The following is a 144,179-nucleotide window of genomic DNA, read 5'->3' on the forward strand; positions in this document are numbered from 1 at the left end:
TAACTTAACATTGAAAAAAAAAAAAAAAACAAGGGTGAAGATCTTTCGTGGTTAATTGTGTGGACCTAGTTTATGGTAAATTTTGAAGTTTTGTTGGGATCTTATGTAACGATTCCAAAAATAATATGTATGGAAGTGTAATATATATAATTAGGTGATTAGTTAAACAAAATAACAAGTAGCTCTCCCTCTCTCTCTTCAATTTCTCTCTATCTGTAAGCCAAAACGAAAAACGAACATCATATCCGGGTCCTAGTTTCGCTCCTGAATGTTTTAATCAGAGTGGATTCGTCGTTTGAACGTCGTAGGCACCTCTAGGGATAAGATAATGGGAATATATTATGTCAGGTTTATTTTAAAAATATTTCCGATTAAATTTGAGTATGTGAATTTAATTAGATTTTTGTTATTTAAAATATTCCCAATTTAAATTAAGTATGTGAAATTAATTATATCTATATTCAGATTTTATTTTTAAAATGTCTGAATTAAATTAAACTGTAGGGATTTGGTTATATCAGATTTTTGGAAATATTTTGGAATTAAATTAAACTGCAGGGATTTGGTTATATAAGATTTTTGGGAATAATATGGAATTAAATTAAACTGCAGGAATTTGAGTATATCAAGTTTTCTTGGAATATAATGGAATTAAATTAAATAGGTGAAATTAATTATACCCTTGCTTTCAACAAAATATATTTTTCCAAGACAGTTATTATATTATGATTTATCAGTCAAATCGTGTGGCATGAGGATAATTATTAGTGTATGATTAAACATGATGGTTTTTATATAGTTATGAAATGACAGTTCAGTTGACTTTATGCCGAGTTCAGATGACTTATGCCGACTTATGAAATGACAGTCAGAGATATGATATGATAAATTTTATACAAAATTGTGAATATGTCAAATTTTATACAGACTTATAAAAATGAGATCATGTTATAGTTTTATTATATGAATTGTATTATATGGTATCAGAATCTTGATGGACTAGTTATGATTCAAAGCACGGTACTGTAACTAGTATTACATGTAGTGCAGCCACACTATTAGGAAAGTGTAGGTGGATGGCAGTCAATTGACCCTTGGAGTATCAGTATTGCAGGAGCAAGTTACCCACTAGGTCCGAACCTGGTTGGGTGGGCAATCGTACTACAGACATAACAATTTTGACTTAACCTAGTAGGCTAGCCATGGTTAAGTCCAACCTTCGAGTCGCACGCCCCGATCATGGGAGATTATACATAATAATATATGCTAGTCCAATCATGGAATATTCTTCTATGTATATGCGTAGATTTACGAAAACAGAATTATATATTGAGCTAAAAGTATTTTTGAGTAGAAAATGTGCATTTCAAATGGTATAGGTGTGAGTTATGATATATACATATGCCTTTTCAGTTAAAGTTAAATTAATGGTCATGTTTTGCTTATGTAAAAACTCATCTGCCACACACTAATAATAATCTATTCCGTCTTACTGAGAGGTGTCTCACCCCATCATTATCAAATATTTTTAAGATGTCATGAGAATCATAACAGTAATCAGAGTAGCGCAGTGGAAGCGTGGGTGAGATAGAAGGTTTTATTTAGAATAGATATTTAATTAAATTATGTTTTTTATGTATTCGTACTATTCTTTTAGGAATATGTAAATTGTGATGTTGTAAATGATATTGTTGTTGTATTGGGATAATTTAGTACTCTAGTAATTAGTATTTGAGAACTTCCGCTTTCTTGATTAGTGATTATTATAATATGAAATATTCAAGTCATTATAGGTGATATCAGAGAGTTTTAAACGAAATTTTTCGGGTTGTTACATCTTATATCTACCTCCGTTACAGGTGTGGGACCTATTACTCAAGTGAATTCTTAAGAAATGGTATGTAGGATGTCCTATGCCAACCCTAGGATTACAAATAACACCAAGATTACAAACAAATTTTCTAATTGACAATTCTACCCTAAACTAGCATAAATTCAAATGACTTTCGAAACATAAAAGGATCCTATTGATACTAAAATTTATTGTGTATTTGACCATTCATGAATTTTCTCCAATAACCCCTTTGCTTCTAAGGTTTCGCATGAATCAAGACCTCGTACACGGATTGGCCAATTGAGACCATGCATGTTCTTTATGTGCTCCTATGGTTCATGTCTATTACTAACTTTCTAATACTTAGAGCAATGGCTTGATCATTGAGCAACATTCCTGTCATTAGGTGAGTGTGTCTTCATGTCTTGAGGCTGCGTTTATGACCTTTCTAATTGGGTGAGACTCGATCAATCCAATTCACATCTGCTTCCCATGCACCACGTTGCTGATTATTTTTCCTCTATGCTGCATCTTTAGAAGGTGGAAAAAATTCTCCCCATGATTACCTATATTGAGAGCAATTATTTCCTATTAAAAAGGGTATGCCGATATCGAAGCATTGAACGTCAACCACTTAGTTTGGGAATCTCATTATACTTAGGTCTATAATAAATAACCAATATAAAAATTAAAAAACTATGGAATATAATACATGAACTAATATCAGTGATGATAACTATGATTTTATAGTAATTTTGTTGCGATGGATGGGGGATTGGGGGATTCGACCATTCGGATGAGTGGCAATGCATGCCCATGTTGACTTTACTAGCAAAGTTCCTAAGAATAGGGGACATTACACGCCCATACATATAATATTTTCGTCACTAAAACCAGGAAAAAATTGCGGGAAAATATTTTTCGCTCAGAAATTATCTCGAGAAAATATTAGCGACGACTTCTGCGGTATTAGTGACGTATTAAATCTGTCATTAAAAGACTCTTATTAGTGACAATTAAATAATCGTCACTACTATTATTTAAAAAAATAAACAAATTTTATTTTATAATATTAGTGACGAATTTGAAGATCCGTCACTATTAGACCCTTATTAGTGACGGATTTGGAAACCATCACTAATACCTCATTTATTTAAAATAAATAAATAAATAAATTTATTTCAAAGTATTAGTGATGAATTTGAAGATTCGTCACTATTAGCCCCTTATTAGTGACGGATTTGGGAACCGTCACTAATACTTCTTTTATTTAAAACAAATAAAAAAAATTTAGTTCAGAGTATTAGTGACGAACTTGAGGATTCGTCACTATTAGCCCCTTATTGGTGACGGATTTAGGAACCGTCACTAATACCTATTTTATTTTAAAAAATAAAAATTTTATTTCACAGTATTAGTGACGGATCTTCAAATTCGCCACTATTAGTCCCTTATTAGTAACGGATTTGGGAACCGTCACTAATACCTCTTTTATTTAAATAATAATAATAAAAATTTTATTTCAGAATATTAGTGACGAATTTGAAAATTTGTCACTATTAGCCCTTTATTAGTGACAGATTTAGACAGATTTAGTTCGTCATTAATACTTCTTTTATTTAAAAAAAAATAAAAAAAATTATTTCAGAGTATTAGTGATGAATTTGAAGATTCGTCACTATTAGTGATGGATTTGGGAACCGTCACTAATACCTCTTTTATTTAAAAATAAATAAAAAATAATTTATTTCAGAATATTAGTGATGATTTTAAAGATCCGACACTATTAGTCTCTTATTAGCGACGGATTTGGAAACCGTCACTAATACCTCTTTTATTTTCCCGGTTTCCCCCAACCTCTCCCTCATTTTCCCTCATTTCCCTAATCTTTTTCCCTCCTCCCCTCCTCTCACCTGTCGCCATTCGCTCCTCCTGCTGCCGCCGCTAGCTCCTCCTAGGTTTTCATCTTCTTCTTCTTCTTCTTGATCTTCTTCTACAAACCAGTGTGTGTGTTGTGTGCGTTTGTGCGTGTGCCATTCGCCTGTCGCCGTTTGCTCCTCCCACCACTGCCACTGCCGCTGTCATAAAGCGAACGAGCAGGTTTTCTTCTTCTTCTTCTTCTGCAAACCAATGTGCAAGTGTGACTGTGTGCGTGTGTATGCGTGTGCGTGTGCATGTGACTATGTGCGTGTGTGTTACATTCACATATTTTTGTATTGATTGTGGATCGGAACTTTGTGGAAAGTGCCTTGAATCTTTAGCGAGAAAAATGATAGAATACTCATAGATAAATCCATTACAAATTTGGGGGCTACAAATCTGCACAAACCTTCTACTTTTATCGTCAGTGCTACATGTCCTTGAGGGACTGCATTGGGATTAATCATAGTACTTTTATCTTAGATACAAATTGCACAAATCTAACTGTATATGTGATGCGTACAATGTGTTAATTAATTGATTATGCATACTTCTAATAAGCTAGAATTTCCAAACATATGCCAAACAACCTAGGTTTTCCAATTAATATCTTCTTGGTGGATTGTGGAATCATGAGTGTTTTGTTTCTTTGATTGATTTGGGAAATAGATTTGATTGAGAATGGTCAAATAATTAAAAAGGCTCATCTCATGTTGCTCTTAACATTGGGTGAATTGAGCTGTAATTAGTAGCATTCCCTTAGTAGTTTTGTTTAATTTATTTAGGCATTATTTGGTACAGGATAAAATTGATCGGAATAATTATTAAGAATGTAATCTTTTATGAGAATAACTTTTTTGTTAGTAGTTTATTAGCATTATTCATCATGGAAGGAAATGTAGAAAAGTAAAACAATCCAAGGGATGCAGTTATTGTTGTGATTATTTTGATTGTGGCAATTGCTTTTTGATTTCACCTGCTAGAATTCATAATTGAAAGCTTCATTTTTCCTCGATAGATTGGATTGATATGTGCAGTGTGTTTGTTAACTGTCAATGCCTTATATGGTGTAACAAAAAAAATATGTACTATTTTATATTGGCAATAGGAAAAGTTATTCTGAAGTCTGTGATTCTAACAGTTGTGGTTGTTGTGAGCCTCACTTTGTACACCTTCTAGACAGCAAGGAAAGGCTACGATTTCAACTTTCTACGACCCTTCCTGTTTGGTGTTGTTCTAGTGCTAATTGTCTTTGCACTGATATTCAAGTATTTCAGTCTTCATGGGCAAACTCAGTTTTATCTCATCTCTCATGGATTGCAAATTTTTTACGTTTCATTACATCACAAGTTCATCAAGTTTTGCCATGCTTTTGAATGGCTTTACCATAATTTTCTCTCAAAATTGAAAACCATTTGAAATAAAAAAATTATTCTAATATGATTCAAAATTAAGAAAAACTAAATGCCAAGGATAAGTAAAATTAAAATGTTATTGATTGTGTGTTTTAGTGTATATTTTTATTGAAGGATATTCATTCACACATGCTTTCAATATCCATTAAAACTTCAAGCTGTCAAAACTTAAATATTTTTTGCTATTGATATACTATAACAGTTAAAATTTTTTAAATTTATAAATTTTATTATTGCTAGTTATTATTTTTATCATACTTAAAGCTAACAGGTGATTACTAATCTATGAGCACATATTTATGCTACTGTCTTTGATTATAAGAATAAATAAAGAAATATCAAGAGAATCCAATCTTAAGTATGCCCCTATGAAAAAATTTTGTTTTGAACTTAAATCGTAGGGTTTCCTCTTTATTGGCCAATGCCTCCGCGAAGGAATCCTCGGGCAGCCTCAAAGCGGCAGAGGGTTCAAGACCCGCCAAGGGGAGAGTCTTCTTCCAGGGGTCGAGCTGTACTGAGTGAGCACGAAAGGAATTTGGATGAGACGAGAGCACAAGGGTGACTCTTAAGGATGCGCAGTTGCCCCCGACATGTTCCAATGCGCCACCCATTAGAGAGCAGTCCTTCAATGTTACCCCGAGGCTAACAGAGAACATGCCCACTCATCCAGTGTTGTTTCGTATGATTAGTCCGACCATTCCGTATGATTATGAAAATCCACCTCCGGCGGACATTCCTGACCATTTGCTACCTCGGGCCCTCAAACCACGCCCATACAAGGAACCACCACCCTCCCCTCTTACCCCTAAATTGCGTCGTCTTCTAGAGGAAATGGCACAGGGACCGAGACACCGCTAGAGCAGTAGCCTTATCTTGTTGCTCGTGCAATTCCGATTCTGATTCTGACTCTGATTAGGATAGACTAGATGCTTGGGATCTTTTTATGTGCTTTCTCCTTTGCTTATGTCTATCTACATTGTATTGCCTCTGAAATTAATGAAAATACATGGAGCTTTTGGTTTCTACCTGTATTTTGTGTTTCATAATATCATTACATTTTTCTAGCTCTTTTTGGAATTTATGTGAATGTTACTTACACAAATAAGGTAGGCAGATAAGTGCTTATTTTTTTTATCCTTATTGTGCATTCATTTGAGATAGAAAACAGTTAGAAAATATTTGGAACAACAATGTATAAAATAAAGTGAAAGGCCAAGAACTAAATGTCATATGAAGTAAACTGCCAAATTAATTACTGTCATTTCTTGTGTTCATTGAAGCTTAGACCCGTTCAAGAATGGTTACTATACATTCATGTCTCATCGTACATGTGAGGCAAAACAATTATTGAAATTCAATTGATTATTAGTCATACTATGTTGACTAATAATCAATTGAACATATTAATTATTTGTTTCACTTACGATTAGTAATGTTTGTATTTCAACCATTCTTGGATTGTCAATCATGGACAGTTTAGGAAGTTGTATTTACATTATTGTCATCGTTCATGCTTTGTCAATTGTCATTATATATTTCGAGTTGTTCTCTGGGTGCATAGTGAGGTATCATGACAATTTGTTAATGATAAAAGACTAGCAACATGTTCACTTCCCTCATCTCGTGTACTTGGAGAGCCATGGGGAGATGCTGCCAAAATTTATAATGACTACGATGAAGGAATTTGAGTGATTGATCGAAACGTAAATGTAACATTCCTAAATGGGACAGGATCCGTACCCTTTAGATGGAAGGTCGTCAATTATAGGATTCATAATGCATGCATCATAAACATTATGAGAATGTAATCAACACCATTTACTTGAACATGTTATAGGGTAATTAACGAACATGGATAAGAGTTGGATGAACACTTAGGGTAAGTTTTTTCCAAAATACGTGAAATGAGTACATGATTTCATAGAGTTCGCGCATCATCGTGCATACAAAGCCAGTAGAATAAGGTGTCCTTGCAAGAAATGTCAAAACATAATATTCAAACACATTGATCTGGTCCATTTACATTTATTACACTTTGGAATGGAGAAAACGTACACAAGATAGGTGTTCCACGGTGAAGATTACGCAGTTCAGAGCGATGATGATGATGATAAATATGAGGGAGCAAATATAGTAGGCAGTGATACACATTCAGAAAGGTTAATCGAAATGTTAGGTGACTTGCAAAGGGGGATTGCAATGGATACGGACGATGTCAGTGTGTCGCGTACTGGTGATAAATCTACTTCAGCAGGTACCATACCTTGCGATCCTAACATGTTGAATCGACTTGGTAAACCAGTTGCTGATCTCGTGAGGGATGCACAGGTGCCCCTATATGCAAATAGTAAAAAGTTCTTAAAATTAGAGTTTCTGATAAAGTTGCTTCATGCAAAGACAATGCATGAGTTATCTCAGAGTGCATTCAACATGCATATAAGCCTCATTAAGGCGACACTTCCTGATGGTGAAACACTTCTGAAGTCTTTTTATGAGGTGAAGACATACATGCGTGAATTGGGTCTTGGTTACGATTTCATACAAAGTCCCTCGAACTGAATAGATGAACCCAAAATTCTGGGGTTGCGGTGTTAGGCACAGAAGGAGATGAAGAAATTGACTACTTTGGTATCTTGGATGACATTATAGAGCTTAACTATGGAGCCAACAGACTCGTCCACCTGTTCAAGTGTACCTGATGGGACATTGGCAATAAAAAGACTGGGATAAACATGGATGCCTACTTTACCAGTGTCAATTTTAGCATGACCTGGTATCAAAATGACCCTTTTGTGCTATCGACGCAGGCAAAACAAGTGTTTACCTTAAAGACACCAAATTGAAGGGTGAATGGCAAGTGGCCCAAAAGATTCCTCCCCAAAGTTTGTATGTTATTACAAAAGTTGTAGATGGGGAGAATAGTGCCAATGAGGCTGCATTCCAAGAAGGTGAGCCATATGTTAGTGCAGTAGCGTAATCTGCTTTCAATGTTGTCAAAGAAGGAGACGATCCTATACCATTGAATAGGGATGGTGCCACGGCGATACACGTTGGGACTGCTGACATAACAATTGAACCTTCTGTAGGCGTTCACTTTATCGATGATAAGGAAACTGATGGGGAAGATGAAACAGGGGTCGAGTACTGTAGTGAAGAGGAAGACACTTTAGAAAGTGAGGATGATATCGATATTGAGGACGTATGGGGGTAAGCATGTTATGTTTATCACTATGTATTTGACATGTGTAAATAACTAAAAATATATGTATTATGCATCCATCTAATATTCATACTTCTTATATTTACTTATCTAATATTTTGCAAACATGGCATTAGGAGGTCGGCGTGGCCGACTTCCTTCCAAGCACTCCACTACATCGCATGAGAATGATTTGACATCCTCGAGACCGGTGGAGCCCGTCGGTCATAATATGGTGACACCATTGTCTAAGCCATCGGCACCTCGGCCAGATATGGATACCTCAGCTTGGGATGACATGCAGAGTGAGTTGCCCACCTGATCAACAGTGTTGGTAAGGTTTTCTTTTATTTATTTCAATGTAAACTATTGATTTTTATTCACATGTATGATTAAAATATTGTTCTTAATTTAACTCTTCTTTCAGCATCGACATCCACGGCCAAGTCAGGCCGTGGTGTCGCGAAGAACACGGCGCTGAAGAAGCACCTGTAGAGGATGTGACAACGCATTAGGATCGAAATTCCTCTAGGCTTTACCGCCTTGCGTGATGATTGGTGTCTAGCGTGGATGCGAGAGCTCAGCATTATATGCTGACAGTATGCTCGAGTCATCGCCTTCAGCTCGCCGCAGGTGACTGAGGCGCAACGCATGGTTCTTTACATGCGCATCTTCGTAAGTAATCCCAAACCTTCATTTTATTTTATAACTTTTAATATACTATCTAAACAACTGTCTTACATTCTAAATGTATTACCTATGCAGGAGGAGTTCGATATGGACATTCTCTATGTGGAGCATGTGAAGAGGGCGGTGGACATCCAACTTTGCAATAAATTTAAGTCCTATCATGTGAAAATGTGCGAACATTTTCGTGCGATGAGAGATGAAGCAAAGACCCACCCATATGATAAGATATCCCAAGAGGATTAGGAGGTGGTGCGTCGCCATTTCTGCGACCCACACTATCAGGTGATGTGTTTGTATTATAATATTTACTTTAAGCTTTATTGTGGCTAATAAGAAGTCTTGACATCTTTTTTGTAGGTTGTATGTGTAAAAAATGCTGCGAGCCGCAGAAAACTCCCGATGACGCATTGCGGTGGGTCAAGGTTATTTGTCAATTATCGACGGGTAATTGCTATATATAACACTATTTGATGAATACGTATGCCATTAATATTAATGATGTTTTATATGATAATATAACATATTCTTGCAATTGACGCCGAGGAGCCGCTGCCAGATCTTTTTCAAAGAACGTACCAACGGCGATCGGGGGAGTGGTGCAACGGTGCGTAAAGCAAACATGTAAGTGAAACTAAATATATAGTTTAAAATTTGATTTAAAAAATTGAAGTTGTATTCTCATTTTTTTTTTTTAATTTCATCATTGAAAATAGGTGCGGATGGTCGAGCTAAGAGATGCACTTGTTGAAGAGAGGAGCCAGCAAATAATGGATTACCAAATAATCGCTCAGGTGCTTGGGGAATGAGTGGGGGGCTGGGTGAAAGGGCTTGGAAGTGGATATATCTCCCCCAAAACATCGTCTTCGATGGGTGCGGAGGCTCGTGCTGAGTTAGAACGAGTGCGTTGACAAGCCGACGCTCGGGCGGACGAGATGGATCAGCGGGTGCAAACGGTGGAGCTGGAGAACTAGGAGCTGATACACTTGGTGTCTAACGTCACATTGGAGAACCAAAGTTTAAAAGAAAAGGTGTCCACCTTTGAAGCCACGCTCGCTACTATGATGAACAGGCAAGTGCAGTTCAAAGAAATGATGCACCAATCTCGATCAGATGATGCTGGTGGCTCCTTTCGTTAGAAGGTATGTCATTGTTCTATTCTTGTGCATTGAAAATTCAACATCTATACTTCATAGAGTAGGAATTTTTAGATAATACTCTAATATATGGATGTTTGAACTGATAGGTAAATTCGTCCAGAAGCATGCTTGAACTGATAAATAAAAAAAGTTTATTTCATGATATATAGCATATTCTTGTTGCATATTAATTTCAAAGATTAACTTAATTTTGTATGCATGTTGCTACATATTCTCCTGCACATTAATTAGGTATCTCACTATACATAAATATATTCATCATCACATAAAGATTTGGAATCACACTACACATAATTTATTTGTATAGTGTATGTGTGCATATATATATGTGTGTGTGTGTGTGTGTAGAAGCGGCCTTGAACTTTTAACTATTTTATGACAAGGAGCTTCAAACTTATACATGAAATACATGGGTATGCTTGTATGCATGTCGTTGCAAATTAATATTAGAAAATTAAAAAAAAAAACTTCATTTCAAATATGTTGTGTATGCTTAAAAAAATGAATAAATTTTGTTAGATGGTAATATTTATATCCTTTGTTAGATTCTTAGTATGCATCAACATCATTAGATGCATTTTCTCATTAGATGTGCAAGTCTTACGAGCAATAATAAATTGTGTTTTAATGGTTTCCTCGTAATATTTTCTTGATGGATGGTATTATGTTATATGAAATATATATTGAACTACTGGAATACATGCTTGTACTGAACACAAACTGCATGATTGATGCAATACATTGTGAATTGCATAGTGGTAGTGGATTTAGGTTCTCGCATGTTCAAACTCACTAATATCTACATGATGCGTATTATTATGATTTGTTTGCATGAATCTATCAAGTTATAGTGCATGAATTTTTTTGGAAAATGTCCAATTTTCAGACGGCATTCTGCCGAAATTTCAGTAAAGTTTTTCCAGAATAAAACCATGTACAAAGAAATGTATGCATGATCAATAAAAAAATTAAAGTCATTCTAACTCGCACCTCTCACGTGTTGATATTCGTAAGAAAAGAGACGATCTTAGGCTTATTATTCAAATTCTAAAACACTTGACTAAGAACAACAATGTATAGGATACAGTGAAAGGTCAAGAACTAAATGCCATATAAGTAAGTGAAAGCCACTTATGAACATTAAAACCCATTAAAGAATCACAACTCAAAACCTCCTATATATTGAAAACTTTTATAGTCAAACTCAAGTTAGCAAATTAAATCCTAAGGACCAAAGACAAGCTAAAAAATCTCCAACAAAGCAAAGACAATCTTAAAACCTTCTAAACCAGGATTTCACCACTATCACTAAATAGAAGAAAAACAAACCATAATCCATTTCCTCAATATATAACCAAAGCTTTTTATGTCTGTTAGCTTTATCGTGATCCTAAGAGGGGGGGTGAATTGGTATTTTTAAAATTTATCTCCTAGGTATTCCTCCTAACAGCAGTATGTTCACAAGCCTATGGTCAATCTAGTGCAAATGATGTAAATATACCAGAAATTAAATAAAGCAGTTTAAACAATTACACAAGCACCAGAAAGTAGTAAAGAAAGGATGACACGCAGATATGTTATCGAGATTCGGCCAACTACCTACGTTGCCGCCTTGGCTAACCAGCACAAGGATTATCACAATAACTTGCTCACTTAAACGGGTGGAGCGGCACCTATACAAACCAGGTCAAATTACCACAGGGTTGACCTCAACCTTTACACCAATCCTTACCGGGCTGGATTACCGCTCCCTCAGGCCACGCGTGGAATCTCTCAGGTATACAATCAAACGGTACAATATATGAGTGCTTTCACGTAAAGCAGATTTGTACCACAAATGCGCACAAACACATACACCACAGATGATTTAATAATGTAAGCTCAGTGTGGTCTAAGTAGTGCAACTCTCAAACAATTTTTCTATCAGTGTAGTACGCACGTGAGAGTGTCAAAAATAATCTGTGTATTTCAGAGTATTCAATCAAACATGTTCACATAGAGTATTAAACAAGCCTCAATAATATCACTCATTAGAATGTGTCAATCCCGTGAATATATATATGTTTGGACTGCAAGATATAAGTAATCCTTGTGTTTCAGCAAATGATATAGATTTGAATGAATATGGCTACAAAGATTATTATAACACACACACAAATACCTTTTCACAAATATATCAATATGAAAACCACAAGATATTTGAGTATGTTTGAAAGTATTTTTGCAAGCCCCAAACAAATACGAACTTCCTAAGTTATTGCAATGAGAATGCAATACTTGGGAATTCACCACAAGTCTTCTTAGGGTAGGCTTATTGGCAAAGCCTCCTAAGAAAACTTAGGTTATGCTCTCGAAGAAAAATCAATTCAAATATGCAACAAATGGTAGAGCAAACCTCTAAGTAGTAATACTCAATACACTTACAAATGATATAAATAGATGAAGAAGGTAAGCTTGAGTGGATTTTCAAAAGAGTATGAGCAGTGAGAGGCAAAGTAAAATATTTTTGCTTGAGAGAGATTTTCTTAATCTTTTTTCTAATCGGTGCTTAATCCATCAAATGAAAGGGTATATATAGACATACTGAAAATTTTGACCGTTGGGGACCTATTAGGGATTGTTAGAAAAGATTAATGACATTTAAATCAATTTAACCCTGTTTAAAACATTTAACCGCGGAAAAAAAATAGAAGCAACCTGAGAGGTCCGGTCGACCAGAAATGGTTCGATCGACCAGGACTCAACTGGTTCGGTCGACCAGGGTACATTTGAACTGAAAGGCTAGGTCGACCGGAGAGGGAAATTTCCTAAACTTCCAAGGTTCGGTCGACCAGGGGACTTTTGAACTGAAAGGCTTGGTCGACCAGACCATTGGGAATTCACCCAAGACCCTTCGGTCGACCAGGTAGTTGGAGTACAAAAAGTGGTCGGTCGACCTGGAGGTCAAAATGTTGACTCCCAGGTGGTTCAGTCGACCGGGGTCAAATGAACTACAGGGTCTCGATCGACCGGGACCTTGGTCAACGGTTGACCAAGTTATTGTTCGGTCGACCAGGCCAAAAATGAACTGATTTGGCCGATCGACCGAAAGTGCACCAAGTGTGCATTTCGGTCCCGTATTGAACCAAACAAGTCCTATTCAAGTGCCTAACAAACATATGTGTAAGTGTGTGTTTCCTATGGGTACTTGGGGTCCAAATTGAAGACACCGAGAAAGTCCGGTGTCGGTCGACCTACACCCTAAGGTCTTTCTAAGGTCCTTTCTCATTCATGTTTTGGTTTGAGCTTACAAAATAAATCATGCATGTGATGTGTGTGCTTATTGCAAACCGAATACCCTAATTACTATTACAAACAAATTTCACTAAGATTATTACAATTAAGATCAAGAGTTTGTCTTCAAGCTTTTGAGCTTTCACATGCCATTGATGATATACTAATATGAACCTGCACATGAACTAGATATTTATTAAATACAAGAGTATTTGTCATTATCAAAACCAGGGCGTGACCTATAAGGTCAACAATGTCCATAACTGAATACAAGAAACCCCAACTCAATCTATCACAAGCCTTCTCACAATCTAAGTAACAACTTCATCCACAACCTAAGCTGCATCAAGAATGCTTGAGAAGCAACCTTCTGGACAAAATTAGAAAACTTTAGTTGAATTGTGTTTTAACGGTTTCCTCATAATATTTTCTTAATGGATGATATTATGTTATATGAATTGTATATTGAACTATTGGAATACATGCTTGTGTTGAACGCCAATTGCATGACTGATGCAGTACATTGTGAATTGCTTGCTGGTAGTGTATTTTGGTTATCACATGCTCAAACTCACTGGTATCTGCATGATGCGTATTATTTTGATTTGTTTGCTTGAATTTATCAAGTTTTAGTATAGGAATTTTTTGAAAAATGTGCAATTTACAGAAGGCATGCTGTTGAAATTTCAATAAAGTTTTTCCAGAATAAAACCATGTACAAAGAAACGTATGCATGATCAGTAAAAGCTTAAAATCATTCTAGCTCGCGCCTATCACGTGTTGATATTTGTAAGAAAAGAGGTGATCTTAGGCTTATCATTCAAAATCTAAAACACTTGACTAAGAACAACAATGTATAGAATACAGTGAAAGTCAAGAACTAATTGTCATATAAGTAAGTGAAAGCCACCTATGAACATTAAAACCCATTAAAGAATCACAACTTGAAACCTCCTATATATTGAAAACTTTTATAGTCAAACTCAAGTTAGCAAATTAAATCCTATGGACCAAAGACAAGCTCCAAAATCTCCAACAAAGCAAAGACAATCTTTAAACCTTCTAAACCAGGATTCCACCACTATCACTAAATATAATAAAAACAAACCATAATCCATTTTCTCAATCTATAAACAAATTTTTTTATGTCCATAACTAAATCCAAGAAACCCCAACTCAATCTATTACAAGTCTTCTCAATAATGCTTGAGAAACAACCTTCTGGACAAAACTATAAAACTTTAGTTGAATTGTGTTTTAACGGTTTTCTCGTAATATTTTCTTGATGGATGGTATTATGTTATATGAATTGTATATTAAACTACTGTAATACATGCTTGTGTTGAACGCCAACTACATGAATGATGCAGTACATTGTGAATTGTATGCTAGTAGTGGATTTAGGTTCTCGCATGCTCAAACTTTTTATTTTTGTGAAAACAATCATATTTCAGGTACGTGTTTTATAAGAAAATGTCCAATTTACAAACGGCATATTGCCGAAATTCCGTTAAAATTTTTCAAAAAAAAAAAAAAAAACCAAGTATAAAGATAATTATGAAAAAATGAATGTTAAAATATTTTTGAAAGGATGAGTGAAAGTTAAACGAAAAGTCATTTCATTAAGTCCTAAATTTGCATCTATTAGCATACATGACATATCATTTGCTTTTAACTATGGATAAGTATTATCATTTGTCCACCACCAGGGATACTCTATTTTGAGAATGAGTTAAAGTATTTAAATGCATGGTTTGATGCATGCAACTATATATATTCATACGTACGCCATTCACATTCATTTCAGCTATTCGTTTAGGGTTGAAAATTATTGTATAGCGCATTCTCTATATTTTTATTCCTAATTATACTGAGCGTCAATTCTCCATTATGTTCTCCAATTGCATACTAATTTTTTTTTTTTGTGATTCTTAATTTGTAGGGTTCGCGGCTGTCATAACATCAGCACGATGTTATGCATGCACTATAGTCGTTGAATGCAACTTTTGATTATTTTTTTGTAATTTTTATTATTATTTGAAAAAATGGAATTTTTGTATTTTAATTTAAATTTGTATAATCTATTTGTATTTGAATTTTGAATTTTAGAATTTTTTGAAATTTTTTTTCTTATCTGAACAAATGCTATTTTATTATTTTAATTAATTTTTTATTTGAATTTGAAATTTTGAATAATTTATGAATTTTGTAGTAATTATGGTTTCAGGTTATGTATGCGAAAATGTAATTACAGATTTTTAGAGGAATTGATGATTTAAAAAAATTAGTATTAAATTTTTTTTAATTTCTTAATTCTTAGTGAAGGATTCAAATTTGTCACTAATAGTAGGGTATTAGTGACGAATATAATTTGTCACTAATAGTACAGTATTAGTGAAGGATTCAAATTCGTCACTATTAGTAGTGTATTAGTGACGAATTTGAATCTTTCACTAATATTGCACTATTAGTGATGAAATTATAATTCATCACTAATACCCTACTATTAGTGATGAATTTGAGCTGAGCTGATATAGAATTTATAGTGACGGTATTAGGATTTTAGTAACGATTATAATTTGTCACTAATACTCCATTATTAGTGAGAAATTTTAAATTCGTCAGTAATACTCCATTATTAATGACAAATTTTAAATTCATCACTAATAGTTAGTAGTAACGGTAGATAAAGCAACTAATTTAAAATCGTCACTAATACTTATAAATTTGTCACTAATATTAGTGATGAATATATAAGTATTAGTGACGAATTTGATCCTTCACTAATACCCTGATTTTTTTGTAGTGTGGGGAGATGTATTTATCAGTAGCTTATAGGAGATCTGGTGGGGGATTTTTATAAAGATATGTATGTATTGATGTTTTGAGAAGGTACTAAATTCTGGTATTGTAAATATGAGTGTATGATTTTATGTTTTCTGCTGCATAGAAATTCTATCTTGTGAACAGGAATTTTCTCAGTGACCACGTGGGGCTTGAGATGTTATAATAGATAATATAGGCGTATTAGAGTAATTTTAATATCTTTAAAAAAATGGTATGAATTTTGAAGTCATTACATTTTGGTATCAGAGCCTAGGTTGCTAGGTTCTGTAGACTATAAAGTATAGCGAAAAACAATACCAAAATATAGAAATGGATTTTGAGAAGGATAGAAATTGTGCTTGAACATAATTTCAGTGATTTAATGTTAGGAAACTAGGATGAGAATTTAGGGTTTTGTTCTGCTGTCCGAAAGCAGGAATTTCGGGGTTGTTTCTGTGATTATTCTGAGATGACGATTTCAGGAAAATCATAGCACACTATCGTCGGTTTCAATTTCCATATGGTAGGACTAGACCTTAAATTAGTAAAAGGAGGAAAGAGGGTATCTTATTTAGATTAATGTCAGAATAGCATTGTGAGGTTCGGATTCTTGGAATAATTTGATGTTAATGCATAATGGACCCTGGAGGTAGTAGTGCTCATATTAGAGGCGATGATGGAGCTGGGCCTTCTGGCATTGGAGCAGGGCCTTCTAGTATAAGAGGCGGGGATTTAGATGTTATATTAAAAAGCGTAGCTCAGCAAGTTATGGTTGAGATTGCACGAGCTCTAAGGAGTAAGGAGGAACGTCTGCAGTTCAGGGGTATATGATAGAAAAGTTTACAAAGATGAATCCTCTAGCATTTTTAGGAGGAGCTGACCCCGCAGTTGCAGAGAACTAGATGCAAGAGATTGAGAAAATACTGACGGTGCTCCACTGCGCCGATGAGCAAAGGGTCCTCTATGCCACATAAAAGTTGATAGGTAAGGCCGAGAGATGGTGGATGGCTATAAGATTATTGGAGGAGCAGAGGCCCATACTAGTGGCTATGACTTGGAGTCGGTTCAGGGAGGTATTCTTTGACAGATATTTTCCCGCCACTATCAGAGAGGCTAAGGTAGTGGAGTTTCTAAATTTGTCCTAGGGAAATCTTATAGTTTAGCAGTATGCAGCGAAGTTCATTGAGCTGTTACGCTTCACCCCCTATACCATTCCAGATGAAGTTAAGAAGGCGAGGATGTTTGAGAGGGGCTGAGGCGAGAAATATATAAACAAGTGGCAGTACAGAAGATGCAGGATTTCTCTAACCTAGTTGATAGAGCCATAGTAGCAAAGGAAAGTGAATAGAAAGATGTGGGAGTACCAAGCCAGAGAAAGAGGCCCATGCCTCTAGGTTTTCAGGTGTGTTCTAGTTGGGGCCCATGGAGGGAAGAACGGTATAGTAAAGGTCGGAGGCAGATTACGGGACACAGTGGTGCTCAAGGTGGACAGACTTAGCCTATCTACCCTAGATGTGGTCGGAGGCATCCAAGAGAATGTAGAGTGGGAGAGAAAGTCTGCTATTGGTGTAGGAGATTCGGCCATATGACATGATCATGTTAGGGACTGCCGACCCATGCACTAGCTCATAGACCATTTCGGGGAGGTTATCAAGCGCCCCGTGGAGGCCAGCAGAGGAACACAACTCCGGCGAGGATTTATGCATTAACGCCAAGAAATTCTAGGGATTCCGGAGACGTTGTTACATGTACTTTTATTGCTTTACCATATAAAGTTGTTATTTTGTTTGATTCAGGTGCCACCTATTCTTTTGTATTGTCAGGTATGTTAAATTATCTGGGGTGGAGGAGTAGTTGTTAGATGTTGAATTTTCAATTGCCACGTCGATTGGATTGGTAGTGAGATGTAGAAGGATACTTAGAAACTATCCAATGAGTATTCAGGAGAAAGTATTACCAGCAGACCTCGTGGTATTAGATATACAGGGATTTGATGTGATATTAGGTATGGACTAGCTGACAGCTAATTATGCCAGCATTGATTGTCATAAAAAAGAAGTGATTTTCAGACCTCCAGGTGAACAGGAATTTAGATTCATGGGATCACATATGCGTGCCTCACCACAATTGGTGTCGGCTATTCAGGCGAAAAGGCTGCTTCAGGATGGTTGTTAGGGATATGTTGCCTATATAAAGGAAATACCAAAGGAAGAATTGAAACAAGCTGATATTCCAGTAGTCAAAGAATTTCTAGATGTTTTTTCAGAAGAATTACCTGGTTTACCACCGGATCGGGAGATTGAATTTGCTATGGAATTACTATCGGGATCGGCACCAATATCTAAAGCACCCTACAGAATGGCTCCAAATTGAAATACCAGTTGCAGGAGTTGTTAGATAAAGGGTTTATTAGACCTAGCGTGTTGCCTTGGGGAGCACCAGTCCTATTTGTAAAGAAAAAAGACAGGACTGTGAGGATGTGTATTGATTATAGAGAAATAAACAAAGTGACAGTTAAAAATAAATATCCTATTCCCAAAATCGATGATTTATTTGATCAGCTTCAGGGGACCCAGGTCTACTCCAAGATTGACCTGCAATCGGGATATCACCAGGTAAAAATTAGAGCAGATGGCATCTCGAAGACAGCTTTCCAAACCAGATATGGGCACTACGAGTTCTTGATAATGTCGTTTGGTCTGACTAATGCACCCGCAGTGTTTATGGATCTAATGAATCGGGTGTTCCATCAGTACTTAGACCAGTTTGTTGTGATATTTATTGATGATATACTTGTCTACTATAAGAGTTTTGAGGAGCACGAGGATCATTTGAGGTTGGTATTGCAGATATTAAGGGAAAAGAAGTTATATGCTAAATTCAAGAAATGTGAATTCTGGTTGAGGCAAGTCACTTTCCTAAGGCATGTGATCTCTGGGGACGACATATCAGTAGACTCGAGCAAGATAGAAGTAGTGGTGAATTGGCTGAGATCGGGGAATGTTCAGGAGGTTAGAAGTTTCCTAGGTCTCGTAGGGTACTACAGGCATTTTTTGGATAGCTTCTCCAGATTGTCAGGTCCACTAACACGACTCATGAGGAAAAATGTAAAATTTGAATGGACTGACGAGTGTGAGCAGAGCTTCAAGGAGTTGAAGCAGCGGCTTGTCTCTACACCAGTGTTATCTATTCCGTCAAAAGAGGATGAATTTGTTATATACAGTGACACATCATTGAGAGAACTCAGATATGTGTTGATGCAGCACGTGAGGGTTATTGCTTACACTTCCCGACAGCTTAAGGAGTATGAAAAGAATTACCCGATGAAGGACTTAGAATTAGTTACAGTGGTGTATGCTTTAAAAATCTAGAGGCACTATCTTTATGGTGGGAGATATGATATCTTCACTGACCATAAGAGTTTAAAATATTTCTTCACCTAGAAAGAACAAAATATGAGGCAGAGAAGATGGCTAGAGCTCATTAAAGATTATGATTCTACTATCAACTACCACCAAGGGAAAGAAAAAGTGGTGGCTGGTGTGCTGAGCCGAAAATTAGTAGGAGCTACATTGTTAACAGTGGAGATTCAGCATCTAATTCAGATGTACCTGGAGAGGCTCGGTGTGGAGCTAGTAGAGAATGATCACTAGACATTTATTGCCAACTTAGTGTTACAACCTACTTTACAAGAGAAGATTAAAGCTGCTTAGAGGAATGATGCAGAATTTGTAGAGGTAATGGATAAAGTGCAGGATAGACAAGGAGAAGAGTTTACTATTTCAGATGATGAAGCTCTGAGGTTCCGTACTAGGCTGTGCGTACCTACAGATGTTGAGATTGGGAGAGCTATCTTAGAGGAGGCACAACAGATCACTTTACATAGTGCATCCAGGAAGCACTAAAATGTATCGGGACCTCCGAGAATCTTTCTAGTGGAGTGGTATGAAGAGGGAGATAGTTGAATTCGTAGAGTAGTGTTTGACGTGCCAGCAGGTAAAGGCTGAGCATTAGAGGCCAGCAGGACAGTTATAGCCACTCCACATCCCTAAGTGGAAGTGGGATCATATATCCATGGATTTCGTCACAGGTCTACCGCCGACGCTACATGGATAGAATGCTATTTGGGTAATTGTTGATCGATTAACGAAAATCGCTCATTTTCTCCCTATTAAAGTCAACTACTCTATGAATAGGCTGGCAGAGTTATACATACAGGAGATAGTTCGGTCTCATGGTGTGTCAGTATCCATAGTTTCAGTTCGAGACCCACGGTTTACATCATGATTTTGGAGGAGTTTGAAGGAAGCTTTGGGGTCTCAGTTATCATTTAGCACAACCTTTCATCCTTAGACTAATGGGTAGATAGAGAGGACGATTCAGATACTTGAGGATATGTTACATGTGTGTTAGATTTCAAGGGTAGTTGGACCCAGTATTTGCCATTGGTGGAGTTCGCATATAAGAACAGCTATTAAGCTAGCATCGGAATGGCATCATATGAGGCAGTATATGGTAGGAGGTGTCGTTCTCTACTATACAGGGATGAAATGGGTTAAAGGCGGGTTTTGGGACCAGAATTGGTGCAGTAGGCACATGATAAAGTCCGACTTATTAAAGATAGAATCAGTACAACTTAGAGTCGGCATAAAAATTACGCAGATACTCGCCGCCAAAAATTGAAATTTGATGTGGGTGATCAGATATTTTTGAAAGTATCACCATTGATGAGAGTTATGAGATTTGGGAGGAAATGTAAGTTAAGCCCTAGGTTTATTGGCCTACTCAAGATACTCGTGAGAGTGGGTCCAATCGCCTACAGACTAGCGTTGCCACCAGCTTTATTCAGGATACATGACTTATTTCATGTTTCTATGTTGAGGAAATACGTCTCAGATCCCTCCCATATAATCAAATATGAAGAGATAAAGTTTAGAGATACTTTAGCATATGAGGAAACACCAATGCAGATTTTGGATAGAAAAGAACAGGATTTGCGCACCAAGAAAATTCCACTAGTGAAAGTCTTGTGGAGAAATCACGTAGTGGAGGAGGCCTCATGGGAGCTAGAGGAAGAGATACGACAAAAATACTCACATCTGTTCAGTGGGGATCAATATTAGTTAGAGAAGAAATAACAACACTTTAGATAGAGTAAGTTTTGTTTTGATATCGTTTATACAGTGTAGAGTAATTGATGTATAAGCTATATAGTAAAATATAGGGTAGGTACTGTTTTGGTTTTGGGGAAATTTTCTTTTATGAAAATATTTTTAATCTCCTAGAACCTTGATTGTAACCACGGTATTCTTCCGCCATAAGAGAGGGTAATTAATAAAATAAGTAAAAAATTTTCCTCAGAGTGTGGTGTATAGCACAGATAGTGAATTTCGAGGACGAAAATTTATAAGGAGGGGAAAATGTAGAGACTCGAAAATTATAATTATTAAATAATAGAGAGAAGGAAAATTTTAAAAGGACAAAACATGGTTCGTCGATGAACGCCCTGGTTTTGTCGACGAACTCCCTATAGGATTCATAAACGAAGAAATTGGGTTTTCAACGAAGGATTCAGTCACTCTCATTTTCTTTCTCTAGAAATGGATTCTCTGACTTCTCTCTAAGATTTCGGCCCCATTTCTCCCCGGTTCGATGATCAGAAGCTACCACGATGATCCTGGGAATATCCTCTACAATTTAGCTGGAGCAGAATTTTGGTTTGAGAAGTTTGGGCATCATCCCAAAATCAGGGTAAGTAGGTTGTTTTGGGGTTTTGTAGTTATCAGACTTCTTTGAACCCAGATTTTAGGTTTGATGGAAATATACTGGTGTTTGGGTTGATTAATCTAGGGTGTTGTGATTGCAAGATTTGGGTTTCCAAACACCTCAGGCATGGATTGAGGATCCCAGCGGGTGTTTTCCTAGGAACTCAAGTAATATTGGTAAATAATTAACAGTTCATAAATTTTATGAATAAAAGATGAATGTGAGTCTAGGGAAAAGGTATATATGGTTATTATTCAAAGTTTGGGATAATTGAATTAGAAAACATATATAATTTCAGGATTCTGTGTTTGGCGTAGCGGGCGTAGGAATAAAATTGGAGTCAGATCTTCTAGCCAATTAGGTCAGGGAAATATACTATGCTAGTAAATTCAGAAATTTTATTAGTAAATTATAGTATGTGATTATGAGATACACAGTATAAATTATACAGTTATACAAATTTTAGTGTATGGGTTTTATTTATTAGTTGTGTGGCTTGAGTAACTATTTGTTCAGTACAATATTTATACAATTTTTCAGAATATCATGATCTATAGTATTTATGTACAAAAATGTGTTTTACCAAATTTATAGAATTATGATTTACAGTATATACACAGACATATATATATATATATATATATTTTATAATATTTACAGAATACCATGATTCTCAGAATTACAAAACCATAGCACTCAGATATTATAGTTTATTTAGTTAAGATATTATAGTTTATTCAGTTCAAAAATTACAGGTCATACAAATCAGATATTACAGGTATTTTAGCTTAGATAATATAGTTTATTCATATCAGTTTTACAGTGTTATGGTTTTATAAAATCATGATGAAACAGTAGGATATATATATATATATATATATATATATATATATAATAGTATTATACAATATCAGACCCTGATGAATCAGATCAGTTATTAGAGCATGGTACCATAACTATTCAAATCAAAGTGCAACCACATATCTCAGATATGTGTGGATTTTATGAGTAGTTGACCGTGCCTTGGGAGAGATTGCAGGCTCCCCAATAGTCTGGGTTGAGAGTGAGACCAAGTTTTTTACGAGATTTGGCTTATACCCAGCTAACGTCCTCGCCTTAGGCAAGACCACCTAAGGATTCCACTATAACGTTCTTTTTTGGGAGGAACAAACCATTTACAATCCATCCTTTATGGTGGAGCCCCCTCTCCAAGCGATACCTCACACTTAGTTATAACGATCCAATAAACCTGAACCGTCAAGAAAACAAAGAAATAAGAAAAGATTCTTATGTACAAAAGATGCTCTCAGATAGAGCTGGTTAGTACAAATTATAGTACTAATATACTTCAAAGTAAATATTAAAGAGAAACTGAATTGAAATTCAAAGAAGTATTTCATCGGATTTCTTCTTTCAATTTGTATCAAACCTCAGAATATTAGCTTTCAAATCAGTGATTGGAGACTTAGTTTATCTCAGGAAATTCTCAGCAAATATATGAGTACAAGAGAGTTTTGAGAGAGTATGAGCAATAGAGCTTTGAAAATTGATTTTCAATTTCTCGGTACTGATTTGATTTGAGAAACTATGTATTTATAGGCTCAAAAAGTGTTTAATTCATGTTGCCCACGTTACTTGGAGTGTTTCCTAAGTTTATACAAAATTTAGGGCACAAGCAATATAATTTAAATTTTAAAAACTTTAAGGTCAGACGCTTGAAGCTTCAAGGTCAATTGCCTGATCCTTCTAAACATAGTGTAAATTTTCTGTTTAAAACAAGGTCAGGTGCTTGAGGATTCAAAGGTCAGATACCTGAACCTACACTGCCTATTCAAAAATTGTTCATAAAAATCTTCAGTCGCTCGAGATCTAAAGCTCTGTCGCCTGAATAGTTATAAAATCTTTTTTTTTTTTTTTCATTTTTGTTTCAAAACTCTTAGCCATCTTACTTTGTTAGTTTTAAAAAGCTTTTTCTGGGGTTTTCAAAATAAGGTCTCTAAGTCCATATTAGCCCCTAATGAGCTTAAAAGCTTTTCAAAATGACATTTATAATGAAATACTTACAGAAGTCATCCTAAAAACATAACAACTCTCTAAGCTTGAAGTCTTCATATATCTTTGCTTTGAATCATCTTAGACTTAAGCTTCAATATTTTTTAAGCTTCCAAATGTTTTGAACATCTTGGTCCTCTTGAGCTTTCTTTTGATTACTTTGTTGCTGGAGTATAATTTATGGTACTTGTGATCTTGAACTTTCATTTCTTTAATCCTTTTGAACTTTGCCATACGAGGTTTCCTGAAATATCATCACTTAAACAACAACTTGTTAAATTAACCTTTATTTGTTATCATCAAAATAAGATTCGAAAGTCATGTTAAGCCAATAGAGTTAATCTTATGCAGGGCTGAGTTTTATTCACCGTGTAATGCCCTAGACCCACCACGTGGGGCCCGGAGTGTTATGAGACCAACACGGGTCTCTGATACTATTCACACAGCGAAAATAATTTAAATAAACTCGAACATAATATACCAGAGTTCTATAATTACATAAGTAGACCATAAAATTCAATCTCATTATTCATATTACAATACCAGTATGAAAAATATATATTAAACATAAAATTAAAATACATATACGATTTGATATTTACTCACAAAACTACCCTGCCCACGAGCTATCTAAGCTCGATCACCTAGTAAACCTGAAAAGATCAATAATTCAACGGGGTGAGACACCTCTCAGTAAGGAAGAAATAATTTACAACCGTGTGTGGCTGAAGTGTTTAATATATAATTAAAATATCCATACAAACACATTCATAATCCAATAGCAGCCAAGATAACATGTTTATAATCACACCATGATCAACATCTCTATCACCCAATCACATGCCCACATATATGATTATTTTAACTGATAATTTTAGAGAATGAGGAAGTCTACCCACCCATACAAGTAGATTCCCTTTGTTATAGTGCTAACACCAGGACACTCACCTTTCTCAGTAAGCCTTTGGATTATGTATCCAAGTAAAGTCTCCGAGAATAGGGGAGGTCATCCACCCATACAAGTGGCTTCCCTCTACTTTGGTATCCACAAATAATTACCAGAGTACTCGCCTTCCTCAGCAAGCCCTCGAGTGGAGTAATCTACTTTACCATAAATACTTAATTAATTAAAGTCACATGCAACCAACAATAATTGTTTCACAGAATTCCACACATATATGCATACCACGAACAATCCACACAGTCTTCAATGATACCCACACAGGATCTATATCCACACAAAATGTAATCATCCACACAAGACTCTAGCACACACAACATACACATCCACATAGGACTATCAACCATATGGCATACATGTCCACACAGGACTAATCATTCACATAGCATACATGTCCACACAGGACTACTCAAACCACACAGGTTACAAGATAAACACTTCGTTCATGGTAAATAGGTAAACAAATTTCTCATACCACTGTAAATGTTTATCTCCCACTATAAATGCCCATATAACGACCTCCTCATACCATTGCCAACGTTATATGACGGATATATCAGGTACGATATAACGACCTCCTCATACCACTACCAACGCTATATCGCAATTTACATGAACCGCATCACAAATCAATAACAAAACCAATCACTTAACGCATCCACAGCTCTACCATAGTATACACAGCATCAGTATCAACAACCAACCAGTATACTCAACCAAGCAGAAATTACAGTCAAACAATATTCATAATCACCATAAATTATCACTCCACAGTACTCGCAACCATTAAATTTTCAAAGCTATTTTCATACCACACAATTTTTTCCAATAAATTATATATTTAAAAACAGTATTTTCAATACCAGCATGTTTCAGAAAATTATACTTGAATATGTAAAAATTATACCCAAAATTAGTCAATTTAAAATTAATAAAAATACTATTATAAAGTATTTCCCTTTACCTGCTCCTCGGGATTCCTGTTCAAATCTGGACAAAACGAGACCCTTTATTCCAAAAATTTCAACTTACTCAAATCTCATAAAAATACCCATTAAATACTTCTTAGGCTCCAAATACCTCAAAATAATAATGAACTTTAAATTATCTTACTTACCCTGGTTTTGGGATGTTTCCCAAACTTCTCAAAATCGAGAATTCACTTTGCCTATATTGTATAAAATCTTCCCAGGAGTCTTGTGGTAGCTTTCGATCATCGAATCGAGCTAAATTCGACCCAAAATTGAAGAGAGAAGGCAGAGGAGCCGTGGTTTAGAGAGAGAAAGAGAAGGAAATAAAATTCCTTCGCTGAAATATGATTTTCCCCTATTTACAAGCAACTTGCCATGTGGCCTCGTCGACGAGACATCTGGACTCGTCGACGAGCCCAAGAACACCACTCGTAGACGAGACCGTGATCTTGTAGACGAAATTCTGAATGTGAGAACCTCTCTCAGTAAACCCTCGTCGACGAGACATGCATACTCGACGACGAGGCTTAGAAGATTGCTCATCGATGAGAAAATTCAACTCGTCGACAAGCGCCTGTTTTTTCCTTTTTAAATTTGTTTTCCCCTTTCTTCTATTTCTCATTTTTTCCTTTTATTTTCTTCCTTATTATTTTAAATAATTAAAATTTTCTGTGTTGTTACATACCAACTGTTTTAAAATCTTACAATCTTATGTGCAACCATTCATATCGAGTTTTTGGTAAAATCACAGTTTTTTTGTAGTCAAATTTATCCTTTATTTTTTCATAGGATAAGTGGATCTTTAATAATGAGATATTCAGTTTTTAATTTTTCATCTAAATGATGACGGAAGAAGATCATAACTTTTACGTGATCCTACAAGGATGCGGTATTTCCATATAAAATAGTGTTTCCCAAGTTCATTGCATTTAAATGGATATCAATATCAAGAATTCATGATAAATAATTATTGTCTTTGATATCAAGGAGAACAAATTCAATTTTGTTTAGGTTCGATATCTAAATAAATTAAAAATAATAAGGCAATTTAGAAAATAAAATGTAAAAACTAAAATAAAACTAAGATAATATATTTTCACCCTTCTGTGGTACTTAAATATGTTTCTTTAGGAACATTATTTTATTTTTCTCAATTTGTACTCTTTAGGAGTATGATTCCAGTTTTTTAATATTAAATTGAGTAATAATTTACCACATCTTTAGGAGGTTAAATATACTACCTCATCTGAAGGATAAATATTTCACCTCTTCAAGAGGTTGAATTTAACATCTTTTCGGGAGGTTAAAAAATATACTCTCTTCAGGAGGTAAATATTTATCATCTCTTATGAAGATTAGATACATAGCTTCTTCAGGAGGTTTATCTCTTCGGGAGATTAAATATGTAGACGAAAAATTTAAATATATTACCTCTGCAAGAGAACTATCTCTTCAAGAGATATATATACGATAGATTTAAATATATATAGCCTCTTCAGGAGGACTATTATACCATTTCTTCTAGAGATTGGTAGTTTAAATATATATATATATATATATATATATGTGTGTGTGTGTGTGTGTGTGTGTGTGTGTGTGTGTGTGTGGTAGTTTACAATATGATATGGAATCGGCTTTATACAAGATATCTCTATCTTCTCCCTATCTCTTCTTTATTTTATCTCTCATTTTCTCTTATCCTCACTATATGTCTACTTACATGAAAACATCAAATGTGTGTCCCAAAAGAGAAGGGGAGGGTGCCCTTTTATAGGACAATATGGATAGCTAAGCATTTATTGGGGGAAATTTAAGGGGTGGAAGATGGGATGACATACACTTTATTAATACAAACATATGGGGTAGGTTCATAGTTGATATTTCATAACATAAATTAGTTAATTGAAGTACTAATCAGTTAGCTATCGGTTTGATTAGAAGACCGATTTGGTGCCATTCAATTAGCCCGATCCGTTACCTAAAATTTTTTAATTAATTCAATTAATTAATTGTATTGATTGTATATGCTCACCCTAGTCTCATCTTCTAATCATAAGAAAAATCAATACTATATATGTTTCTTGACGTGTTTGTGTTTGTGTTTATGTTGTCCATAATGTTCAAATTGATATAATGTACTTCATATACTACCTAATAAAAAAATAAAAATCATAATATATAATTATAGCATTAATAAAATATTCTAAAAAATATATACCATATGTGTGTGCATTTGAATATAAACATATTTAAGCATCCCGCTCAGTAGTTTAGTCATGGTTTAAAAGTTTTGCCAAACCCCAAAATGTTAGAAACCAAATTAAATAGATGAATGGAGAATAGCCTTAGCTTCTTTCTTTTCTTTTTAGTTGAAATAGTATTGACTTTGTTTGCCTTGATCCTTAAACCCCGTACTTAGGGTCACCTCTATTGGCAAGTAAAATCTATATGGCTTATGGCTATCTCTTCATCAACACCATAATTTTACGAAACTCGTGAATTCCAGTCCAGGCCATCAATTGAAATGCCATCCAGCAGTTCAGTGCCGTCGTCTGGTTCTTCTGTGTCCTCCCTCGCATAGTCGCAGCGTCGCCACCTAACTCCCTCTCTTTTCTTTATCCTTTCGTACACTAAATTTCACATCATGTGCACCCTCAGCTCAGCTCTGCGCTGTTGCTGCTCTGCATGCTTAGTTTCTTTCTTCCTCATCATTATAGTTGGAAAGATAAGAATGACAGTTCTTTTCTTCCCTTTGCTTCTATGTTACTTCACTCCCACCTCCCACCTTCTCTCTCCGCAAGCATCCATTTATCCACTTCCTTCGTTTACGTACATTTAAACAGAGTGTCAGAGAGAGAGAGAGGAGGAGAGAGAGAGAGAGAGAGAGAGAGAGAGAGAGAGGACATGGCGGTGACGGCACCAAAGGTTGATGAGTTTCAGCCACATCCGGTGAAGGACCAGCTACCCGGCATTGATTACTGTGTTTCCAGCTCTCCTCCATTGGGTATCTTCTCTCTTGCATTTTTTTTTATTTTTTCTCTTAAAGACTCTGTTTGCGTTTCTGTTTCATTTGTTTAAGACTCTGTTTGCTGTTCCCTGTTTCATTTGTCTCAAACTCTGTTTAAGTTTCTACGTTTCATTTTTTTAAAAAAATAAAATAAAATTTCTGTTTGTGTTCTTCTGTTCTTGTAAATTCTTCATGTTTTTAATTCTTAGGTTTCGTTTCATTGATCCATGTTGTGCGTTCTTTTTGTTCTTTAAGTTTTTTGTTCATTTATATCAGTATAGCCTTTGTGTGAACTTTTTCTTTTCCTTTTTCTTTTTGGTGGGTGAGAGTGGGTTTTGATTTAGTTTGGGATTTTCTTGTCTTGTATTTTCATTGTTGATACATAGCTAGCCTAATGTGAATTAGAAAGAGTTTTGGTTGCACTCAGAGAGGCTTTTCTCATGTTTTAAAAATCTATCATCTGTTTGGTTGCCCAGAAGCGCCAGGAAAGGAAAAGAAAGTTCAAATATTGGGAACCATGTAGTTTCGTTTGCTAGCAAATGAAGAACTGACCCCAGCTAAACGAAATGTTAGTCTTAAACCCTATAGAGTTGTCTGTGGGGATCCTTTCTTTCCTGGCTACCAAACAATGAAACTCGAGATTAAAAAAGTTCTGAATTCTCTTTTGTTTTTTCCCCTAAGTTTTCTGATTAACCAAACGGAGCATCAAGACAAATCTCAAAGAATATCTCAGCTGTCTAATTCACGCTCTATTTTGTTTTTTTGTCTGCGTGCATGTCTGCGTGTGAGAAATTCATCTCAATGTATTTTACATAGCCATAATCATTAGAACACAGCTTAACTCTTGTTTTTGTGGAGGGGAAAAATTGGACTACTTTTGGCTCCAAAAAGCAAGGAAAAAATGCTTCCATAATTCAAAGGAAAATTGAACAATCCTATGTTGGAATACAAATTTTTAAGTAATCAAAATCGGGGTAATTCAACAAATTGGCTTATTTTTTATTAATGATTTCCATTCCTTAATGGCTTTCTGGATGTAGATGATGATATCTATACAGATGGATCTTATATATATCGTACGTAGAATGAAGTACCACATGAGTGGATATATAGGAATCCAAATCTGCCGAATCACTCATGTTATGATCTTCTACATCCTAGGTCGAAGTCAAATTTCCAAGACTTAAAAATTCAGTGAGAAACTAATCCTTGTATTCAAAATCTGAACTCTATTTTTATTTTATTTTATTTTGAAACAATGTACAGCTGAGGCCATCATCTTGGGATTCCAGCACTATTTGGTGATGCTTGGAACTACTATTATTATTTCAGGCATCGTTGTTCCAACAATGGGCGGTGGCAATGTAAGATTTTCTTAATAGTTTGATGGGCTGTTTTTACTCCAATAGAAATATGTTGTTCATTTGAACCAAAGGAGTATATCTGCTGCAACAGGGGGAGAAGGCTGAAGTGGTACAGACTTTACTCTTTGTAGCAGGATTAAACACCCTGCTGCAGACTTGGTTCGGCACCTGTCTCCCTGTAGTTATGGGCGGTTCATTTGCATTTGTTCTTCCTGCAGTATCCATTGCTCTATCCAGTAAATATAGCATATATGTAGATCCTCATCAGGTGTGTTAACCCATTTTCTTCTCGACATAAGTCTAATTTCTCGTTGTGTGTTTGGATTTTCTGAAGAATGGAAGAATGCATAGATGAACTTTATTCTCTCAAAGAAGAAGGAAAAAAAATGAATTTTTTAATCTATGGCTTTTTTCTTGACAAAAATATGGGAGGAAAAGTATGACTGAAAAGAAATGAATTTGCTCGTATATGACTCCTTTATTGCCATTTCTAAGCTTTTTCATGTCCTTCTCTTCTTCATTTTGAGAAGTGTTATCCGTTATTTAATGATGGATATTTGTTTAATGATAATCATTTTCTTTGTGAGGTATTTTCAGAGGTTTATACAAACAATGAGGGGGATACAAGGGGCACTCCTAATTGCATCAATTTTTCAGATAGCTATTGGTTTCTTGGGATTCTGGAGGAATGTCATTAGGTGGGATATTGCAAGAATGTATTATAGATGATAAAATTTCTTTTCACTGAGCACTTGGCCATCACTATTTCTTTGATGATGATGCAGCTTCCTGAGCCCTCTTTCTGCTGTTCCTATTGTAACTCTTACTGGACTTGGGCTCTACCGGTATGGTTTCCCACTGGTAAGAGATTTGAGTTCTACATTCCCTCAACATTCATAGCTCATTTTTATCTTTCACATGCTTAATGTCCTAGTTTTTATTTGTAAGACCTATGGTTGTTTGTGAAATCAATACATTTAGTTGGAGACCATAGAGAGTGATAATATCACCTTAGTAACTCAACTTTGATACTTTTAGATTGAATGTTACTATGAAAGTGCCATTCCCTACTGCGAGAGAAGTGAAACTGGTCACGGTTGGTTACTGTTGGGCAGACCAAATGCATTCACTAAAATGTTTTTTTGGCAGCCTAAAGAGTGGTTTCAAACAACTAGACTTGTTGCAAGGGGACAGATGAGAGGTTACGAAAGAGAGTTATGAGTGAAACCACATCCCTGTTATAGACCCATTTGGAATAACTATACATCCTTTCTTTGTTTGAGAATGTTCACTGGACTTCCCATCAAGAACTTAACGATTCATTTTTTTATTTAGTTTTTCCTAGAAGATCTGTTTAAAAGGTTTTGCTTTTTGTGCCTTCTCTATTTTGATCTTACATCCTTCTCTGAGGAATTTAAATGGAATATAAAATTGTATTGCCATTGAGTTAATAATTGAAATTGAGCATCAATATTGGGTTACTGTTTTGCTGACTTATCTTAAACAATGCATTGTGATGCAGCTAGGAGCTGTATATGTAAGCTAAAGCTGTTTTCTTCAACTATAGTTGTTTTCATGCTAAATTCTGTTCCATAATCGTACAATCTTTCTTATCAGCATGCCTCTTCTTTTTGCTGTTTATAGCTGGCAGAATGCATTGAGGTTGGCCTTCCAGAGTTAATATTGCTGGTTTTTATCGCTCTGGTGAGTGATGTCCCTGATCATTTTCTTTTATAAGTCAAATTTTACTGATATCCTGTGGTTCGCAAGGCTAATCTGTGAAGAAGGTATAGAGGCAGCGCAACTTGGGACTGAATTACAATGTACTTTTGAATCCGAATTTTGTCAAGTGGCATAAAAATGGATTAGAAAATGCCAATAAAGTGGAATGAAATATTTTAAGTTTTAAATAAAGTCAAGGGTGGAATTTGTGATCTCATCTTTTATGTTCCAACAGTTCTGCATAAATTTCTTGAGTTTGTCTGATGTTGGTTCCTGTTGATTCTGCAGTATCTGCCTCATTTAGTAAAATCCAAATGGCCCATATTTGTTCGTTTTGCGGTCCTGTTTTCGGTTGCTATCATATGGGCATATGCAATCATATTGACTTCAGCTGGTGCATATGATAGAAGGCCTCCAAACACTCAAACTAGCTGTCGCACTGATCGATCTGGGTTAATTAGTGCCGTTCCTTGGTGAGCTCCAACTTACCAACTAAATTGCAAATTGCATTTTATTGCATCTGTTGCCATAGCACATACGAAATTTAAAACAATTTTCTCTCCCTTAAATAATTTTTTTCTGACTACTGCTTCCATTTTCTTGATACACTTTTGAAAGTCATGCCCTATTCAGTCCAATTGTGTAGCGTGGACTGTTTACCCTATTTTATGGCTCAGAGCACCTCAAAATAGGCTCTTCGCTAAGAGGTAACCTGCCTCCTAACTAAGGGCATTAAGTTAGATGGTTGACAATTGATGTAAGGAACCTCCATGTTAATTAACAATAATAAATCATTCTACAATAGCATCTCCAGTTTATTTTTCGCCTTTGTGGGAAGTTAAACCTTCTAGTTATGTTGGTTCATTGCCATCAGGATAAGGATTCCATATCCATTTCGATGGGGGGCTCCCAGTTTCAGTGCTGGTGATATTTTTGTCATGGTCGCTGCTTCATTTGTCGCTCTTATTGAGGTTGGTTTGATTATAAAATGCTTCATGAATCTTTTATTTTATAGACTCCCAATTCTGTATTTAACCTTCTATAGTTTTCCGAAAGCAAATGAATCTGCTCCTAGGGCTGCATGTTGTTGGTTTTCCTTCAATTTTTTACATACAAATATCAGAAAGAAGCTGGATGCTTGTGAATATCCTTTAATGGTTTCATGGGTGATTCCATGTAGTCTTGCACCAATAGATAAGAAACATGCAAATAATCTTGTGAATATGCGTTAATGGGCAAGTAATCTCATCATGTATTCATCTTCCTTTCATGTGATTCAAAATGTTGTTGTTGTGTGTTTGAAATGCGAATAATAAGTTTCTCGCATCTGATCATGAGACACAATTTCCTTCCTTCTGTACCCCTTTTGGCAGTCTGCGGGTACATTTATTGCAGTGTCAAGATTTGGGAGTGCCACCCCTACACCACCTTCTGTCCTTAGTCGTGGAGCTGGATGGCAGGTAGCAGTGATCCTGTTATACTTCTTTTTTATTCTCTATTTTTTGGCTCTCATATGCTCCTTGAGATTTGATTCTGCATCATTATAATATTCTTTTCAACTTCAGGGAATAGCCATTTTGCTGGATGGCATGTTTGGATCAATAGGTGGCTCCACTGCATCAGTGTAATCAACATATCATCCCTAAACTGTTAAATAGTGTTGGGTGGAGACTCCTCAAATGAGGAGTGTTACCATTCTTGCTTCATATTTGAGTTTGTGATATATATGATTTTGTAAAAAGGTTGAGCCACCCAAGAGCATATAGCTATGGTCAGTATGATCAGATATTTTCTTTTTGGGTATTTAGAAGGAAAACAGAAAGGGAATGGGCTGGTTCAGATAGAAGTCTTAAATAGTATTTGCAGATCATATGATTTTCCTGCTGCTGCTCTTTCATCGTCTCCCAATTTCCAATACCTCTTATGAAGGGACACGTATTCTGCAGTTGTGTTAGTGCTACTTATGTGTTTTATTCCCCTCAATATCTATAATTTAATCTTTGTCTTTTTTGGTATCCATAGTGAAAATGCGGGTCTTTTGGCATTGACACGGGTTGGAAGTCGAAGAGCCATTCAAATATCAGCAGGGTTTATGCTCTTCTTCTCAGTATTAGGTGTGTTAGTCTAACTTACGATTCTGCTAACTATTTCTTACTGATTATTTTGTACTTTCATCATGCCCTCCCTGGACCCCTGATGCATATGTGGGAGTCTTGAGCATTGCATCTTCTTTCTCTCTTTCTATATGATTATTTGGGAATATGTGCAGCATTCTCCCTTCCTGTTCTAAAAACAATGTTCATTGGTTTGACGGTGCTGCATCCTTGGTCACTAACCTGCAGGTAAATTTGGAGCTGTTTTTGCTTCTATACCTTTGCCAATTGTTGGAGCCCTTTTCTGCGTCTTGTTTGCTTATGTGGGTATGTACCATCGCCCTTTCCTAGCATAGAATACAATCTGAAGTTTCTTTTCAAATTATATTGGCATTGATTGGGATATTGCAGCAATTGTTTTGAATGGTTGTATAGATCTTCATCATTGAAAAGTATGTCTGGCTTGGAGCTGTTGTTTCGTGAAAAGCAAAGAAGGCTGTAGTTGAAGCTTGATCTTTCTTTAAATAACCGTGTGATGAAAATTGAAATGAGAATGAGCTAAAAAGACTATGGATATGAAACATGCTTTAGCTCTTTTTCTAACTTGATATCATATTAAATCCTAAGAATCATTGTGTAGAAAAGATTAATGAAAAGAATTCAAATTAAACTTTGAAGTTCAATAGTTCAATAATTTCATCAACTCCAAACAAACATGCTTCCTAATTTCGACAAAGAACATGCAGGTTTCTTAGTAAGATTGAAAAAGTTACATGTCAAATTTTTTAACAAATGCCCTTCTTGATTACCTATTGTGAAATGTTGTCCTGTCAGCAGCTTCGGCAGGCCTCAGTCTCCTGCAGTTTTGCAACTTGAACAGCTTCAGGACAAAATTTATACTAGGCTTTTCCCTATTCATGGGTCTATCAGTCCCACAGTACTTCCATGAATATTTGCTTCTTTCTGGTCGCGGTCCTCTGCACACTGGATCCACGTCGGTGCGTATATTTCATCACAGCTTGTGTTCTTGCTTGCATGAAAATTTTAGGCTAGAACTAGAAGACTAATTACGACCATATTGACATTCCCTACCTGCAGTTCAACAATATAGTGCAAGTAATCTTTTCATCCCCAGCAACAGTGGCAGCTATTGTTGCAACTTTCTTGGACTGCACACTTGGCCTTGGGCACAGCTCGATTTGGCAAGACTCAGGCAGGCATTGGTGGGTAAGGTTCAGGTTCTTCAATGTGGATACAAGAACTGCAGAATTTTATTCTCTTCCTTACAACCTTAATAGGTACTTCCCACCCTTGTAATCTTGATTCAACCCTTGCCCACCAAAAAACATATCAAATAGGGGAACATGAAGCATTAGATAAGCCGCCTATATAATATATATATATATATATATATATATATATGTTTTCTTCTGCAGTGTCTGGTAATGGGTCTTGGGTAAACATTATTTTGATGTATAATTTTATGAATCCATTTTTCTGTAAACAGAATTATGTATATCGGTTCCTTAGTCAAATCCCTATTTTGGTGATTTTCTTTTTAAAAAATGGCACCATAATGTAGGTGGGTTACAATTGTATGTATGGTGCAGTATGGGGCGCATTCTCCCCCTGTTATATGATGGTATTTGTATGGTATTCACATACTTGTAACTAGGGAGGGTCAATGGGGCAGCTTTGGAGTGAGAAGGGCAGAATCCTGAATTTGCTCTATTAAGAATTAACTGTTTTGCCTACTGTTTTGAATCTGTCTTGGGGCATTATTTATATCTCCATTCTCCCCTCATTAGGGGATTCGTCTCCCGTGGAGGATCTGAATCTGCCCCACCAACTATAAAAGAACAAACAAAATTTTTTGAAGAAAAAAGTCTAGTAGCATAACATACCATAATGTTAGTATAATTATAGCTAACATAATCGTTTTTTGAATAAAATAGAAAAATAATAAGCTTAAAAGCTAAGAATAATTGAATGAAAATATTATACTTATACACATATAGAGATACTTATGTAAAATCAATCTCTCTCTCTCTCTCTCTCTCTCTCTCTCTCTCTCTCTCTCTCTCTTTATATATACACATTTTTATTTATATTCAGTGTGGGTTTTGGTTAAGGGGTGTCAGGAAAGAAACTAGGCAAGAAAAGAAACCAAAGCAATGGGCAAATCTTTTCTTGTCAATAAATCAGTAAAGAGTAAAATATCCATCAATGATGACCAATAATTTTAGTTAAAAAACAAATGACAATCTGCCAGAAGCACATGAAAAATCACTTAATAGAGATGATTTTAACATGGAAAACTCCTCTAATGTGAAGAGTATAGATCATAGGACTTACGAGACCCAAAAACTCCACTATAATTTAAGGGCAAGTTTATAGCAGCTCAAACATCACAAAATGCTCACAAACATAGAGCAAAATACAGATTCCTAAATATATATATATATATATATATATATATATATATATATATATATATATGTAAGAATCACAAATAAATAGCAAAGAGTTTGCAAGAGATCACCCAAAATGCAGCTACTGTTCTAACCACAACATCTAGGTCTCCTGAGCTCCAAAACAGATTTCCACAGTTCAAATTAGAGGTAGTCTTGAAAGTATTGTCAAAATTTTAGTAAAATTGGACTACAAATGACTCTAATCGAACGGTTGATCAAAACTGCTCTAACTAAAGTTTTGCAGCTCCTCTCTGTTTTAAAACTATTGCACTATTCTGCCTCTCCTCTTAATTCTTAATTCTTTAGTCATGCATCGGTCTTGTAAATGGTCAACTTTAATGGGCTTTAAACAAATTAAAATAAAACTTGGGCCCTTTATTAAAAAAAAAAGGGCTAAGCATAAAAACCCTCCCCTACTAGCCCATGAGAGGAAGAAGACACTTTAATAAGCTTATCACTAAAAATTGATGTTAGTGGTGCACATAGCTCAAGTTTCTTACATGACACCATCTTTGTCATCATATCGACAAAATTTTTATCAGTGTGAATCTTTTCAAGTTCAAGTTACTTACAGTTCAAAACATCTCGAATCCAATGATATCTCGTATCAATATGCTTTGATCTATCATGAAAGGTTGGATTCTTACCAAGATGAATAACATTTTGATCATGACAAAATAACACATACCTCTTTCAAATGATCCCAAGTTTATGCACAAGCTTCGTCATCCACAGTAACTTTTTGCATGCCTCCATAGTTGCAATGAACTCAGCTTTTGTGGTAGACAAGGCAACACATTTCTGCAACTTGGATTGCCAAGCCACAACTCACCCTACAAAGATAATCAAATAGCATGAAATAGACTTCCTTAAGTCCAAATCCCCAACCATGTCTGAATCTATGTAGCCAACAAACATAGGTTTTCTAGACCCAAAACAAAGTTTCAAATCAGTAGTGCCACAAAGATATCTCATAATTTGCTTCATAACATTCTAATGCTCTCCACCCAAATTAGAGAAAAACCGACTAAATGTACCACATAAGCTAAATCTAGCCTCGTGCAAACCATAACATATATTAAGCGTCCAACTATATATATATAAGGAACACTTTGCATGTCTCTCTTTTCTTCATTACTAGAAGGAGACTATTTACTGCGTAACTTAAAATGTGTAGTAAGAGGTGTGCTTACCACGTTAGCTTTTTCCATGCAACACCATTGAAGTATCTTCTCAATGTACTTCTCGCGAGACAGTCACAATTTCTTCTTCTTTCTATCACAAGTGATCCTAATTCCAACGATTTGATTTGTTGATCCTAAATCTTTCATTGCAAAAGATTTAAAATGCTCCTTCTTCAACCTATCAATCTGGGAAGAACCATGACCAACAAACAATAAGCATATCAGCAACATAAAGCAACAAAACGATAAAGTCATCATCAAAGAAATTTTTAAACAAATACACAATGATCAAATGTAGTCTTCTTGTAATCTTGTTGAATCATAACAAACTCGAACTTCTTGTACCATTGTCTAGGAGTTTGTTTCAGGCCATATAAGTTCTTCTTCAATCTATAAACATAATTCTTTTTTCCTTTCACCTTAAAACCCTCGGGCTACTCCATATACATTTCCTCTACCTAATCACCATGGAGGAAAGCAGTCTTCACATCTATTTGTTCAACCTCTAAATCAAGACCAGTTGCCAAGCCCAAAACAACATGGATTGAAGACATTTTTACTACTAGTGAGAAAATCTCCTCAAAATCAATCCCCTTTTTTGACTGAAGCCTTTGACAACTAATCTGGTTTTGTATCATGGTTGTGAAGTATTCTCTTCATGTTTTACCCTATAAACCCATCAATTCTTCAATGTTTTTTTTTTTCTTTGGGTAACTTGACAAGATCAAATGTATGATTGTCATGTAGAGACTTAATCTCATCTTTCATTGCTTCAAGCCATTCTTCTTTCTATTCACTTTCCATAGCCTCTTCATAGCAATCATGTTCTCCTCCATCAATCAAAAGTACATACTAGATGGTTACCTAGTAAAGTGTGTTTTGTTTTTGGCAAACCTTTTAAGTGGAGTTGTAGTTGTTCAATAGTTAGTTCTGATTGATCATCAGCAGTCTCGTGCATAGGAGCATCTTCCTCATTTACAACTTCATGATCTTCCTCAACATAATCATTCTGAACATCTGTCTTCACGTCATCCTGATTATCAATCTTAGTTGCATTAGACAAATTTGTAGGAGATGGATCCAGGTCAATTAGGCCATCACTGCCCTAAGACTTTGAATTCTCGCTTGTCAATATTTTCAATGGTTTGATCTTCCATGAAGACCAAATCATGACTACTTACAAATTTCTTCTCTACTTGATCATAAAACATGTAGCCAAATTCATTTTGACCATACCTTGCCTTGTTTTGATATCTAACTTAGATCTCTCATCCTTATGCACATGTACAAAAACTTTGCAGCCAAATACATGCTAGTGGTCATAGTAAACATCCTTCCAATACCAAACTCTGTCAAGAACACCTGCAATGCAAGTGGGAGATAGATCAATCACATGTGCAACAGTATATAATGTCTCACCCTAGAATGATATAGGTAGTTTTGCTTCTAGAAGCAAGTATCTGACTCTTACTACCAATGTTCTGTTCACCCTTTTTGCCAAACCATTCAACTAAGAATTTTTTGGAGGTGTTTTCTGATGTCTAATGTCCTGTTGTCTACAATACACATAAAATGGGCCACAATATTCACCACTATTATCAGTGCAAATACATTTCAGTTTCAAGCACCTAATCTTTGGATTTTAAAGCATAAAGCCAAAGTTTCCTTTAATTGGTATCAATAAAAGTAACAAAATAAAGTGCACCACCATATGTCCTTACCTTCATTGGACCGCAAACATCACATGTATCAATTTAAGTAACTATGTTTATGTTTTTCTAGAAGGAATATGGTTCTTGAATGAAAACCTTTTCAGCTTCCCAACCAAGTAGTGAACCCATCTTTTCGGCTTTGCACATTTCAACCCTGACAACAAATTCTTCTCGGCCAAACAATTGAGTCCTTTCTCACTAATGTGACAGCCTCTTGTACCATAATTCTGATGAGTTGACACTCTCAACCACATTCACAAAATTTATAGAAATAAAAGCATTCATCAAAGCATAAATGAGAAAATTTATTACCCCGGGCCACAACTATATTGCTTCTAGTAAGTCTCCATTGTCCATTACCAAAGAAATTACAATAGCCATCATCATTAAGTCTTTCAATAAAGATCAAATGCAAACGAACACTAAGCGCATGCTTGACATCATTGAGTATCAACCTTGTTCCAATGTTGGTCTCTAAGAAAACAGTCCCAATGCCTACTATCGGTACTATTGAATCATTTCCCATTTTTAGAGCCCTAGAATCACCAAGAGTACAAGATGTGAAGAAATCCTTCCTTGAAGTCACATGAAAAGAGACACCACTATCAACCATCCAACTTATCTCATGACAAACAATATTAATCACATTATCATCATAGTCAAGAACAAAATCATTTGCAATAGTAGTGGTAACACAATTATTATTTTCATGATCCTTCTTCTTTTGCTTATCACTGTCACCCTTATTTTCTCTCTTCCATTTATAGCAATAATTTTTAATATGACCAATGTTACCGCAATAATGACACCCAATTTTTTTTTTAAATCTTGACCTTGACTTGCTTCGATTTTTATCTCTACCCCTTTCATTTTTATGTTTACTTCTCCCCATGTTTTCTGTAACAAGCACCTCAGATTGGGATGAACCATGAGATCTTCTTCTCATTTCTTTATTCAAAAACATTACTCTTGACAAGTTCCATAGCCACAGTACCATTCGGAGCATAATTAACAAGTGAAACTCGAAAAGTTTCCCAAGAATTAGGTACAGTAGTAAGTATCTGAAGTCCTATAATCTCATCATCAAATTGTATGCCTATACCTGACATTTGATCAATAACTCCTTGAAATTTATTTAAATGATTAGCCACAAAATTTTCTTCTTTATATTTTAGTTGGATCATCTTTTTAAGTAAAAACAATTTATTATTGCCAGTCTTTGAAGCACACAAATTTTCAAGTTTCTCCCACAAAGTTTGTGCATGTGTGTCATGTTGAATATGATTCAAACATTCTCTCCAACAAAATGTCGAATAAATCTGCAAACTTGCCTATGCTCAAAATCCTATTCCTCATTAGTCTTGGATTTGGGTTTTTGAGTAGCAAAAACAGGTAAATGCAGAACCTTCACAAATAGAATATCTTTCATCTTATTACTCCACAACTGATAATTTGTGCCATTTAAATTTATCATCTTACTTGTGTTGATATCCATGTTCATACAAAGAATAAATGAACTTGACTCTGATATCACTTTATTGGGAAAGAAACAAGGCAACAAATGAAATCAAAGCAATGGACAAATCTTTCCCTACTAGTAAACTAGTGAAGAAAAAAATATCCAATAATGACAACCAATAATCTTAGCAAAAAAAATAACTGAGAATTTGCCAAAAGCACACGAAAAATCACCCAAAAGCACATGAAAAATCAGACCTAATAGAGACGATTTTAATGTGGAAAACCCCTTCAATGTGAAGGGTAAAAATCATGTGGCCTATGAGACCTAATAAAAAAACTCTACTATAATTTAAGGGTAAGTTTATAACAGTTCAAACACCACAAAATACTCACGAACTTAGAACAAAAACAGATTTCCAAATATATACATATATATATATATATATATAAAAGAATCACAAATAAATAGCAAGAAGCTTGCAAGATATCACCCAAAACACAGCTACTGTTTTGGACACAAAATCTAGGTCTCCGGAGCTCCAAAATAGATCTCCACTGTTCAGATTGAATATCGATGAGTCCTGAACGTGCTATCAAAATTTCAGTAAAATCGGACCACAAATGACGCCCTGATTGACCTTTTCATCAAAACTGCTCTAACTGAAGATCTGGAACTCCTCTCTGTTTTAAAATTGTCGCACTAATCTACCTCTCCTCTTAATTCTCTCTAGCATTGCATCAATCTTGTAAATGGTCAGCCCTAATGGGCTTTAAAAATAAAAATAAAACTTGGGCTCTTTTTAAAAAAAAAATTGGGCTGGACCTAACAAGTGGTGCAATACTTGGATGAAAAAAATTACATTTTTCTTGGCTAAATGCACCTTGAGTCACGAAATTCATCCCAACTATATTAAATCGTTCTGAAACTATTGAAGCTATGGGGCAGATTGGGACAGGATATCCACCAATCTATATCCATTTACATCCTTAGTTAAGTCTAACATTCCAAAGATGATTTTGTCACCGAAGATATAGTGAAGACTTTGCATAGGTTGTGTACTGCTCAATCACGTATATCATTGTGCTTTGACTTACTAAGACATGTTCTCAAAAAATAAAAAAATAAAAGAACTTTTTTTTCTTATTACAAAGAATAGGTTATATTATAGTCATTATAGTTTTAACATTATTTCATAAATTTGGGACGCTTTAAGTGCATTTAATGCCATAGTGGGTATGTAAAATAGGAGAAGGCAAAAGCTGCCTTGGCATTAAAAGATGTAGCCTAAGGTTTAAGAAGAAGTACATTAAGAGGGTAACTCCTAAGTAAAGGAGGTGAAGTGAAATGTCTTTTAAGTTGTTAACCTTGTAGTGATCTTTTTTGGTTCATGGCATAAAAAATGTTGCTAAGGAACGATATTTTCGAGGATCTCATTTTCAGGAATTTGAAAATAAAACAAATTTTGGCATAATTAACATCATGAAGAAGCTATTAGATCATAATGATTCTTAGATATATCACACATCCAATAATCTAACTTATGGGATATCAAATCAAATTTTTCTAGGTAAAGACTACTCAGACCGTTGAAAGAGCACCCGCATATTTTGCTAACAAATTATAATGAGATACATCCATGAACAATAATTCTAATATATTATTGAATATAAATCAAGAGCTAATATCCAATGCTATCATTAAATACCAATCCTATATTTAAATAAAAATGTAAACTGAACATTTTTAATAAAATATAATTGAAATCTCCTAATATCTTGTGTGGAACTCGAGCCACAATTACTTCTTTATATATAATCTTCTAACATGAACACATTTTTTCAGACAATATACATTGCTTGGCCAACAACTACTTTACATATAAAAAACAAAAAAGTAGCCCAAGGGTACATTCATTATCTATAATACTAATCCAAAAAATCCCCTATGACTAACTGTTATCATCTACAAGATAAACCCGACGCACCAAACACACTTCCTTGATGAAGTGTTTGAGCTTTGGCTAGGTTGGGTGTCTAACTGCATCTCTTGCACTGTTTTCAAAAAAATTTGATGCTACATATGACTCAATAGCTGCACCTCCAACCTTTTGACTTGGCCTTCCATCATGCCTTATTATAGAGCCATCCACATCTCTTCGCATAATCCTTTGCTCAACCTACTCACACAATAGACTTGGATTAAGGTTTAAAATCCTTAAGCCAACTACATAAAAATTGATTTTGGAATTTGAGAGATAAAATTTAAATTGACTAAAGAACTTAAAATAACTATTTAAAGGAATTCGGCAACACAACACAACAAACTAGCAGTAAAAATTACATGTGCTAACATAAATAAAGATTACATGCTATTTGTGGATCTTGCCTTTCCCCTACTTCTACAAACATTTCCAAGCCTCTCTCTTGTAGCATTAGTAGCCATTCGATTTCTCCCAATTGGGTCCCTTTAGCAGGTTCTCTTGTTGTGGCCCAAGTGCCCAACTGCTTACAATAAGTACACCTAATAGTGGTGCTTCTTCTTGCTTAATTTTCAAGGCCATCTTCATCATGTTCCCTTTTTTTTTTTGGATAAGTAATAAGTTTATTGATATAAAAAATGAACACCAAGTACACAAGGAGTGTACATGGGGTAAACAAATCAAAAACAGAAATTACAAGAATCTAGGAAATCAAAAACAGAAGAAAATGATTGGTTTCGCAAAGCAGCCAACCAATCCATCAAAGTTGTAAAGAAAAATAGCTTCAAGTCCGAAATGGATCTTTCCTTATCTTCAAAACACCTACTATTTCTCTCCCCTCCAAAGACACCACAATAAACAATGAGGAACTATCAACCAAATAAACCCATTTCGATAACGACCAAATCTGCCTTGCCAATATGCTAGAAGTCCCACTACAGATTGCGGCATAACCCAGCTCACTCCAAACAAACCCAACACCATAACCCACAAGTCCACTGCAACTGGACAATGAATAAAAAGATGATCAACCGTCTCATTATTACACTTGCACATGTAGCACCAATCCAATATCCAAACCTTTCTTTTTCGTAAATTGTTAATCGTTAAGCATTTCCCTAAAGCAGCAGTCCAAATGAAAAAAACTACTCTAGATGGAATTTTCTGTTTCCAAATACTTTTCCAAGGAAAGCCACAATCTTTGGAGCCCATTAAAATACCATAATAACCTTTACCCAAGAAGCCCTTCTCTCTATCAGATTTCCAGCACATCTTATCCTCACCGAACCCCTTCACCGATGCACCATATATGGTATCCATAAAACCAGTCAAGGCCTCTAATTCCCGAAGATGCATACCCCTAAAGAAACTTACATCCCAAAACAAGACTCCATTATCAAACTTCATAAGCTCAGCCACGCTAGCTTCTTTATCTCAGCAAAATCTATACAAATCAGGATAGCTGACTGCAAGAGATGTCTCACCACACCAATGGTCTTGCCAAAATTTCACCTTAGACCCATTTCCAATATCACATAGAACGTGGCAAGAAAAAGAAGGCCATGCTCGACTAATATTTTTCCACAAGCCAACACCATGTGGACCATTAACAGGCCTAGTACACCAACCACCCCATTCACAGCCGTATTTCACCTCTATTACTTGCCTCCAAAGAGCAGCCTTCTCCATCCCAAATCTCCATAACCACTTCCCAAGCAAAGTTTCATTAAACTGTCTTACCTACCTTATCCCCAAACCACCTGAAGAAATGGGAGAGCAAACAGTATCCCATTTAACCAAATGGAATTTTGGTTCATCACCAATGTCACCCCATAAAAAATTTCTTTGAAGTTTCTCAATATGGCTAGCCACAGCAGCAGGAATAGGAAATAAAGATAGAAAGTAAGTGGGTAAATTAGATAGAGTGCTTTTAATTAACGTGACTCTACCTCCCTTAAGAAAGTACAAACGTTTCGACCCTGCTAACCTTCGTTCTATCTTCTCCAAAATTGGGTTCCATATTGTCTTATCCTTGAATTTGGCTCCCAAAGGAAGACCCAAATAGTTCATAGGAAGATTACCTTGTTTACAACCAAGGACGTGCAAGAATAAGTCAAAATTAAACACCGTACCAATAGGAACCAACTCTGACTTGCCCAAATTTATCTTTAAACCAGAGACCGCCTCAAAACACAAAAGTATCACACGGAGAAACAAAATCTGATCAAGATCAGCGTCACAAAAAATTAGGGTATCGTCCGCAAAGAGAAGATGAGACACCACCAAAGCTCTTCCCTCTATAAGCCCCACACCAAAGCCTGACATGTGACCATCATGGACAGCTTTATCCAACATTCTCCCTAGGGCTTCCATAACCAAGACAAACAACAAAGGAGACAATGGGTCACCTTGTCTCAACCCCCCTAGAGCTCTCAAAAAACCCACAAGGAGTGCCATTTATCAGAATGGAGAAACGAACTGTAAATACACAAAAGAAAATCCACCGCCTCCATTTGGCAGAGAACCTACCCCGTTCTAGTAATTGCATAAGAAAACCCCAATTTACATGATCAAAAGCCTTCTCGACATCTAATTTGCAAAGTAGCCCCGACACCCCGGTTTTCAATCTACTATCAAGGCATTCATTAGCAATAAGTACAGGGTCAAGAATCTGCCTGTTTCTCACAAAAGCATTTTGTGAAGTTGAAATTATATCTTCCATAACCATGCGAAGTCTGGTGGCTAAGACCGTAGCAAAGATCTTATAACCCCCCCCCCCCCCCCCAACAAGACTAATAGGGCGAAAATCTTGCTTCATTTTTTTTAGGAATGAGAGTGATGAAAGTAGCATTCAGGCTTTTCTCAAACTGGCCTTTAGCAAAATAAATGATGGAACACAGCCATAAGATCAGGTTTGAGAATCCCCCAGCAAGCTTGGAAGAAAGCCATCGTAAATCCATCTGGTCCAGGCGATTTATCACCATTAAAATTTTGTATGACTTCACAAATTTCTGCCTCCTCAAATGGTCTATCTAGCCAATCTGCATTATCACCGGATATTCTTGGAAATACTAAGACTTCTGGGAATGATCGACTAACTTATTGCTCAGAGTATAAATTCATGAAAAATTGAGTGATGTAATCCGCAATCATACCTTGATCGGAAGACAAGGCACCATCAACCACAAGGCTCTCAATACCATTATTTCTTCTATTAGAATTAGCCATTCTATGGAAAAATTTGGTATTTGCATCCCCCTACTTCGATATTTCCTTGGTGTGCCCAGAAGCCTCCTTAGTGGCGGTGGTTGTTTAGAGTCTCCAAGTCCATTAGGCCATTGACTTTCATCGAGCAAAGGATTGACGATCTGGTCATATATCCTTAAAATATATCCTTTATGATAAAATGGGTGTGTATAATCCTCCAATTTCAACCTCTCATAGTGCACAATAGTAGCACAATATTGACAAGGGATTTCACTAATTTGCCAATAATGACAATCACAAGACAATTGTTCAAGAAAAACAATACATCTTTTCAGCCCATCTAAAACTTCATAGCCTATCCCTCCATCATAAATGACCCTACAAAACTCACCATCTTGCCTTATCTTCACCAATCTTTTTTCTCAACATTACCGTCACCTTCATCCTACTAGAGTTGAGTAAGATCAATATAGGCTTCCCCTTTATGTCACCAATCAGATTGTTGAAGCTTTCTATGAAGGTATTAGTAACATTGTTAGCTTTGGCTCTTATGTCAAATGGATGCCTGCATCAATATTCAAGAGGTGTTTTCTATAATGTTACAATAGCAACAAGATCTATCTTCTCAATTTGTTCAATAGCTTCCCTAAATGATTCTTTATTTGGTGCCCTAGTTGCTGCCCAAAAATGTTTCCTAAGTTCTAAACAATTATGTCTTTTCTTAAGGTTGCTGAATATGTGTCTATGACATAGTCTATGATTTGCACCAAGCATTGTAGCATTGATGGCATTAAGTACACCTTATTAAGAAAAACAATATTAGAATTCATGCAACTTTGAGTGATGCATAATTAGGGAAAATTCTTGTAAATTAATAGGTTTTAGATTTGATAAATGAATAAGTGATGCGTTGAGTCCACCCTATGCCTTTAGGTTTTATCTATGCATTTGGTATAAAACATATGAACATGAATAGAGTTATTAATAATAACAATAAAAAAATAAAGTAAAAAACTACGAAGTTTACCTTTTGAGCATCTAACATGAAACACTAAAACCTATTCTGTTCAGCAAGTGGTCCAGAAAATTTTCCAACAATCATCATCTTCACATTCAACCCCTGCAATAGGAATTGGAAAAATACCCATGTTTCCATCTAAAGCAACAATAGACAAAAGAACTCCATATGGACACTTTAAGTGGCATCCATCAAGGCCAATTAACGATTGACAACCCTCTAAAAACCTCCTCATCTATGCATGAAGTGACATGAAAACCCTCTTGAACACTAGGGCGACATTAATATATGGTATATCACATTCAATCTTATACAAGCTTCCTGAATTTCTCATTAACACTATAGCTCCATACCTTGGAAACTTGCCATAAGGCTCATAGTGACTGCTGTCTATTTTGTCTTTTACCCTTTGCCTTGCTCTATATAGTTATCTCTCACTTGCTTCGATACCAAATTTCTCTTGCACCTCTAACTTCATAGCTGCCACACTCATGTTTAGATTAGCCCAAAGTGTCTTCAAGTTTTTGTCTATCCACTTTCTGTTGGCATTTGGATTTTTATTGATTATACACTCATGTTGGTCAGCGTATGTTTTAATTTGGAATGTGTGATCATTAGGCAATAGGGAGGCATGTTATTCTCCATGGGTAGCCATTTACATCACATTGCATAGTTACCCTTGTTTGCTCATTTTTTATCATACGCAAATAAAACCTTTCGAATATGTTTTCAAAGCATCCATAAATTGTTGCATATTCTTAAAAAACATTCCCTTCATCAATTGTACATTGCTTGTTTTTCAATCCTTACCTTTGAGTCTTGTGCTTGTAGTAGGTACATACACACCTGAACTATAAAGACCATCACTATCAAAATCAGAGCTTTTACCTAGTTCAGCTTGACTATTATTAGAATTGTAATCACAAATATTGTCATCACCCTTATGCATTTCATCTTCATTTTCATCAACAAGCTCACAAGACCTTAAGCTATGTGAATCAGATTTGGTGTCATTTTCATTGAAGTTTTCATCTTCATCAGTGCTAAACCCATAAATTTCACTATTATTATCAAACCCCACATCAACTAAATAACCACCCTCTTGCATAATATAATGGTTGTTTTCAGCCATTTCCATCAATGTAGAATATCAAGCCTTGCGGGAAAAATAGGTGTCATATTCAATTTAAAAAAAAAAAGTTAGCACAAACTAATCTATGATGCCTCAATAACCCAAATACTTGAAAATAACACATTCTTATATTTTTCTTAATTTTTCCAAGTCCTAGACACAACCCAAATACTTGAACTTGAACTTGCACTGGCACTTGCATTGAATACGCGCTTGCATGTACGAACTCAGCAAATCAAGTCCATTTATCTCATAAGCATCTAAATGTTAGGTGTGCATTTTGTTAAAAAAAAAAATAGGGAATACATGGAAGTGTGGACTCTTGCTGAATGTTGAGCAATAACAAAATGTCATCTGATTGTAGAAGCTTATCATAGTGCCTCCATAGAGTTTCACAAGAAATTTGCAAGAATTGTCTCCACAATAGAAAGCATAGAAAGAATAGTGAAATAAAATATATACTTGATATGAATGCTGAATGGAAAATAAGAATAAAATGGCTCATACATGAAATGAATTTGATGAAAAGATATTGATGAAGTTGCAAAGAAGGGTAAAAGCTTTGGTGGTCCCATTTGTTTCAACTCTCCGCCATTCTCAATATTGAAGTGGTCAATTTTTGTTTTACAAAATTTCCTTGAACTTTCCCCAAATCATCTAAAACTTACTAAAAATCTTGATATTTTAAAGAAATTTATCAAAATTTTGGTTATGAACTAGAATCAATTTATTCCCCCCTGTTCATATATAGGTGAGGAAGGAGAAATTAGGAGATAGAATTACAACCCTTCCCTAGCTAGTTTCCCCATTCAACAAGACTTGCACAACTTCGGTGGTGTTAGAAGGCTATTGGGTATATCATGAAGAGAAAAACAACCCATAAGCAGGATTCTCATCTGGAAGAAGGAAAGGATTTGAGAAGTAGAGGGTTGTCAAAAGCAATCATGCTCTTACTTCTATACTGACAACCTTAGAAGTAAATCAAGATGCTTATCATACAACCAAAAAAAATTTAATTCCTAGATTTCAAATCTCAGTCACAAAATACCATTTTTAACAGTCTCCATTGACTTCTTAAGAAAAACAACAATGAACTTTTCAAAATTATTAATATAATAAGTTATGCCAAATGCCCAGTATAGATGCCATTATATATTTTGTTCCAAATTCTATCTTAGACATCCAAAAAAATAAACTCCTTCAGCTTTGGCAGAACATGGTGTTCTTCTTGCGCGTATGAACAAATTAAAAAATTCCAAAACCCAACATTTTCATAGCACAAGCAATTGTTTTTGGTGTCCAAATTTTCACTACCACGGACAAGTCTCATGCAATACCTAGCAACCACAAAGCCTCCTTAGACTTCAAAATAAGTTTCAAAACATCTACGTAACAAGCCATGCTCGAAACCCTACCGAACTCATCCAAAATTGTCACCGCTTCCATGATTGGATGACCGAAGTCCTCAGCCATTGCCCTTCTCAAACACTAAAAAATGAGATTTTGAGGGAATCCTAGTTATAAAAGTGGCCTAGAGAGAGAGAGAGAGAGAGAGAGAGAGAGAACATACCTACATGTAGAAGATGGAAGCTCCAAGATGAAGCTTCAAAAGCCCCATGGCAGAGGAGGCGTGGGGTTCTTCTCTTCAAAGCCCCAACTTCCTAAGCTCCGTCTCCAAATTGCAGCGCTTGATGCGTTTCCCCTTCGTCGCTATTTTTTTTTCTTTTTTTCGCACAAACCAATTTCATTTTGAGGGGCAGTATTGTCCAAATAAACGAACGCTTAAATGTTTCATTCATAATTTCCTTCAGGGCTTTTTGATAGTTTTGAAAAACATAGGGGGTGAAGTGTTATTTTTTAAAAATTCAGGAGGTATTAGTGAATTTTACCCTTAAATCTATATCCTAATATATTCAAACACTCATAAATTTAAAATATTTAACACTCAATAATTGATTAATCAAAATAATAAAAGGTAATGCAGTTTATAAATATTAACTATTAAATCATTTTGTAAGGCAATAATAATATTACTTTTATTTAGTAAATTACAAATCTCAATTAAAATGGTAATTAATGTAAATATTTAGACGTTCGATAGATATTTAAAAAATAATTTAAATGTTTAATTAATGTTATTTATGAAGTTTTCTAATTAAAAATAATTAAAATTTATACTTCTTTAAAATTTTAATTTAATTTTATTAATAATTTATTATTTTAAGTACAATATTATAGTGTGAGTATATTATAATATAAGGACATTATTGTCCAAAAGCCAAAATAATGAGGTCATTTTGGTCCAAAAAATAAGATTCACATTAAACTTACCCATGGAGTTAGGCGGGAATAGGATGACTATGTTTCATGAGAATCTTTTTATTTCCAAAAACGTGAACATGCTGGTGGACATTTGGTTAGTAATATGAAATGACTATAAAAATCTAATTTTAATTTCTTTTCAATATTTGATTTTCTTCATTGGCTTCTATAATGAAATGAAAAATAAGTCATTTTTATAATAAAAATAACTAATATATAATTATTTAGTTTTTATTGTTATGTCTTATTTTATAATAATGATTTTTTTTATTAATGTTAATATTATTTTTAGTTATTATTATTTTATGTTTTATACTAATTAGCATCCGTAAAATAATAATTATTTTTTCCCTTTTTTATTTTTATTTTTGTTATTATTGTTATTTTTTATATTAATAAATATTACTGCAATTGTAATTATTATTTTCTATTATTATTTTTATAACAATTATTATCCTTAAAATAACAATTATTAGCTTTTTCATTTTTATTATTATTGTTCTTGTTATTATTATTTTAGTAGTAACGAATATTATTACAAGTTGCTATTATTGTTATTGTAATTATTATTAGTTGTTATTTTTTTATTATTATTTTTTTATTTTTTATAATAGTTGTTGTTATTAGTGCAATAACTATTTTTTCACTATTGTTATTTCTATTTTTATTGTTTTTATAATAATAATTGTCCTTAAAATAATAATAAATATTTTTTCCCTTTATTATCATTATTCTTTTTGTTATTATTATTTTACAATAATAAATATTATTTTTATTATAATAATTAATTTTTATTATTTCTATAATAATTATCATCCATAAAATAACTATTATTATAATTATTTTGGCCTTTTCTATCACTAATATGATATTTTTTTTGTTATTAGTATTACGATAATAAATATTATTGTTATTACAATTATTATTTTTGTAATAATTATTGTCCTTAAAATAATAATTACTATTTTTCCTTTATTATCATTATTCTTTTTGTTATTATTTTTTAACCATAATAAATATAATTTATAATTATTAAATGTTATTTTTTAAAATTATATTTATAATAATTTTCATCCTTAAAATAATATTTATTATTATTATTATTTTGGCATTTTCTATCATTAATATTGGTCTTATTGTTATTATTATTTTTATGGTGATAAATATTATTCTTATTGCAATTATTTTTAATTTTTATTATAATAGATAATTAGTATTTTTCATCATTTTTAAAATATTTTTTTAGTATAAAATGAGTTTGATTTCATGAAATAAAGATAAATTCCAATTCATGGAGACTAGAGTCATGATTCCATGATTGGTAGGAATCATATTCCGACTATAATTATTATTAGTTGTTATTGTTTTTATAATAATAATAGCAATTAGCATCATGGTTATTTGTCATTGTTTTTGTTTAATTATTATTATTTTATTATTTTCATAATAGTGACTATTACTAGTATAATTATTATTTTACTATTTTTATTTCTATTTTTATTATTTTTATAATAATAATTATCTTTAAAAGTATTATTATTATTATTCCTTTATTGTTGTTATTCTTTTTTTATTATTATTTCACAATAGCAAATATTTTTTTTATCGTAAATATTATTAATTTTTATTATTTTTTTAATAATTATCATCCTTAAAATAATTATAATAATAATTTTGTCCTTTTCTATCATTAATATTGTTCTTGTTGTTATTATTTTTACTATAATAGTAATAATAATAAATATTATTAGTATCTGTTGTCATTTTTAGAATATTTTTTTATTATAAATGAGTCGAATTCTATGAAATAAAGATAGATTCTTGTCCATTTAAACTAGAATTATGATTCCACCATTTGAAGGGATCATATTTCATCCAAAATGCAATTCCATCATTGATTCTGCGAATGTGATTCATTTCAGAAATTTGATTCCATCGTATTCTCAGTTATTTTACATCCACACACAAATTGCTAATTTTCTCAAATTTTATAATTTTAATAATTTTGATAGAAAAATGGTTTGAGTGTCCAAAAATCGACCATAAGAACGCTTTTCCTTTTGAGATTTGGATTTAAAGCTAAATAAAACAAGAAGATAAAGTTTGGTTGAGAAATATTCACAAAATCTCCATTTTTGTAAAAAAGGTAGAAAACTATTTTAAGTCCTCATCAATCTTGGATTTTGAAAGCAACATGCATGAGAGTTATATATATATATATATATATATATTGAATTGTTGTATTTACATTTTCTTTTTCTTTTTTGAATTTTCTTGATGATGAAAGAAACAACAAACAACAAAAAAAAACTATAAAATTACCTAAATAAAACTTTTTCCTAATGTTTTTCCTTTTTTTCAATTACGATTTTTTTTTGGAATTTTGAGAATCTTTTAAAAAATAAAAGCAATAAATAAATAATGACAACCCTCCCTTAAAGAGAATCAAATATTATTTTTTAAAAAAATTTAAGTAGTTGAATCACAGTAAGAAAGGAATAAAAATAAGAACAATAATAATAATAACTGAAAGATTAAACAAAAATATTTTTTTCTTATTTTCAAGTTTTTGTATCTTTTTAAAAAAAAAAAAAAACAGTGAAGTACAAATAAAATATGAAATTTGAAGTACAAGAATCAGGTTGGGTCAATCTAATTTGGTTTTTACACGCCATTACAGAGTGACCTCCTTGATTTTGTGTGTGTGTGTGTGTGTGTGTGAGAGAGAGAGAGAGAGAGAGAGAGAGCATGGGGCATAGCATTAGTGTCGGTCTAATTTTGAACTCTTTTGTTTCTAATGAAGCATATCATTTAAGTTTCGGTCTAGTCAAGTTGTTCTAAAATGCATACATAAGTAATTTCTAATTCTTAGCATAAGGTTTCATCTTCTTTGTATACATTTGAAGATGAATCTCCAGATGTCTAATTCAATTATACTTATCAAAATTTTGGATTTTGAACTTTTATGGTAAAATCACATTAGTAAAAAGACAAAGATCTTCAAAGTCTTCAACTCCTCCATCCTATACGCCTTTAACTTCATCAACTAATATAGCCTTTTCTTTTTATGAGTTGTACTAAATACGCTACAAACTTTTTTAAAGCCTTTATTCTCTTGTTGAGTGAAGATTCTTCATTCTAGTTGGACTCCGGTAACTCTACACTTTATGACCGAGTCCTATTAATGATTGGGTTACGAGTTTCTTGATAAACTTTTTTTTTTCTTTTTTGTGCAAATTTTTTATATATGACATAAACTAAGACATATACAAAGATAAAAAATTAATATTTTTACTTTTCTCACTATATAAGGATATGTAAATCCCATGAGGAACATGCTACTTAACTTTATGCAAGAATACACTACTAAAACTTTAGGGAGAGGCAAAAAACATTCACTTTATTTTATTTTGACAAGTACAAGTACAATTTGAGGGGAAAGACCTTGTGTTCTCCTCCCTAAATATATCATCAGCCTTCTTAAAGTATGCTAGACATCAAATCATACAAATTGGTAGCCTTTATTGAGATTATGTGGTCAACTGCATCTTGAACCAAGGGGAACAATGCCTGAGATGACCTGCCTACCTACTAAAGAATAAGATCTAAGGCTAGAAGCATCTCTTGCATATCATGGAGACGCGTATGATCATCTATAGCTTGTTCCAAGATGTCTCCTTATATGCCAACAACTCGAAAAACTACTTCTCTCTATGTGTTATGATCCACTCTAACTCTTGGATATGTATCTACTAAGTTGTAATCTTCTCTTTCTACCCATGTACCTATACCTTAGACTCCCACACAACTTGACCCTTAACTTTTTTTTTATTTTTATTTTATTACATATGAATTTCAGCCACCAATGAGCCCTTTGAATCCTTTGGTGAGACGCAAAACCTACGGATCAGGGTTATCCACCTTCAAGTCTCGCTGATCAAGGCAAAGTCCGGATGCGGACATGACTTCTGTGCATCAGTTAGACGTTCGGCAAACCCGACTTGTAGGACACATCTCCATTACCATACACAGTCCCCGTTGGTTCACAGAGAACTCTCACCATCTATGGTCTCCGCTAACTTACAAAGCGAACTCTCACCATCCACGGTCTCCGCTGGCTCATAGAGTAAACTCTCACCATCCACAAGTAGCGCTGGTTTCATGAATGTATCTACCTGAAATTGAATCCCGGATACTTCTTCTTATGTGTTGATGCCTTTTCACCGCACCATGCCTGTGGGGGCAACTTGACCCTTAACTCTTGCTTCATGGTTAAGCGTTGCTGCATTTGATTTTATGAAAATAAATATAGTTAAATACCTCTTTCACAAATCACTCACGTAATCAAGATAAAATCAGAATAGAATCATTAACCTTTAAATTTTTTGTGAAGGAATTAAACGCCATTTTATTTATTAATTTTTTGAAAATATTGATGATTTTAAGAGAGATCTTTGAGCGATGATCCCTCCTTCCCCCCAAAATCAACATAGATAATAATTAAACATAATCCTTAAAATAAGAATGAACAATATTATTTCCTAATTATTCTACTTCCAATTAAGAAATAATTGATAAGAGTAAGACCATAACACTAAATGCCAACATTGTGATCATAAAAAGGATATGTGCATGCCATGATAATCAAAATATCATATGCCATCAATGCCCATCACACATTCTCATGCTCATGCCATTGCAGATCTTTCAAAATGCTTTTAATCAAAAGTTAACAAAGCACTATAGGATAGATCTCAATCTCTACACAATCCCATGCTTTTCGTGCACTAACCTTGAAATGGCAAGCTCCAACAAATTTTGGAATATGGGTACGGTGTCCAATTTGAATTAAGAGCCTAATTTTGGCATAGAGCATCTTATTAGAAAAGAAAAAGGGAGAGGAAGACTAACAAATTCTCATTCTTATATTTTACATTTTATGTAAAGTTAAAAGTGGCTTGAGTCGTAGAAATTTAGGCTTCTTAAAATTAAGAAATAAATTAATTTTTTGGCTGAATGAAGGCTTTTGCTTTTGATTAGATCGTGTGTTAATCCCAATGTTTTTTTTTTTTAAAAAAGGAAAACAAATTATTATAGATGTGGTTTGAACTACATCGTTAAAGTATTATATAATAGTTTCTTGAAATTTTATTGAAGTGTACTTTACTTATTAAAAAATTTAAGGTAAAAGACATTTATCTCTTCTGAAATTTTAAAAAATTCAAAGGCTTCACTTGAGATTTTTTAGAAAGACATAAATCTCTCATTGTGTTTTCAAAAAATATAAATTTTTTAGGATATCTTTTTGGCAAATTTCAGGAAAATTTTGTAATATTTTTTAAACCTCATGAGAGGTTCTTATCTTTTACTGAGTTTGATATTTAAAGTTTTGTTTTTTATGGTTGATGAGATTTTTAAAAAGGAGTTTATAAATTGAATACGAGGCTTTAGATATCGAATATGTTAAATTAAAACTTCAAAAAGCAAAATGCAACTTGATGGGATTCATGAAAGGGACTTCAACTATCATGAATATAGACACATTATAATTAAACTTTAACATAGTAAAATGCAACTTAATAAAAGTCTAAGGACTATATGTATATAATTCCATTTCATTTTTTTTAAAACATTAATTATTAGAAATTTATTAATGAAAAGGTATATTAATTATGGGAAAATTATTAATGAAAAGGTTTGTTAGTAATTATAAATTTATAATTCACCCCATTTGTGTCTTTCATTTTGATTTAAAGTGGTGGTTATTATCTATGCGAGTCATATGATCTTAAATGCAACAAAATATTAGGTGAATTTTAGGACCATACAATGTAATGAACGAAAAAAATATATCACATGAGGTCAGATGTTCAAACCCTCATGAACTCATTTCCACTCATGAACTCCTGAATTTACTCTTCCTTTAAAGTTGTGGGGTCAACTTTAAGGGACGCAAGATTAATCACGTGGACCATAAAACGGACACGTGGATATCCGGTGCGTAATTCAAAAATATATATATATATATATATATCACTAATTTTACGGGGAAGGAAAAAGGATTATATATAATCTATAATCAGTAGACAGTACTCTCACTCTCTCGATAGACACAGTTACACAAAGAGTGAGGCAGAGGTGGAGCAGTGATCCAGTGCATCGCGACAACGGATTCATCACCAACAGCTCACTTCCATTAGCCGCTTGATGTTAACAGATGTCCCAACATCAGTTGATTTGAGAAAACCCCCCCGTTCTTGACTAGAGAGAGAAACTAGAGAGCGAGAGAGCGAGAGAAGAAATATAGAGAGAAATAGAGAGAGGGTTTCTTCTAAAACATGCCTCTCTCATACCCTTAGCTGGCAATGTCGAGACCTACAATACAGAGTCCACCCGGTTTCGCCGCCGGTGCCTCTCGCCGCCACTACAATGTCTCTGCCTCCGTCTCCATCTCAGATTCAGTCTCAGTCTCAGTCTCAGTCGCCAGAGCACTCAGCGACATCTAGCTTGTACTGCCCAGAAGACGCCGGCGACGTCGCCTCCTCTGATGTCGACGCCGCCATCTGGATCTCTCCTCCACCGCCCGATTACTCTCTCTCCGACCTCCTCCTCTCAGAGCCCCACCACATGCCCCTCCCGGACTACCTCCGCCGTTGCCGCGACCGCTCCGTCGATCTTACCGCCCGCCAGGACTCCATCAACTGGATCCTCAAGGTACTCCCAATCTCTCTCTCTCTCGCTAGCAATTGGGTGATTTGATTGTGGGTGGTCAATGCAGGTGCACGCATTTTACCGGTTCAGACCGGTGACGGCGATGCTATCGGTGAACTACCTGGACCGTTTTCTCTCGTCCAATGCACTTCCGGTAATGTTTCTTTCTTTCAGCCCCCTTCATTCCCCGGCCAGCGTCCGTCTAGTAGCGGAATCTGACCCACCACCTGTATGTTAATTTGCCCAACAGCAAGGAAACGGGTGGCCCTTTCAGCTGCTCTCGGTGGCGTGCCTCTCACTTGCGGCCAAAATGGAAGAACCGCAAGTGCCGCTCTTAATCGCCCTCCAGGCATTCGAACCCCGGTTTGTGTTCGAACCAAAAACGGTTCAGAGAATGGAGCTCTTCGTCATGTCCAATCTCAAATGGAGGCTCCGCTCCGTAACCCCTTTCGATTATCTCGACTATTTCATCTCCAGGCTCCCCTCGTCGTCTTCCGTCCCCAGTCAGCAATTTTTTGGTCGCGTGCTATCAGTTTCGTCGGATCTCATTCTCCGCACTACCCGGGGTAAGCCCCGCGAGATCCGCACCCGATTTGTTCATTATTATACGGATTCGGGTTTTTGAATTAATGCCATTTTTTTCGTCTTTATTTTTTTTTTTTGGGTCAGCGATAGATTTCTTGGGGTTTCCGCCGTCGGCCATTGCAGCGGCTGCAGTGCTCTCTGCCGCCGGCGAAAGCGTCGATCTTTCGGCTGCGAATGACCGGCTACTACCGGCGTCGTACTGTGAGCTAGTGAACAAAGTAATTAACTCTCGGTCTCGGGCTGCATAATTTTTTTGGGACGTGATTCTATTTAATTTTTCAATTATATATATTTATTATTTATTTTTTGGTGTTGTACTTTTTTACTAATTTATTTGATTCAATTTTGAAAACAGGAGATGGTGAGAAGCTGTCACCAACTAATGGAGGAGTACCTGGTGGACACGTGTCCGGCAGCTCGCCATAAAGAGCGGACAGCTGAGCCGCCGGCGCCGCCCAGTCCCGTCGGCGTACTGGACGCGGCCGCCTGTGGGAGTTGCGACACTCGGTCCGGGAACCCAGGCTCCGGCCAAGCAGAGCCGCCGAACAAGCGGCCCCGACCCTCTTTGCCAGATGTACATCGCGAGTAGATAAGATCACCGCCGGCGCAGCCTCCACAGCCGTCTCTCCTCTCCTTCCTATATTTTTCCCTCTGAAAAGAGAGAAGTACCTTTTATTTTTTTGGGGCATTCTCCATGTCGTTGATTATAAAATGAACGGTTAGATGGAAGAGGAATTTTGGATATTTTATTATAATTATAAATATTGTTTTATAAATTTCTAAACTATAATATATAATTGATATATTGCTATATTTGCTGCCATTTTTCTTTTTGCCGGGTATGGGCCTTTTGGTCAAACAATAAAAACATGTGGTTAATAATAGAGCAGCTGCAGGTCTCATGATGTTTCAATTATTCCCGAAAAAACGCTTCCAATTTCAATCATCTGCGCATGAAAGCATTCCCAGGCGGACCGGCTTTTCCACCTTGACCAAACTGCCCTCGACAATTTCTGTAATTAAAAGGCCGCGCGCGGCGTCGGTTTACTGCTAGGATTTTAATTAATAAAAGTTGTTTTGGTGGAGACTGGACCACTAGGGTAATGGCACGTGTCCGACAGAAAGAGCGCAAAGTGGGCCACCCAATTGGGAAAGACAAGCTTTCGACGTATCGCGTACCCGTAGCCGTCGGATGGAGGAATACAGTTACTTTTCCCGAATTGTCCTTGGGCGCACGGCTTCGGTTCGGACGTGGGCCCACAAAGTGGAGGTTGTTACGGTAATTTAATTAGGGGGATGGGATCCGGTATCGTTGGATTATTGGGCGTGGGGGGTTGGGGATGACGTGGGATGACGTAGAGCAGCCACGTAAAGGGGGTGAGAGATGGCGGGAAGGGGATCGGAGAGGGGTTGTGGGGGACAGCGGGGCGGGGGCCAATGGGAGGCGTCCAGCTGTTAAAACTCGCTTTTGGGGCAGGGATTTGATGTGGTGGAGACCACGGAGGGTCAAATCACGCAGGGGAGGGTACGGGGATGAAAGGAAAGAACGGAGTAGGGTTTTTGTTTGGATGGGTGGAAAATAACCGTAGGGGGAGAGAAAAAAGACGGGTTGCTTCGGGGCTCGGGATGTGGGGAGAGCGAGTGTCAGTCCATTTATGGCCGTTGGATGAGAGAGTCAAACTTACTTTTTTTTTTTTCCCTAGAAAGTCTTTTTGCATTTCTTTACAGGGTGCCCGGGTGTTGGGGACACCCCCCAAACATATCTTGCCAAAGGAAAATATTACCACTTGTTTACAGTTTTCTCTTTATTTTATTTTTAATTTTTGCTTAACACTGATTTTCATTTCCTATTTATCTTTCATTAATCCCTTCACTGCTTGTTTGGAATACTAAAAAGGGAATTTAACTTTTCTTTTTCAAAATATCAAAATGTTGCTACATTGTTCATAATTTAAATTAGTATAGGATTGCGATAAAATATAATATAAAATTATATTTACTAGATTACCATTTTACCTAAACTAAAAGTTTAAAGGGCGGATCTAAGGGTCGCCCTTAACATCTAATATTTTTTATATTAATATTAATACATTATAATTAATTTTTATTCTCCTGCTATTTTTACATTTATTCGAAAATACTATTGAGTTTATACACTAAAATAAATATCTTGAATTCTCAAGTCAATAAAGTTGAGGTTGATTGGTAAGACATAATCAACATCAATAGTAACAACTCGTATACCAATTTGTATAGTTGTTGTATCAAAACATTTATGCGTCCAAAAGCAGGCATTGGAGAGGATTTCAAACCTATATGATATCTTTTAGCCTTTTAGGTAAAATTTTTATGGGCATTGTTAGGAATCTAGAGGGCATGACTATGCCAAAAAAAAAAAGTTGTATTTATTTGACACCAACTTCCTCTTAATGGTATATATGGCGAAACCTTGAAATAGGATGAAAATAAAATAAAGTAAAATAATATAAAATATTCTCTTAATTTATTCATATTTTTATTTCATATCACAAACAAAAAGCAAGAAGACGAACGGTCATAAGGTCGAGTTTCTAATTTTGAAAAATAAAATCTTAATATTATTAATTACAGGTAAAATAAATTAAAAAATGACTAGACCTACCAAATTCTCATTCCACAATAAATAATTTCAGCCTGAACTGTGAGTGGAAGTTTTTGTCATAAAGCCTCAACAGCAGACACAAGTCTTTAATAGAAATAAAAGAATAGTGTAAAGGCTTTGAACGTTACTAATTACATCCCCACCATATCTCAAAGAAAGCTTTAAATATCAATTTGATTTATTTATTTACCTTTTTTTTTATTATTAAATTCAAACCTCAAATTTATATGTGCAAATCTCCCTTTGTATTTTATAAAATAATATTTTTAAAGAGAGGTTTTTACTATTTTTTAAACCTTAAAAGAAGTGAGTATCTTTTATTTTATTTTTTTTAATAATTTTTACAAAATACAAATTCAAGTCTAAATACTACCTTTACATTTTCCATATATGGTCTAACCTTCAAGCAATTAGGAAGCCTCAAACATATGGGCATTAATAAATATTGGATAAATCTTGTAATTTTATTTTTAAGAATTTAAAGTAGAAATTTATAAAAATTTAGAGAAAAAATATTAACCTATGTTTTATATTCACAAGAGGTTCTACTTGAAACTTTTAAAATATAAAAGATTAATGTATATAGCATTAAAGCCTGATATACATTGTTGGCCCACAACCTAACGTGTTAAATTTTTAGGTAAATTAGTAATTTAACATGGTATTAGAGTTCTGGTCCTGGATTCTAGTTTTGTCGTCCGCCTTTATTTTGTGGTATTATTTGTCATTTATTTATCTCTCCATGTGCTGTCGGGCTGCACGTGCGGGGGAGTATTAAAATTTAATACACATTGTACAAGATTTCGAAATGCACACAAAATCTTCTCTTTTAAAGAAAATCTCAAAAAGTTTCTGATAATGAGAGATATCCTATTTTAAGTTGGAATGCAATGTATAAATTTTTATAGAGAAAATGTTCACAAATTCTTATGAAAATTCATAAAAAAACTCATGCCATCATAAATTTTTAGTTCTTAATTTTTATTTTTGAATTTTGAATTTTTGATGAAGGTCAACCACAGTGAGGGAATAGAGACAAATGATTATGGCATATGAGGATGGAGAGAGCTTAAGGGCTATAAGAGGATTGGGTTAGTAGATGATAGCTATATGCCAATTTTACACAACAAATATTTCAATGAGAAACATAAAAAAGGCCCCAAAAAAGAGGCAGAAGTTCTGCATCCCACCAAAAAACTTGCATTATTATTGTCTTGCTTATTGCTTTGCAGCCTGTGGCCTCAATGGTGCACCAAATCTGTGGCTGAGATTTTGCACACAAATTGGTCAAGATGGGTCCCAAGTCCAGCCTGTATGGGGCACTGCATTTGCAACCCATGCCCTACATCCACAGATTACACAATATAAAAAGAAGCTGGTGGGCATGTGAGACCTTGGGTGGGATCCCACGAGTCCTACAGTGAAGGGCACATAGGCCCACAGAAGGGTAGAAGTCCTGCCTCCCGAAGGGCCCTATGGGCCTTCTCCTTCTCCCTGGTGCAGGGAGGGAAAAAGGGCGCGAGGCTTTAGGACAAAGGAGTCCTCAAAAGGAACCACTGGATGAGACAAAGCAGCACAAACCTCCCTTGCACCCAGCAGCACGCCCGCGACACCCCAATCTGCAGCAGCCCAATTGGCCAATTCCTTCTTCTGCTGTTTCACTCTGCATCTATCTAGTGTGATTTCTCTACTATTTAGAACAAATTGATGAGATGTTTTGTTGGCATTGCAGAGCTTTAGGAGAGCTTAAAGCCATCCATTTTTATGGTTTTGAGGCATGAATAATTACTGCTTTTACGATAATGTTTATCCTCATTCCAATGAACAAAACACCTAGAAGTAGCAAACGTAAAGTTTTTTTTTTTTTTTTTTTTTTTTTTTCTTCGGAAGCAAAATATTTGAATATGAAATGAGGTTGTAGAATAGGGATCCTCGTAGTTTTGAGAGGGGTGGAGGTCTGCAGGATCATATCGTGGATCATAAGATTGTGTTTACAATGAAAAATAAGTTTAAATTTGTGTAATTGGCATTTGATGAAAACTTACAATAAAATAAGCCTAAAGTTTTGTAGTAAGTTTAAGAAACAAAAATCAATATTAGGAATGTAGCTAGCTTGTTCGCTTGCACCTAACAAGTTTTTCCTTCAATAAATTTCACCCTAAGAAAAATCTAAATAGTGTAAACCGTGAAAGGTAGACGGTCGCTAGCGTGTTTATCCAATAATTGTAATTAAAAAGAAATTTAAAAAAAAATGAAGAGAAAAATGAAGAAGAAATTGCTAAGCTTAATTCAAATAGATTGATGTAAACTTTTTAAGCAAGAGAAGAAGGAAAAAGAGAAGGAAGAGGAAGAAAAGAAGAAAAAGAAAAGCCTTTTGTTGAAGGAAGAAGAATTTTGTTGGTCAAAAGAAAAGAAGAGGAAAAAGAAAGTTATTTTCTGCTTTGCTTTGAGGAGAAAAGACAGGTCTCTAGCTTCTTGATATATAATAAGAGAAAAAGAAGATGAAGAAAATTTAAAAATAAAAACTATACAGATAATGCAAAATTGCTAGAAGCCTGCAACTTTAAGCTCTCGACATGATTATTCAGCTTTTTATTTGTTGAAGTTATCTATTTATCTTTATGCTCTCATCTAGTCTCTATTCTTATTGGAAGAAGGAATAGTTTAAGCTTGCTAATAAATAACTTGGGACTTACCTATTAAGAACTCTAAGCTTTTAAAAGGCTTTTGATTTTGAAGGAAAAGAACTTTCAAAAGATGCTCAAGTGTTCTCTTGATTTGGATTGAACAAATCCCAAAACATTGAAATTAAAGATGTAATCTCAAGAGAGGGGTGAATTGGGTAATTAAAAATTTCTTAACGAAATTTCAATTTATTTTAACACTCTTAATTTAAATCACCACAACCACACAGTTATAATAAACTAATCAACACCGTACTATACCAATCAACAATCCTAAATATAAATATGAATGCTGAAATTACAATCCAAATTTAAACTTCAAGTAATTCAGTATTCATTTAGTTAAATTTCAGAATCTAGTTTTCAGAAATAATCAGTGATGTTTTCAAGACACAAATTCACTTATACAACTGAGGTCATCTTGACACTTACGCTTCAATTAAATAATCAATCAAACCAACTTAATCTCATCCAAACACAACTAAATTCAGATATCAAAACTTGTTTGATTTTTCGTCCAATAACGTAAACCAACATTCAATATGGTAACTTGATTAAACCACAATCAAATCTCAATAATCAGCAGGTTCTCCAATGAATTTAAAATCATACACGTAGATTTTAATTTGCAAGAATTAAAGAGATAGGGAAGAAGAGCAGAACACCAAGTTTTTTACAAGGTTCGACCAGTAGCCTATGTCCTTGCCTCAAGCAACTCGCTTGGAAGATTTCCTTTCCCACTTCATTGAACAGGTGAAACACCCTCTCTCTGTTTGAAGGTGGAGACCCCTCTCTAACGAGAATAACCTCTCGCTAGACAACTATTCAACAATCCTGAACCGTCAAAGTTTGCACAAAGGAAATATACAATTCTTTCAAGAAAATAACTCACAAAAGAGCATAATTTGTACAAATTTAAAGCACAATATACTTCAGATAATCAATAAAGTGAAGCTCATGAATATATCACAAGTATTCTCATTGTAGGATGTGGATTTCAAAAACAAATCAGAATTTCGCTAGGTATTTCAGCAAGAACTCACAGTAGCTTTTCAGAAAGAATTTAAAGAGTACAACACAAATTTAGAATTGTATGTAAGTATAGGTTACCCTAAATTGCGAAAAGATTAACTTTATATAGAGTAGAGACAACAGTTACCTTTTTCCCCAAGTTTGCTTCAAGTTTGGAAATCCAAACAGTCGAATTTAGAAACAAAATCTACACTGTTTACAAGTTTAAAACATCGACTTCCATCGCCTGATCCATAAGGTTAGTTGTCTGAGCTTATTTGAAATAGCACATAAGAATAATCAGTAATAGGTCAGTCGCCTAACCCTGATGGTTTAGTCACCCGATCCCATTTTGTTCTTTTATTAACACTAGCAGTATCATATTAGTAGTTTGATGCAAAGTTATCAGTCGTCTGACCACTAACTACTTAGTGTTTTTCAAACTTTAATTCCAAAACTTGATTTTGTTAACTTGGAAAACGTATTTTAGACCTTATATATGAAAATATTTTCTATGTACTAAAGCAGATCTCTACATCTAGAACGAATCCTAATAGCTTCAACTTCAATATTGAGAATAGAAGTACTTACATGAGATTTAATCAAAATAAAACCATCTAAGTTCCTAAGTATTCATGTTGTAAAGCTTTCAATAATCATCTGAGTTTTGATTAATTCTTCAATATTATCATGTTTTTCATGATTTGTAGCTTTAAGTTTAAGCTTCAACAATTTTCTTCAAGTACAATTACTTGACTTCATAAACCATTTGAGTCCTCAAACTTAACTTGAAAGCATGCTTAGTAACCTTGATTTGTTATTATCAAAACGAGATTAAGCCTTGTTAGGCCAACGATGCTGGTTATTTTGCCCTAATTTTGATACATTTGGGCCAACGAAACCAAATTTTGTGTCTACTGCAAAAGTGTTTGGGCAAGAAAAAATAAAAATAAATGCTCATGTGAAAAATTACTGTTTTACGTGTTTGGAAAAAAAAGTTCTTATTTTGAAAGTACTTAAAAAAAATATTTATTAAAGTTAATTTTAAGGGGAAAAAAGATTTATTATTATTTTTTCACTAAAAAATGAGCAAAAATGAGCATTTTTCATGATATTAGCCAAGAACTGGGATCATTAAATTTTTTTTTTCTAGTGTAGTATCATCCTCAGAACATTAACATTAATCAGTGGTATAAATAGTACAAGATTTGTAACTTTGACATAATTGTAGTATGTAGATCATGACTTTTGTGCAACCACATAATGAAGTCGAAGAATCTAGCATAAGCATGCCATAAAAACTGAATTTTTGACACCAATATGAAAAAGGTCTAACTTTTGCATAAAATCAATTAACGTAAGATGGCACGAGAGTGAGATAAACCTTGTTACTCTTGGAGATTTGAATATCGAACAAACCCTAACAATCCCAAGGAACCAAGAAATTATTATTGATCTCAAGTCGTTTTCTTCAAGCTTGGACCTTCCAAACTTTTATGAGAATGCCAAGGAAAGTACGAGGAAATCCTCTAACTTCCTAACTTTTGAATGTGAGCCTCCTCTCTTGGTGAATAAGAGCCTCCTTGTTGTTAAATGTACCCTCTTTTTTTTTTTCTCTTTCTCTTTCTCTCTAAACATATGCATCTTTTTTTTTTCTTCCAACTTCTTTCGAACGTGTGCCTCCGATGTCCAACTTTGTCCCCAATTAAATCAACATAGATGCCCCCCTCTTTTGGATTGAGCACGTCCAAAATGGGTGTTTGGGCATTCTTTCTGCCAAGATGGTAATAAAAAAGAACGTCAACTAAACATTTATAAATTTGCACTAAAGTTGCTTGATAATTGGACCACTGAGGTCTTGCCTATGTATGAATAATTTGCTAAATAATAATCTATCTTTGGTTTGACTTATGGCCAAAAATGCTTTGCCAAATCTTAGTGAAGGAGATGAGGAATTAGAACCATCAAAGGAGCTTTTGAGGATGTGAGAGCATGAAGAAAAGTAGATCAAACCACATACCAAGGGTATAGAAGTTGTGAATTTGGGAATAGAAGATGCTTCAAAAAATTGAAAATTGGTACTTTGATAAACCTGCAAGTAAGAAGTAGTGAATTTTCTTCATGATTACAATGACATATTTGCTTGGTTTTATCAAAACATGCCTAATTTGCACATAGATATGGTGACTCATCAAATACCTATTTGGCCTAGTTGCAAGCCAGTGAAAAAAAGCTCATAAGGATGCATCGGAAATGACAAGTGAAAATCAAAGAAGAGGTCAAGTAGTAGCTTGGTGTAGCATTTTTAAGAAATGTGCAATTATCTAGAATGGGTAGCTGACATTGTTCTAGTTTTAATTAAGAAGGATAGTAAAGTAAGAGTGTGTGTTAATTATTAAGATCTAAACAAAGCTAACCCAAAGGATGGCTTTTCATTACTCGACATCACATAAATTTGACCCTAAGAAAAATCTAAATAGTGTAAACCGCAAAAGGTAGACTGTTGCTAGCATGTTTATCCAATAATTGTAATTAAAAAGAAATTAAAAAAAAAATGAAGAGAAAAATGAAGAAGAAATTGCTAAGCTTAATTCAAATAGATTGATGTAAACTTTTTAAGCAAGAGAAGAAGGAAAAAGAGAAGGAAGAGGAAGAAAAGAAGAAAAAGAAAAGCCTTTTGTTGAAGGAAGAAGAATTTTGTTAGTCAAAAGAAAAGAAGAGGAAAAAGAAAGTTATTTTCTGCTTTGCTTTGAGGAGAAAAGACAGGTCTCTAACTTCTTGATATATAATAAGAGAAAAAGAAGATGAAGAAAATTTAAAAATAAAAACTATACAGATAATGCAAAATTGCTAGAAGCCTGCAACTTTAAGCTCTCAACATGATTATTCAGCTTTTTATTTGTTGAAGTTTTCTATTTATCTTTATGCTCTCATCTAGCCTCTATTCTTATTGGAAGAAGGAATAGTTTAAGCTTGCTGATAAATAACTTGGGACTTACCTATTAAGAACTCTAAGCTTTTAAAAGGCTTTTGATTTTGAAGGAAAATAACTTTCAAAAGATGCTCAAGTGTTCTCTTGATTTGGATTGAACAAATCCCAAAACATTGAAATTAAAGATATAATCCCAAGAGTGGGGGTGAATTGGGTAATTAAAAATTTCTTAACAAAATTTCAATTTATTTTAACCCTCTTAATTTAAATCTAAATAGTGTAAACTGCAAAAGGTAGACTGTTGCTAGCATGTTTATGCAATAATTGTAATTAAAAAGAAATTTAAAAAAAAATGAAGAGAAAAATGAAGAAGAAATTGCTAAGCTTAATTCAAATAGATTGATGTAAACTTTTTAAGCAAGAGAAGAAGGAAAAAGAGAAGGAAGAGGAAGAAAAGAAGAAAAAGAAAAGCCTTTTGTTGAAGGAAGAAGAATTTTGTTAGTCAAAAGAAAAGAAGAGGAAAAAGAAAGTTATTTTCTGCTTTGCTTTGAGGAGAAAAGACAGGTCTCTAGCTTCTTGATATATAATAAGAGAAAAAGAAGATGAAGAAAATTTAAAAATAAAAACTATACAGATAATGCAAAATTGTTAGAAGCCTGTAACTTTAAGCTCTCAACATGATTATTTAGCTTTTTATTTGTTGAAGTTATCTATTTATCTTTATGCTCTCATCTAGTCTCTATTCTTATTGGAAGAAGGAATAGTTTAAGCTTGCTAATAAATAACTTGGGACTTACCTTTTAAGAACTCTAAGCTTTTAAAAGGCTTTTGATTTTGAAGGAAAAGAACTTTCAAAAGATGCTCAAATGTTCTCTTGATTTGGATTGAACAAATCCCAAAACATTGAAATTAAAGATGTAAACCCAAGAGGGGGGGGGGGGGTGAATTGGGTAATTAAAAATTTCTTAACAAAATTTCAATTTATTTTAACCCTCTTAATTTAAATCTAAATAGTGTAACCGCAAAAGGTAGACTGTTGCTAGCATGTTTATGCAATAATTGTAATTAAAAAGAAATTTAAAAAAAAATGAAGAGAAAAATGAAGAAGAAATTGCTAAGCTTAATTCAAATAGATTGATGTAAACTTTTTAAGCAAGAGAAGAAGGAAAAAGAGAAGGAAGAGGAAGAAAAGAAGAAAAAGAAAAGCCTTTTGTTGAAGGAAGAAGAATTTTGTTAGTCAAAAGAAAAGAAGAGGAAAAAGAAAGTTATTTTCTGCTTTGCTTTGAGGAGAAAAGACAGGTCTCTAACTTCTTGATATATAATAAGAGAAAGAGAAGATGAAGAAAATTTAAAAATAAAAACTATACAGATAATGCAAAATTGCTAGAAGCCTGCAACTTTAAGCTCTCAACATGATTATGCAGCTTTTTATTTATTGAAGTTATCTATTTATCTTTATGCTCTCATCTAGTCTCTATTCTTATTGGAAGAAGGAATAGTTTAAGCTTGCTGATAAATAACTTGGGACTTACCTATTAAGAACTCTAAGCTTTTAAAAGGCTTTTGATTTTGAAGGAAAAGAACTTTCAAAAGATGCTCAATTGTTCTCTTGATTTGGACCCAAGGAGGGGGGGGGGGGGGTGAATTGGGTAATTAAAAATTTCTTAACAAAATTTTAATTTATTTTAACCCTCTTAATTTAAATCTAAATAGTGTAAACCGTAAAAGGTAGACTGTTGCTATCATGTTTATGCAATAATTGTAATTAAAAAGAAATTTAAAAAAAAATGAAGAGAAAAATGAAGAAGAAATTGCTAAGCTTAATTCAAATAGATTGATGTAAACTTTTTAAGCAAGAGAAGAAGGAAAAAGAGAAGGAAGAGGAAGAAAAGAAGAGAAAGAAAAGCCTTTTGTTGAAGGAAGAAGAATTTTGTTAGTCAAAAGAAAAAAGAGGAAAAAGAAAGTTATTTTCTGCTTTGCTTTGAGGAGGAAAGACAGGTCTCTAACTTTTTGATATATAATAAGAGAAAAAGAAGATGAAGAAAATTTAAAAATAAAAACTATACAGATAAGGCAAAATTGCTAGAAGCCTGCAACTTGAAGCTCTCAACATGATTATTCAGCTTTTTATTTGTTGAAGTTATCTATTTATCTTTATGCTCTCATCTAGTCTCTATTCTTATTGGAAGAAGGAATAGTTTAAGCTTGCTGATAAATAACTTGGGACTTACCTATTAAGAACTCTAAACTTTTAAAAGGCTTTTGATTTTGAAGGAAAAGAACTTTCAAAAGATGCTCAAGTGTTCTCTTGATTTGGATTGAACAAATCCCAAAACATTGAAATTAAAGAGGTAATCCCAAGAGAGGGGGGGGGGGGGTGAATTGGGTAATTAAAAATTTCTTAAAAAAATTTCAATTTATTTTAACCCTCTTAATTTAAATCATCACAACCACACAGTTATAATAAACTAATCAATGCCGTACTATACCAATCAACAATCCTAAATATAAATATGAATGCTGAAATTACAAACCAAATTTAAACTTCAAGTAATTCAGTATTCAGTTCATTAAATTTTTGAATCTAGTTTTCAGAAATAATCAGTGATGTTCTCAAGACACAAATTCACTAATACAACTGAGGTCATCTTGACACTTATGCTTCAATTAAATAATCAATCAAACCAACTTAATCTTAGCCAAACACAACTAAATTCAGATATCAAACCTTGTTTGATTTTTCGTCCAATAACGTAAACCAACATTCAATATGGTAACTTGATTAAACCACAATCAAATCTCAATAATCAGTAGGTTCTCCAATGAATTTAAAATCATACACGCAGATTTTAATTTGCAAGAATTAAAGAGATAGGGAAGAAGAGCAGAACACAAAGTTTTTTACAAGGTTTGACCAGCAACCTATGTCCTTGCCTCGAGCAACTCGCTTGGTGCACATGTATGTACACAATCACACAAGTACACTTCCATTCATACATACATCCTAACACTTACACACACACATGCGTGCGTGCACATGTATGTACACACTCACACAAGTACACTTCCATTCATGCATGCATTCTAACACTTACACGCACACACATGCACACACATGCACGTACACCCCCACACACATACACTTTCATTCATGTGTATCTACACTTATATGCTCTAATGCTCACACACATGCGTGCGCATCCACGTATGTACACATTCACGTACGTACACACCCATGCATGCAACATACATCCCCAACACCCATGCACATGCATATATACTCATGCACACACAACCTCACACTCATGCATGTACAAAACTCAAAACATACATGAAACACACCCATGCACACATGTTTACACACAACCTATGCACAAACTAAAAACACACACTAACTCTCGCGTCCCGTAGGCACCGCATGTTGACATGGTCTTGACCAGACCCTAAACAGGTTGACCTTTCTAGTTTTCTCCCCGAACTGTTTGGGTCCTCTGAACCACGACTAAGCTGGTTCTATTTGCGTCATTTCTACTTGAATAATTCCAAAATGCACCAAAATCCACACAGTAGAAAAATCACAAAATTCCAAAAATATTTTCAAAACTTTGACTTCCATGGTTTTTGTCTTAATTTTATTTGTGCTATTTTGAGGTTCAGGAAAAATATTGAAAAATCAAAAAAACTCACAAAAAATGTTTTCACACTTAGAAAAAATCACAAAAATGTTTATTAGGCCCAGAAAATCATTTTCATCCCGAACAACTTCTAAAACCTTTTGAAATATTATTTTTCCTACTTAGAAAAATCCTATGAGATTTCAAAATCTGGGAGAGTATCTTGTACCTTATTTTCTCGATTTTCCCATCCCGATGATTGCAACAAAGGGCATGGACTCTTCGAAGTATTGGATTGCCCTGGTTTTGAGGGAATACCTATATAGTATTCATTTTGAGCATTTTCTTTAATTTTCGTAAGGGAGTAATTTTGAAAGACTTGTTAAATTTATTTTGGGATAATTTTCGATTAATCTGGTACCGTTCGTAAGAACGGGCACGTAGGGGGTGCTAATACCTTCCCTTCGCGTAACTGAACTCTTGAGCTGGACTCTGGTGAAACAGACCGATTCTACCCCTAATGGGGTAGCTATCAAGTGTTCCAATCGCACTCCAAAAGACTAGTGGCGACTCCATCACACATTGTTTTTCCACGAAAATATTTTTTTATCTTTTGCAAAATACACATTCATTCCTCCCAGTTCGCAGCCGCACCCATTTACCAGAGTGGTCTCTGGCGGGTCTGGGACATCGCGACAACTTGGCCACTCCATTGGGGAATTCTGAGAGTTGAGCCAGTAATTAGTCGATAATTGTCCTTAAATTCAAGTGTAATAAGCCTTCTTAGTTGCTCCTTCACCCTTTTTGGTGTACTAATGTCACGCCCCGAACCCGAAAGTGGGTCCCAGGTGTGAATAAAGTGACCTAACCTATCTCTGTATCAATTTAAACATACATGATACCATACAAATAGAGGGTCTGACCCCGTGGGGTGAACGGATGCCCACATACATACACCTGAACATCCATACTCATTCAAAAATACGCAGCGAAATATAGTCTTTTATACATAACCAGTATCATACCAGAGTTTATACAAGCTAGGATACATTCCCATAATACAAAACATACCCCAGGTGTCTACAAAAACCATCCTGATAACTTGGATACCAAAACTCGTACCTAATCGGTACTAGCGGTAGCTACAACATCCTTGCTTCCAGACGCTAGGATGCTACTTATGGTTACCTGAAGGACCTGAAAAACATTGTACGTACATTCGGGGTGAGACACCACTCAATAAGGAAGAAAACATGTTATATCAGTGTGTGGCATACCAGTGTTATTTTACATACTTCATAACACTATAAAATACGATACAGTTCGAAACATTTGCATACAGTTTCATACAAATACATACAGTTCCAATATTTTCATAAACACCATTCCAGTACATATGATACCCAAAACATACGGTCAATGTCGTCATACTAGTTTGCAACTACACAAGGTCACCTCGTCTCAAAGCAATTACATTGCTACACATGCAACTACGCTGCGACGACTGAGGCCCAATAATGATTACATTGCTCCATACGCAAGTACACTAGGTAACCTAGTCTCATATCGATTACATTGCTACATACACAACTACAATTCGACGTCTCAGGCCCACAGTGATTACATTGCTACATACGCAACTACACAAGGTCACCTAGTCTCACATCGATTACATTGCTACATACGCAACTACAATGTGACGACCTAGGCCCAATAGTGATTACATTGGTACTTACGCAACTACACAAGGTCATCTAGTCTCACATCGATTACATTGCTACATACACAACTTCAATGCGACGACTCAGGCCCACAGTGATTACATTGCTACATACGGTGTAGAACACACCCTTCGGTGACCAGCCGGAACATACTGGTGATATTTCATACCTCGGATATGGAGCCAGCCACTCTCGCCCATGGTAGTTAACTGATACATTGCTGTTTTGCAAATCCCTACAATCATTTTGGAACTCACGTTCCTATACATTTTAGCGTATGGTAATTAGCCGCCACATAGCTGTTTTACAAATACCTAGAACAAATACATACACCCATACATGCCACACTTATTTGGTTTACGACAAATCATATCAATTACAATTTCAAGTATACAGTTTATGCAAATAGGGATTACGGTCACCTCAATAGTACAATTTTAACATAACCAACAGTTTCCAAAACAAAGTAGAGATGATACCCGAAATCCCCAATTTTCCCTAAAATTGTAACTCGAAAATCCCGCATTTTTACTCTATAGATTTCCCCAAATAAGTTGCCAAAACATACATACGATCGTAGCCTACAAGCTTACCAATCCTAATTTCGAAAATAAACTGATATAAACAGAATCCCCTTACCTTAACCAGAATTCCAACTACGAACTCTATGGTCCCCAAAACTACGAACCGAGACTCCAAAACCTACAAACCATAGTACAGTACATGCTTACAACCCGTACTACTACACATATACTAAATCAGAAATGAAAACCGAGTCTTACCTCGATTTTAGCCCGAAACCCGAAAACCTCCGAAACGAGATTCTGATCCCCTAGAAACATAGAGAATCCTTCACTGATCCTAGCAGTAACATTGGATTTGCGAATCAGGCGACAAACGACGAAGGAATCGAGGAGAGAGAGAGAGCTTCGAGTTCTAGAGAGAGAGAGAGAGGATTTAGGGAAACTTAGCCCCAAAGCAACCAAAAATACCTTTTATAGCACCTTTGACTCGAGTGGATTCGTTGACGAATTGGTGTCCTCGTCGACAAATTCTCCACTAGCTTCATCGACAAGTCGGTGGCCTCGTCGACGAGCCAGATATTTTAACTTTGTTGAACCCCTCGGCATTCACTTGTTGACGAGCTTCTGAATTTCGTCGACGAGAAGCCTTCAACCTTCATCGACGAATTATGGCCTCGTGGATGAAGTTTGTGCAAATTCCATTTTTACCCCTCTTTTACATAATAAATCCATATATCACGGTTCGGGTTCTTACAACCTCCACTCCTTACAAAAATTTTGTTCTCGAAATTTGCAATCTCTCATTAGAAACACATTCATATTACTGCATACATACATACTCTGAGAATACGATGGCCATTTATACGCAGCCCCGTGGTTACATACATACATACTCTAGAGAATACGGCAGCCATTTATACGCAGCCCCGTCACGATACATACATACATACTCTGGAGAATGCGGCAGCCATTTATACGGAGTCCCGTCAAGATACATACATACATACTCTAGAGAATACGGCAGCCATTTATACGCAGCCCCATCACGATACATACATACATACTCTAAAGAATACGGTGGCCATTTATACGCAGCTCCGTTACGATACATACATACATACATTCCCTCACTTATGGCGAAGGAATACTGTGGTTACATACATATATGGTCTCGGGAGCTTACAATACAACAGAACTCTTGCAGAGACGACCCACTAAATACAATACGATAACAAGGGTTTACGTACATACATACATACTCATACCACCCTGCTATCCAAGTACTACTCAGAACAACAACGGATACTTCCGGCGTATTTCCGTTTCTAGTTCCCAAGAAGCTTCCTCAACCTCGTGGTTCCGCCATAATACCTTCACTAACGGTATCTCTTTGGTACGAAGCTTCTGAACTTTACGGTCCAGAACCTAAACAAGTATTTCTTCATACGCTAAAGTATCCCAAATTTCCAACTCATCATAACTAATAACATGCGAAGGATCCAACACGTAGCTCCTCAACATGGATACGTGAAACACATCATGGACTCTCGAGAGTGCTGGGGGTAGTGCAACTCTCTAGGCGACCGGACCCACTCGCTCAATGACCTCGAATGGTCCGATATACCTTGGACTCAACTTGCCTTTCCTTTCGAATCTCATCACTCCTTTCATTGGAGCGATTCTAAGGAATACTTTACCTCCTACCTCGAACTCCAACTCACGACGGCGAACATCCGCGTAACTTTTTTGCCGACTCTGAGCCGATCTAATCCTCTCCTAGATCAAACCTACCTTCTCAGACGCCTACTGCACAAGTTCAGGTCCTAAGACCTGACGTTCACCGAATTCATCCCAATACAAAGGAGATCGACACCTCCAACTATACAAAGCCTCGAACGGTGCCATCCCTATATTGGCTTGAAAACTATTGTTATAGGCAAACTCCACTAGTGGTAGAAACTGAATCCAACTACCACCGAAGTTCAATACACAAGCCCGTAACATATCCTCCAAGGTCTGTATTGTCCTTTTCGACTGTCCATCAGTCTGGGGGTGGAACGCTGTACTGAAAGTAAGCTTCGTCCCTAATGCTTCCTACAAGCTCTTCCAAAATCGAGAAGTAAACCTTGGGTCTTGATCTGAAACAATGGACACCGGTACGCCATGCAATCTCACTATCTCATGCACATATAGGTCCACTAGTCTACTCAAAGGGTAGCTGACCTTCGTTGGTACAAAGTGAGCAGATTTCGTTAACCTGTCCACAATCACCCAAACAACGTTCTGCCCGTGAAGCGCTGTCAGTAATTTGGTAATAAAGTTCATGGAAATGTGCTCCCACTTCCACACCGGAATAGGCAAAGGCTGCAACGGCCTTGCCGGTCTCTGATGTTCAGCTTTCACCTGCTGACACGTCAGACATTGCTCCACAAACCAAGAAATATTCCTCTTCATACCACTCCATCGGAAGTACTCGCGTAAATCCCAATACATCTTCGTACTACTCGGGTGTACTGTATACAGAGAACGATGCGCTTCCTCCAGAATCGTCCTTTGGAACACACAGCCTGGTCCCAAACCTTAACACACCTTTGTCAGAGATGTTAAAATCCATAGCCAAACCTTGCTGCACTTTCTCCACAATCTCAATTAACTCCGCATCATTAGCTTGCGTAACTTTAATACGCTCAAACAAGGTCGGTTGGATTACCAAGCTAGCAATGAAAGCCTGATGATCACTAGAGACCAACTCCACGCCAAGGCTTTCTAGATCCCGTCTGATATGATGCTGAGCTACAACTACAGTTACTGTTGCATGCTCTGACTTTCGACTCAACGCATCTGCTACCATATTAGCCTTCCCTAGGTGATAACTGATCGTGCAATCATAGTCCTTAATCAACTCTATCTACCACCTTTGTCTCATATTCAGCTCCTTTTGCATGAAAAAGTACCTGAGGCTTTTGTGGTCAGTGAAAATCTCACACTGAACACCGTACAGGTAGTGTTGCCAGATCTTTAGGGCATAAACAACAGCAGCTAACTCTAAATCATGTGTAGGGTAATTCTTCTCATACTCCTTAAGTTGTCGAGAAGCATAAGCTACCACCTTACCCTGTTGCATAAGCACACATAACAAACCCTTCAGGGACGCGTCGCTATAAATCACAAAACCCCCATTCCCTGAAGGAATGGTGAATACTGGAGCAGTAACCAGCCGGTGCTTCAACTCAAGAAAACACTGCTGGCAATCACTAGTCCAGTCAAACTTCACCCTTCTTTTCGTCAATCGTGTCAGAGGTCCAGATAATTTATAGAAACCCTCTACGAACCGACGATAATAAGTCTCACAAAACTCCGAACCTCCTGCATACTCTTTGGTCTAGCCCAGTCAACCACAACTTTGATCTTGCTAGGATCAATAAAGATACCACCCTCAGACACCACATGGCCTAAGAACGCAACCTAATTCAACCAGAACTCACACTTCTTCAACTTAGCATACAACTTCTTCTCCCGCAGAATCTGTGACACTAACCTAAAATGTTCCACATGCCCTTCCATACTCCTCGAATATACTAGAATGTCATCAATGAATACCACTACGAATCGATCTAGGAACTCATGGAAAACCCTGATCATCAAATCCATGAACACCGCCGGAGCATTTGTCAACCCAAAAGGCATGACTAAGAACTCATAATGGCCATATCTAGTTCGGAAAGCAGTATTCGCTACATCCTCCGCTCTAACCCTCACCTGATGATATCCTGACCGCAAGTCGATCTTTGAAAAGACTCGCGTTCCCTGTAACTGGTCAAACAGATCATATATACGAGGTAAAGAATAGCGATTCTTCACAGTTATCTTATTAATCTCACTGTAATCAATGCACATCCGCATAGACCCGTCTTTCTTTTTCACAAACAATACTGGAGCTCCCTAGGGCGAAACACTAGGTCGAATGAATCCCCTGTCTAGTAATTCCTATAACTGCTCCTTCAACTCCCGAAGTTCTGTTGGAGCCATCTGGTACGGAGATTTAGAGATCGGTGCCTTACCAGGAAGCAACTCTATCGCAAACTCCACCTCACGATCTAGAGGTAAACTGGGTAAATCATCTAGAAACACATTCGGAAACTCACTGACCACCCGAATGTCCTCGAGTCTCAACTCATCCCGCGGCGGTTCCTTTATACAAGCTAGGTACCCCTGACATCCGTCCAAGAGTAGCCTCCTCGCCTGTAATGCCAATAAAATCTGTGGCGTCAAACGCACACACGATCCTACGAACTCATATTCCTGCTTCCCAAGAGGACTGAACACTACTACCTTCTTACGACAATCGATCACCACATAACTAGAGAACAACTAATCCATTCCCAATATGACATCGAAACCCGACATGTCGTATACCACAAGATTTGCTGGTAGCAGTCTCTCTTGAATTACCACTGGGCAATTTCCTAATATCTTACTACAAAGCGTTACACTCCCAATCAGTGTAGTCACAGACAATATTTCATTCATCACAATGGATTCCGCCCCACACAACTTCACAAAACTAGTAGATATGAACGAATGAGTTGCCCTCGAATTAAATAAAACAACAGCTCTATTTGAAAGCAATAACATGGTACCTGTCACCACGTTCCCAGCATGTTCTGCATCAGCTGGAGTAAGTGAATATACCCTCACTGGAGCCATATTTGCCTGGTGGTTCACCCGAGGCAATTGATTACTCCCACGGTTTTGACTCTGTGCAGGCATAATCCTCCTCTGTTCCTGACAGCTCTTCGCCATGTGGCTCGACTTGCCATAATTGTAGCAAACACCCCAGAATGGCTGACATTCGCCATCATACCATTTACGACATTTGGCACATGGTGCGGAGGATGGATCCCCCTGAGAACTCGGCCGCTTGGTGTTTTGACGATAACTAGAGCTGTAATTCTTCTTCTTCTTCCACTGACTCTGTCGATGACCACTTTGAGGACCATAAGATACTGGCCTCTTCCCCAAAACCTGCACTACCTCATCTCCCCGAAGGTCGGTCTCAACTGTGGTAGCTTTATCCACTAGGATAGAGAACTCACGAATCTGCAGCATCCCCACAAGACGGCGGATGTCTTTCCTCAGAACCCTATTGAACCTCCGAGCCTTCTCATGCTCATTCGGAACCAAGTATGATGCAAATCGAGACAACTTGATAAATCTGGCAGCATTCCTTTGCACCGTTAAAGTTCCCTGCATCAGGCTCGAAAACTCATCGGCTTTTTCATCCCAAGTGGAGACCAGAAAGTATCTTTAAAAAAATACCTCCTTGAAGCGGTCCCACGTCATACTAGATGGACCAGCTCTCTGCCTCTCAAATAGACTCACCGCCGTCCACCATCGCTCTGCCTCCCCAGTCAGCTGGAAGGTAGCATACAAGACCGTCTACTTCTCAGTGCAGTGAAGGACTTCCAAAATCCTCTCTGTCTTCTCAACCCAGTCCTTCACCACTATCGAATCAGGTCCTCCAGTAAATGTTAGAGGGTGCATGCGTGTGAACCTCTCGATGGTACACCCCGCGTCAGTAGGAGAGTTTTCGCATCTCCTAACACTCCGCCCAATCTCTTGGATCACCTGTCTCGCTAAACCACGAGACACAGAAGGAGAATCATCGCTTGCCGTCTCCTTGGAGCCACTCTCCAAGTTATTATCCTTGGGCTCCATTTTGAAAACAGAATTGGAACCTGTTAGAATTCCTATATCGTACACGGTTAACACAATCATAGACCTAATCATGTCAATTATTACTCTCACAGATCTAAGCCTCTCCCGTCACATCGACACAAATCAATCAATGGTATGCCCTACCTTTATTGGAATCGTCATTCCAGGAAAAACATGAAATACCTCCGACACATCCTGATCTAGTAACAGAACAACCCTCGACCAACACTACCCATTTCCTATATCCTATATTCTGGTATGTACACATCAATATTCCTAACCAAGTCTACAAGACCTAACAACCTGGTTAGCTCTGATACCAAGCTGTGACGCCCCGAACCCGCACGTGGGTCCCAGGTGTGAAAAAAGTGATTTAACTTGTCTCTGTATCAATTTAAACGTACATGATACCATACAAATAGAGGGTCTGAACCTGTGGGGTGAACGTATGCCCACATACATACACCCGAACATTCATACTCATTCAAAAATACGCGGCGAAATACATTCTTTTATACATAACCAGTATCATACCAGAGTCTATACAAGTTAGGATATACATTCCCATAATACAAAACATACCCCAGGTGTCTACAAAAACCATCCCGACAACCTGGATACCAAAACTCGTATCTAATCGGTACTAGTGATAGCTACGACACCCTTGCTTCCAGACACTAGGATGCTACTTACGGCTACCTGAAGGACCTGAAAAACATTGTACGTACATTCGGGGTGAGACACCTCTCAGTAAGGAAGAAAACAGGTTATATCAGTGTGTGACATACTGAAATAAGGAATAGCTTCCCAAGAGGGGGGGTGAATTGTATTCTTTTGAATTTTTACGATTTTTAAGCTTTTGATTTTAACACCCAGAATATATAAATGATAATCACACTTAAAAATATTGAATGTTAAACTCACAAGTCAATTAATGAAATCAAAGTAATTCAATCACTCAACCAAGAATATTAGAGCTTTAGTCAATTTCCCTGTAAGCTTTTAGAATGCAACTCTCTTGATCAAGATTTCCGTAGATTAACCAACGTACTCCCTTTTGGGTTTCTGCAAACGGTTAATCAAAACGTACTTTCTAAATTTCAAGTATCTTTGTTTCTTTCTCACTTAAAAACCTGAAACCTGCACTTTTAAACCATACAATGATAACAAGTAAAGAATGTAAAGCAAAGCAGAGAGAAAGAGATAAGAATTTTTACAAGGTTCAGTTTCAACACGGCCTACGTCCTCGCCCTTGGCAAAATACCAAAGGGTACCACTATATCAGTTCCGTTACCGAGTGGAACAACACCTGTTTACAACCACTCCTTCTGTTAGGCTAGAGTCTGCCTCTCCAAACAACAATTCCTCGTTTGGTCCAACGATTCAACAACTCTGAATCGTCTAAGAATCAAGATAAAGAGATTTTGTGTACAAAAGAAAAACTCTCATAACAGAGTAGATTAGTACAATAATCAGCACCATGATACTTCAAGGTAATTCAAATATAAAAAATTTGAAGCTCAATACTTAGTATGAATTACCAAATAATTTTCAAAGAAAATTAAAGATTCTGATTTTTGAAAGCTTTGCTTCAAAGTATAAATCAATAGCAAATCAGTAGTTTAAACACAAGAGAATTTTAGATCCTTTGAGAATTTTGAATGCTTGAAGATTGCTTGATCTAAAAAACCTTTGAAGGTTGCTTGATTTAAAAACTTTTGAAGATTGCTGGATCTGAAAACCTTTGAAGATTGCTTAATTTCAAAAACCTTTGAATATTGCTTCAATTTGAAACCTTTGAAGATTTAGACTATTTATAGATGTTTTGGAAGCCATTCATTACTCTCACAGATTCCTAAAAATCATTTCCAAGTATTTTGAAATAAATATGTCCAAAAACGTGGTTTAAAAGATCTTCCCGTCGAGAGATTTAATGCCAACGTTCAAGTGGCAGTCGCCTATTATAGAGCAATCTCTCAACACAGAATGCTGGCAGTCACCTGCCAGAACTAGGGCAGTCGCCTGGCTTGTTCACGCAGGCGCCTGACAGGTTTAGGCAGTCGCATGTCTAACTACTGACTTTTAAAAAAAAACTCTTTCTTAATATGGCAGTCGCCTGCCATATCATGGTAGTCGTCTGACCCTTCAATATTTGAAAATTTTTCCTTTTTTTCAAGAACTTTTCTTTTCATTGATTATAAAAATATTCTTTAGAGTATATATATATAAATATATTTTTGAATTTCTAGGAGCTTCAAACCAATTTATACTTGAAAATAACTTTGAAGTACTTACATCTAGAACATCCTTAAAAATATAATTCTTTGATCTTCAATCTTGTTCTTCCATCATCTTTGTTGTTTCAATCTTTTCTTTGAGCTTTTCACCAGTATAACTTTATTCCTCATGCTCTTTGTAATCCATAAACTTTACTTTGTGTTCTTCAAGAATTCTTTGTAATCCATAAGCTTCCTTATGCACTTGAGCTTTGTCACTTTCTAGAAAAACTTTTACTTGAAACATATTAAACACATCATTGATTTGTTATCATCAAACTAAAAATTGTAAGCCTTATTAGGCCAACAATCTCCCCTTTTTTTATGATGACAAATCGAGAGCAAAAATAATAAGATTTTAATACTCATGGCTCCCCCTATCAATGAGCATGATGTAATTCATGTATATAAGTCCAAAAGATAATCCGTGAATCCATGAATAAACCATACATACAAGTATAAAGATAATCTTCATAAAAGATCCATCCATCCATTTAAAGTTTTACAAACCATGATATATCATATTTTTGCACTCATTTCTCTAAAATAGAGAAATGCTGCAAGACAAAGTACTAGTTTTAGAACATCAAGAACAACCTATCTGATAAAGCTTAAATATAGAAAAGCACATAAAAGTGATAAATATCGTATAGATGAAAACATATCAATTAGAGGTTTCCATATATTCACTTTCATCATCTCCTTCCTCTTGTTCATCAGATTCATTATCTCCTTCCTCTTGGTCACCAGATTCATCCTCACTAGATGTAGCAGAGCTGATATTCATAGGTGATTTTCCTTTAGAAGAACTGGCCAACTGTTGCTCAATCTTATCAACTCGCTTATCAATATGTGAGCAATGAGTTTCTATGGAGGTAACCTTCTCTTGCAGAGTACCAAGGCCAAATTTCATACCATCATTGAACGTCATATAATGATTAAAAAATGGAACAAACCATGAAGGAGTTTTTGGATCAAGCTGAATTGAAGGTGTTGTGATGGAAGATGAAGGAGGTGGTGGAGCAGATGAGACATTTCGAGGTCCTTTATGAAACCACCCTTGAGGAGAATTCTTATAGCCTATTCGTTTAAGAACGGTATCAGAAAAGATATCATAATAAGTCTTGCTAGTGAAGTTAAATGATGGTGTTAAAACATTAAAATGAGCAAAAACCATATTCAACATCCCAATATATGGTAGAACACTACGAGGAGCATCGACTTTCATGATAATCCACTGGATAATTAAACTTGGAAGATCCATCTTCTTTCCTTTGAGAATACACGACATTACAAAACAATCCAGAAATGAAATGTGATCATGAGAACCAGATCATGGTAAGATGTTGTTTGTAATGAGCTTGTGCAGAATTAGGGCTTTCAGATTAAGCAACTTATAAAGTGGAGGATGTCCAAAATTAACAGGAGTTTCAATCATGACTAGGGGAAAAAAATCTTGTGGAGTAAAACCTTGAGTCATAATCCATTGCTTTTCAACAACGTGAACCTCAAAGTCCCCTGGCTTGATTCGAAGAATCTTTCCCAAGGATATGGAAGTTAGATGGATATTTTGCCCAAGCAGATTGGTTTTGATCCCATTATCGCATCGTTCCATGTTTGCATAAAAAATTCGAACAACATTGGGATAATATCCTTTAGCTTGGTAGGTAATAAACTTATCCCATCCAATGTTCTTAAAGAGTTCCATGATTTCAAGAAAGTCTGAATTGAAGAACGTTACGTCAAGAACCTTACCTAAAATAGGTTCAGCTGAAGTAATCTGATTTCGGTAAAGGTGCTTAGCGTGTGGAGTCACTAACCATTTCTCCACTCATTGTTATTGATCCTTGTTGAAGATGAGGATCCCTTGACACCAAAAGATTTGGATTGAGGCATATTTGTATGGAGAAGAAAAAAAACAAGGAAACCATAAGTTAGGTTCGTTATTTGGTGAGTAGGAAGGATTAGAAACTTGGTTTCAAGATGATTTGAATGGGATATGTGTATGGAAAATGATAGAGACAAAAGATTTCAGAGAGAAAGATGAATGAGTAGGCGCCTGGTGGGTTTTAAAATGACTTAAAATAGGGTTTTAAATCCTACCCGCCGCGAGGCAATCTCCTGCTTGAATGTGGCAGGCACCTGTCTATATGGAATTTTAAAAGATAGTAACCTGGCAGTCACCTGCCAAACAGAACAATGTTTAAATTACTTCATGACTATGAAGCATGCCCAATTCTTCTCTTATAAATATGAATCTTTCTTCCGACAAAGGTTTTGTGAAAATATCTGCTAATTGATCATGTGTATTTACAAATTCTAGCATTATATCTTCGTTTTGCACATGGTCTCTCAAGAAATGGTGTCTTATGTCAATATGTTTTGTTCTTGAGTGAGATACTGGATTTTTTGAAATATTAATAGCACTTGTGTTATCACATTTGATATGAATAGTTTGATATTGTATTTGAAAATCTTTTAGTTGCTGTTTCATATACAATGTTTGAGCACAACAACTTCATGCAACAATGTATTCTGCTTCTGCTGTGGATAATGCTACAGAGTTTTGTTTCTTTGAAGACCATGAAACTAAAGAGTGTCCTAGAAAATGACACGTTCCACTTGTGTTTTTTCTATCTATTTTACATCCAGCAAAGTCTGTATCTGAATAACTAATCATTTCAAATTCAGATTCCTTTGGATACCATAATCCTAGTTCAAGTGTGCCTAATAGATACTTAAGGATTCTTTTGACTGTTGTTTGGTGTGATTCCTTAGGAGCTGACTGAAACCTTGCACACATACATACACTAAACATAATATCCGGCCTACTTACTGTTAAATAAAGTAAGCTTCCTATCATTCCTCGATAGTGTTTAGTATCAACTTATTTCCCTTTTTCATCTTTGTCAAGACTAATTGAAGTACTCATAGGAGTTCCTATAGGTTTACTTTCTTCCATATCAAACTTTTTTAACATTTCTTTAATGTATTTAGTTTGATTTATGAAAGTTCCATTTTTTGCTTGTTTGATTTGTAATCCAAGAAAGTAATTTAATTCTCCCATCATACTCATCTCAAACTCTTTTTGCATACATGTGGCAAATTCTTTACATAGATCTTTATTTGTAGCTCCAAATATAATATCATCCATATATATTTGAACTAATAGCATATCTTTGTTTTTAGTTTTAATGAATAAGGTACTATCAACCTTTCCTCTTGTAAATTCATTTTTAAGTAAAAATTTACTTAACCTCTCACACCAAGCTCTTAGAGCTTGTTTCAAACCATGAAGGGCTTTTGTTAATTTGAATACATGGTTTGGATTTTTAGAATTTTCAAACCCTGGAGGTTGTTTGACATATACTTCTTCGTTTATATATCCATTTAAAAATGCGCTCTTCAGATGCATTTGATATAACTTAAAATCCTTATGGGCTACATAGGCTAAAAGCATCCTAATAGCTTCCATCCTAGCCACAGGTGCAAAAGTATCATCATAATCAATTCCTTTTTCTTGATTATACCCTTGTGCCACTAGCCTAGCTTTGTTTCTTACAACAACTCCATTTTCATCCTTCTTATTTCTAAACACCCATTTAGTTCCTATAATTGATTTATCTTTGGGTTTTGGTATTAGTTCCCATACTTGACTTCTTTCGAATTGATTTAATTCCTCTTGCATAGCTATAATCCAAGAATCATCATTTAAAGCATCTTCAATATTTTTTGGTTCATTTTGGGATAAAAATGCATAATGATTACAAATATTTTTTAGTGAGGCTCTAGTGGTTTTTCCTTTTGATGTTTCACCAAGAATTTGTTCTTTTGGGTGATTTTTGTCATATTTCCACTCTTTAGGAAGTTTCAGATTCTCTGAAAAGTAGAGCATCATTATTCTTTTCTTCTTTTATTTCAAGAACTTCTTCCTTTTGTGAAGTGACTTCTTTTTCATCATTCATATCTTTGATGTTATAATGATTTGATTCATCAAAAGTTATATAAATTGATTCCATAATTGTGGAAGTTCTTTTATTATAAATCCTATAGGCTTTACTATTTGTAGAATAACCTAAGAAAATACCTTCATCCGACTTTGCATCAAATTTTCCTAAATCATCTTTAGTATTTAATATAAAGCATTTACAACCGAATACATGAAAGTAGAATATATTTGGTTTTCTATCTTTCTAAAGTTCATATGGTGTTTTATTTATTTTTGATCTTATTGATACCCTATTTACAATATAACATGCTGTATTTACAGCTTCTGCCCAAAAATATTTTGGTAGACTATTTTCATTGAGCATTGTTCTTGCAATTTCTTGCAAAGTTCTATTTTTTCCTTTCAACAACTCCATTTTGTTGTGGAGTTCTAGGTGCTGAAAAATTGTGAGTTATTCCATGTTCATTGCAAAATTTATCAACTTCCTTATTTTTAAACTCTCTTCCTTGGTCACTTCTGAAGTTTGTTACATTATAACCTTTCTCATTTTGTAATTTCTTGCATAAGGTTATTAATTGGTTACAAGCATCATCTTTGTTTGCTAAAAAGATTACCCAAGTAAATCTTGAAAAATCATCTACTATTACAAAAGCATATTGTTTTCCACCTAAGCTTAAGGTTCTAGTTGGACCAAATAAGTCTAAGTGTAGGAGTTCTAGGGGTCTTTTGGTGGATATGAATTTTTTCTTTTTAAAACTTGTTTTTACTTGTTTTCCCTTTTGACATGCATCACACATCTTGTCTTTTATGTACTTAATATTTGGTAATCCTTTTACAAGATTTTTCTTAGATAATTTAGATAGTAGGTCCATGCTAGCATGTCCTAGTTTCCTATGCCATAACCAACTTACTTCATTCATAGATGTTTAACAAGTTATGTTTTGATTGGCTATTTTCTCAAGATTTATACAATAAAAATTATTTATTCTATAAGCCATAAACAAGGTTTCTTTATTTTTGGGATTTTGGATAACACATTTTTCTTTCATGAAAATAACTTCGAACCCTTTATCACTTAATTGACTAATACTTAAAAGATTATGTTTTAGTCCTTCCACTAATAGCACATTATCTATAGTGAGTGAAGATTCTTTACCAATTTTTTCGATACCAATAATTTTGCCTTTGGCATTGTCGCCGAAGGTGACGTATCCCCCATCCTTTTGTTTTAAGGTAGAGAACTTGGTCTTGTCACCGGTCATATGCCTTTAGCATCGCTGTTCAAGTACCATTTGTCCGTTGTTGTTGTTGTCCTAAGGCAAACCTATAATGAGGGACACTATGTGTTAGTTTTTGGAACCCAAATTTTTTTTGACTTTCATTGTTTTATTGTTGGTTCCACTATTTGTTTTCCATTCTCCTTGGACTTTAACATATTTTTTCTTTAATGGCAATTGAACATCACATGACCTTTAGTCTTGCACATAAAGCAAGTGGTGTGTTCATGTTTGTTATTTGATGAAGTGCTAGTATAAAACTTAACTTCCTTAACAAAATATCCCATGTATAGCTTTTTATTCCTTTTATTTGTTTTACCGTTGTAGCCTATTCCTTCTTTGTTTTCATGAAGCCTTTGCTATCCAATCATCTTTTCAAAGTTTTCTTTACCTTTAGTAAAATTATAGACAATATTTTCTTTATCCTCAACTATCTTTTTGAGTTCATTTATTTCTAAATTTTTCTTATTCAAATCATTTTTATGAGTTTTATCTAATTCTTGTTTTATTTCTTCTTCCAGCTTCTTAATATAAGTATTTATTTCTTCTTCAATACCTTTGAATGATTCTAGTTGCTTTACTAGTTCTTGATTCTGATCTTTCAAAGTTATGTTTCTTTTAAGACACTTTTATAAATCTTTTATGTAGTGAAAATAATTCAGTTTATAATTCCTTATAAGAAGGCAAACTATCACATGACTCATCACAAGACACATTTTGAGATTCTGTTGAAGAGTAATAAGAATTTACCTCTTCATCGTTTGCCATGAAGCATATATTTGCCATCTATTGTTCACTTGATTCGGTTTCAGTTTCGCTGGAGCTTGAATTGTCCCAAGTAGCTTTCATTGCTTCCTTCTTTTTCTTCTTGTCTTTCTTGAATAATGGACACTCCAGTTTAATATGCCCTGACTTTTTGCAATGATAACAGATTGGTAGTTCATTCTTACCTTCTTTCCTACTTGTATCTCCTTTTTCAGTTTTCTTTTTATTAAACTTTCTAGGAAACCTTTTATTTCTTTTATAGAATTTTCCTAGTCTCTTAGTAATGAATGCCAATTCATTTTGATCTAAGTCACTTGTTTCGCTTTCTTCTTCACTAGTGCTATGGCTAGATGCTTTTAGAGCTACGGATCTTTTATGCTTTGGTTTTGGATTCCTTTCTTTCAATGCCATTTCATATGTAAGAAGTGACTCACTCGAAAAATGAGCAGTTTGAAAGCTATCCCAAGTATAGGAGTTCTATCGTGTAATATTAAGCCCAAGGGTTAGATCGTCTCCTCAGGGAATGTGTTTTAATCTCAGATTTTACTTTCTTCCAATCAAAATTAAAAAGGTACTGAACTCAGTTCAGATTTGGGTTTTCAAGATTGTGGAGACTTAAATGAAAACACAAATTAAAGTCCTAAAACTATCACGCACGGAATTAAATAACAAGAATGAAAACCCTAGTCTACTTAAGGAAACACTAGATCATACTAACTAAAAATGTAAACTTTAAACATGGAATTAAAATAACAATAATGAAAACCCTAGTCTACATAAGGAAACACTGGGACACACATTAATTAAAAATGGCAACTTCAAACAAGGAAATAGAGTATGCAATGGAAACTCAATCAAATACGCACACACGCGCAATAAAAATTGGACCTTTAACACGAACACCGAACTCGAATTAAAATTAGACCATCAATCAACCTAAACAATAACATGACACAAGAACTAAAAAAAAAAACACGAACTTTGTATTTTATTTTAGTTTTCTATATTTTTTTTATTTTTATCTTAGACTTCATTAATTGAACACATAAATTCAATAAACTTAAATACTAAAAAGAACTATAATTAAAAGAGCATCTAAATAAATGTTAAAGAAAGAAGAATATAGAATAATAAAAAAAACAAAGCCTTTAATAAAATTCAATGAGTAAAGACAAAATAACAATTAACATAAAATAAATAAATAAATAAAAACAAGAAGAAGAAGGAGATGAGAGAGAGAGAGTAAGAGAAAACAGAGCATGGCCGAGAGGAGCTTGGATAGCTGTTGCAGCAGGGAGCTGGCTAGTCTTGCAGAGGCTGTTGCGGCTGTGCTCGGGTTGAAGAAGCTGCAGGGGTAGCTGGCCGAGGCTTCGGGTGTGTGGAGGTTGCAGCAGCAAATTATGGAGCTGGGGCTGTTGTTGCTGTTTGTTGGATGCTCACGGGTTGCTGGTTTTGGACGAGAAGGCTGCTGCTGTGTTGCTGTGGACAGCAACTTTCTTCGAGTTGCAGGGTAGCTCGGAACTGGAACTGCTGAAGATGGCTGCAAATGGGGGAACAAGGGATTAAGGGAGAAGGAGAATATAGGGAAGAGACTAGGAAGGAAGACTGAGATAGAGAGAGGCCCGAAAGACAGAGAGAATGAAAGAGAGAGAACTGAAAAGAAAAGACAAGACAAAGAAAAATTAAAGAAGAAGAAGAAGGAGAAGAAGAAGAGAGGAGAGGAGAGGAGAGTTTGAGGGAGAGAAAAAGGGTGCCGGAGGCACACCCTGTGCAGGGGAGAAAAGGGAATTAAATAGGATGGAGGAAAGAAGCTGCCCTAGGACCCGGATCCAACCAACTTGACCCGGCAACTTGACCCGAATTGTTGTATTTTTTTGTTCTCTGTTCATTGCAAATTCTGCTCTTCTGGAGCCCGTATCTCACAAAACTCAAAACACAAAAGTTGTAGATAATCCTTTCTTATTTCTCCAAAAATTTGAATTGTCTCGATCGGAGCTCGGACGGAAAAGTTATGCATGAAATACGAACAGGTATCGGTTTTGATTCCCGGGAATTTTCCTGCGACAAAAAATTACCAAAACTTCATAAATAGTGCAATAAAGTTCAAGAATGATGATTTTGGCATTTTATTAAAATATTGGATAATTTTGGACATTTAATTAAAAATATAAACCGTAAAACCCGGGTTAAGATGCCCAATTATGCAGTTTCGGCGCGTAATCAAGAAGTGAACCTATAAGTTCATCCAGAGAAGTAGTCTTAAGGTTTCTACATTCTGTGATAGCTGTGGCCTTTGGTTCCCAAATAGAGGGTAGGCCTCTTAGAATTTTTCTGATCATTTCATATGTAGTATAAGTTTTTCCTAAGGCATTTAAAGAGTTTATTATGTGGGTAAATCTGGTGTACATGCTTGATATCGTTTCATCGGAATTCATTTTGAATGCTTCGTATTCACTTATTAGCATGTCTATCCTATTGTATCTAACATCAACGGTTCCTTCATAAGTTACTTCTTGTTTATCCCAAATCTCCCTAGCTATTTTGCAGGCCATGACTCAATTAAACTCATTAGCATCTAATGTACAATATAACGTATTTATAGCACTTGCATTTATTTGAAGCATATTATAAAATTAAAGTCGGTCATGTCTTTCTTTTCTTTTGGAATATGTTTTCCATCAACTAACTTAGTGGGGATAAGATTTCCATCCATAACAACTTCCCAAGCTTTCCAATCCATGTGTTGGAGATATATTTCCATTCTCTTTTTCCAAAAAGTATAATTGTGTCCACAAAAGATTGGTGGATGGGTTGAGGATTGTCCTTCACCAAAGGGTGCTACTCCAATGTTTGCCATTAGATCTTTTTATAGTTTCTTGTTAGGAATTCCTATAACCTGGCTCGGATACCAATTGAAATAAGGAATAGCTTCCCAAGAGGGGGGGGGGGTGAATTGGATTCTTTTGAATTTTAACAATTTTTAAGTTTTTGATTTTAACACCCAGAATATATAAATGATAATCACACTTAAAAATATTGAAATTTAAATTCACAAGTCAATAAATGAAATCAAAGTAATTCAATCACTCAATCAAGAATATTAGAGCTTTAGTTAATTTCCCTATAAGCTTTTAGAATGCAACTCTCTTGATCAAGATTTCTGCAGATTAACCAACGTACTCCCTTTTGGGTTTCCGCAAACGGTTAATCAAAATGTACTTTCTAAATTTCAAGTATCTTTGTTTCTTTCTCACTTAAAAACCTACAACCTGCACTTTTAAACCATACAATGATAACAAGTAAAGAATATAAAGCAAAGCAGAGAGAAAAAGACAAGAATTTTTACGAGGTTCGGCTTCAACACAGTCTATGTCCTCGCCCTTGGCAAAATACCAAAGGGTACCACTATATCAGTTCCATTACCGGGTGGAACAAAACCTGTTTACAAACACTCCTTTTGTTGGGCTAGAGCCTGCCTCTCCAAACAACAATCCCTCGTTTGGTCCAACGATTCAACAACTCTGAATTGTCTAAGAATCAAGATAAAGAGATTTTGTGTACAAAAGAAAAACTCTCACAACAGAGTAGATTAGTACAATAATAATCACAATGATAATTCAAGGTAATTCAAATATAAAAAATTTGAAACTCAATACTTAGTATGAATTACCAAATAATTTTCAAAGAAAATTAAAGATTCTGATTTTTGAAAGCTTTGCTTCAAAGTATAAATCAATAGCAAATCAGTAGTTTAAACACAAGAGAGTTTTAGATCCTTTGAGAATTTTGAATGCTTGAAGATCGCTTGATCTAAAAAACCTTTGAAGGTTGCTTGACCTAAAAACTTTTGAAGATTACTGGATCTGAAAACCTTTGAAGATTACTTAATTTCAAAAACCTTTGAATATTGCTTCAATTTGAAACCTTTGAAGATTTAGACTATTTATAGATGTTTTAGAAGCTATTCATTACTCCCAAAGATTCCTAAAAATCATTTCCAAGTATTTTGAAATAAATATGTCCAAAAACGTGGTTTAAAAGATCTTCTCGTTGAGAGATTTAATGCCAACGTTCGAGTGACAGTCACCTGTCACAGAGCAATCTCTCAACACAGAATGCTGGCAGTCGCCTGGTAGAACCAAGGCAATCGCCTGGCTTGTTCACCTAGGCGCCTGACAGGTTTAGGCAGTCGCCTGTCTAGTTACTGCCTTTTTTAAAAAAACTCTTTCTTAATATGGTAGTCGTCTGACCCTTCAATATTTGAAATTTTTTCCTTTTTTTCAAAAACTTTTCTTTTCATTGATTATAAAAATATTCTTTAGAGTACATATATAAAAATATATCTTTGAATTTCTAGGAGCTTCAAACCAATTTATACTTGAAAATAACTTTGAAGTACTTACATCTAGAACATCCTTAAAAATATAATTCTTTGATCTTCAATCTTGTTCTTCCATCATCTTTGTTGTTTCAATCTTTTCTTTGAGCTTTTCACCAGTATAACTTTATTCCTCATGCTCTTTGTAATCCATAAACTTTACTTTGTGTTCTTCAAGAATTCTTTGTAATCCATAAGCTTCCTTATGCACTTGAGCTTTGTCACTTTCTAGAAAAACTTTTACTTGAAACATATTAAACACATCATTGATTTTTTATCATCAAAATAAAAATTGTGAGCCTTATTAGACCAACACATACCATTATTATTTTACATACTTCATAACACTATAAAATTCGATACAGTTCGAAACATTTTCATACAGTTTCATACAGATACATATAGTTCCAGTATTTTCACAAAAACCATTCCAGTGCATACGATACCCAAAACATATAGTCAGTGTCGTCACACTAGTTCGCAACTACACATGGTCACCTCATCTCACAGCGATTACATTGCTACACACGCAACTACGCTGCGACGACCGAGGCCCAATAGTGATTACATTGCTCCATACGTAACTACACAAGGTCACCTAGTCTCACATCGATTACATTGCTACATACGCAATTACAATGCGACAACTCAGGCCCACAGTGATTACATTGCTACATACGCAACTACACAAGGTCACCTAGTCTCACATCGATTACATTGCTATATACGCAACTACAATGCGATGACCCAGGCCCAATAGTGATTACATTACTACATACGCAACTACACAAGGTCACCTAGTCTCACATCGATTACATTGCTACATACGCAACTACAATGTGACGACTCAGGCCTACAGTGATTACATTGCTATATACGGTGTAGAACATACCCTCCAGTGACCAGCCGAAATATACTAGTGATATTTCACACCCTGGATATAGAGCCAGCCACTCTCACCCACAGTAGTTGACCGATACATGACTATTTTACAAATCCCTGGAATCATTTTGGAACTCACGTTCCTATATATTTCAGTGTACGGTAATTAGTCGCCACATAACTATTTTACAAATACCTAGAACAAATACATACACCCATACATACACCCATACATACCACACTTATTTGGTTTATGGAAAATCATATCAATTACAATTTCAAGTATACAGTTTATGAAAATATAGATTACGGTCACCTCAATAGTACAATTTTAACATAACCAACAGTTTCCAAAACAAAGTAGAGTTGATACCCGAAATCCCCAATTTTCTTGAAAACTGTAACCCGAAAATCTCGCATTTTTATTCGATAGATTTCCCCAAATAAGTTTCCAAAATATACATAAGATCGTAACCTACAAGCTTACCGATCCTGATTTCGAAAATAAATTGATATAAGCAGAATCCCCTTACCTTAACCCGAATTCCAACTATGAACTCACGGTCCCCAAAACTACGAACCAAGACTCCAAAACCTACAAACCACAGTACAGTACATGCTTACAACCCGTACTACTACACATATACTAAATCAGAAACGAAAACTGAGCCTTACCTCAATTTTAGCCTGAAACCCGAAAACTTCGAAACGAGATTCCGATCCACTAGAAACATAGAGAATCCTTCACTGATCCTCGCAGTAACGTTGGATTTGCGAATCAGGAAACAAACGACGAAAGAATCGAGGAGAGAGAGAGAGAGCTTCGAGTTCTAGAGAGAGAGAGAGTATTTAGGGAATCTTAGCCCCAAAGCAACCAAAAATACCTTTTATAGCACCTTTGACCCGAGTGGATTTGTCTACGAATTGGTGTCCTTGTCGATGAATTCTCCACTAGCTTCGTTGACGATTCGGTGGCCTTGTCGATGAGCCAGATATTTTAACTTTCTTGAATCTCTCGGCATTCACTCGTCGATGGGCTTTTGAATTTTGTCGACGAGATGCCTTCAACCTTCGTCGACGAATTATGGCCTCGTCAACGAAGTCTGTGCAAATTCCATTTTTACCCCTCTTTTACTTAATAAATCCATATATCATGGTTCGAGTTCTTACAACTAACTCATAAAGTTCATGTGTAGGTATTTGGTAAGTTGATGGTAAGCATGAATAACCCCTGCCCATTTGACTTTGGTTGTTCTTTATGATGTGAATAAGCATGCAATCACCTGCAAATGCTCTGTTTAAACATGCATTTGCTTACGAGCATCTTATTACCATGATTGTCATGTCATTGCTTGCGATTTACTTTTAATAAGGCATGTGATCACTTGCATGATTAATGTACTTATGTCCGTGGTTGTAAAACATGTGCTTAATGATGAATAATAAATGGATGAACGTGGGGTAGAGAGTGCAGATTGAAATTGATAAATTCACACACTCTTATAGCTTTATACCCGGGTTTTCCCTTTTAGGCTTAGATAGAGGTGTAATAGCGTTTGTCCCTATGTGGTAGGGCCTATGGGGACCCGTGAACCACTTTATTCAGTGCAAGCTTTGTCTGGACCTCTATGAGGGAGGACGGAGTTTTAATATGGGAACCTGTTGTTTATAAGGATTAGAGCCTACCCACACATGTTTATCAAAAATTCCTTGCCTAGGGTAGAGTCTTAGAGAACCCTGTGTATATCCATACTTACCTTGGGGTTGGGACAAGAGCCACATCCTTCTTCACATGTTGTAATCCGTGTTTTTTTGTACATATGTTTGGAAAATGCTTTGTGTTGTGTACATCTTGCATCCATGTTAGGCATTCATATCACTTGGCCAATATTTCGAAAAAAACCCTATTCATTTGTGAAAAAGTCAAAATGTACCTTGCCATGAGAAAAATAGATCATTCCTAGGATCATTAATGGGTATAGTTTTTTTTCGGAACTCCGGCCGAATGATTATTTAGGTCAAAGTAAAATCCAGAATTTCAACATTGGGCCCACCTCTACCCACCCTTACAAAACCACAAGTAAGGCGAAAGTTATGGCTGAACAACTGGAAAGCCGGATCCTAGGCGTAGAGCAAGGGCAGGAGGAGTTGAGTAGTATGTTGAATAGAATACTGGAATTGCTACTAAACAAGGGGAAGACTATGCAAGTACAAGATGACAGGGAGGATTCAGACCCTTACAACACTAGAAGGAAAGAAGAGATCATGCGGAATTCGTTGGAAAGTCGGGTGAGGGCTCTTAAGCAGAATTAGGAGAAGATCCATCAAGAAATTCAAGAGATTAAGAACCAGGTGGTCAAATTAATGGGGATAACCACCTCTTCATGCAAAACTGTGCAATCCCCAAAACAAGTCGTTAGTGAGCAGTCCTTATCATAGTCAATGGAGTCATTGGCTGGTTTGGGCCCCATCCTGCGCACATTCATTTTAACGACCCAGAACCCGTATTTTGAGCTAGATAAAGGTGACCATGCACCACCACTCGTCAACCCCGATGCCCAATAAATGGATTTGACTGAAGAAAAGGATGGGGATCAAACCCCTAATTTAAAGATGAACTTTAGGATTAGAATAGGGGGACATGGTATGAAGGAAGCAACCCATCTCGATTAGGAGGAGGCCTTTAATGTTGGCTTAGTGCCAAACTGTATTATACCTCCAAATTTTGAAGTCCCGAACTTTGAGAAGTTTAGTGGGTCCGAAAGCCCCTTAGCTCATCTAGAGATGTATGTCCAAAAAATAGCGGCGCATGCTGATAACGATGATTTGCTCGCCTACTGCTTCCAAAATAGTTTGACAGGGGAGGCTCTAGCATGGTGTAGCCGAGTAAAAGTTTGCACCTGGAAGAATTTGACTCGCACTTTTATTACTCAATACATCCATGGTATAAAGAGCATGGAGGAGAGGACGAGCGAGTACTCCCATCAAAGGAAAGAGACGATAGCACAAGGTCACTCTTTGACTAAAAAAGGGAAGATAGTTCATCCATGTGACAACCCTCTCGAAAAAACATGTGTTGTCCATTTCCCTAGAGGCACCCCCATAATGATCCTGATCAGGCGATCACTGAAGGAAGAATTGAAGGGGCAATCAATACTAGGCAAGCTAGATATATTGAATCAGAACAGAGCCCTCCAAGAGAGGATTAAAGAAAGAAAGGCAAGGAAACTTAGAGGATCCAGGGGCTATATCATCAGGGGAATCAACACTGTACGCCTAGAAACGATGTTATCTTTAGACCTAACACTGACCAAATAGCGCTAGCACGCGCAAAACCTCTGATTGTTTCTTCTAGGCCTATACCTAGCCAGCCAAATATTTAGACAAGGGATAGAGAAGTACAGAGGAAAGTCTGAAAAATAAACCCTATCCTGATGAAGTATTCAGAGCTATTCCTTTCACTGTTAGCAAAAAGATTAATCTCAACTATTCCAGGGACCACTGTCACAACCCCTGTCCCAAAGTGGTATGATCCAAACGCTCGATGTGAGTACCACACTAGAGCATTAGGTCATTCGATTGAGAAATGCTGGAATTTTAAGCACAAGGTACAGTTGCTAAGAGATTCCGAATGGTTGGTAATTGACACAAAAGAGCATGGTAGACGGGGGCCCACCATTGACCAAACTGCACATGTTAGCACGAAACCCCAGATCATTTTTTGTGGGCCTTCATCCACCCACCCGAACTTTCAGAAACATGGAGGGGGTCCTAATAGAGTGGAACCAATTCCTATAGCCTATTCAGAACTGTTCCCTTTATTTCTCGAAAGAAATCTCATCTCGGTCATCCCTAGAATAGATGAACAACATCCCTTCCCATAGTGTTACGATCCGGATCCTCGGTGTGCATATCACTCCAACACCCCTAGTCACGCCATTGACCACTGCAGGACACTTAAGCACAAGGTACAGTCACTGAGAGATGCTGGATGTTTGGCATTTGATGATAAATAGCTTGGTATACACAAAGAATCCGTTACTTAACCACGGCATAGGGCGCAATTAAAACCGATGGATTGAAGGGCCAATCAAAAAAATGAGAAAAAGGGACCGTGAAATAGGAGAATGTTGTCATTTTATTTTGAACATTTTGAAATTTGAATTGAATGAAATGCATTTCAATCTTATCCCATGTCTTTGTTTCAAATGTTGTTCACTTTTGCTTACATTTTTCACTGACACTGGAAGCAATTTCACCAGAAAAGGGGACTTGGAGTTAGCAACAAAAATGAAAAATAAAAAAATAACAAACAAAAAAAAAAAAAAAAAAAGAGGAGAAGAAAAGAGGGCGGGTGAAAGCTTCAAAGCTAAAGTTTGCCAAGAACCCCATTGCGAGATTAATGCCTTAAAAATATGACGATTATATTCCAATCAAATGAAGGGTGGTCATTCTTGGCTAACCAGTTTTCCCTAAAAAAGAACCAAACGCTTATTTATCATTTGTTAAACCTTTTGAGCCTGAGTATTAAACCTCTATCTTCAAAGAAGTCATCTCCCAAAATCGAACTGGGTCAGGTCTTTTTCAAGGTCCTGCAATTCATGCGAGACAACAATTCACTGCCGAAGTGATGGCAGACCATTCTTTTCGCTCCCCAGGAAATCAAGAAAATAAAATACCCTTTGCTAGCCCCGTTGAGACTGAAATGTTCAATCCTCTTGGCTAACCTGTTAAAGGATCACACCCCATGCTGGGGCAGTTTTAGAAAGATTTCATCCCAAAAAGAGTTCAAATGAAAACGAAGTCAATATCCCCTCACGAAAGGAAAAGCAAAAGATGACGTAAAAAGGGAAAGCATAGAAAAAAGGGAAAAGAAGGAAAGAGAAAGAAAAGAAAGGGACATACTTCATATGTGATCGTTGACCAATTTGTCCCATGATAAGTTTAAAAATCTTAAGCCTTATACACCTCTTTCTTCTTCAACCAATACACCCAGCCTACATTACGGTCCAAAGCCTAACCTGATTGGTACACATTGTTGTCTCAAATGATTTGTCAGACTCAATGTTTGAGTCTGAACTACGTGATGACTTGATCCTGAAAAGGTACGTAGGCAGCTTGTTTAAATAGCAAGTTTGATCGAAACTTTGAAAATATGGCGCCCCAAACTGGGGCAGAATTTTTTTTTTATGGGATAAGATTTTTGAGCCTATGTTTCCTTATTCTTGTTGAAACCTAAATCCCTAGCCTACATTTCTTCCCGTGTCTTAAAGACCACTCTAAGATTGGAATATTAATCAAACTACTCATTAAGGCACTAGTCATAGTACAAATAAGAAAGAATTCTTCAATATTGAAGCAATGAGGAATATTTGTTTGGGAAGCCAATACATAAAAAGTAGGAGAAACTAGAAAGATGCTTGCCCATTCATGTGACTCCTTAAGTCTGCAGTACTAGTAAATTTGTTTCCTATATACCAAGAATAGTAAGACACATAGGACTAAGCCTTCCATCTGATGAAAGTGAGACATCTGATTGCATTTCATTTGAATTCCAAATTGATTCTAAACATTAAGAAAGCTAATCATAGAGGATCCTTGCCAAGAATACAAAAATGACCAAGATCAGCCTCAGGCAAGTAAATACTAGGGTAGACTTCAAGCACCTGTTACGAGTATGGCTAAAACCAGTAAAACTGAGGCAGTTTTTGTGTTGTAAACATAGTCAGAATCAACAAAAAATAAACACTGGGGGTAGACTTTGAGCACCTGTTGAACCTGAAAGATGACCAAGATCAGTGGCAAGTAAATATTGGGGCACACTTCAAGCACCTGTTACGAGTATGGCCAAAACCAGTAAAACAAAGGTAGTTCTTGTGTCGAAAACATAGCCAGAATCAGCGGCAAGTAAACACTGGGGTAGTCCCTCTCGCCCTCTGCATGAAACCTCCCACTTGCAAACAACTTCAAGTAGATAACCCCTCTAAATATGAGTCATAACTCAACATCCTTCCTTTTCTTTTCCTTTCGTTATACCTATGACACTGAAGTAAAACCAGGAGGATATGTGAGATATTGACAACTTTATTTTGCATTTCTAGCTTGTTATAAGTAAGGAAATTTAAAGATTTTATCTTTAACGGGCTTATTTAGAATTAAATTCGTCCTCTCCAACTCTGCAATCTTCTCCTTTTATGTGGTAGTGTTAGTCACCATGACGGGCAAGTATTCAACTTGTGAAGTGGTATTCAACTATGTGGATGGGTACTCTTCCCCCAAACTTCCAAGTGATGACTTGGAGTATGGATATTAGAAGAGTAATAATTTTTTTTTATGGATTAGGCATTTGCCCCCAATTCTAGAGTATTTCAAGATCACTAATCCTTTTGATTTAATATTTTCTAGCAAAGAGATTCTGTAATGAACCCAAATTTATACCATTTTTTTTATTTCTCTGATACCATGATAGTAATAAAAATAAAGTCAACTCGGACCCAAGGTGGAGTATTGGGGATACTCCTATTCATATTTAGATTCTATAAATGCAGCGGAAAACATAACACACCTAAACTTTATATACAATACCAAAGTGCTAGAGTCTCCAAAATATACATATATACTTCCCAAAAATCCATCAGAAATCCCCAACATTAAAAAAACATAACCCTAGTCCCCCACATAACCTATAATCCTGAAGCTACAACTCTACTATCTCGGAGGTCGCTTCTTGGGGCGAGACACCTCTCACTAAGATGGAATAAGTTAACACCAATGTGTGACAGATGATTTTTGCACAAATGACATAACTGTTAATTTAAACTGTAACTAAGATAGCGGTTACATGTAAATACATATCATAACTCACACCTATACCATTTAGAATACACGTTTTCTATTTGAATGTACTTCTAACTGTAATTCATAGTTTCTGTTTTTGTAAATCTATGTATATGTATATAACTTTGAAAATTTCCTTGGATGGATAACTGTAATCATGAATTAATCCTGCATGATTGGGTTGTGCAGCCCGTGGGTTGGACTTAACTATGGCTGACCTACTAGGTTAAATCGAACTATAACTCGTCTGTAGTACGATTGGCCTGCTCAACCTAGTCTGGACTGCTAGGGAGCTCCTCTACTCTTCACTAAGGCACAATCGACTGCCATTACCACATTCTATCTGATATGTGTGGTTGCACCATCTATATTGTATTAGCTCAGTATTGTGCTCTGTGTTCTGTTTTGGTCCATCAGGGTTCTGATACTGTATAATACTATTTCTATATATTACTGTTTTACTATGATTCTGTAATAAATGTAATACCATGATTCTATAATAACTGTAATACCATGATTCTGTAATAACTGAAATATCATGGTTTTATAATATCTGTAATATCATGGTTCTGTAAAAGCTTTAATATCATGGTTCTGTAAAAGCTATATAAAATTTTGTATCAAATTTCTAAACTAAAACTAGTACATCTCATGCCACACAATTTGAGTAATGCTCATAATAATATATTCTGTATAGGAAAACTGTATTTTACTACTGTATGGGAAAATTATATTTTCTATTGTACGAAAATAATATATTATCTATAAGGTTTTAAATGCAACCTAAATTTCTAAATTTTCCCGAATATGCATATCATTTGAAAAAAAATCATAAATTTCCTTGCCCATAATTTCATATCCTGTAAAATCCAGAAAATCATATACCCATATTTCATAATCTTATACTATACTTTAACCGGAAAAATTTCTAAAACTAACTAGCGTAACTTATTCCCCTTACACGTTTATGGAGAGCGTGCCTGCAAGTATCCTAGACTGATGCCCACGACATTCGCACAACCCCTGTATTCAAAAACCCTGCCTTAATCAATTCAACGCCACAATAATAATCATATTCAAATTTCTTAGCCCACACATTACAAAACTAGTTAAAATGTAAAATAACTAATAATTCATCTCCCTTACCTTAGCCTTGGAGTGATTTCTGGAATGCCTTATTCGAAAATCTGCTCTGATTAATTGGCTAAGGGTCACTCCTAGGATCCCGTAATGGTGTCTGATTGTCAATTTGGGCTGAAATCGGAGAGAAGTCGAAGAGAGAAGGGAGAGAAAGCCACAACCTAGGAGAGAGGAGAGAGAGAGATTTTATTTTCTTAAAAAAAAAGTTGCAAGATGCTTATGTAGAGGCTACTACCAGACAAAACCATCGACGATTTTCTGTGCCCCTACCAAATCGTCAACGGTTTGGTCTACACCAAATTTTTTTTCTCGATTTTTGTTATTATTTCTATTTTTTGGGTCTCTACGTTCTCCCCTCCTTATAAAAATTTCTTTCTCAAAATTTGCTATCTATCCTATGTATAAATCTTTGAGGAAAGAAAGAAAAAAAAACTTACTGTAATTTTATTAATTACCTTTACTTATGGTGGAGGAATACCGTGGTTACAATTGGGTCCTAGGTGATTACAATCAATTACAAAAGGAAAACTCTCCCCAAACCATTTACAACCTAAAATCAAAAATACTAACTACTCTATATTGTACAAGTTAATAAATATACATTGTCATTTACTTTTACTCTTACTAGCTCAGCTCTGGACTCCACTAAACATGTATGGATATTTCTGACGCATCTTATCCTCCGACTCCCATGAAGCCTCTTCTACTACGTGGTTGCGCTAGAGCACTTTCACTAGTGAGATCCTTTTAGTGCGTAGCTCCTGTTCCTTTCGATCTAGAATCTGCACTGGCACTTCTTCATATGACAGAGTATCTCTAAGCTTTAGTGCTTCATAATTGATCACATGTGAGGGATCTGAGATGTACTTCCTCAACATAGATACATGGAATATGTCGTGGATCTTAGACAACACCGACGGTAATGCTAACCTGTAGGCAATTGGACCCACTCTCTCCAATATCTCAAATGGTTCAATAAACCTAAGGCTCACCTTACCCTTTTTCCTAGATCTCATTACTCCTTTCATCAATGCAACTTTCAAGAACACATGGTCCCCCACACCAAACTCCAGCTCTTATCGACGAGTGTCAGCCTAACTATTTTGTCGACTCTGAGCTGTTCAAATTTTATCTTTGATGAGCCTGATCTTTTTTTTTATGTCTGCTAAACAATCTCTGGTTCCAACACTTGCTTTTCACCAAATTCATCCCAATATAGTGGAGGCCGGCACCTCCGACCATAAAATGCCTCATATGGAGTCATCCTAGTACTAGCCTGATTGCTATTGTTATAAGCAAATTCAACCAGTAGTAAATACTGGATCCAACTACCCCCAAAGTCTAGTATGTTGGCCCACAACATATCCTCCAGTATATGTATGGTCCTCTTTGTCTATCCATCGATTTGAGGATGAAATGCTGTATTGAACGTCAGCTCAGAACCCATGGCCCCTTGCAAACTCTTCCAAAACTGAGATGTGAACCATGGGTCTCGGTCCAATACAATGGACACTGGCACAACATGCAGTATAAATATCTCCTGTATGTACAACTTTGTCAATCTACTCATGGACTAGTTAACTCTTATGGGAAAAAAGTGGGTAGTCTTCGTCAATCGGTCAACGACTACCCATATGGCGTCTTGTCCATGGAATACCGGCGGTAATCCTGTGACAAAGTCCATCGAAATGTGTTCTCACTTACACTCAAGGATGTGAAGTGGCTGCAACGTTCCCGACGGTCTTTGATGCTCAGCTTTCACTTGCTGGCATGTCAAACACTGTAACGCCCCGAACCTTTAAACCCGGGTCCGGCGCGTTATACCTAATAATCCATAATTAACATAACATACGCAGTTGAAAAACATGATCATAATCTCCATATAACATGATCATAATCTATAATAAATCATCCAACACCTGCATTTCCATAATTACATATATCTCCAAAACATTTCAGTATGTTCACAACTTTCTTTTCTCCATAGACTTAAAATATGAGGACGTAAAACATAAATATTTGTATCTCATAATTAACATAGAAATATACCATTTTCTTTTACTATTTCCCAATAATGTTATAGAACCTCAAGCTCTCTAAGCTCGATCTCGATGAAATCCTGAAAAAAAGATGAATTTATATTTCGGGTGAGACACATCTCAGTAAGGGAAGAAACCATATATTAAAGCAGTGTGTGGCCAACATGAGTTTATATATAACATAATATTTAACATTTGAAAATCCTTAACATAATTTTCGCAATCATTCCCCGATCCTAATCAAACACATGCAAATGTTTAACCCACGAGATTTCCCGAGGATAGGGGTGATTACCCGCCCATACAAGTAGCACCCCTCTGCTCTGATACTTAGGCAACCCAAAGGTCACAATTTAAGCATACCAGGGCACTCACCTTACTCAGTAAGCCCTCAAGTGTTAGATTGATCTCGTACTCATGCATTCAATAATAATTTATCGGCAAAGGCCCTAAGGATAGAGAAATTTACCCGCCCATACAAGTAGGTTCCCTTTGCCTTAGTACGTTATGCAGCTACTGCCACATCTGAAACTACTAGTGCACTCGCCTTACTCAGCAAGCCCTCAGGCGAAAGGTATGTCTCGCCCAATCGTATCATGTTCTACGTACATACATACTTCTAATATCATAATACATCATTCTTTTCTGTCATTATACATTCATGCACATTCATTCCTATTCATAACTTAACTTTGCATTTCGTTTCACTTTAAGTGACTCTTTCCCTTTTACATCATTTACCTTTGTCATTTCATTTCATTGCCATTTCATCGTCATTTCATTGCATAACATTTCATTTCATTATTTCGTACTACAGCTGGTCTTTAGCCATCATCAGTTAGTCTATGTAGAAACGTGCTAGATCTGCTAACACAGCTCCTTTTAATTGTCATCAGTTAGTCTACACAGAAGTATGCTAGATCTGCTAACATGGCTGTCTTTTAGCTGTCTTACATTTACAAGGTTGCATTTAACATACACAGACAATATTGTTCATATCATATTTTATTTTCATTGTTTTACTTACTTAGCCTGCATCTCATACATTTAACATATATTTGCACAGATTCTCATGCCACACAATTTAACTGTAAAATTCATACACTGCCTATAAAATAAGCCAACAAATATTTAATGTTTATATATTAAAAATACCTTTCATGTCTTACATAAATATTCTGAAAATATTTTTCCACCTTCATCAGTTCATTTTCACATATACATATATAATAAATAGCCCTAAACTTGAAAAAAAATATAATTTAAACAGTTGGCATTTTACCCATACTGAAACATATATATGTACATATAACACAGTTTATTTTTCCATTAAATTCATAAAAATTCTGATTTAATATATATTTTTCCCCTTACCTGATTTCTTGAACTACGCCAACAGGGACTCCGAAAAAATACCTGCGGCGCTCACCCGGACCCTAAAATTAAATTCCTAATTCCAATAAATTATTCCTGAATAAAATATTAATTTAATACTTCCTAGGCCTTTAAATACCAAATAAATAATTATCTCCTTAATTTTAGCCAAATTCTCAAATCCCACTTTCGCTTTGGAGTAGGTTCTAGAAAACTCCAATTGGAAAATTACTTATGTCAAAATGATGATAACGACGACTAAGACCCTGTGGTGGTGTCCATTCGTCGATTTAACCACATATTAACGGCGAAATTGAGAAAATAGAAAAAAATTACCTTTCCCCAGGAGCAGTGCTTAAGTCGTTCCCATGAAAAATATGCTCTACTAGAAATGTCGGCAGCGGAATCAGAAATCCAACGACACCTTCTATTTCCCGATCCGTCGAACACTCACTAAGAAATTGAAGGAAGAGAGGAGAGAGACGGAGGAGAGCCTGCGGCTGGCGCAGGACTTTTGCAGAGGGGGGCGTCTTCTTCTTTCTTCTTCTTCTTCTTCCTTTCTTCTTTCTTTCTTCTCTTCTTATCTCTTCTGTCAGTACTTTATATATATATATATTAAACTTATACTTATCATATATATATATATATATATATATATATCTTATCATATACTTATTATATATATATATATATACATATATACATATATTTATTTATATATTATATTAACCATATATATATTTCTCTTATTTCAATTAGTTTTTTTTTTAAATCCAATGTAAAAATATTTAATTTAATAACTAATTATTTAATTTATCTTAATTTAATTTAATTTCTTTAATTTTAATTTAATTTTTTTTCTTTTCCCACGTCATTCCTTTTATTTATTTATCTGTTATTATTTTTTTATTTTTTTATTTTTTCAAATTATTTTAATCCTTTTAAATTTCTAGGTCTTTACAAACACTGTTCCATATATTCAAAGATTTTTTTCTTCATATTACTCCACCAAAAAGACTCCCGTAGATCCCTGTACATTTGAGTGCTTCCTGGGTGCACTATATAAAGGGATTGATGTGCTTCCTCTAGGATAATTCTTTTAATCTTAGCATCAGCAGGCACACAAAATCTAGTATGGAACCTCAAAACTCCATCATCTGAGATATTAAACTCTATTCCCTGACCATTCTTCATTTTATCTATAATCTTTACTAATTTTGTATCTTTCATCTGAGCAGCTTTAATTCTTCCCTCTAATGTGGGATGTATAACCAGATTAGCGATGAACACCTGATGATTACCTTTTATAAGCTCCACCCCAAGTTTTCCTAAATCCATTCTGATTTGATGCTGCACCACCACTACTGATACTGAGACACTCCCTGATTTTCGACTCAAGGCATCAACTACCACATTTGATTTTCTTGGATGGTAACTGATGGTGCAATCATAATCTTTAATCAACTCTAACCACCTTCTCTACCTCATATTCAGCTCCTTATGTGTAAAGAAATATTTAAGGCTCTTGTGGTCTGTGAAGATCTCACACCTACCCCCATATAAATATTGCCTCCAAATCTTCAGTGCATAAACCACCGCTGCTAACTCCAAATCATGGGTAAGGTAATTCTTTTCATATTCATTGAGTTGCCGTGAAACATAAGCTATAACTCTTCCCCGCTGCACTAGAACACACCTGAGCCCTTTGTGTGACATATCACTGTAAATTACAAAACCCTCTTCTCTCGAAGGAATCGTCAGATATGGTGCAGTGATGAGTTACTACTTTAATTTTTGAAAACTCTATTCGCACTCATCTGTCCATTCAAACCTTACCTGCTTCTTGGTCAATCTGGTCAAAGGGCCTTACAATTTAGAGAATCCCTTCACAAACCGGCGATAGTATCCTACTAATCCCAAGAAACTCCTAATATTTTGCACATTTTTCGGTTGTGCCTAGTCCATTACCGCCTCAATCTTACTCGGATCTACAGAGATGGCGCCTCTAGATACAACATGTCCAAGGAAAGTGATTTGCTTCAACCAGAATTCGCACTTCTTAAATTTTGCATACATCTTTCTTTCTCTTAGTATCTGTAGAACTATCCTCAGATGATGCTTGTGCTCCTTGGAGCTCCTTGAATATACCAGAATGTCAATAAAGACTACAACAAACTGATCTAGGTACTGATGGAACACCCAATTCATTAGATCCAATATGGTAGGAGCATTCATCAGTCTGAACGACATAATAAGGAACTCATAATGGCCATAACGAGTCCAGAATGCTGTCTTTGGAATATCCTCTACTCTAACCTTTACTTGATGGTACCCAGATCGTAGATCAATCTTTGAGAATGTTTGTGTCCCCTGTAGCTGGTCAAACAAATCATCAATGCGGGGAAGCGAGTATTTATTCTTGATGGTCACTTTATTGATTTCTCTGTAGTCGATGCACATTCTCATCGATCCATCCTTCTTTTTCATAAACAATCCTGGCGCTCCCCAGGGTGACACGCTGGGTTTGATGAACCCCTTTTCCAGCAGTTCCTGTATCTATTTTTTCAACTCTTTCAATTCCGCTGGAACCATTTTGTACGGTGCTTTAGAAATCGGCACTGTTCCTGGAGATAGGTCAATAGTATACTCGACCTCACGATGAGGAGGCAGTCCCAGTAGATTCTCTGGAAACACGTTAGGAAAATCTTTCACTATCGAAATATCTTCTAACCTGAATTCCCCTTCCGGTGCTTCTTTTACACAGGCCAGGTACCCCTGGTATCCCTCCAAAAGCATTATCCTTGCCTGAACAACTGACAAAATTTGTGGTGGGGAACGCACATATGTCCCCACAAATCGGTACTCCTGCTCTCCTGGAGGTCTGAATACCACTTCTCTCTGATGATAATCAATACTGGCATAGTTGGCAGCTAGCCAGTCCATTCCCAGATTTACCTCGAAACCATGCATATCTAGAACTACCAAGTTAGCTGGCAAAGACCTCCCTTGAATACTGAGGGGACAATCTTTGAGTACCTTTCTACACAACACTATGGTCCCGGTTGGTGTAGTCACTGATAAACTAACATCTAATGATTAAGTTTCTATACCATATAACTTGATAAACTCCCGGGCTATGAAAGAGTGCGTAGCCCCTGAATCGAATAAAACAATTGATTTATACAACAAAATAGGGAAAGACCCGTGTCAAAGCATAGACCCGTGCCAAGGCGGTGTTCCTCTGCTGATTTCCTTGAGGTGCTTGATTATTTCCTCAGAATTATTTAGGAGCGAGTGGATTAACTGGCTGCGCTCGGCAGTCTCTTGCAATATGTTTGGGTCTCTCACAACGATAGCAAATATTCTCTCCCATATGACATTCCCCCACTTGCCTCCTATTACATCTGGGACAAATCAAGCAGGTCTGAGTCCCTTGATACACCCGCCTTCCTATCTCTTGTCTCTGTCCCCCACTATTACTCCTCCTCAAACCCTAGCTTGATCTCGCCTAAAACTCAATAGGCGTAGGCCTCTTCCTCTGACTCTGTCGCTCTACGCCTCTCTGTCGATTGGTCTCAGCTACAGTGACTTTATCGTTCAACTTAGAAAAATTCCATATCTGCAGAACTGCCACTTACTCATACACCTCCTGTCTCAGCCCCCTCTCAAAACTTTGTGCCTTCCTAAACTCATCTAGGATCATGAAGGGAGCAAAACGGGACAACTCCACAAATTTTGCAGCGTATTATGGCACTGTCAATTGACCCTGAGTCAAATTCAAAAATTCCTCCATCTTGGCATCTATAACGGAGGCGGGAAAATAGCGGTCGTAAAAGATCTCCTTAAATATCCCCCAAGATAGTGCTACTGGTGTTGACCTCTGCTCCTCCAAGAGCTTCACCGCTGACCACACCGTTCTACCTCCCCTTTCAACTTGAAAGTGGCATACAACACTCTCTGTTTGTTGGTGCAATGCAGTATTGTCAAGATTTTCTCAATCTCCTACAACTAGTTTTTTGCCTTAATCGGATTTGTGCTTCCTGAAAAGGTTGGAGGATTCATTCGAGTAAATTATTTGATCAAACAACCCTGATCAGCTGGCTGGCAGTCCTGTTCTTTAAAATTTCGAGCTATTTCTGCCATCACCCGCTGAGCAACACTATGCAGGACTGTATCAGAATCGCTGCCACCCATACTAGAAGGCCTCGCATCATCACCACCTCCAGCATGAGCGTTGCTATTTCCGGGGTCCATTCTGAAAATAAAATAAAAAAATTCTTAGAATTTCAATACCTTAATATGACAGTACTACTATCTAATTAAGAACTTTAAAATATCCTCTTACACCCAAACAACCTAACATCCCTATTCCCAATTTAAGTTTCTGTCCTACTACTCAGAAACAAGAACCGGTGATAGTTTACCATGACTTTCCTGAAATCATCATCCCAGGAAAAACACAGAAACCACTATGAAATTTCCTGCTTCTAAGCCGTGAGATAGAACTCTAAATTCCACTTTAACCTCCATAACAATATCCTACTGTACACCTGATCTATCATTTTCCTATCTTCCATCAAGATCCATTCCTATACTCTGGTATTGTATTCCACTAGAGTTTGCAGAACCTATCAACCTAGGCTCTGATACCAAACTTGTAATGACCCAAAATTTCTACCATTTTTTTTTATATCTCTGATACCATGATAATAATATAAATAAAGTCAACCCGGACCCAAGGTGGAGTACCGAGGATACTCCTGTTCATATTCACATTCTATCTATGCTGTGGAAAACATAACACACCTAAACTTTATATACAATACCAGAGTGCTAGAGTCTCCAAAATATACATACATATTTCCCAAAAATCCATCAGAAATCCCCAACATTAAACAAACATAACTCTAGTCCCCAAATAGAAACACATACCTTGTAATTCTGAAGCTACAACTCTACTATCTCAGAGCTCGCTCCGCTTGGCTACCTGGATTACCTGAAATTTTTAAGATTCTTGGTATGAGACACCTCTCAGTAAGATGGAATAAGTTAACACCAGTGTGTGGCAGATGAGTTTTACACAAATAACATAACTATTAATTTAAATTATAACTAATACAACAATTAAATACAAATACGTATCATAACTCACACCTATATCATTTAGAATACATGTTTTCTATTTGAACATACTTATAACTGTAATTCATAATTTTTGTTTCTGTAAATCTACGTATAGGTATATAACTGTGAAAATTTCCCTGAATGGATAACTGTTATCATGAATTAAACCTGCATGATCGGGTTGTGCGGCCCGTGGGTTGGACTTAACCATGGCTGGCGTACCAGGTTAAGTCAAACTATAACTCTTCTATAGTACGATTGGCCTGCTCAACTCAGTTCGGAGTGCTAGGGAGCTCCTTTACTCTTCACTGAGGCACAATCGACTGCCATTACCACACTCTATTTGAGATGTGTGGTTGCACTATCTATATTGTATTAGCTACGGTACCATACTCTGTGTTCTGTTCTAGTCCATTAGGGTTTTGATACTGTATAATACTATTTCTATATATTACTGTTTTGTCATGATTCTGTAATAATTGTAATACCATGATTCTATAATAACTATAATACTATGATTCTGTAATAACTGAAATATCATGGCTCTATAATATCTATGATATCATGGTTCTATAAAAGCTTTAATATCAGGGTTTTGTAAAAGCTTTAATATCATGGTTCTATAAAAGCTTTAATATCATGGTTCTGTAAAAGTTATATAAAATTTTGTATCAAATTTCTGTACTACAACTAGTATTTCTCATGCCACACAATTTGAGTAATGCTTATAATGTAACGACCTGCCTATTTTACCATAATTAATTTTTTCTTCCTCATATACATAAATATCATTCTTAATAATAACCTTGATACCATTATAGAAAAATTAACCCAAACTCGTGGTTGCCGAGGATGCACCTTTTATACACAATGGACACCTAAGCAGCGGAAAATATAAATTACATCCATAACAAACAGTACCGGAGTTTTACCACATTCCATAACATTTCTGTAAAAATAAATATACAATCCTCCAAAAGACCAAAAGGAAAAACTAGGATCATAATCTAAAAACCATCTGACCCTAACTTAGTAACTCACCTTCCTACTGAGGTAGTATGAACTGCCTCTATCGACGCGGAACTCGGTCCACCTGTCTATCTGGATTCCCTGAAACATTTTGTAAGCTGGGGTGAGATACCTCTCAGTAAGGGAAATAAACTAATATCAGTTGTGTGGCGGTATGAGTATATTTGTACTATAATAGATAAATAATATATAGCACATGTTTGGATAAGATTTGATGATATAATATTGGATAAAACATACATAATCATGATCATGTTAAATCATACTGAATTTTAGTTATTATAAAATCATCTCCTATAACTGATAGTACTGAAATATTACTCAAGATGGATAGCTAGCTGATGTCATGTATTACCCACCATGACTAGGTTGTACAGCTCGAAGGCGGGACCTGACAATGGCTGGCCAACCACTGCTAAGTCAAACATGTTTGTAAGTACGATGGGCCCGCCCCCTACAACACTACACTTAAGCCACATCGAGTATCCATCTCCCACACTCTCTACTGGCAAGTGTGGTATCACTAGTTTGAACTAAACTGAATAGCTACGGTATCGAGCCCTGAATACTGATATGAACTAAACCATCCGGGTTCTAATAACATATAGTATGTTTACATATACTAATTTAACATGAAATTAGATTGATAGCATATTATAATACACTGATCTGATATTTGTACTGTTTATCATAAAATTCTGAAACGATAATTTCTTGTATTATTTATGGTTTTCCTGAAAAACTGTTGTAAACATGCTTTTACTGAAAATATGATATAACATAATATTTGTAAAATGATACTCATGCCACACAGATTTAAATAGTATTAAAACTGAATACCAAAGTTGAATATTTTTCTGTTTAAACATTTTAAAACCGTTTTCCTATTTAACAACAGTATTCCCAAATATTCTAATATAACATACATAAAATATGTAAATTCTATAAATACATGTTGTTTTAAAATGATAAATTTTCATACAAATAAACTGACTTAATTTATCCCCTTACCTGACTTCGGAAAAGCCCACAAATTTAACTAAATTTACACGTGTGGCATACCCAACTCAACACCCTGAAATCAACATTTTCCCAACAAAACTTTAGTATTATCTTACCCTACATTTTCTCCTCAGTCCAGAAACACCAAAAACCTAATAAAACTTAAAACAATTAACTTATCCAAATTTTGGGATGGTGCCCAAGTTGGCCTAACCAACGAATCACTCTAGCAGATTTGTAGAGAATCTTCCTAGGAGTAACGTGGCGGCTTTGGATCGTCAAACCGGCGTAAATCTGGGCTGAAATTCTAGAGAGAAGGAGGATATGATTTAAGAGAGAGAAACGACCTTGCATGCCATTCTCTCGTAAAAATATGGTTTTTTGGTTTTTTATAGAGTGCTTGTCCACGTGGCCTTGTCGACAAGTCACATCTCCTTGTCGATGAGTCCAAGAAGAGTTTCGTCGACGAACACCTTCTCCTCTTTGACAAGTTTCAGGTTCTGAAAACAATTCTCTCTATAATTTCTCATCGACGAGATAGGCGTCCCCATCGATGAGCCCAAAAGCCCTGCTCATCGATGAACACTTCTACACTCGTTGACGAGACCTTATTGAATTTCCCCTTTCCTTTTTTTCTTTTTTAAATTCCTTTTCTCTCCCTTATTTTATTATTTAATTACTATAATTCTTTGGGTCTCTACACATAATACTATATTATGTATGGGAAAATTGTATTTTACTACTGTATGGGAACAACATTATATTTTCTGTTGTATGAAAATAATATATTATCTATAGGGCTTTTCATGCAACCCAAAGTTCTGAATTTTCCCGAATATGCATATCATTAATTTGAAAAAAAAAATCATAAATTTTCATGCGCATAATTTCATATCCTGTAATATCCAGAAAATCATATACTGATATTTCATAATCTTACTATACTTTAACTGGAAAAAGTTCTAAAACAAACTGGCATAACTTATTCCCCTTACACGTTTATTGAGAGTGTGCCTACAAGTATTCTACACCGACACCCACGACATTCGCACAACCCCAGTATTCACAAACCCTGCCTTAATCAGTTCAACCCTAGAATAATAATCATATTCAAATTTCTTAGGCCCACACATTCCAAAACTAGTTAAACTGTAAAACAACTAATAATTCATCTCCTTTATCTCAGCCTTGGAGTGGTGCCTAGAATGCCTAATTCGAAAATCTTCTTCGATTAACTGACTAAGGGTTGCTCCTAGGGTGTCTGATCGTCAATTTGAGCTGAAATCGGAGAGAAATTGAAGAGAGAAGGGAGAGAAATCCATAGCCTAGGAGAGAGGAGAGAGAGAGATTTTATTTGCTTAAAAAAAATAAGTTGCAGGATGCTTATGTAGAGGCTACTACTTTTTAACCAAACCTTTTCACCGTTTTACCCTTAACCAAGCCGCAATAATTATAAAATCGTTTTCACCGTTTTACCCTTAACCAAGCCGCAATAATTATAAAATCGTTGACGATTTTCTGCGCCCCTACCAAATTGTCGACGGTTTGGTTTACACCAAATTCTTTCTTTACTCCATTTTTCTTATTATTTCTATTTTTTGGGTTCTACAGATCCAGTTTATTATAGGTTTAGGCTCAGTCTTGATGATTTTTTGTGGATCTTGCAAGTCAACAACCTTGGATTTTTGTAATGAGTAGACCACAAAAGTAGAATTGTTGGTGGAGCTTATGTTGCCACTTGTAAATCCAGAGCCCAAGAAATTTTCTCTAGCATTCTTATTAGCCTAAGTCTTGACAATAGACATTAGATATGATGGTGCGAAGTTGAAAACTTGTTTAGAGAAATAGATGAGATGTGAAGATATCCCAACAAGTGTGCTAGAAATTTATAACCCCAATTGTGTACTTTTGAAATTAAGACAAGAAAAATTAGGACAATATTTGATTTTTGTATTAAAATGAAAAGGAATGGTATAATGTTCTTTTATTCTTTACAAAAAAAAAAAATCCTCTAATTCGATCTCCTTAAGAAGATCCAATTCAAGGGCTCATAAAGCATATTTTGAAAGAGGTTGTTGTGGAAAACGAATTCCACAACGGAATAGATTGATCTCACAATGTAGCACTCAACGGTGAAATATACAGTTGGACAATCACGCAGATTATAATGAAAGTAATAAAATAATGACATGAAGAATTACGTAGTTTGGCAATGCCTACATCTACAGGAGCAAACGACAGTGTTTTTCACTATCTTCTTGTCCAAAGACATGAACATTACAGTGTTACAACATATACAACATATATATATATATATAACCCTCTCCGAAGTTTTCCTCCAAAACCCAACCTATCCAACGTCTTAAAATTCAAAATTTGAAAATCCGTGTTGGTAACTCAAGCCAAACCGTCGACAGTTTAATACCAAGAGCAAACAGTTGCAGAAGCAGACTCAGAACTATCGACTGTTTCACTGAACTGTTCCAAACCATCGATGGTTATAGGGAAACCATCGACAGTTTCCTCCTGTAGACCATCATTTTGTTTTCCACCATGTTTTCTCTTTGTACATGCGTTCCACTTAGTATATGAGCCAAAACATAAAGCCTGCTGCTTCATCCGGGACAAAAATCCGTGTGAGACGTAGGTAGGGAATTCAATAGCATCATCGCCTTGTCTTCCTCCTCAAACTTCACATCAACATGCATCAAATCATTTACAATGTGATTAAATGCGTTGATGTGCTGGTTCAAATCCGAACCCTTCACCATCTTAAGCCAATACAACTTTTGCTTAAGAAATAACTTGTTCGATAAAGACTTAGGCATATACCTACTTTTCAGTTTCTGCCAAACTGCTGCCGGAGAATCCTCATCCATGACGTGATACAACACGTCATCGGCTAAACAAAGTCGGATGGTTGATACTGCCTTTGCTTCTAATTCATTCCAACTTGTTTCATCCATGCTTTCCAGTTGAACTTCGTATAAAGCCTTCACCATACCTTACTACACTAACAGATCCTTCACCCTTCTTTGTCATAAATTGAAATTTTCGGTTCCATCAAACTTGACAACAACAAACTTCGCAAACGAAGTTCGAGAGGCCATTAAAACAATACTTTGATACCAATTCGTTGTGGAAAACGAATTGCACAGCGAAATAAATCAATCTCACAATGCAGTACTCAACGGTGAAATATACAGAACGAAAATCATGCAGATTATAATGAAAGCAATAAAGCAATGACATGAAAGATTATGTGGTTTAGCAATGCCTATATCCATGGGAGCAAACGATGGTGTTTTTCACTATCTTCTTGTCTAAAGACATGAACATTACAGAGTGGCAACATATACAACATATATATAACCCTTTCAGAAGTTTTCCCCAGAAACCCAACCTTCCCAAAATTCAAAATTTGAAAATCAGTGCTGGTAACCCGAGCCAAATTGTTGACAATTGTAGACATACCGTCAACGGTTTAATACCAAGAGTAAACAGTCGCAGAAATAGACTTAGAACCGTCGACTGTTTCATTGAATTGTACCAAACCGTCAACGGTTATAGGAAAATCGTCGACGATTTCTTCCTGCAGACCAACATTTTGTTTTCCACCATATTTTTTTCTCTTTGTACATGTTTTTCACTGAGTATATGAATCACATAGCACAAAGTGATGGTGGATCTTTCAAGTGATGGATTTAATGATCTATCCAAAGATGGATTTGTAGTTGATGTTCGTGTAAGTTTGATCATGGAGGATGGAAGTTTGAATGAATAATGGATATTAGAAAAACTATCCTAGAATTAATTTTCTTTGATCTTCATGGAGTGGAAGCGACTTTGATTTTGAGAGAGTCCTCTCTACGACTGGAGGTTAGGGTTTTCTCCATTGGTCGATGTATAGCTTTTGGTTGAAAGCCCTAACTGGATTTGTATTTGATCTTTGTGCACAAACTTGACCACAGAGGATGAGGGATTGAATAAAAAGTAAACTGCAAAGACAATTGGAGACTTCTTGCATGTTCTTCTATCATCAGTTCATTTTCACACAGTGTAGGTGGCTTTAATTTCACTACAATGACTGAACAATGGAGACTAGGGTTCACCGTTGGTTGAATGCTGACTTTTTTGAGGAGCTAATGAAATAATTTATATAGTGGTGCTATGATTGTATGAAATCCTCAGAGTCCTAGTCCTAAAATAGGACATATGCTTATAAGTTGACTAATCATATTTAATTAGTTATGTCCACAAAGCTTACTTTTCTTAATTACCTATTTTATCAATCAAGCCAATTAAATAATTAATCAAATATGTATATTTTATATTGAAGAATCCAATTATTATTTAGGCAGTAGTGTATATATATATTTATTGATAATCTGGGGACTATAGTCAACATCACCCCACTTTGGACACTATGGTGCGACACCAAATTCGGGGGAGTGAAAGCCGCCTTGCCATTGGCGTTCCCCTGATAATTCACCAGCGTAATCCTTCAAGGGGGAATCGAACACGTGACCTCACTAAAGTCATAAGTCGCACTTACCACTTTAGTTGGTCTGACTGGACACACACATAATATTACGTTATGTAAAATATAAATTATGTATATAAACATATATCATATGGGAGACTAGATGTAAATAAACAATATTAATTTGCTTACCTGTTTGTAACTCGTAAATTTTAAGTTAATCGATTTAGCTCAATTAATCATCAGACATTGGCCCAAAAAGTGGGTAAACTGCACTTTGATTAACCATTTAGACTGCAATTTTTTTTTAACTCTCATTTTTTATGAATTGAAAATTGAATTCAATTAATGATTAAAGGGAATAGTTTTGAAGAAAATGAATAATTGTCTCAGCCTAATTATAATCTGGGACATTATATTATACGGCAGAAAGTATGGTGGGTGTAGCGTTGGCATTGGGGTCCAGTGGCATCTGCAACCACACGAGGCCAATTTCAGGATTTGTATTGTTCGTTGAGTTGGCAAAATTAAATGGGCCCTGTCTTCAAATGTATCCGACAAAACTAGGTTTGTTAAGTTCTTAACATTTTATACATTTCTTTTTCTAGGTCAATTGAGAGGTCACTTTCCATACAATTTAAAGTTAGTAATTTTCTCGAACCCACTAATTCAAATATATAAATTTTAAATTCAACTACTAATATGTATTTTTCGGCATAATTTTTTTTGTCCTCGTTCACCTTGTTAATTAATTTAATATAAATTTATATCTTCCTTTTAAATTAGCTTTTATCCTAATTAATTTATAGGATTAAACTGGATACTTGTATTAAAGTAGAGACGCATCCTATAGTTCTCGTACTAAAGGCTTATTTGGTTCGGCTAAGCAGTTGTTCATTATTATTAGATGGGTATTAAAGAAATAGTTATTTCGTATATTTTCCTAATTATTTCATTCAACATATAAGGAATAACTATTCCCATTATGAAAACTAATCTATTCTTGAACTAAACGCAATCCAAATGTCTTAAAGATATATAGTTGATCAATTTTTGGTCACTCATCAATTTAAACTAAGTCTTGCACTCTTTATCCTATTCAATTTGTAGGATTAGATTTGACACTTATATTTAAGTCGACACTCGTCGTAGGGTTGTTATACTCAATGTCTTCAAGGTAGTTGATCCATTTGCAGCTACACATGTCAATTTACATTGAGTTTGACACTTTTACTTTAGTCAATTTATAGGGTCAAACCCGACACTCGTATTTAAGTAGACACTCATTACAGGGTTGTTATATTGAATGCCTTCAAGGTAGTTGATCAATTTTTGGTTACACTTGTCATTTTGCAAATTTTGCACTTTTTTATTTTAGGCAATTTGCAAAATCCAATCTGTCACTCTTATTTAAGTAGACACTAGTCGATCAATTTATTACGATTACACCTGCCAATTTACATTAATTTCGACACTTATTATTTTAATCAATTTATAAGATCAAACCTGACACTCGTATTTAAGTAGACACTCATTATAGAGTTGTTACACTGAATGTCTTTAAGTACTTGATCAGTTTACGATTACACTTATCAATTTGCATGAATTTTTACACTTTTTATTTTAGTCAATTTATAGGATTAAACCTGATACTCATATTTAAGAAGACACTCATGATAGGGTTGTTACCCTGAATGTCTTCAAGTAGTTGATCAATTTACAGTTAATTAGTCAATTTACATTAATTTTTACATTTTTTTTTATTTGAATCGTATAGGGTCAAACATGACACTCGTATTTTAATAGACACTCATGATAGAGTTGTTATATTGGATGCCTTCATGGTAGTTGATCAATTTACGGTTACACTTGTCCTTTTACATTAATTTTTACAGTTTTTGCTTTTGTTACTTTGCAAAATCAGTCCTATCACCTTATTTAAGTAGACACTCATGATAGGATTGTTGCACTAAATGTTTTCGAGATAGTTGATCAATTTACGGTTACACCTGTCAATTTACATTAATTTTTATACTTTTTTTTTTTTTTTTTGTCAATTTACAGGATCAGACCTTGTACTTATATTTAAGTAAACACTAATCATAAGATTGTCATACTGAATGTCTTGAAGGTAGTTGATCAATTTACAGTTACACCTGTCAATTTAAATTTATTTTTATATTTTTTTTATTTTAGTCAATTTGAAGGATTAAACCCAACACTCCTATTTAAGTAGACACTCATGATAGGATTGTTACGCTAAATGCCTTTAAGGCAGTTGATCAATTTACAATTACATTTGTCCATTTACATTAATTTTACACTTTTTATTTTAGCAAATTTGCAGGATCAAACCTAACACTCGCATTTAAGTAGATATTTAGGTTAGGTAGTTTAACTAACGAGTGCAACCATTAATTTAATTTAAATTAATCTACTCTCTTTATTCTAGTTAGTTCATAAGATCAAACTTAACACTAGGTTTTAAACATACGCCTATGTTAGGATTGTTACACTAAATGTTTTGAAGGTCGTTGATCAGTTTATGATCACATTCATTAATCCAAATTAATTTTTACACTCTTCACTATAGTCAATTCACAGGATCAAAGCTGACATTCGCATTTAAACACACACCCATGCTAAGTTATTGCACTACACGTCTTGAAGCTAATTGCTCAATTTATTGTCACACCCATCAATCTAAATTAATTTTTGTTCTTTATCCTAGTTTTATTTGAAGTGTCAAACCTGTCACTCACATTTAAGTAGACACTTATGCTAAGTCGTTGATAAATACCTTACTATTGGCAACCAAAATGAATTTAGCTTTAACCAATTCATTTTAGGCTTTACTTGAATATATAAGATTTGTTTGAGAAAAGAAAAGAAATAGAACATAACAAAGGTGTTCATTTTATTGTATTTTCTTTTTATGTTAAATACTATTATGAATGAAAATTTATTATAAAAATATAATCAAAATTTTTTAAAAATAAAAATTAATGACATTTAAATAAAATATTTATTTATTAGATTATTTGCTTATTTTTCTCTCACTTTTCTTATAATCAAATATAGTGCTGTTTGCAGAAATTAACGATCGTGCAATGCAGCAATCACAATGAACAATACGGAAACACACATAGACAATGAAAGCAATAAACACAACATGAGAATTTAACGTGGTTTAGCAAAATGCTTATGTCCATGGGAGCAATCAATAGTTGAAATTCACTATCAATCAAAATCATGGTTACAACATTGTATTTATACTAACCCCTAGACGTATAGAGGTATTAGAGAATCCCTCAAATACCCCTATATCAATCCGTGGAGGATTTGCCTCAGCATCCCCAACCTATTGATCTTCCTAGTTTAAATTTCAAAAACAACGTTGAACAAAAACATCGACGGTTTGATGAAACTATCGACGGTTTTCCTTCACTGGAGGAAACTGTCGACGATTTTCTTCCTAATTGGCTATTGGAAGAAATTGTCGATGTACTCTGAAAACTGTCTATGATTTTTCTTCAGTACAACTTCCTAGTTTTCCTCAGTTTGCTTTCTTTGTACGTGTGTTCCACTCGATATGAGCCACATAATTCAACAATCTCCACCTTAGAGAATATACACCCCTTAGGAGAAAAGAAAAGATAACTCGAAGCTCCACCTGTGACAATAGGTTAGGACGCCACCCATCTAGCATCTGGAGACATTAATCAAGTCCAAACAGTGCTTGAACTTGTCTATGGTAATAGGCTTTGTCAACATGTCTGTTGTATTCTCAAAAGTGTGAACTTTTTTAAGCAATAGTTCACCAGAAGAAACCAATTCCCTAATCTTGTGAAACCTCACAACTATGTTCTTGGTCCTCGCATGATACACCTGGTTCTTTGCCAAATAAATGATACTCTAACTATCACAACGCAACTGAATTCCACCTTACTAAATAACCAGTTCCTTCACCAATCCTGTAAGCCACAATGCTTCCTTGGTAGCCTTAGCCACTATCATATATTCTGACTCAGTAGTAGATAGTGCAAGTACAGACTAAACCATGGACCTCCAACAAATAGCCCCTCCCAACAAAAGTGAATACATACCCTGTGGTAGACCTGTTGTCATCCAAGTCCCTGCATAGTTTGCATTCACAGATCCCATAACTGAAGGGTCACCCTGTTGTCTTCTAAACATGATGTCATAGTCTGTAACACCCCTCAAGTATCTAAAAATCCACTTGACTGCATCCCAATGCTGTCATCTCGGATTTGATAGAAACTTGCTCACCACACTGACAGCTTGTGCCAGATCCAATCTTGTACAAACCATAGCATACATCAAGCACCCTACTGCACTTTCATATGGGACCTTTAACATGTCATGAACTTCATCATCTGTATTAGGGCACTGGGTGGTAGACAATCTAAAATGATTCATTAATGGTGTACTCACTAGTTTTGCATTATCCATGCTGGACCTCTCCAGCATCCTCTAAACATAGCTACATTGATATAACCATAATATTTTGGAAGCTCTGTCCTTGCGAATCCCATCCCAAGAATCTTCTTGGCCATACCCAAATCCTTTATGTCAAATTCTTTGCTGAACATAGTTTTCAACTTGTTGACCTCACTCATACTCTTTGCAGCAATTAACATATCATCCACATAAAGCAACAAAAAAAATAAATGAATTATCATTAAGGCTCTTCACATAAACACAATAATCATACTCACATCTCCTATAGCCAATTCGGATCATGTAGGAGTCAAATTGCTTGTACCATTGCCTCGGAGACTACTTCAGCCCTAAATAGATTTCCTTATGATCTGGTTTCTTATGTACTCATTATTAGTAGCGAGGATCCTACCGTTTTTCAAGAGCTTGTGCACAGCCAAGAGAAGAGTAGATGGATGGGTGTTATAGTTGAGGAGATGGAGTCTCTGCATAAGAAACTAATGTGGGATTTGGTGGAGCTTACAGAGGGGAAGAGAGTGATAGGATGCAAATGAATGTATAAAAAGAAGAAGAAGCATTAGAAAAAGAAGGAAAAAAATTCAAGGCTCGTCTAGAAGTGTTGGGTCTGGTAGCGTATTTTGATATGCATTTGGAGCAGATGGATGTAAAGATAGCGTTTCTCCATAGTGATTTGAAGGAGTGACCTAATAATGCATCCAGGCCTGTCTATAGCTATACTGTAATGCTGGTGATCTCCTAAGTTAGGAATCCTTGCATTCTAAACATTGTCATCTCTACCATGAGTCTTTAGCTGCACCTGCACCGCATGCTCATTACTACTGTAATTTTCTGGCACCTGTTTCTCCTCTTCCCAAGCACATTGCAACATGTCTTTCTCATCAAAAATCACATCTCTACTGATCACCACCTTGTTTGTCTTCGAATCTCAGAGCTTGAAACCTTTCACTCATTTCTGATAACCTAGAAAGATACACTGTCTAGACTTCGAATCAAACTTCAATCTCTCCTCACTAGAAACAGGTACATAGGCTGGACATCTAAAAACTCTTAAACCAGAGTAGTCTGCCGCACTGACTATCCACACCTCCTATGCTGCTTTCCCATATAGTGCTACCCTTGGTGACCTATTATTAATCAAGAAATATGTCATACTCACTACTTCTGCCCAGAAGTTCTTTGTAAGCCATGCATTCAATATGAGACACCGAGCTCTTTCAACTATTGTTATGTTCATCCTTTCTTCCACACCATTCTGTTGTGGTGTCTTGCATACTTTGAAGTGTCTCCTAAAAAAGATTCCCAAAGATCCCTGTATATTTAGTGCTACCAAGATGTACCGTATACAAGGATCGATGCGCTTCTTCTAGAATCACATTCTCAATCTCAAGATCGGCACGTACACATAACCTGGTACGGAACCTCAAGGCCCCATCATCTGAGATACTGAAATCCTCCTCCAGACCATCCTGTACTTTCTTTATAAGCTCTGCCAGCTTTGCATCACTCCTCTAAGCCGTTTTAATTCTTTTTTGTAGAGTCGGTTGCAACACCAGATTGGCAATAAATGCCTGATGATCACCCTCTATGAGTTCTATCCTCAATCTCTCCAAATCCATCTATACTGGATGCTATATTGCCATTGCAGACACTGATGCACCCACTGATTTTCGGCTCAAGGAATTAACCACCACATTAGCTTTTCCCGGGTGGTAACTGATGGTGTAGTCATAATCCTTTATTAGCTTCAACCACCTCCTCTACCTCATGTTCAATTCTTTTTGTGTGAAAAAGTATTTTAAACTTTTATGATCAGCAAAAAATTCACACCTACCCTCATAAAGATAATGCCGCCAAATCTTTAGTGTATATACCACGGCTACTAACTCCAAATCATGGGTAGGATAATTCTTCTCATATTCTTTCATCTGTCATGAGGCATATGTTATAACTCTCCCCTGCTACATCAGAACACAGCCGAGCCCTTTATGCGATGCATCGCTATAAATCATAAAACCCTCATCACTTGAAAGAATCATAACACCAGTGCAGTGATGAGTCATTGCTTCAGCTCCTGGAAGCTCTGTTCACATTCATTAGACCACTTAAATTTCACCTCTTTCCTGGTTAATCTAGTCAACGGACCCGACAATTTAGAAAAACCATCAACGTATCCAGCCAATCCTAGGAAGCTTTTGATTTCCTGCACATTTTTCGGTCATACCCAATCTAATACCGCCTCAATCTTACTCGGGTCTACTGAAATACCATCCCTAGAGATCACATGTCCAAGGAAGGTAACCTGCTTTAGCCAGAACTGACACTTCTTGAATTTCGCAAACAATTTCCTTTCCCTTAGTATCTGAAGTACTATCCTCAGATGTTCCTTATACTCCTCTGGGCTCTTTAAATATACCAGTATGTCATCGATAAAAACTACCACAAACTGATATAAATACTTGTGGAGTACCCGGTTCATCAAATCCATAAACACTGCAGGAGCATTTGTCAATCCAAACGGCATAACCAAGAAGATATTTCGAAGACCTTCAGCATAACAAGCACGAGTTCAGGGGAACTAGGTCTATTCTAAAATTGACCTTCGGTCGGGTTATCATCAGGTGAAAGTTAGGGCAAAAGACATTTCGAAGACGACATTTCGAACTAGATATGGATATTACGAGTTTTTGGTGATGCCATTTGGGTTTACTAACGCACTAGCAGTATTTATGGATTTAATGAATCGGGTGTTCCATCAGTACTTGGACCAGTTTTTTTGTTGTATTCATTAATGATATACTGGTCTACTCGAGGAGTTTTAGTAAGAGAAGCAGGTAGGGAATTTAGTAACATCAACGCCTTGTCTTCGTCTTCAAACTTCACATCAACTCACTTTAAATCATTCATGATATGGTTGAACACGTTGATGTTCTGGTTTAAATCTAAACCCTCTAACATCTTAAGACCATACAATTTCTACATAAGATAAAGCTTGTTCGTCAACGACTTGGACATATACCAACTTTTCAGTTTCAGCCAAACTGTCGTTGGTGATTTCTTATCCATGACATGATACATCACGTCATTAGCCAGACAAAGTCTGATAGTTACCACAACCTTTGCCTCTAGTTCCTTCCTACTTATGTTGTCCATGCCTTCCGGCTGCTTTCCGTATAACGACTTCACCATACCCTGTTGCACTAACAAATCATTGACCCTCCTCTGCCATAATCCAAAATTTTCAGTTCTATCGAACTTGACCACGTCGAACTGAAATCTCAGCCATCGTAATGTAGGCTTTGATACCAATTGCTATTGCAGAAAATAACGATCGTGCAATGTAGCAATCACAATCAATAATACGAAAATATACAGAAATAATGAAAGCACAATAATTTAACGTGATTTGACAGAATGCCTATGTCCACAGGAGCAAGCGATGATTGAAGTTCACTATCAATCAAAACTAGGGTTACAACATTATATTTATACTAACCCCTAGAAGTACAGAGGTATTAGAGAATTCCTCAAATACCCCTGTATCAATCTGCGGAGGATTTGCCTTCGTATCCCCAACCTATTGATTTTCTAAATCTAAATTTCAAAAACAACGCTGAACAAAACCGTCAACGGTTTTCCTTTACTGGAGGAAACTATCGATGTGCCTACATCAAACCGTCGACAGTTTTCTTCTTAATTGGTTACTGGAAGAAATCGTCGATGTAATCATCGATGTGCCTACATCAAACTGACTAAGATTTTTCTTTAGTCCAGCTTCCTTGTTTCCCTCAACTTGCTTTCTCTGTACATGTGTTCTACTCGATATGAACCACATACTTCAACAAAAAAGGCATTTTGTCATACTTCTCTGTTCTTCATCTAATATTTTTGACTTTCAAGAAATACTTATAAGAAACAGTTCCTTTATATACTCACATTATTAGGACTCAAACTAATCCATGCCTCTCATTTATATAAGTCTAAATGCGAACACAGTATTTTATGAGTAGTAAACTCCAAATCAAAAATGAAGAAACCGTTACCTATGAGCATTTCTCGAATATATTCTCAAGTTCCAAATTAAAATTCAAATACATTTCAAACACTTTTTTTTCTCCTAATTTAGGCAGCCGATTGCATCATACTTAGTACCAGCCATTACTTGATGATTCTCTAGAAAACATAAAAAGTGTCGTGATCTAAAATTTCTAAATTTGAGATTTTGAGTTTGAACCAGAGAGGAATATAAGATGTAAAATATGTTCTCTCTCTACTCCCACGATGCCACAATCTTGTTAATAACAGAGCAAGAACTCAGATTGTTTAGTTGAAAAAAGAATGAGCAAGAGGGAGGGTTCGGTTGGGTTAGAGGAGGAAGATATGGTTAGGGCGGGATAGGGCGGCAGTGTGAAATTGGGAAATGAGGGTAGACTTGGCCGTCTTTGACATTAAGCAGCTTTCCATCACGTGCTCATCAAATCTAAACTAAACTAGGAAAGATCAAATGATGATATCTGGTGAGCCCGACCAAAATAATTTATTGTATAGATGGACCGACCTCTCTCTATAGTTGGAAAAATAATTATACGCAAAACTGACCTCTTTATATTTAGTAAAAGGCAGAAGGCAAATGTGAAAAGAAAATTTTTTATGCCTAATCTACTCTCACTGTCTGATGAGCAAGATAGGTAATGAAGGAATTGCATTTTCTATGTGTCACATGTCGCATTTATGAAAATAAGGTACTTCAGGAAATGGGTCAAGGGCAGGCTCTCCATGTACATGCCACACAGGGAGACATCAGACTCCTTTAACTTGAAGAGGGGAGGAGGGTACAGGTCTCCTCCATGTGCCCTTTCTTGAGGCAGTTGGGGGTAGGCCTACCCTAATTATTATGGTTTTTGACCATCTCTTAACATTTATTATATGCATTTCCCCTTCGATGGGGAGGCTAGCTTCCTCCCCTTTATTGTTTCTCTTAATTTTTTTTTGTTGGCAAGTCAAGTTTGAATTTAATTATAAGTGGGTAACGTTTGAGCAACCTGTTCGGGTAAAAAATTATAAATCTAACCAGGTTATAAATGGAAACCCGTTAAAGAGTTGGGCTCATATGAATATGTCATAATAAATTTTTCATTCAAGATCTCATTTAAAGGAGGAGTTACTTATTTTTCCATATATATTAATTCGTCATAACATTTATGATTCACAATAAATCTCTCATTGAAAAATAAGTTGTTTGTAATAAATTGAGAGTTTATTATCTTATTTTAAAGAGGATATATATATATTTTTTTGGGTATTAGAGGGAAAAAAATTAAAGTGACTGTTGACATGAAAGGGAGTTAATTTATATATCTGTTTTAAGGGAAAGTTAGTTTGATTCTTCTTTTGATTTGAGAGAGTTATTTTTGAAGGGGTGTAAACATAGGCGTCTTTTTTGGGTCAAGTGTGTCAGAGAGCGTAACGTCTTAGATGCTCTTATATTTCATATCTTCCCAACAGTTAATTTTTCTTATCATCTCCATCTAGGGATGTAGGCTATAAGTTGAATCGCATTAATCTTGTGTATCGTGTGTCTATTTTCTTACAGTTTCCTTTTATTATTCACTTATTTTTTCAATTGTCCTTCTTGTTACTAACATTAAGTATACATAATCTATTTGTTTTGAATTTATTTCTCTAAAACTTTACAAAAAAAAAAAAAAAAGAGTTATTTTTTTAAAATAACACTTGTTTATTATTTTCTTATTAATATCTTAATAAATGTGAATTAATAATGCCTATTTATTATTTTTCTCTTTAATACTTCAAAAAAATGAGTTAATTTTTTTTTAAAAAAAAAACAATACTTATTCATCATTTTCTTATTAATATCTTAATAAATGTGAGCTAATAAATGCCTATTTATTATTTTTCTCTTTAATACTTCAAAAAATATGATTTGAAATTTAAAAACAACACATATAACATATTTATTATTTTTTTCCCCTTTATATTTCAAAAAACATGGTTGTATAACTTGTATCTTATATCTATTCATTTTAATTAATACATGATATATCATACATGCATCAAATGTCATAATTTATATATATATATATATATATATATATATATATATAGAATTCAATAATTTTTTAATAAAAAAATTAAATAGATGATTCGGTGGGTACCCACAAAACCGGTTAATCCGTTTATTATGTTGACTTCGAGTTGAGTCGTTTATAAACATATCACCTCTTCCTAAACTTAAACCTAGTTTTAATGGGCGGAAAACAAGTCACTTGTTGGATCTTGATCCATTTTGCTACCCTATCGGATACTAATAATTTTGAAAAAAAAAACTTATACAATCTTTATTTTTTATTTTTTAATTTTAGTGCATAGTCCTTATTAGACATATTTGCAATTAAAATTTGAAACTTATATATTGTTGCTGCCTGAAAATCGAACGACTTTCACGAATCGTTCCTCAATCACGACCACCTGAAAAGGATCAAATAAGAATGGCTTGGAGGACCCGAGGTGTCCCCCGGGAGACCACTCTGATGCATAAGTAAGAGACTAATGAGAGGTTTTGAATTCCAACAATAGAAAGAGTGAGTATGAGTGAGACACCTTACCTCTTTTCCAAGTTCTTTTTTATAGTGGTGGAGGTTGACCCTTCATTGATCTGCTTATTAATGAGTGTGTCATTATGCTTAGGGGGTTATAGGTAACTTAAGGGAAGTTATGCAAGACATAAATAATAGTTTTCTTGTAACCGTACCATTAAGCTTAGGGGGGTTATAGGTAACTTAATGGAGGTTATTCAAAACATTAATAGTAGTTCTCTTGTAATCATACCATTAAGCTTAGGGGGGCTATAGGTAACTTAAGGGTGCTTATGTGAGACATCAAATATTGGTCTTATTATTGTCCAATCCTATGAGCATTCCTATCAATTTTGGGTGTATCAGTTACTCCCTAACACTCTCGAATATTTGAAATAATTTTTTTTTTTATTTGAGAGTTGTAATTTGAATCGGACCCCGAATGATTTAGCTCAATCGACTTGATCCGAGTTGATGCGCTTACTTTCGAGATCACTTCGAGTCAACTTCTACATTACCCGACTCAATCCAAATCGGAAAGTATGCTAAAAAAAAGCATTATGACTAGTCTTGCCTTATCCGAGCAGCGCTCATTATATGGGGCATTACAGGTGAGCTGTGCTCACTCCTTTGTGCCCTATAAGCTGTGTTCATCAAGTGGGCAGGTCTTCAAAGTCTCATAAGTTGTACTCATTAGATGGGCCATTACAGGTGAGTCGTGTTCATTCCTCTATGTCTTATGAGCCATGATAATCAAGTGGGCAAGTTTTCAGGGCCTCATAAGCTATGCTCATCATAAGGACCATTATGGGTGAGTCGTGCCCACTCCTTTGTGCCTCATGAGTTGTGCTCATCAGATGGCCCATTATGGGTGAGTCGTGCTCATTCCTTTGTTGCCTTATGAGTTGTGTTCATAAGATGGATCATTATAGGTGAGCTGTGCTTACTTCTTTATTGCCTTATGAGCAGTGCTCATCAGTTGGGCCAATTCTTCAGGCCCCATGAGCTGTGCTCCTCAGTTGGGTTGATTATTCGGGCCTTATAAGTTGTGCTCATCAAGTGGGCTACTCTTTGGGCCTTATAAGCGGTGCTCATTTGTTCGGCCAGTTTTTAGGCCTCATGAGCTGTGCTCATCAATTGGGTCTTTCCTTTTCAAGCTGGTTCGACCCCTTCTTGTGGTCATAACCTCTTCTAGGTTGATGTATTTCTAGCCATGTGCCATCAACTCTCCCATATTGATTGGGGGCTTATTTCCTAGTGAATTTTGGAAACCCCCTGGCTGGAGAGCCGTTGTTAGGGCTGCTATTGCAACACGTGATCTAAGCTTCGAATCTTCAAGGTTGCGTTGACGAAATAACGCATGAATTTCTTTAATGTTTCCCTTTCTCTTTGAACAATACTCGTCAGATGAGCCGAAGTTTTTGTTATCTTCTGACTACTGATGAAGTGTCCAGAGAATGCTGCTCCATTTTGGAAAACAATCCAACGGAACCAAGCTTCAAGGTTCGATACCACGCCTTGGCATTTCCTTTTAGATTGGCTGCAAATGCGCGGCACATGATTGCATTTGGTTCACCTTGCAATTGCATCAGCACTCTAAAAGTGTCCAAGTGATCAACAAGATGAGACAAGCTATTGTACCCTTCTATATTTGAAATTTTAAACTTGCTAGGTAGGAGAACATCCATGACCTCTTTCGTGAAAGTTGGATATGAGGATTTGATTGAGGGCTCCCCGGTGGAAGGGTTGCTGCGAGCTTTCTTGATCATTTTCTCCAGCTCATCAATTCTTTTGAATTTTTCTTCTAATTCGTGTGATCATTGTTCATAAATGCCCACGCTATTCATGTCCTCCAACTTCTTTGCTGGATCAGAAGCCTCATCAGTGACTCCTAGTAGAACTGCAACTTTTCTATTTGACTTGGGTTATACTCGGTTAGGATAAGGAGCGTAGGTTCCTTATGATCTCTTTTCTGCTGCAAGATTATAGTGAACATGTCCTCCATTCTTTTCTAAGATGCAAGGAATTCACTTCTCGTCATGTTAGAATTTTCATGTGGTGTAGAATGTATGGATTGGGGTGATTAGTCACCCATTGCCAATTTTGATCTTGAATTGTGTGATGTAACCATGATCAAGGATTGGAAAAATCTCTCAAAAGAATTCTCACAGACGGCGCCAACTATTGCTGTCTAAAAATCGAAAGATTTTCACAAATTGTTCCTTGATCACGACTATCTGAAAAAGATCAAATAATAATGACTTGGAAGACCCAGGGTACCCCGGGGGACTACTCTGATGTCTAAGTAAGGGACTAATGAGAGGTTTTTAATTGTAACAGTAGAAAAAGTGAGTATGAGTGAAATGTTTTACCTCTTCTCCAAGTCCCTTTTTATAGTGGTGGAGGTCTACCCTTCATTGATCCAATTATTAATGAGTGTGCCATTATACTTAGGGGGTTATAGGTAACTTAAGGGAGGTTATGCAAGACATCATTAATAGCTATCTTGTAAACGTATCATTAAGCTTAGGGGGGTTATAGGTAACTTAAGAGAGGTTATGCAACACATCAATACTAGCTCTCTTGTAATCGTACCATTAAGCATAGGGTGGTTATAGGTAACTTAAGGGCGGTTACGTAAGACATCAAATGTTGATCTTATAATTGTCTAATCCTATGAGCATTCGTATCAATTTTGGCTGTATCATATATAAAAAATTCTTATTTTTAATGAGTGGAAGATGATCTATTTTTAATTGTATAGTCCATATTCATTTTTAAATTGAAAAAAGGGAGAAAATTTCTTCATAGAGATTGTATTATATGAGCTTGGTTGTATAATTTGAATTGTATTATCATTATTGTTATCTTCTATTTTTGGCTTGTACGTAACCATCAAATTGAATCAATTTTCATAAAAATTAGCCTATTTTCCAAATCCAAAATAGAAGATAGGAATAGGTCCCAAAGAGCTCAATTAATCATGATTTTAATTAAATTAAAAAATTAGGAAGAACATGCGTTTCAATTTAAACAATACCCAATTATACCAATTGGCGGCTTGAAAATAGGATTTCTGCAACACTTTGTAAAGTCTCATCTTGTGTGTTAGCCAAAGTGACAACAGTCATGTTAAATCTTCAAATATGTTTGAAGATCAGAAAAATTTATAAAATTTTCCATTATCAAATTTGACTTTATAGTTGAGTTAAGACTGTCATTATTGGACTTGAGTTTTTGGTTTTTGTTTGATTTGTGGATGAAAGAAGATTCATTCTACAACTTAAGCTTAGTGTTTATAAGTTAGGAGTTGGAACATCAAATTTGAATTATTTTTATTCAAGCAAAACACGATATGCAATTGCATTAAGTTTTGTGTTAATTTACATATTTAAATTGAATGTAAACTTTCGTTGCATCAGGAAGCATGAATTTTGATTTTTAATTTTAGTTTGAACATATTTAGACAAATATATATATATATATATATATATATTATATTATATTACATGTATAAATTCAAATTTAAGGCCTATCCATACATAAGATTTGGTACTTGTATTGAAACTAACTTAAAGTTGCTTTGGGGTTCATATTGGACTGGGCCGTATTTGGATTATATTAAATTTGATGGTTGTGGGCTTGCTTCTGAACCTAGGCATTTGGGTATTTGGGATTTGGGTGAGGTTCAAACTTGATCTTAAGTTTGGATTTGTAATTGGGCTTCTGTAATTCGATTTGGGCCAACATGGATTTAAATGCATGTTCTAATTTTTTGATTTCAAAATTTGCATGTTTTGTACTTTCTTGGAATATTTAAAAATACTTTATATTGTCTTTTTTTTTTTTCAATAAAATAAAATATTTACATATAAAAAAGAAATGCTTACAAATACTTATAAAATAAAAATTTCAAACTGTTTCAAAGGATTTCGAGTTGTAGAACATGGCTATCGAGAATGCATCTACTCAATCGCATTGTTTTCCCTCCTATAAAAATAATGGCAGCTAAAGCGAATTGCATGTCTTTGGCATACAAACTATTCTTCTGTCGACATTGCATTTGGTTCACCTAACTATAATATGAATTCGAAGACTTGTTACGATATCAACTACAAGTTGGGTTTGACCATAGAATGATAAATTAGGTGTTAAGAGATGTAGGTTGTGATGTCTAGTGTTGGGAAAGTGAAACTCACTCCTTTAAGGAGGTATATATGTTGTGGCCTTATCTTTAATGCATTTTTTTTTTTTATCATTTAAGGATTCAGACTTTTATCTACCAAGCGATCCCTTGGATCCAAGAACCAAAGTCACTACTGGTCATTGTGATAGAGTTGAAATCATAATTTTGTTGGTCATGAATTGACTTACAAGGATAAGTTTGATGATTTCAAAAATACATTTACTGTCTTTGAGATCATCAAACTGATAAGTTATTCGACTTCTATATCAAACAATATTTAGGGTGTGTGAGTAACCTTCATGATCATGAGGTTTGTCTAAATTCTAACATATGCTATTTTGTATTTTTATGAATTAATAATATATAGACCTCATTTTCTCATCTTTGAAGTTAATGGGTTGAAGTTTATGAGTTCCTTCGTCACACATAATTCAAACAATTAGTAGGGATTTTGTAACATATGGATTACAATTTATTTACTCAAAATATTTATATTTTGTGGTTATATAGCTATTTTAAGATTTAAGGAAGTGGATCTTAAATATGATGACTAAAATCAAATAGAAAAGAAAAGAGTTCATACCTTTAAAAAAGGGATAAAATGAAAATGGTTAACATAACGATTTATTTTATTGAGCATATTATAAAATTGACTCCAAGTCTTCAACTTAGAAATGAGATCAATTAAAATGAGCAAAGGTTTTCATATATAAATTATTTTTAATAGAAAGTTCTTTGGAATTTATTATTATTATTATTATTATTATTATTGTTGTTGTTGTTGTTGTTGTTATGCAATAGTTAGTAGTTTAGTTTTTTTTTTCTCGTGATTCACTTTATTTAATTATTTATTTTATAAAATAACTATAAAAATAATAAAAATTTAAATAAAAGTCAAGAAAAATTCCATAAAATTATAGAATTTTTTTTTTTAAAAAATAGACATATGTTAAAAAAAAAGAAAAAAAGAATAAGTGGTATCAAAAGAAGAAGAAGAAGAAGAAGAAGAAGGAGAGGAGGAGGAATAGAGAATGGGTCGTACATTCGATGGAGAAGAATGCATGGTTGATATCTGGCCCAACGAAGCCAATTGGACCTGGGCCAGAACTGAAGACGATTGGGCTGCAGCGTCGGCGAGTCCAGCCAGGTTGTGGGCTGGAAAGCGATGGGCTTCTTTTTTACCGCTGATGTCCTCCAATTTTAATTATCTTATCATTATTTTTTATTACTCTTCTCAAAATAATTTTAAAGGTGTTGGGCTCAAACATTGAGAAAAAAAAAAAAGATATAAATTGTCTCCCATTATTTAGCTGAAATTAGAAGTTATCAATGAAAAAAAAATCAAAAAATTATCCTATAATCATCTCAACTTTCAAAAATCTAATTATTATTTAAAATGGATATTCATAAATAATTTAATATAATAATTTCTTTTCAACATAAAAATATTCCTTGATCTCATTTTAAGGTTGAAAAAAATTGGAAACATAATTAAAATAAAATAGCTTAAATGGGCATAAAATAAAATATGTAACACCTTCCTTAATTTAAATCTAAAACTTTTAAATTAAAATTTTGAGGACCTTGTTTAACATTGTTTAGAAATAAATATATTTTCCTTTAAAATGGTTATCAACCTATTCCTAAAAGCATAAAGGAAAAATTTTGATAGTCACAAAAATTAAAATTCTAAATTTATCTCCACTTGCTGTTTGTACAAATTTTAATTTCCTTTGTATTTCGAAACTCAAAATTGAAGAGCCCATTGCATCTTGTCCGTTGGATACGTTCCTTCATCTTTTATTGATGGTTATGCGTAGGGGAGCTCAATGACTGGAATCCTAATCGTCCCTCTATTATATATGGCTGCTACCCTTTGCTGGATGAAGCTTTTGGTCCTCATATTACTATAAATTTTGTTCATTTAACCGAGTATCCCACATAGATTTTGAAGGAAAGTTTCCTTTATTAACAACATTTTCCACAAAAAAAGAGCACCAAAAGTTTCTCTACACAACAAAAATACATACTAGGTTAGCCAATTCTTAATTTTCAAATTTATAATTATAATTCTTTGCTACTTCTAATGTATTAATACATAAAAATAATTTTTGCAATAGTAACAGCACTTGTAAACACCCTAATTTTTACCAAGTCATTTCTAGGGATTCTGAATTAAATTAGTCTAGAGTAGGAAGATGGGGGCTTGTGCAGCATTAATTAATTATTCCCAAGTCCTTAGTTTGCAATGGGTTTACTTGTCACAAGTGTACCTAACTGAAGTTTTAAAATCATATCATTGGGAGTTTAAATAGGGTTAGGGATTTTTAAAACCACTGCTTTAGGAAAATTGATTGAACAATTGAAGGAGTTTAAATCCTAAATTCACATTGGTTGCCGATTTAGTCCTTAACTTGATTACCATCTTAATCATGTTCCTAAATGGCGTTTGTCCTAAGACCAGCCTGCGGTTGTTAATTGGTGATCAAATGAAAGTAGATTTTGAATTTTAACATACCAGTAATTGATTGAAAACATTTTATTAAAGGAGGGGGCACGCGCCCTAAAGTACAGAGAGATGTTGCAAGGAGCATTGCAAATACATATAGTAAAAAAATACAAAAAAGAAAAGTGAAAATAATACATGAAATATATAAAAATTACAATAATAATAATAATAATAAATACAGGGAAAATGAAATTTAAAAGTAGCTCCAATCCTAGTTTGCCAGCTGGAATAGCTGGAGCATACTTGAAGCACCCTGTTCACCTGAAAGCAAAGAAACAGAAGAGTTAGTAAGTTATAACTCAAATTCAAAAAATTAAAATAAAATGAAAAATAAATCACATGTGCATAGGGAAGAGAATGACAGCTGTTAAAATTATTCATTGCCAGACATTCTGTTAGAATAAAAGTTTGTTCGAGGAAAGCCCCGCAGGAAGCATTTGGGCGCCAAAACCCTATCCAAACTCCCTGTAAATAGGGAGTCTCGCACAGCGCAAGACACAAAGAGCTTCAGATATAAATTTAGGGGGGAACTAGATTAGTAGAGAGAAAAGGGGGAAAAGAGAGAGCATTAGAGGAAGCTTTGCAAAAAATACAAAAACGGGGAGATTAGTAGAGAGAAAAAGAGGGAGAAGATCAGAGAAGTTAGAGGGAAAACAAAACGAGCATTAGAGGGAGAGTCTTGCGAGGAAAATTCAAAGGGAACTGTGAGTAATCAGCATACAAAAAAATAAAAAGAAAAAAGGAAACTAGCCACTCTGAGTTAGAGGAATTAGCACGAGAGAAAAGCAAAGAGCATAGAGAGAGTTGTGTAAGGGGAAGCACATAGAGCAATCAACACAGACAGAGGAATTACAGAGAGCCACTCAAAGCCCGAAGGCTAGTTCAAAAGCTCCTAACCAGACACCTAGACAGGCAAAGAAAAAGGAGAAGAAGACCGGAGGAGAGAAAGGGCAAAAGTAAAATTCAAGGGTTCCTTTCCTATCTTGTTCAATCCATACGATGACTATGTGTGTGAGTGTGAATGCAGGTATACCTTCTCTTAGTTCAGGTTCATACTTAAACCTGAACCTAGACTCAATAGGGATTGGACTCAAACCTCCGACCCAAACTCGAACTTGGGTTTGAATCCTTTGATCCAAACTAGAACCTCTGACCCAAACTCGAACTCGAGTTCGAATCACTGAAACTGAACGGGACCAAAAAGCCCGACTAGCACTCTAACCCGAAGCTCGTTTTAAAATAACCCAATTCCTATTTTCGAAATACCAAAAGCCCATTTTTAAAATTAGCCCAAGCCTCTTTCGAAATTAAAGCCTAGCCTGTTTTAAAAGACCCAAGCCCATTTCAAAAAACCTATCCAGGCCCATCTCATTTAAAAAAAAAACCTTCCGAGGCCCAAAGGAAAATTTTAAATTCATGCCTGTTTTAAAAACACACCTGAGGCCCACACGTGTCCAAGCCCACTCAGATCCACCCGAGTTCACATAGCCCACCATGGGTTGACTCGTGCGAGTCAACCCTAGTATACTCATCGGGTTGAGACGAGTTGACTCGTCTTCAACCCTAACCCTAACAAGCCAGAAACCTTAACTCGAAACTTTAGTAGATACCAAACACCCACACTTGAATCATGAACATGTAAGTCAGCATTCATATCAAAAGTAACCATAAAACCAAAACCACAAATCACACACACACAAGTCATACAAGCAGAAGAGAAAGGAGGAAGGGGGAAAGGGACATAAAAAAATACAAAGTTTAACTCGCAGGAAAACCCTCTCACCTGAGATCCGGATCAAACCCTTCTTGGGTTCTCCAAACGAACCACCCATCGTGCTTAGGATACTTCATGGATCTCCACGGGGAGTACCAGGGTTTCCTAAGAGGTCTTAGGAGAGAGAACGGAGAAGGAGGTTTAGGTTTTGTTAGCCTGAAAGAGTTGTAGAGGGGATTATGGTTTCGGAACTGAGCTCACTCGAAAGAGAAGAGAGGGTGAGAGAACCAGAGAGCAGAGAGGGGCGAGCACGGAGGAACAAGCTAGGGTTTTTTTCATTGAGTTTCAGAGAGGGCTTCGAGGAGAACTGAGAAAAGAGAAGGGGAAGAATAAGAAACCCTAGGGTTTCGTTCACAGGGTTGCAGATAGGAAGAGAGAGAGAAAGAGAGAATGTGAATGGGACTTTCTTAAGTGAAAGTGTTGGGACCTAGGGTCTCTTTAAGGCCTTTTTATGTACGCCAAAAAACCTAACGTCGGTCGACCAAATCCCTAAGGCCAATCTACGGTCTTTGAGCTTTAGTTCCTACATGCATGTCATGCATTAATTATTACAGGCAATTTCTATATTACTATTATAGACCTAATATTAAACTTATAAAATTACAACAATGAATCTAACTTCTGGGTATTCTTTTACTTCAAGCCACTGTGTGCCGCATGCCATCAGTATGATCCAATTAGTATGATTATGCATACAAACTTGAAAGTCATCAAATATAAAGAGTATTTGTCATTATCAAAATCAGGTATGACCAAAAGGTCAATAATTGTTTAAAAATTTGAGAAAAATATGGGAAAATTACAAAAAAAAAAAAAAATCAAAAAAATAAGAGAAAATTAGAAAAAAATAATTTTGAAGTTGAGAAAATTGTTTTGCAAACTTTTCATCCCGAATGAACCCAAAAGCCTCCCAAAACAATTTGAAAAATACTATTTGATATTTTGAAAAATTTTATAAATTTCTGAAACAACTCTAGGAGATATTTTTGTGACATATTTTCTCGTTTTTCTTTCCCTATGATTTTAAACGGGGGCATAGGCCCTTCGGAGTATTGTATGCCTTAGTTATGAGGGAATATGTATATTATGTAAATATTTGTGTGGTTTAGTATTTTGCATGTGTATGTACATTATTGCAATTTTTCAAAGGGAGTAATTTAAAAGGCTATTAAATTTAATTTGATGGATAATTTTCAATTGATTAGGTACCGTTAGAAGAATGGGGGTGTAAGTGGTGCTAATACCTTCCCCTCACACAACCGAACTCCCGATCCCTACTTTGGTAAACGTAGACCGATTCTATCTTTAATTGGGTAGTGATCACGTGTTCTAACCACACTTCAAGAGGTTAATGACGACTTCATCATCAATTTTTCACGAAAATATCAAAACCAACTTTTTATTTCGCCCACCTCGAGGCACCCTCACTCCGCGGGGATGTCGCGACAATACTTATGAATGCATACATTGCAATTTATTACAATACACTTTTTAGAATATGAATATTAACTTTGTTTTAAATAGTTATTATATTTCTGGTGTTAAACCCTTGAATACATATATATATATATATATATATATATATATATATATGTAGAATGTTTATAATATTTTTAGGAATGGATAAATACATGCATTATGTTTGATGAAATGCTTGTGAGAGGTAGTTTGATTAATTATATAAACTTTCTTGTTTGATATATGTAGAACATGCAAATATTCATATCACAAGCTTTGTTTATTAATATTACACTTAATATCATATATAATCATATTCCATCTAGCAATGTATCAGGTTTCAAAGGTGACCAGATCACTTACTATATTTCTTATCTTAAAAAACATAACCTTATCCTTTGTGAATTGAAAAATATAGTTTATTCAATTCGTTATCATGAATAACCTTTTTGATACGTTAAACTTTCTTAACAAATCATTTCTCAATTCAATTTTAAAAGCATAATTTTTTATATGTTAAATCTTCTTACACCTCTCTTTATCCCTTCCCACTTTATGCCCCCTCCTAGGCAATATTATCACAAATCAATAAAATACCTCTTAACTTCATCTTATATTATTAGACTGGTCTTTTTTGTTTAATGGTAGATTGTTTTTCATCATTTATACTCATCTATTAACTTTCTAATCCACCGAGTAAACTATTTTGTTACGTTGTAAAGAAAATAATCTTTGAATGTAATAACTAAAGTTAGTATAAAAATCCAACTTAAAAATAAAAATTCCATCATACTTGATCTTGTCTTTGATCTATATAAGAGGTGAAAGATAGATACTAGATGGAGTGTTTAGTAAGTCTTTTACCTATTAGTATATATATTTTTCTTAAAATAAGACAAAAAACAATCATTATACTTGTTGAAGGTTATATAATTGAAACTCAAAAGTGATAGAGTTGTCCTTACACGCAAGTTTTTAATGGTGCAAGGAGTAGTTGACTATTTATGATATTTTAGCCTTCTTTAGTTTCCCTACGAAGACTGAAATTTGGGTTTAATGTATATATAATTTATAGTACATACTTCTATGATATTGTTGTAGATGTTTAATGATGTTGAAAACTAATTTATTTGCCTCTACAATGAGTTAACTATGGTAGAGTCAATAATGATGGCTACTAAGTACCTAATCTATTTGTTCTAGATTAATAAAGGTTGACTTATATTAGACTAGTAAAATAAGTTTCACAATTGTATTTTATCTTTTTTTTTTGGATAATATAAGAACTCCAACCACCAACGAACCCTTTTGATCCCCTGGTGCAGCACCAAACCTACGGATCAACGTCCTCCACTCTAGGTCTCGCTGATCAGGGTAAAGTCTAGATGTGGACACAACTTCCATGCATTAGTTGGACGCTCAGTCAACCCGACCCCCTATATACACCTCCATTACCATCCACAGTTCCCGTTGGCTCACAGAGCGAACTCTCACCATCCACAGGTACCGCTAGCTTCGTGAGTGTATTTACCTAGAATTGAACTCCCGATACTCCTTTTTACGTACTAATACCTTTCTACCGCGCCATACTCATGGGGCAATTGTATTTTATCTTTCTCAAGAAGTTTCCTTGCCAATAATAAGAATGGCAAAAGCTATTGAACTTTTTGAGAAAAAAAAATGATTTTTTTTAAATTGAAGAATTCATGAATCTATTTTGAAGTTTAATAAGATATACATATGACATTAAATTAAGAAAGTTTGGAGATTTTCTTTAATGTTAGATAAAACTTAAAAGATAACTTCAATGAAAAATACAAATATTTTGAAAATTAAATGTTAAAAAAGATTGTACAACTTTTAAAATCTAAAAATAATACTTGAGAACATTAATTTCTCTACGAATTTTAAAAAATTAATATAATTTTATATCATATTTAATCTAAATTTATACAAATTAAAATTTAAAACTTAATACTTTGTTTCCAATTTTTTTTTTAAAAAAATTCATACCATTTTATCAAACGAGTTTTTTACCAAAATATTAAAAGAAAAAATCAAAAAACAAAAATATGAAGGATATTGGGAAAATTTACACAAGTATACCCAACCAACTTTCCAAAAGTCGATTTGGGCTTTAAAAAAAAAAAAAAAAAGCCAGTCGCAATTCTTGACTGCCAATAAAAAAAAAAAGTTAAAAATTGAGAACTGATTTTCCAAAAGTTGGTTTAAGCTTTAAAATTAAAAAAAAAAAAAAAAAATTAGGAACCGACTTTCAAAAGTCACCCCCCAAAAACCAAATCCCAACCCCCCACCCAAAATCAAATAATAAAATATATATTATTTTTAATTTAAATAATAATAAAAAATATATTATTTTTCAAATTTTAAGATTTAAATAAAAAATTGTAAATAAAAAAAATATTTTTTAAGTATCATTTAATATAAAAAAATATTTTCTACTTTTTATTTATTTTTCAAATGAATTAAAAAAGTAAATTAATTTTTTAATTTCAAAAAATGATATAAAAATGAATACAATAACAAAAAAATTGAAATAATTTACTTTTACGAATAATAAGACAAAAAGGACATCTTACTTCATAATTACATAAAAAAAATTATTTAAAAAAACTAACTTCCATTTTTTTTCCCAAACTAGAAAATTTGTCTCTAATTTTAATTAATCTTTCATTTCCTCACTATTATGCTTTTCTTTTAAACCAAATATGACCATTGTATTACAATGAAATTTATCATCTCTTCTACCAGTACAGCCCGAAGGAAGCTGTTTGGGGCAACATCATTTGGATTCACTCCATCTCCAAGGATCTTATCAACTGGGTCACCCTTGACCCGACCATCTACCCATCCAATCCCTTCGACATAAATGGGTGCTGGTCTGGATCTGCCACCATCCTCCCGAGTAACAAACCCATCATCCTCTACACCAGACTTGACTCCTAGAACAGGCAGGTCCATAACTACGCCGTAACCGCTAACCTATCTGATCCGTATCTCCGTGAATGGATCAAACTCGACGACAACCCCCTTGTGGTTCCCACCCCGAACATGAACACAAGCGCATTCCGTGACCCGACCAAGGGCTGGATTGGGCAAAACGAGCACTGGAGAATGGTCATCGGCAGCCGAAGGAAGCACCGGGGAATGACCTATTTATATCAAAGCAGAGATTTCGTGAATTGGTTCAAGGTGAAGCACCTACTCCACTCTACTCCGAAAACCAGAATGTGCGAATGCCCGAATTTTTACCCAGTTGCGGTGCGCGGGCGGCATGGGTTGGACACATCAGTGATGGGAGAACACGTGAAGCACGTGTTATAATTTTTTTATTTCATTATATTTTTCTTTCATTCCATTATTTCATTCTAATTGTTTTTTGTGCCTAGATTTTGGTGTAAGTTTTTTGTTTTGTTTTGTTTTTTTTTTTTATAATCCAAATCGACTTTTCAAAAGTCGGTTAGGTAAGAAATATTAAACTTTAAAATTTTCCTATATAAAATATACATAAAATAATATGTTAAATAATTTTTCCATTCTTAATTATATATTAAATAATTTTTTTATGTAATTAGGAAGTAAAATGTCATTTTTTGTCTTAATATTCCCAAAATTAAATTATTTCAAATTTTTTTGTTATTGTATTCATTTTTATATAATTTTTTGAAATTAAAAAATTTACTTTTTTTAATTCCTTTGAAAAATAAATAAAATGTAAAAAATATTTTTGTAATAAATAACACTTAAAAATATATTTTTTATTTATAACTTTTTATTTAAATATTAAAATTTGAAAAATAATATATATTTTATTATTATTTAAATTAAAAAAAATTTATGATTCCCACTTTCAAGGGGGGAGGCAGGGGCAGAATTGGGGGGAGGGAGGGAAGGAGGGGCAGAACGTGGGGGACGGGTTTGTTGCCCGGGAGGATGGTGGCAGATTCGGACCAGCACCCATTTATGTCGAAGGGTTTGGACGGGTAGATGGTTGGGTCAAGGGCGACCCAATTGATGAGATCCTTAGAGATGGAGTGAACCCAAACGATATTGTCCCACACAGCTCCCTTCAGGCTGTACTGATAGAAGAGATGATAGATTCCATTATAGTACATTGCTGCTTTTTGGTTCAAAAGAAAAGTAGAATAGCGGGAAAATGAAATATTAATTAAAATTAGAGACAGATTTTCTATTTTGGGAAAAAAATGGAAGTTAGTTTTTTTAAATAATTTTTTTATATAATTAGGAAGTAAGATGTCCTTTTTGTCTTATTATTCTTAAAAGTAAATTATTTCAATTTTTTTGTTATTGTATTCATTTTTATATCATATTTTGAAATTAAAAAATTAATTTACTTTTTTTAATTCATTTGAAAAATAAATAAAAAGTAGAAAATATTTTTTATATTAAATGACACTTAAAAATATTTTTTTTATTTACAAATTATTATTTAAATCTTAAAATTTGAAAAATAATATAATTTTTATTCTTATTTAAATTAAAAATAATATATTTTTTATTATTTGATTTTGGGTGGGGTTTGGGATTTGGTTTTTGGGGGGTGACTTTTGAAAAGTCGGTTCTTAATTTTTTATTTTTGCAGTTAAGAATTGCGGCTGACTTTTTTTTTTTTTTTTTTTTAATTTTAAAGCCCAAACAGACTTTTAGAAAGTCGGTTCTCAATTTTTAACTTTTTTTTTTTTTATTTTGGCAGTCAAGAATTGTGACTGATTTTTTTTTTAAAGCCTACATTTGTGTAAATTTTTTCAATTTCCTTCATATTTGTATTTTTTAATTTTTTCTTTTAATATTTTGGTAAAAAAGTCTTAATCAAACAACAAAATTAGTCTACATCTTTCATCCCCTTAATAATAATAATAATAAAAATAAAATATTCACAAGACGGTAAAAACAAGTATAAAAGGATGGTAATTGATGTAGGTGGTATCCACCTGGCAGTGACAGATAGTAGTTTGGACTCTGGTGAGGCATAGAAGTGGTAGAACCTCAAGCGCTGCCAAGACGCGTGGGAATTCGCCTTGGGAAACGTCAATTGATTGAGCCACGAGCCATTGGAAGGCAATCAACGTGGCAGCTCATAACTCATATGTGTCAAGGCACAACGGCCCACGGGGTCGGTGGTGATCGCGGCGGCGCCGGCCTGGTACACATAATCCGTACTGCATACTTTGACCGGCAGCACACGCCTACGTGGCTGCGTGGCAAACACACCTTCCTTTTGAGAGTTTTTTTTTTAATATTTTTTTTATATAAAAATATTTAATAAAGGTTCGATAAGAATTTTAACTTTATTTTCTAGTTTGATGCGTCCTAAAACTTGTTGTATGGTCCTACAATATTTAATTAAAAAATGTTGGACCACCCAGTAAATTTTAAACAAGGAGGGCTGCTCGTTAGTTGATGCGTCGTAGCCAAAACTCGCTAGGATGGTCCAGTGTCTTTTGTTTAAAAATCATTCGACCATCCAGTGAGTTTTGCACTACTTGAAAAATATAAATTTTTTTATTAGAATTTTTTGAATATATAGATATCAATTTCAATTGATATCATTGAATTCAACAAATGATAAAAACAAAAAAAAATATAATTTGAATAAAAACTTTTATCAGTTAGTTTTTAACTTTTTTGGAATATATGAGCCAATAAATTACTATAAAAATTTCGGTAGAGTCTTCTTATAAAATCGAGTATATCCATCCATGATTGCACTTGTTCAGAAAAAATAATTTTCATTGACAATCGATACCTATATTTTCACAAGTTTTATATACCAATGTTGACATTCACACTACGTTGAATTAATGTAAAAACTACTGCAATCGATAATAGTAGTATGCGCAGTTGATGATAATGTACTTAGGTAACATTTATACAAATACAAAGCAGTCTATATGATATAAAATAATAGCAACAAAAATAAAAAGGAAAAAGATCTAAAAATTTTGACAGGGTACACATTCACAGTAAATCAAATTACTATAAACATTTCGGTAAAGTCTAATCTTAAAATCGAGTATATCTATCCAATATTCTTGCACTTGTTCAAAGAAAACAATTTTTCATCGGCAATCGATACTAGTATTTTCAAAACTTTCATATACCAGTGTTGACATTCGCACTACATTGAATTAATGTAAAAATTCTGGCACCATGCATCTCAGTGTCAGGTGGCACAACCCCTAACAACCGGTGACACATACGATGCAGTGCCACTCGTCCCTGTCGGTCTGCATCACCGTTTTCTGGTCCACACGTATGACTAGTGACACGCCTTCCGTTAATGGGCAAGTCAAACAATATTGCGACATCCTATAACGTGATCATTGCCTCACCGTGGGGTAGGTGGAAGGTATGTAGCTCCAGCCTCCATCACTCCACAAAGGCCGTGACTAAATGTCAATCCAACTGGATATGACCAATATGGTAAATACCGTAAAATCCTGCCTCCTGGATCCATGTAATGATGCGGTCATCCGCATTGAATAAGTGCTCCAAGAACTATGTGGCCCTTCGACAGTACAAGGGCTTCGTGTGACCCTTGGCCCATGCTCGGCTGGACTGGTGCTGCTTGATCAACGTCAATACTGAACAATCCCTTAACCCTCGACTGATGCTTCAAAATGGGAAAGTTGAATATAACCACTATATAAATCAAATAATATAACATAGTAACATATTCTATAAAACGAGGCTTGTGTAGATATTATCAGTCAATGCGATGGGCCACCTTCATCCCCCAATTGGGTCCTTCTCAGACACCTTGTGTGGTTATGTCCTTGTTCATGACATATGTTGCACGTGTTCTTCTTCCTACCTTCCCTTACGTGCATATCATTACGTAGATGTGAGCTCCTAGGTTGACCTTTATGTTGAGCTAACGCAAGATTTGCTTGCAATGTTGGCAATGAGGATGCTAGCCAGTATGCCTCATGCCTAATCGGGTTAAAATTGGTTGCGTATGTTACATAGTGTTTTGTAGTGCTGTAGTAGAGGTGAACAAACTTGATAGCGTTCAGCCGTGTTTCAGCACATGCAACTAACAAGCGGGAGCAGGAAAAATGTAAATCTTGCCACTTCTCTATAATAACCCAAACTCAGAAATAAAAGGAAAATAAATAAAGAAAAGGGAAAATAAGAAAAAATATGGAGATGGTTTGGTTCAGCACCAAACTGTCGACGATTGCAGACCCTCTTAGAAAACCATCGACGGCTGCAAGAAACCGTCAACAGTTTTGTGTGGGGACATCCTGTTTATTAATCGATGTTAGGTTTTTTTATTATTAAAAATTCACTTCTCTTTTTCTCTCTAAGTTGTGAACTTCTCTCTCTCTCTCTCTCTCTCTCTCTCTCTCTCTCTCTCTCTCTCTCTCTCTCTCTCTTTCATCCCTTACATGATTTTCTCTCACTTCTATGCTCACCCGAAGCCACTCTCACTCTCTGATCATCTTTCTTAGGTTGCCGGATCAGTTTAGCGGTGGTTCCATAAAGTTAGGATTTTCATCTCTCGTTCATTTTAGGTAGAACTTCAAGAAACAGGTAAGGGGAATAGATTAAGCCAGTTGTTTTGTAAATTCTACTGGTTAAAATGGAAATTATATGTGTATGTATATGATTATCATGCAAGTTTTGAAAGCCAACCATTTAAATTGAGGATTTTGAGCTTAGGGTTGTGCTAATAGCTATTATTTTCGAAAATGAAC

General features: G+C 35.3%; 2 protein-coding genes and 1 long non-coding RNA gene across 5 annotated transcripts; 2 read left to right on the top strand and 1 right to left on the bottom strand.

Moving 5' to 3' along the window:
* Positions 1–28,950: 28,950 nt before the first annotated feature.
* On the top strand, positions 28,951–35,582 carry LOC131154986 (nucleobase-ascorbate transporter 4). Its single transcript, XM_058107857.1, has 14 exons — positions 28,951–29,068; positions 30,338–30,435; positions 30,527–30,703; positions 31,033–31,133; positions 31,221–31,296; positions 32,080–32,139; positions 32,446–32,630; positions 33,032–33,128; positions 33,531–33,617; positions 33,723–33,781; positions 34,180–34,271; positions 34,500–34,577; positions 35,088–35,248; positions 35,349–35,582. Exons 1-14 carry the CDS (start codon positions 28,969–28,971, stop codon positions 35,565–35,567), a joined length of 1,590 nt encoding a protein of 529 aa, XP_057963840.1. The 5' UTR covers positions 28,951–28,968; the 3' UTR covers positions 35,568–35,582.
* Positions 34,897–50,175, bottom strand: LOC131154988 (uncharacterized). Of its 2 annotated transcripts, XR_009136724.1 has the most exons (6): positions 49,988–50,172; positions 39,145–43,258; positions 38,803–38,941; positions 37,918–38,094; positions 37,413–37,557; positions 34,897–35,580 (listed from the first exon to the last, which is right to left on the bottom strand). It is a non-coding gene; the product is annotated as an uncharacterized LOC131154988 (long non-coding RNA). The 2 variants fall into 2 exon arrangements; XR_009136723.1 differs by lacking the exons at positions 38,803–38,941; positions 39,145–43,258 and having other exon boundaries at positions 49,988–50,175.
* A 6,775-nt stretch (positions 50,176–56,950) lies between these two features.
* Positions 56,951–58,811, top strand: LOC131154989 (cyclin-D4-1-like). Of its 2 annotated transcripts, none has more exons than XM_058107858.1 (5): positions 56,951–57,453; positions 57,518–57,604; positions 57,701–58,016; positions 58,120–58,253; positions 58,391–58,811. In XM_058107858.1, exons 1-5 carry the CDS (start codon positions 57,169–57,171, stop codon positions 58,622–58,624), a joined length of 1,056 nt encoding a protein of 351 aa, XP_057963841.1. In that variant the 5' UTR covers positions 56,951–57,168; the 3' UTR covers positions 58,625–58,811. The 2 variants fall into 2 exon arrangements, with proteins under 2 accessions (XP_057963841.1, XP_057963842.1); XM_058107859.1 differs by having other exon boundaries at positions 56,969–57,453; positions 58,126–58,253.
* Positions 58,812–144,179: the final 85,368 nt, after the last annotated feature.

Source organism: Malania oleifera, chromosome 5, assembly GCF_029873635.1.
Source record: "Malania oleifera isolate guangnan ecotype guangnan chromosome 5, ASM2987363v1, whole genome shotgun sequence".
Taxonomy (NCBI): domain Eukaryota; kingdom Viridiplantae; phylum Streptophyta; class Magnoliopsida; order Santalales; family Ximeniaceae; genus Malania; species Malania oleifera.

What these genes read in the sequence shown, in the direction of transcription:
- LOC131154986 (XM_058107857.1), top strand. Translation starts at nt 28,969, where the DNA reads ATGGCGGTGACGGCACCAAAGGTTGATGAGTTTCAGCCACATCCGGTG. An exon ending in TTCCAGCTCTCCTCCATTGG is followed by an intron (nt 29,069 to 30,337) that starts GTATCTTCTCTC and finishes AACAATGTACAG; the next exon opens with CTGAGGCCATCATCTTGGGA. An exon ending in GCTCTTCTTCTCAGTATTAG is followed by an intron (nt 34,272 to 34,499) that starts GTGTGTTAGTCT and finishes ACTAACCTGCAG; the next exon opens with GTAAATTTGGAGCTGTTTTT.
- LOC131154989 (XM_058107858.1), top strand. Translation starts at nt 57,169, where the DNA reads ATGTCTCTGCCTCCGTCTCCATCTCAGATTCAGTCTCAGTCTCAGTCT. An exon ending in CCATCAACTGGATCCTCAAG is followed by an intron (nt 57,454 to 57,517) that starts GTACTCCCAATC and finishes TGGTCAATGCAG; the next exon opens with GTGCACGCATTTTACCGGTT. An exon ending in TCTCGTCCAATGCACTTCCG is followed by an intron (nt 57,605 to 57,700) that starts GTAATGTTTCTT and finishes TTTGCCCAACAG; the next exon opens with CAAGGAAACGGGTGGCCCTT.